Here is a 143085-nt window from a genome sequence, read left to right as displayed (position 1 = left end):
TAAATAGATGACGCTCTTCATCGCCACCGCGTCTGTGACACAGACCACAAATCTGATCCTTGAAGATATGACGAGAGCATTCTGTCAATAACTGGACATTATTGTTCCGCAGTAATATGCGTATATGAGCTTTTTAATGTGAACTATGTTAAATCAGCTTTTCAGCGATGTAGAGAAATACACCGGACTAATGTGAGACCATAAAGTTTGCCGCCTGTGTGAGACCAATGTCATTAACATGAATGATCTCACAACCCTTGTGAGATCTGCAAAACTGGCTCATAGGCTGAAAAGCTATGATCATAAAGAGAGACAATCCCATTTCAGCGCACAGTATATGTTACACAAATCATATAATTCGAAACATTGTCATTCCTCCTCATATGTCCATCGCCTGCAGTTATAGGCTGCGTTGAATAACATTTTAAGAAAGGGAACACATTTATAGAAATAATAACATTTTACAGGAATTTATCAGTTGTATTTTTTTGAGGTTCAACATGTTCCACATGAGGTTTCATGCAGTCATGCCTTTGCAGTGCTACAGACAGGAGTGTGAAAACACATGAGGACTTACAGTCGCCTATTATCGCCACTAGTGGGAAGTCTAAATCAAGGTTTGTTCCCTCTGCCTCTTGCTATTGCAGCATCATTTGCCTATAGCTCCTCTTGGTCTGTGCACATCTTCAGCTGTCTCGTTCCTTCACCAAGTGGGTGTCTGAGGTTGTTGCTACATACAATTGATCAATTATTTAACTGACAGATCACCAAGATCAAATATTATCATCATCTTTAAAGAAAACCTATGGGATTTCTGTGTTCCCAGCGGCAACAGAAATCAAAAATAAAAGCTCATGAACACAAAACGATACAAATGAAAACCAACTTTTATGAATATTTAGATAACAATCATCATCTTCATCCGTCAAAAGTTGAATCTCAATTTTTGCAAAGCCGCACCACCTTTCAAAACAGTTTCCTTACCTTCTTTTTTTTAATCCCATAATATTTATTGATCACCTAAACCAATTTTGAAGTCAATGTGGCTTAACACATCCGACCCCCGACAAAATTTCTAACAATCTAAGATGAGGAAGTAGAAATGGCGGCTGAGGCGGAGCGGAAAACGTCCATCATTCTGCGCACCGCAATCTGTTTCGGGGTGATAACGGCAGCCATTACGAGATAAGCAGTCGTGGATGAAGCAATGCTCTCAATCTAATAGGTGGCTCAGGCCGAACCAATGTCAAAGGCAGGGTCGGAATTGGCGATGATTTCTCTGTTAGAAAGACTCGACGCTCAGCACAGATGTTTTCGTGTAGGTATTGAGTGGCTGCATAGAAATATTACCTGGATGAAAGTTCAGGTTAGTTTGAATGGGAGCAAACTCAGAAAGCTATCCAAGACCAGACAGGGGCCGCTGCAGCAAAGGACATAGAGCTGGGTCATCCACTCACCAGAATGTCAATGGTTCGATCCTCCGGTCTACGTGCCCAAGTGTCCTTGGGCAAGACACTGAACCTGAAATGGCTCCGGACAGCTGTGTGAATGATGTGTGATAGAGAAAGCGTTGTGTACAGAAGCGCGGGATGAATGTGTGCGTTAATGGGTGTATGTGACTTGCACTGTAACACACTGTGAGCATTCCATAAGACTGGAATCATGCTACATGAACGCAGACCATTTACCAGAGGACTAACCTTCCTGGACTTCTGGGGGGTTTTCACACACCTGCTTTGCGGAGGATTTGTGAGCTACAGGCTCACGATGGATCCAAACCCTCTCGGCGCCGGGCTGTCGGAACATCCGTCAGCAGCTGTGGCCTCCAACTGCAGTTTCTCTAAAGAGTGAGGTTCTCTCTCTCAGTCGTCAGGCACCAGAAGATTGAAGAGACACTTATCTGGCCCTGTTGGAAGAGGCTAAAACAACAAACTGATGAACAGAGCAGCCGGTGAGTCACTGTGGTGACAGGTACCAAACAGTGATATGTGTTTGCTGGTTTAACAACCCGCATGTGCTGGAGGAATAATACAAATGAAACCGTAACTTACATCAAAATGACATCTCAACACAGTTTAACCAGACTGTGGGGGATCCCTAATCACTGACAACAGCATAAACCAAAGTAGGCCTGAACCTCAGCCCCTGCTCTGTGCTGTAACCCAGATTTCAACACATTTTCACGTCAGCCATCAGAAATACGCTACGTGCTCGATATACCGGCGTGAAAATCACACATTTCAACATCAGAAGTGTATCCAGCAGGGCACATGCTGCGTAACGTTCTGTCTGTTATTAGTTTTAGCCAGTTTGGAGATTTTGTTTTCACTTTGACAGTAACTGATTTCCGTTGGCCAGTGTCCAAAAATGATCCCTGGTAAGTAGTGCACACTAATGCAGGCTTCTTTTGGCAGCTACAGGCCTTATATAGTAATTACATCATATCATCTGACACGATTAGCATATACATTTTAATATATAACAGCCACAAATGTTTAGGAATCTAGCAGAATATTCCTTAAACAGAAGTTTATACTGCATAATCATACTTTTTGTATTCTTGGTGAAATAAACACCATGATAAATTAATAACTTTGTACAATGTATTATGTATATGTTATTAATTTGTACTTTCTGTACTTTCGTTAACAGAGAGAAGCAGCTCAGTTGGCATAATAGAAGTAGATTGTACTACTGCACTATTTCCACTATTAATATTCATGTACATTCTTTATATTTATTATTCGTATTCTCTATATTTTTGCAATTCGTATATTTTTTTTACATTTATTTGTGTAAATAATGTATATATATTTGTTGTGCTGTGTGAAAGGTGCTGCTGTTACACCGGAATTTCCCAGCTTGGGATACATAAAGTTACTATCTATCTATCTATCTATCTATCTATCTAAATTAAATCCTGGTACAGTAGCAATTAATTAGTTCTTGGTGTAGTCAAAGTTTTCCTCATGTGTCTCCCCTTCATCGGCTGTGAAGGGAACTCAGTGTGCACGTTCAGGAGAGAGCACAAGATGTCACCAGAGAGTTTAATCAGGGTTGACATCGAGGGTTATGAGCAAAAATGTGACTGACCAAACTCACTTATCATCATGACACTTCAGATTTTGATTTTGGAGCTTGCTGCCAGCACCCTAATTTTGTAAAAACTTTGACCACTGGGTTTTTAGGTAGACATTTTTTGGTATTTCTGGTGCCCCATTTGGGTCAAGCTGAAAATATCTACCAACATGTATGATGATTAGACAAATTCTCAAAGAGTTAAAGCCAATATTCTAAAACTAATGATGCTTTTTTTTTGTAACCATTTCTGCAAATTTCTAATGGTATATGTTTGTTTTGGTCAAAATCCAAAATGATTGATTCATTTGAAATCCTAAATCACAAAATTAATAAATAAACAGTGCGAACAAATGAACCAGGTTTAATCCAAATTGGGTTTTTAACTGCGTGAGTTACTGTTATGGTGGCACATACATGTAGTTGCCAGGTATTTCCGGCAAATAAACAGCCCATTAGGATTACACATTTAAGTGTAGGCTACTGAGGAACATTACATACAACATACCAAATCTTTTCAGAAAGTAGTTAGCACTGGAGTGAGAGTGGAGAAGTGAGCAGTGGAGTTTAAACAGTTTGTAGAGTAAATGGTTTAAATAGCATAAATCAATGGGCAGGTAGTTGAAATAGTATAAGTAATCAATAACAGTAGAAATGCTGTGGTTAGCTAGGATCAGCTGTATTAAAAAAAAGATGATTATAACCACTGGTTATCTAACTATTGTTAAATAACCAGTTTGCAATACATTAACGAGTGGCGTCGATGAAGAGGTATTGAATCTTATGTCACATAAAAAGGCAGAGAGCAGTATTATTAGATCACATCATATTGATCATGTGGTGACCATGGTAGAGAACAGTAGAGAACCACGACTACAAGGAGCTGTAGTGAGTTGTTTCACAAACACTGTTTGCGTATTTCACTTTTCTCTGATGCAGTTTGGCATCACTTCGGCATCTGGCATTTGTCAGAGAAATGGTGTAGCGATCAATGTCATGTTAATATTGGATGCTTTTAACAAAGGGAAGTGTAGCAGCATTGCGAATTACATGTTTAAAGAAAGATGTGTTCAATAATCAAGTTAGGTGAGAGAATAGTTTTTGAAAAAAGTAAAAAACGGAATCATTTGGGGGTTGAGTGAGAAGCTAATGGAGCGGAGAATTGAAATAAATGACAGGTGACTGAGAGCAACACCCTCACACATAACAGACATACATTCCATGAAATGAAGGATGACTGAGTGCTTTGCTGAGAGACAAAGAATGTGGGAGGGAGAGTGATGGAGATAGAGAGAGAGAGAGAGAGAGAGAGAGAGAAAGATACAGACAAAAGGAAAAACATTTGCAGCCTGCCCTGCCCCCTCATCAGTCTCTGGGGAACAAGGGATTATGGAAATGTATAAATGTGAGAGAGAGAGAGAGAGAGAGAGAGAGAGAGAGAGAGAGAGAAAGAGAGAGAGAGATAGAGAGAGAGAGAGAGAGAGACACTGATAGACAGAGAGGAAGGAGAGAGCAAATAAGAGAGGGAGGGCGACAGTGCGATGCTATTGGTCGCCCGTTCTAACACCAAGCGTGCTAGAAATATTTCTCTCGCAGTCTAAGAAACAGAGGACAAGAGACACAGAGACAGTAGACTGAGGAAACACATTCAGGTTGGTTTCAAAATCTCCGGAAGACAAGAAGAGAAAAGACAGGAGAGTATAGAAAGCAGGAAGAAAGAAAGAAGGCAAATAAAGAAAGGGAGGCAGCAGAGAGATGGACTAATTAACTTATGGCTCCTGAGGGCAATGGAGATTTTTTGCTGAAGAAGAAGAGAGATTTCAAAATCAGAATAAAGGCGCCTCAACATGTAGATGTTCTGCAGGTTTCTGGTTAAAATTTTCCCTCCGCCCCCCCCCCACAGAATCCAAATTGTTCACCCTACACTTCAGCGTAGACAGGCTTTAGATGTTCTCGTAAAAAAATCTGAGGGATGCGTCTGAGGGAGAGATGCAGAGCAGAGCTTTCTGACATGGTGCCGACCCAGATTGACAGAGACGAGGAGAGACTGGACTGTTCAGTGGCAGACACGTCTCCGGCCAGACACAGGTATTCTCCACTCGATATTAAGATCAGTCCGGATATTGATCCATGCTATTTGAAACTATCCTCATTATTGTTCTCTGGTCTTGCAATTTGTGTGTCTTTGTGGATGTGTGATATATGAGAGGTGTCATGTTAAAGTAATGGTTTGAATTGCAACATAATTCCAATACATGCTGCCTCGCTGATGCAGACTTTGAATTTTATACCAAAATTAATGTTGGCAACAAGTATTTTTGCTTTGTCAGGAAAACTGTCTCATGTGCAGACCAATATCTTGTATCTTCAGCCGACGAACAGATTCATGTGTACGTGAATCATTAGTAATAATAGAAAAATGTAATGACACGATGAGTAATATACCAGGAGACCGTCTCTGTAAATAACAACTTACATGTGCAAACGATGGCTGCTTTCATACGTGTCAAATATGAGTTAAACAGATGCGTCATTAGCAGCGCATCTTGATTCGGAGCAACAGATGAGCTGAAAGCCATATGACAAACTACTGACCTATTACAAGCCATAACCGTTTTACACAATAATCCTTTTTGAAACGCAGCACTGTGCTTACTATCGACGAGAATCCTGTGCTCCTGTTGTCAGCGCGTCAGCCGCACACTGTGTGGTTTGCGTTACTGTGAGGGGGAGAAGAAAAAAAAACGTGCAAAGAGAAAGTACAGGGAGGAGGAGGAGGATACAGACATTTTTCGCCTGTCAGAGACTGAAAAGAGGAGCACCAGGCCAACAAGAGACATCTGTGGCTGTGAACAGACGTACAAGTGCTTCCTAACTCACAACGGCAGAGGGAGGGAGGGGGGGGGGGATGTGGGGGTCAGCCTGCAGTTTATGAGGAGACGAAGACACATCATGAGTGGAAGTGAAGCCACAGTCAGGCAGATTATTGATTGTGACTAAAACTGAGTGCTAAACCTACCTGGAGGACTCAGACTCAGCCTGCGTCAGAGGGGCGACAGGACAGTAGCCCCCTCTAAAGTAAAGAGGGAGAGGGAGCGTTAGCCACAGAGCAGCTGAGAGAAGGGGCGGGGGGTTTCCCTGTCTCCTTCTCGACCCGTCCCGTCGCCAGGCTGGCGGACGCAGCCATGGCGTTCACCTTTGCGGCCTTCTGCTACATGCTCACCTTGGTGCTGTGCGCCTCGCTCATCTTCTTTGTCATATGGCAGGTGAGTAGCACCGTCGTGCACACCGGGTCCACACGGCACATACTGGAACTAAAACAGGCCCTTTTAGAGCCTTGACAACGTTCCACGCTCCATCCCACGCAGGCAGACAAACACATCCTCCTACACGCAGTTGTACAAACACTGACAGGTACACAGCGCACACAGACACACGCACGCACACACACAAACACACACCACGTTCAGGTCCTCTACAGATAATGACCTGCATAAATGTGGTAGCTGAATCTCAAAGAAAACCTGAGCGTTGTCGTGCTTAATGTGACCATCTGACCTCTTGAAAGCCACCAGATGACACCGTGTTCCCTTTCATTTCAAACAAAAAGCTTTGAAGACAGTGAGTTGCATAATAAGTAATTGTTGAGGCGGATAAAATGAAGGCGTTCAAGGAAGGTCTGATAGTCTTAATTTGTGCATATTTCATCTATTTTCACACAGCAACTTTAACTGACCTGGCTTCTTGTTGTTTATAGTTGAATTATCTGGAGCTTGTCTGACCCTTGTCTGCTCCACAGAAAGACAGACTGCAGTCAGCTCCGTCCCTCCACATTACACATGATCCCGACAGTACTGACAATAAAATGTTCCCCAAACAAGGTGTACAGCCTCCAGCAAACTGCAGGCAATGAGTACACGGAGGCGACAAAGCACAACAATCATAAATCTAGCCCACCAGACTGTTGTGAATCGGCCTGCCGGTGGCATTTGCAGTGGTATTTGCACAGCTACCGCCCGAGACCAGTGCTCTCGGTTTGCCCGTTGCACAAGTACAGACTCTGCAAACACTGAAGCTGATCCCTCACCTTTCACGCAGCCCATGCAAGCAGGAATAATGTGGAATACAAAAAAATACAAAACAACAACATCATTATGAATATATGACTTGAAATGACTAACGTACCAATTGACTAAGTGGGTGAGACTGTGAGTCAGTCAGCGTGTCTGTGTGTGAAAGAGACGAGGAGAAGCCCGTGTCTGGCTCAGCGCTCGGGCGTGTTATTGAAACGCTCATCAAACTATAATTTCGTTCACCCCTTCCCCCAGTCCGCCTCCGCCGAGGAGGGTACAGCACCCCGGGTTCTGTTGCGGCTCTCCACCAATCAGAATCGCCGTGCACTGGTGTAGTAACCATGGTGCCCACTTAGGGGCTCAGCGTGTCGCCATGGAAACTGCATCTGTTGACAACAGAGCTGAGTGTGAAAGAAGGCGAGGGGGGAACCATATAGACTCATATAGGGGGCATTACCACCAGGGCTGTGTAGATATAAAACAAATAGAATATCACTCATTGGTGATGTAAATCACATGCTGATGCTCACTTAGCTGCAACTAATATCTGCTTTTTTTAATGAGCTAATGAAATGAAGCTTGCTATTTTAGAGCTGGACTAATGATAAGCAGGAGGCCTATACACCAAGAATTATTAGTATTTTTATTGCACTATTTATCAGGGGGCCCGGGAGAAAAAGGATCACTCATACCCACCTCACAGGGAGCGGTTAGCGCGCCATCAGTGTCGTGAATCTGAACAACATGTTCCCTCAGTTTATCGTAATATTTAGGTTTTGCTAAAAAAAAGCACAGGAAATAAAATTATGCAGGATTTCATATAGACGTTCACTGTCCAGTCTACAAAACGTTACTTTTTGACGTGCACTGACAGCTACGTGGGTCTCCGTGGATGTTCAGTCTGTAATGTTATCAGGCTCATAAAATAGAGACTGGCCCTGCAAGTTTCGGGGCGCTTGATAATCTGGAAATAGGGGCCACATTGAAAACAACAACAACAAACTAGGGGGAGAATTGAAATCAGTATTCTAGCTCTTCAGATAGTAAGAAATATAAGTGAGGACACGTGGTATGAACACAATAGGAGCTCATGAACCATTCAATCACCATGTGTGTTCAAGTATAATAAGGAAACCAGCTTTTCTTTTCACTCATACAGTATATACATTACGTGTACTGTATTTGCACCCACGGTAAATGGAAAACAAACTCACGGCCGTCTGTTACTTTTTTCAGATCATCGCATTTGATGAGCTGCGCACAGACTTCAAGAACCCCATTGATCAGAGCAATCCCACCAGAGCGGTAAGAGCCCTGCTGCTTCAGTTCTTTCAAGAGTGATCAAACCCTCTCGCGCGCAGAGATAAATCCCTTCTTTTTCAATTTCCAGAGGAACATTCCAGCAGTTAACACGGAGCAACTGAGAACAAAATCAGGGATTCACTATAAAAATCAATGCATGTGACCTTTATTTTAGCAGTCATATTAGATGTTTTTTTTCCGTTCATAAAGTCCTCAGAAACATACTGACTTTATAAATATGGGTCATGAAATGAATTGGTTTCATTAGAAACCCATAGTTTACTATTCTCCAATGCCTGTAATCGTCATGCAAATTCATATTTTGTGATTTTGGATTTTGAACGACACCTTTCAAATGTCTTATTCGGCTTCATTGTGCCTATCCATTAATCTTTCAGCATCAAATATTTGCAGTACAATTCCTACTAATCCAAGCTTCCGGGTGACTGCAACAGTAGAGCTCTCAGGCAGCGTTTGCCTTGAACGCTCATTTGCATGCTGATTGAAACAATCCACCTTCCACAAAGACGTGACATGACTCAGTCAATTAAAGAGACTGATGCTAATGAAGCTGCTGTTTATACGATGAGAAAAGGCGCTGTCACGACAATAAAAGTGAAGGTACAAGTTTTCACCTTAACATGAAAAAAAAATGTATTGAACAATCTGGAACATAAAATAATAACGGACCCAAAGTAAGTGTTTGTCTTCTCTTCCGGCAGTGTTTCTTACATTTAGTCTACTTTTCTCTCTGGTCTTTCAGAAACATTCAATAACGATACCATGAGTCAATGGCGAGTGCCGTTATTCATGCAGCGAGTTGACAGCAGCTCACAAGTTTCACAAGTTTGCTAATGCTCTGGCGGTCGTGTGAGTCTGCATCAGAACTGCACAGGGAGAGTGACGAGGTGGTGGGAGAGCAAACTGCAAAAAACAGACTGTAGGTGTGTGGAGGCACGCCAGCCACAGGGGGTGGACACAATGACACTGCAACACCTGTAAAAAACAACTAAAAAACAACAGCAACAACAATGCGATCAAATGGAGCAGCTCTGGCATAGATGCTTCCCTGAATGTTCAGCTCAAAAGGAGGATGTGTTGTTTTTCCTCCTCACATGAAGGTGGAGAGGCGGCGTTTCTGGCGAAGCATCGTCCGCGGACGAACCCTGACAAGCTTCCTGAAGGCACCTCTTTGTATCAAGGCTGTTGTATTGGCTCGCTTAGTTTTTTAATCTGTAACAGAAAACTTCCGAATTAACATGATCTGCCAGGATTCGATGTTAACAGTCTCTCCCAAAGTCAATAGACTGAAACAAACAGAACAAAGACTCACATGGCAACAGCCTTGCAAGATAAACAGCGATTATCTCTGTTGCTCACTCAACTGATACCGTCAGGGGGAATAAGAAAAAAGAAAAAGACCAAAGCAGTAAATATTCCAGAGGGACAAAATGGGAGAGACTAAACACGTGTTTCCCAATCAGCTTTACATGCTCGGTCATGAAGCACAGTCTCAAAGATAGACACGTTGTCATCGTGTGAAACACTGTGCTTGGCTTTGGTTGACAAAAGGTCAAAAGCAGAATTATTTCCTATCGAAGTATCTTGAGAGGTGAATCATCCCCATAAAGAGCAGCGCTGCGTCGAGAGGACCCAGCAGTGTTACTCTCGCCAAGATAAAAGCCCAACACAAATGTCGCTCTCTTGACAATTCTTTCGACCAGATTACTAATCAAGCTGTATTGTTTGCCCGGCATTTGTTCAGCGTATGGTGAAATGTCTCTTAATTCTGTCTGTGATTAATGTCTCAAGCTGCGCTTCCCTCGGTGGAACAATTCAATAGTCAGAGTGGACTGTGACCTGACACAAAGTGCGGCGACTCTGGGAGGCTCCAGGCTGTAAAGTCCTGGCAGACTTACTGCAGGACAAGAACTTATATGTGCAATAACAAACCGTCCGGTGAACAGAACAGCCGCTCGGCTGCAAAGTCCAGTAACCAAGTCCAGCGAACAACGAAGCAGAGAATCAAAGAGTGAGGATGGAGAAACAGATTCTCAGTGCGAAATCGACTCTCATGTCACCATGGGACTTTATTAATTTACTAATTTATGGCCACAGATTCATAAAAGCTTTTGCATGTGGCTCCAGCTGAAGGGAACGGACATCTTAATACTGGAAGCTGCGATCCTCTAATCAAGACAGATGCCTCGATGTGTCGCGAAAAGAGCACGAGAATCTTTGCTGCTGCAAAATCCAGCTGTACAGCCCCAGACATGCAGCGCACAGACACTGACAAATGTCTCACCGTGGGTACTCTTCTTCACCTGGTCTGTGAGCAGCCTGGTGATGGAAAGAAACGATAAGCGAATAAACCACAACAAAACATCTCAGTTCCCTACAGCCAATCAATGGGCACCCAAATGAAAACCTCCCCTACAGCCGCTAAGTGGGAAATGCAGTAGAAGATGGATGACTTTCATTTCTAAAATTGAGAATTGAGGCTCCCCTCATGGCTCACAGGAGACTCAAAACCAACGGGTTTACGAGCGAAAGTGCCAAGGAGCCACACGATATACATCTCTGTCGCTGCTTCAAAGGCGGTCACTGTACTTTTGTAACGATCAACATTCTTATTTCTTCTTAACGACACCGCTTATTTCCCTTTTGTGTGGCTGGATGCAAAATACACAATTTAAATATAAAATGGAAAACAACAATAATTATTAGTTAGTATAAGTCTAATTTGTTTCAGTTTATACCATGTAATGCTGGTTGAGGTGGGGGTGGGACATGCACAGATGGATCCATCTTTACCCGTCCCATGCATTACATATAAGCATGAATTCTCTATCTGAAAGTTCTCATCAGGTCCACATTTGATTAATCTGTCACGGATATGTGTCAAACTTTCGTCAACTGAAATCCTATTTCTGAAACCTGATAGCGCAAATTGTTTCTGCCTTTGCGAGTTACTTTTAGCACTGTTACACATAACAGGTGAAGAAGGGTGGGGAGAAAAACAGACTGTTAATCAGACTTTCTTTATATCCTCTCTCCACAGAGGGAAAGGATCCTGAACATTGAGAGAATCTGCAACCTGCTTCGCAGGGTGAGTAATCAGCGTTTTTCACCTGCTGCCGGTGGATGACTCAAACCCAGCGGGCTTCACCGAAACGCTGCCGTGACCATTTGTCTGTCTAACCATTGTGAGGACCAAGACGTACACTGATTCATTTCACACCCACGGAGCCCATCCCCAAAAAACCACCATCAGTGCTCTGCAGACACACAGAAGTGGAGAACAATGACACAGTGCCAGGGTTTCGTGCCACTTGTGATGCGTTTTCTTTTCACATTTCAAGGTTTTCAGAAAGAATAAAAAAATTAAGGTCCCTAAAAGTTGTCATGCTGTGAGGTCATTTTGGACCCATGTGCTGAAAAATGGAATAGAAAAAATAAAGGAAAATAATTATTGATAGATTTTATGTGATGTTATTGACACATAGTACGATTTATTGATTCATTAATTTTCCACAGCGGTAGACAGCAAGGAAATGAAGTGCCACGGGTAACCACTCAGTTGAACAAAAATTAGATCGTACAGATATTTTCAAATCCTCTGCAAAAATAATGACGATAACCTTCGACAGCTGCAGAGGGAGACGACGTGCATGCAGGTAGAACGCTAACGTGCATGATGCTGTTAAAAAAAACACAATTTACTAATCAGTGAGCCATTTTTCAGTACGGCATTGTATTGATGCCGACCCAGTCCAGAGGGTTATTGTGCCTTTTCTAGTAAAGATGATTTTTTTTTGTTCTGTCGAGACAGAGGCTGTGTCAACAGTTCAAGTCTGCCATGTCAAACAATCCTCTGATTCGAGTGTTGTTATTGCTTTGAAGCAGGCTGCAGCTATAATCAATATATATTTTTTCTGTCAACAACAGATAACACACGACCTACTTGTCATATGAAAGGGGTCACCTTGGTATGAACCCCAACAAAAAGGGGACCCCTGCAATTTCCCTCAGTGTTTCATAAAGCACCAGACATCACCTTCAGGGCTTGGTGGAGACCAAAACAAAGTGAAAAAAGAGAGTGAGTGCAAGCGATAGATTAGACTCACATGCAACCTGCACAGCTGCTTCAGTTACAGTATGCCCACGCAGCCACGCTTGTCACCATTTACTGTCCCCATTTGCTTGTCTCCGGCACAGGAAGACGACATCTCCATTTTTATCTAACCTACAAAACTTTCCTTTTTCACAGTTGTTTTTTTCCACCCAGGGAAACAGCTGTCAATGAATCACTGAATAAAACATAATAATCCAAGATGGCTGCAAGGGTTTCAGAGTTCTAAATAAAGCTAAGCGATCTGAGCCACCTGAACGAGCTATAGCGGGTCAAACTACACCAAATCCACTTAGCTGGGCTAAAATGTGTGCAATGCGATTGTATCTTCGTAGATTGTGTTTTCTGAGGAGTTGCTGCGGTGTAATTACTTACAACCAGAGTTTCTGTGTGTGTCCTGGTTAGTTGGTGGTGCCGGAGTACTCCATCCACGGGCTCTTCTGCCTGATGTTCATGTGTGCCGGAGAGTGGGTCACACTTGGTCTGAATATCCCGCTGCTCTTCTACCATCTGTGGAGGTACAGTCCCATAAACAGATGTCTGACACGCTTCTGTTGCTCTGGTGGGCGGGTGAGTGAGCCAAGCCTCTCTCCTCTTTCAGGTTTTTTCACAGGCCGGCCGACGGCTCAGAGGTCATGTACGATCCCGTCAGCGTGATGAACGCCGACATTCTCAACTATTGCCAAAAGGAGTCGTGGTGCAAGCTGGGCTTTTATCTGCTCTCTTTCTTCTATTATCTCTACAGGTAGGTTCGCAATCCTTTCATGTGCAGTGTATGTTGGAGGTTGTTGTGATTAAGTATGACCTTGAAAAATAGTGTAACAGTGCAATTACTCTTTTCTTACTATCTTTTTTCCTTCTTTTTTTCGCTGCCACTCTCTATGTCCTGCTGAAGTATGGTCTATGCCTTGGTGAGCTTCTAACATACAGGAGATCGGGAGAAGAAGGAAAAAAAAAAAAGGAAAAGGAAATATCTGTAAGAAAGACCCAGAGCAATGACTGGAGACATCAACTCTTCCTCTCTCCATATTCCAATCACTGGCTCTTGGTTTTCAAAAGTCAAAACAAGGACAAACCAAGACCAACCCGAGCGATAATGGGAATGTAAAGGTGATGCCTCCCCTCGATTTTATCGTACTAATTCCAGACACTGCAGTCGGGTCGGCCGGACAAAGTTTTGGAGGATGGAAATGGACGCAGCGGGAGTTTGTGTTGCCTTTGACCCATTATAAGATTCATCAATACGAAGGGCTGGAGTTTTTCCCATGCTGCTCTTACTGATTCCGTCGCTGAAGTCACTGTGAATCTCCAAACACTTTGGGGCTGGAAAACAAAAAATAATATGTCTGTATTCTTTGAGATTGAAAATGCACTCAGAGCAGGATTGTGCTGGTTTCTATTCATGTATAAAACAACTGCTTTGATTGTGATAGAGGTAAATCACACTGTAAGAAACGGCTTAAATGGTGCACGAGAAACCCTGTAAGACATGCAGGAGGCCTCACTGGGAAACGACAGATCGGTGTGTGTGTGTCTGTACACTGTCTCGACACTAGCCTTGGCCAAAAGTTGAATTTCAGACCGCGACTAACAACAACAAGGAACTAATCACAAGTTTGACTTTAAGAGTCAACGCAAGTAATGTTTATTCAAAATATGTAAGTTCATAGCTGTAAGGGCATATTTTATGCGGCATTCCAGGTCCATGCTTTCTGAAGAGCTTCATGCTCAGACATACAATGCCAAACATTTATGTCTGAAAAACATTGTGCCAAATTTTAAAAAAAAAGGAAAGTGATGAGGCTAGGAAGTGGTTGCAGTATCTTCTTCTACACTCCGAGACACCGTCGGGCCTTTGTCTCTATTTTCACTCTTTAATACAAATTGGATTTTGGCACAATGTTTTGTTTTTTTTAAACTTGAAGTAGGAACTTTGTTCTGTTGCGCCTTATTTTTCTATTTCCATTGACGTTTACTCTTAACCATCTGCATCTATACTATAGACATTTATATCACAGCAACTATTCTCTGAAATGAGGTAGAATATAGAACTCTCATGTATAAAAAGCAATTAAAAACAGCAAACTAGCAATGTCATATGATTCATGAGACATATCGACGTTAATGTTAAGTGTATGTATTAATAGTGAGTGGGACGCAAAGTGACAGATGAGACTACATCTCAGTAATTTAAGAAGTGTAACGACAGTGAAGTCATCTCAATACATCTACAATCTTATATCATGGTTTAGGACTTGTATTACTCTGAATTTGCATAATTTTTGTTGACACATATTGATACTGGTATCGATGGAATACCAATACCAGTAAAAAAGGATAAAGTTGAAATAGTCAACAAATCTCATGAAAAGACTAAATCCAACATGTTGGTGCATCAATACTGTCCGACTTTTGACTTTCTAGTCTGAGACACTCGTGTAAATCTTTGAAAACAGTTCACAAACATATTGTGTATTTAGTGTGTATTGAGAAAAATAGTCAAATAAGTTCCAGAAATCGCTGGGTGGTTTTTCAGCAAACGGTACTCCAATAAGAGTAAAACTATTTTTAGCCCCGGAATAAATACACATTTGCCAGATTAGTTTTTCTTGCAGCAGGACCGTGCTTGTGGATTCGATTTCTTGGGGGCACCAGTGGAGCTCAATTGGTTTTGGTCTTCTCATCGAATGTGTGGACAATAGGAAAAAATGAAATATCATCAGACTCATCCTTTAAATAAGAGTTTGAATCCACAAATAATAAAAAAAAATAAGAATAAATCTAAAAAGAGCAAAAGAGTGATGCGTACATGACTTCATCAGCTTTTGTCATCTTCATTTTAATTCATGAGGTGCCTTTCATTTGCTTTTACTTATTTTTACTAAATTAAAATGTCACATTTAAGTTTCACCGCCGAACATTTAAACACGTTTAAGAATTTTTCAGGGGGACCAGGATGAGTTGTGTGATTCGCTTGGTTCAAGCGACTTGGATAGTGTGTCAGTGTTCATGAAGAATAGTAGACAGGACTCGTTGTGCCAAATGATGTTCCCATGAAAGTACCCACAGGACACTGAGACCTCAAAACTCTGCCAACAATGTGAGTGTGTTAAAGTCTGGACAATCACTATTAAAGCACAGGAACACAATAGAAAGAGTCGAAAACACAGCTCGGTTGAATGTCACTATGTAGTTGCTCCGAACAAAGCGTTTTAGAAAAATTGTATTGAAGTATATCTCTTTGTATCTGTCTTTTATACATTTATCATCAATGTGCGCTACAGTAAATTTGGTGGATTACTTTATATTTATTAGGTAACTCTATGATGTACAGCGATTCACATGCCATATTCTAATAAAACAGTAATGCCAAAACAATCATCTCCAGGTTTTCTTACTTCCTGCCCCCCCCCCCATCTGTGAGGAGTTTTGCAGACGACGTGATGCTCTGCCAGCAGCAGAGATGCGCGGAAGGAGAAGAATCTTACCACGGAGGACGATGGGGGGACCTCATAAGCGAGGACAGTGAGTGGTGCATTCAACATGCCACGTTCTGGAGGCTGTGGAAAAACAGCTGCATGACCAAGTGGTTTCAGAGACATTAACACAACCTCTTAAAAAGGCACAGAAATAGCCGTATTGTGTGAAACTGCGGTGAAAAGAGAGGCAGCCAAGAGAGGCTGATAGCCCTTAATTAATGTCTGTACATCGAAATGCTAACATATCAAATTATAGGGCACTGGCTGCCTGTTAGATTGCATAACTAAGTTGACGGAGTTAATTTCCAAAGCAAGACATCACAGGTGGAAAATGTCATTGCAGCTGCGGTACGTGTAACATTTTCGAGGCGTTTTCTTTTTCTCACTGACATTTTTGTTCCCACTGATGTCAAAAGGAAAAGAGGAAACTGAGCTGAAAATGCTGAGTTACAGTGTGTTCAGTGTGTCTCCAAGGGGCTCAGGGACCCATTTGTCCGTGTGTGTGTGAGGTTTGCCAGGTTACCGCTTGTCTAAATAATAATTCAGACAAAAAAACAGAGCAGCAACGAGGCTTCAAGCTGGCGTTTTCCTCTGTTTGAATAGGACATATCTTTCCCCGCTGTCACCATGGAAACGAAAATGTATTAGAGATTCCTGTTGCCTCACTCTGGAGGCTCTCACTCAAAATGAAAAAAAAAAAATCCAATTCCAGTTGGTATGCCTGGCAGCACTGCTCTTCTGTACAAGACATCATGTGTTTTTTTATACGTCCAGTACATATTAAACAGTTTCATGTATGTAGTCATGACAACCACAACCCTGGTGTTTCTATACATGACACCTGCTCATGCCAGGACACACACACACACACACACACACACACACACACACACACGCCTACACTCTCTTACTTGCACACTCTCTCTCTCTCTCTCTCTCACACACACACACACACACACACACACACACACTCACACACACACACACACACACTCTCACACACACACACACACACACACACACACACACACACACACACACACACACACACACACACACACACACACACACACACACACACACACACACACACACACACACACACACACACACACACACACACACACACACACACACACACACACCATTGCTCGCTCGCTCGCTCGCTCACAACAAATGCATCTGTTTCTCGTTCTGTCTCATCCCACAGTTCACAATGATGCACACTCATCATCCCGGGCTCTTCCTTTTTCAGCGCCCTCCACTGCGATAATTGTCTCAACTCCTTTCCCCGCTCTCCTACGTCTGTGCTATAGATGTTGCCATGGAAACTGTTACAACTGATGGGACTGAAACGTCACCATTGGCATAGACGACTGGCAAGTGCACGTACATGCACATGCACAAACACAAACACACACACACACACACACACAAAACACACATTTTTCCCATTCATTATTATGCAAGTTTTTGCTAAAATAAAAACAATTTATGTAGTACAATAGAGAAAAGATTTGTATCTGTATGCTGGCAATTTTGTGAGACATGTAGCAGTAAATGAATGTTTTTTCACTATGGTATGATTCCTGAGAAAATGTTAAGGCTATTTCAAAGAGGGAGCATCGTCCAGTTCTCATAGTATTTTTTTATCAGACTGGTATGCTCACAACTGATTCAAATATAAAAATTTTAAATCAAATCACAGTATATTTTCAGGCCCAGTGACTTTTATATCTAAGGGTTTCTGCTGTTCTCCAGTCAGTGTCTAGTTTTACTCCTGATGACAGACTGCTGAAAAGAAAACAAAAAGACATGGCTGCGTGATCAGAAAATGAAATAGTTGTTTTTGCCTAAATCTCTCATCTCATTAAAAGAACAGAAGAGCAGGCACTCAGATACTTTACTTGTGCAAAAGTACCAAAACGCGAATATAAAATTACTCCTAGCCCTGTAGAGAAAGAAAAAAGTAGTCTAAGAACAGAAGTATTATCAAACTGTACTCAATATCAAAGCATTATCTAGATGAATGTCCCTTATGACGTAAGACGTAAAGCGGCGTTTTACCGCTGCAGCTGCTCAATGTGGGACAATACTCGAGCCCTTAACAATTTAATAAATAACATACATTCAAAGAATCAGAGGGTGATTGAGAAATGGGAGGAGACGTTAAAATAATGGAAAACAACAAGCTTTCAATATTGGTGAGACGTGAACTGCACCCATTCCCAAAAGAAGTCTTACTGCAGATGAGACTGGCAGCTGGACATTGTTTTGGTGCAAATAATAAAGAGATGCAAATGATTTGCACATGTTTTGGAGTTGTTCTGTTTTTGGCTGAGGATGTAGAGCGGGCTGTCCACTAAACGGTTGTTGGTTCCGTTCGTCCACTCCACATGACATGTCGCAATGTCCCTGGGCAAGACTCTGGACCCACATCGCCTTCGACAGCTGCGGATGAGATGCATGACTCATAGACCAGGCGCTTGATATAGATGAGCTGTTTTTAATGTGGGTGTGAACTGGTGTATGTCATCTGTGCTGTGAAGCGCATTGAGTGGCCCATAAGACTAGGAGAGCGATATAAAAAATGCAGTCAATTTACCATTTAGCATTAGCATCCAGACTGTCTGTCTCCAGATAATAGTTTCAAGGTTTGAGCCAATGTGGCTTACTTGATTAAACTGGAGAAATGTGACTATAGGAAGAAGGATAAATATACGTATATCTATATATATATAAAAAAACCCTTTTGATTGACAAATTGATACATGGATTGACCTGTTGCACGATGCAAGTAAATCTGTTTAGAACTAGAATAAAATGAACTATTAATGTCATTATTCATGTATTTAGGGTTCTTTTTCCTTTTAATGCATAAAAGGTCTTATGGTGTTAACGTTACCTGTTACGCATACATACGAAACTACTACGCATACAGCTATCGGATAAGAAAAGTGAATTAGAAATATAAATTGAACAAAACACTCAAGTAAAGTACAAGTATCTCCAAAATGAGTCACTACCCACCACTGGTTTGGGTGGCACTGAAAAATAAAGTATAATTTATTGACTGACTAATAAAAAAAGTACCGATCTCATATGAAAATAACATTTACAGTTTACCGTGCCCTTTTTACACACACACATACAACCCGAGACGCGTGCGTATTAATACAGCATGATTCCAGTCACCATGTAAGCAGCCATGGCGTTATACAAGCAAATCCCTAATGAGCTTTTAGCCTAATGAAAAACAACAGAAAGTAGCTGGTGCGCTGTGTGGGCGAGGCCAGAGGCCAACTGTACTGTAAATGGGTTTAAGAGGTGAGAAATGAAGGTTTGCATCTACACAGAGTTGTGTTATCAGTGTGCACACGCTTTACTCCATGTGACAGGAATGTAATTTGCCGTGTACAGTAAACAACGGGTGATTTATAATTGAGAAGGGTAAACGATGGACATTGTTTGAAAAACAACAACATACCTGTTAGAGGAATAGGGGTCTAAATGTGTTTGAAACAGGCCAGCACACATACTCCAGCATTAAAAAGCAATATGAACCAAGTTGCTGCCCCATCGTAACAGTCCATCATGGGACATTTCCTTCTTGGTAAGCACCTATTCAGAAAACAGTCCTCAAAGTGATGCACCTGCCTACTGACAATGAAACCACCCGTCACCTCCACGGCCACTCAGCTTGCTCGGGAGCACAACTTAAAAGAAAATTATCGCTGCTTTCATGCTAATTGGGGCCATTTTCCAGCAGCCTCTGACTGTGTTTTCTTGCACTAAAACTCCCCCGTGTCCTTTTTGTTCCTTCAGTGTAATTTGAAGCACAACATATTCAAAGATGAATTCTGTTGAAAAAAAAAAAAAAAAGATAAAAAAGTGCAGAGGCTTAGTGAACGTCTGCTTTTAACGCCTGAATGAAAGGAGAATCCATTTAAACAGGACAAGAACAAAAGGTTGGAAACGGAAGGTAGCCCAGCTATTAACTGGTTCATACTTTTCGTCTGGTCTGACATACTTGCAAAGGTTTACATTGAAATCTCTATTCAATTGAAAAATGACATTTCCTGCATCCTGCATCAAATAGCTGTCTGTCCAATAAGTGCAATGAAGAATCATGATGAAGTGCTGCTTTGTATTTGTTTACTTCAAATGTATTCCACAGGCAACAATACACTTCACAAAAAACAAAGACTGTACAAAAAACGTGGTCAAATGAGGTGACCCAGTCTTTTTGACAAGTAATAAAAAAAAAGGCACTGCATGTTTTTTTTCTCATTAAAAGTAAAAAGGGTAGAGTAAATCTGAATCTTTTCTCTCATTTTCAGCCTTTTTATTCTGGGAAGCTTGAGTCAGAACAAGAGACACGTGTGTAATGCTAATTGACTTTACCTTATTGCTAAGCACATCGCTACGAGGCCTCAAAGTGTAAATGCAAGGATCCATCATTGTGTAACTGGACCGCGGCCTTACAAGTGAAGGCTGATGAAAATTGTCCGCTCCCCGCACATTCCCTACAGCAGCTACCGGTTAATACTTGCGGGTCCATGCAGATGGAAATTGATTCGCATTTCAAGTTATTGCCGGGTTCGTGTGGCTTCGCAGGATCATCATGATATTTTGTGACACTTTTGGTCCAGCTCCAGCCATTTGATTTCTCTTTCAGTAAATGTAAGGGAAGATCCTGTAGGGGACGCGTCGACAGTACGCGTCCCATGCGAGTCCATACTTGGCCTGACAGTGTCTCTCATCCCGGGCCTCTCGGTGGATCAGCAACACGGTGAAATATATGACGTAGAAGTAAGGCAACAGATGTGAGAACCCTGAAGAAAGGGAACCAGATTATTATTTTTGTTTAAATACACAACTTATCAATATCTTAACAAAGAAAATTATTGAATATTTATGATTCCCTCATGAAATGATCAATTTCAAATGATCATTAAAGTACAGAGACACTGACAAGTTATTTTAATACTGGCATCAGTGTTTATGATTTGCGTTGTATCAAACGACCTGAAATGAGGAGTAATCCGAATACTCTTCAAATTTCAGTCTGTACAATACAAAAGCACCACAGCCAATATACCAGTGTGATTAAGCTCATAATGTTCCGACACCGAGCGTTGATTACGTTTTTCTTTTGAGACTGCACTTCAGTGTTTTTGAGCAAAATATCTTCTCGTCTTTCAGTCCATGTTTCTGCAGTCGGATGTTAACATGTGGCCACTGTTCGGTTTTTGCCAGTGCAGCTTTCATCTGCCTGAAAAAATGCTGTCATGTTTTTTTTCTTCTTTTGAGTGCATAATTTAGCAGTTTCAGGCAGAGACGGCAGTACATCTCAATTACAAAGGAGGCAACACAAGTGAGTCACATAAAGTTGCATACCAATGAGCACAATGTGTCAGCTGTAACAAAAGTCTGTCAGCCACCGCTTTTAGGAGGTTTTCAAGGGAACATAAGGCAGTTTGCAGAGGAACAAAGGCAGATTGTTGCTGCCTTCAATGGCCTCTGCATCCATATTATACACGGTATGATTACAGTACAAGGACAGGAAGGGAATCACGACGGCTAGTGCCATACAGCACCTTTCTGATATGAAACCACTATGTTTACAAATATGTTTCACTACAGTGTAGGGTTTTGGAATTGGTAAGAAAAACACTTAAATTGTCTAAAAGACCTTTATAAAGATATTTACTTAATATTGCAAACCTTAAGTCTTTGAACTGTTTATTTTTTTAGATGAATCAACGCTTGTGACAGTCTCAACAAAAACTGTGTTTCACTGAGATTTCAATGTATTTACTGCAGGGTTTCAATTATCTTATTTGTAAGCTGTTATTTTGTCTGCCCACTGTACGGATACAGTAGTGGCCATAGGATCCACAGAGAGGTGCATGTTCACTCCTCTCAATGGATGCCCCCAGCCCCAAAAAACAAACAGGACCCAAAGGATCCGCTGCCATGTCCCAACAACACAGGACACCCCCAGAGGTCCTGTCCATTCGCTGACGGGTCAGAGCAGAGCACGAGGGGGACCGACACAATATTAGGCAGGTGATTTTAATGTTGCTGGCTGATTGGTGTATGTTTCATTAAACAACCTGCACCATTGCTTTAAAATGTGTTCCTGAACACCCTCAAACCTTCCGATTCTAATGATGAAAATGGCTGGATATGTTTAAAACTCATGGCAGACATAATCTCATTTATGACCTCATCCACATTTTCTCCTGAAAACTCTCCAGGCTTGTCTCATTGTCCATGTGGCCTGCATGAAAAATGAGCCTTGCGGTGGCTTTTAAGCCTTCTTACCACATGGCAGGGACCACGCCAGGGCCATGAGGAGGTCACCGAGGTAATTGGGATGACGAACGAGACCCCACCAACCGGACACCAGGAGTCGCTTGCCTGTTGCTGTGGCGATGGTCTCCAGTCCTGCAATGAGTCACGGAGAAGTCAAATTTAGGAGACACATTTAATCTCTTCTTCATTTGTAGAGCATGACTTTGGATACATTATAAGGAATAAGTTATGGAATTTATAGAACACACTGGGAGAAAATTAGACAAAATAACTGACTTGCAACACTTGGATGTGTAGGGTCTCGTCTGAACTGGTTCTTCTGTGAGTTGGACTTTCTGAAAATATAATATCCAATACCTGTTTGCAAAGAGATAACTTCATTAACATCGCCATAGTTAACCATGAAACGGGACATTTTACAGCCCTATAAAAAAAAAAACACGATTACCATTGAGTGCTATTATAGTTGCGGCTCCGAGCGAGCTCAGGGCCTGTGGGTGCACGACCAGGAAAACCGCCTGCAGGCCGTATGTGAAGGGAACCCAGGCCAGGTCTCCGAAGACCAGCATGAAGCCAAACCCATCATGCACAATGTCCATGGTTGTCAGAACAGCCTCCTGAGGTAGAACAATGAAGCATGACATTAAGTTAAACTTGAATAATAATAGTTCAGAGTACAAAAATGGAAGGATAAATGTCTTTTGGTGCTAACTAACTATCAAAAGATGATGCGTGATGCTGCTGAGGCCTCACCTCATTCCACAGAGCGTCTGCCACATACAGCAGCTGGAAACTGTTGACCAGTATCATGGCGAGGGAGGGGGAACCTCGAAGCTCCACCTCTTTCATCAGCATGCCCAGGTTTATGACCACCTGATAGGAAGAAGAAACTGATCATCACTAGTTCCGACGGTGTGTTTCAACCGCACTCCACAGGTATTGGTAGACAAACTCCTCCAATGATTTAGTGATTCAGAACCACAAACCGTTGTCGGCTGTCAGGTGAAACTTTTCATACCCAAACAATGGGCAGGTCAGAGCTGCTCTGTGCAACAGTTCATGAATGAAGTTGATTGATATCCAACAAATCCTAATCATAATAATCATAATTCAATCCGTTAAATAATTTAGGCCCATAAAAACCCCAAAAATGTTCATTATTTAAGACATTAGAAGCAGTTGTAAGATGTCGAACGTAAAAAGTAAACAGTTTTATCATGCAACAGGAAATGAAAATCTCCCACATACTGTCTGTGGCCAGTTGGTGGAAGCTTTTTCTGTCCTCTCCTACGCACATGGCTTTAAAACACTCAGTTGTGCAAAGATTTTACTGTTGTACTGTAAATACAAAAAAAAGGAAACCTGCAATCAAGGTCTCGTTACATTTCCCAGCATTTTCCAACTGTCTATGTAGCTTTTTGTGATTTGTGGACACAAAGATGGGCCCCATCCACTCTTGTTATAATTCTTATGCGGTGGAAAATGTACATTTATTCTCCTTTGGTCTGATGAGTCACGAAGAAAAAAAGATTTCTGTCCTGCAGCAAATCTCTCACTGTGTCGGGTCATCAGGGAGAAAAGTTTCTGTTGTCAGACTGGTTGACCAGAGGAGAGCAACATCGCCATCTGTTGGTCTTGGATTCAATAACTGTGATCACCATCACTATCAATTAACAGTTGAGGAATAGATTCTGGAGAAGAAGAGACTGTTGATATTTGGACTCAACAGCAAAAAAAAAAAAAAATGCACCACTCCCATAGGTGCCGTTTTAAGGAGCTCTGCCCCCCCCCAGAAAAAAAAAAATAATGGATAAGCGTTAATAAGTGGTAACAATCTTTATCGCTATGAAAATACAGGTGGCAAATGTTTTTGCGCTACCGTAGAAAGTGTGACAATCGGAAGCCAAATACTTCTCCAAGCCAAAGTCTAAGACGTGAAGTAGCTTAACCAATATATCAGTCGATATTGTTTGTAATTTTGTCAAAATGTAAATGTGGTAAAGTCAATCATTTTCTATAAAACTGCTCAAGGCAACAGGACACTGGCAGTTTGCCAATTTTTTTTGTCTTCAGTATTCAGGATACAGTAAACATGAACCTCTAACCTGAATCATTCATCAGTGTCTGGATATTCTAGTGATCACGTCACAGGTCTACAGGTGAACTCACCCAGCCAATCAGACCCGGCCGGAGCTCGCAGAAATATTTCAGGTCAAAGTTTCCAATCCGAGGATTTAACTCCCGTCCGATGAAGAAATCGTACAGGGGGTTTCCTGAACAAGACAGAGGGATGAATGTTTAGGAACAGCAATCCACGGGAAAATATGAAATACAGTGTGTTAGTGTGTTATCTCATATCAATTAGCTCTTCACAGTTCATCTGCAGCACAGTTCGCCTGGTCTTAAAACAAAGGATTCAGCTGGAAGGACTTTGTTGCCATCCATCTCTTTGGCCACTTTCTTCATTTTTTGCTTTCTCTATCCTCCATTATGTAAATCAAACATGCATCTGCCTATTGCACATGTCAACGAATTTAATTTCATGTTAACTGAATCGCAAAGAAGGGTTTTTTTTATCTGCTTGGTTCGTTTGATAGCATGGAACCGAACAAACAGGTCACCTTACTTGAAAGTGTGTGATTCACTCCACATGCATGATGCCTACAGGCTCCTGTGGAGCTTGGCCGTTTCATAGTTACCCAAAGGAATACCAAAATCCTCCACTAAAGAATGAAACAGGCATACAGACGAACAGTACATCACCGATGGCTGTTTCATAACGGTATTTCAGGAATGGATTCTTCCTTTAATGATGAAGCCAGAAGCTCAACTCTCACCTGTGTTGCCTCCCAAAGCGAGAGCATGAGGAGGAGCCCAAAAGGAGCGGACGTAGAGGTAGACGGAGAGCAGGAACGACACCACTATTGCACACACCGCCAGCGGCAACAGCAGCTCAAACAGATGCCCAAGAGGAGACCCGAGCCCCAGAAACAACATCAGCAACACGCCGCTGATGCACAGGCCATGAAAACCTGAGAGCGAGAGAGAGAGAAGCAAACGGAACTAGCTGTTATAGCCCGAGGGAGAGAGATAAGTCTGATAGAAACTGGTATTTTAAAGAAAAAAATACGTTGGACATGGCGGGACTTCGGATTGTGTAACGACAGTAAACTTCAGCAGAAAGTGTAGAGGTCAAACTTAAATGGAAAGATCTGAAATACGCCAAAATGATGTGCTGTGACTCATGTTTTTACTGATCAATATTAAACCCCAAACCCAACCATACCATTTATAGGATACTTGAGACGTGTTCCATCCCTCAGCACCAATCCTTCTGACACCTGAAGGAAAAGGTGCCAATTTTACACAACACACTCAAACACAAATTATGCCCCATGAAGAACCAATGTTCGGCAAAAGTTACACAGTCTTAGTTCAATAACTTATTATTTTTCAATGACAGTTTGCTTGGAATAATCCATTTAAAGAACATAATTATTTCAGTACATATTTGACAGACAATAGTATTTCATTCATTGGTATTAATCATCAGCCAACAGCATGTCTTCCTTAATCATACTACGGTTTGCTTGAATACACTACAGACGATTCACTTGTTGGTTAAATCATCGAAGCAAGTTTAACCTCAATTTGGGATGGTGAATGTGTCGTACCTTTCCTAATGGAGTCAAATAGAGGAGGGCGTGCAGAGCGATCCATCCCAGCAGGAGCACGGGGGCCATAGGGTCCCACAGCTCGTCACTGGAGGGGAGCGGAGGGGGCCATTGGAGGACGGAGGCATGGGGGGATCGACTCATACAGATCAGGAAGAGCACCGTCAACGGAAGAAAGATGGGAATGCATATGGCACCTGGGACACGGATACACAGATAATATTGTAAATGTATATTATTAGCTGTGAATAATTAAGCATCTCAAACACCTGCGTAACAGTAAAACAATTAGATAAGAAAATGTCCATATGGGCTCCCAGTTCAGATCAGTATTATTAGATCAGAAGTCTAAGAACTGGAAAGCAAATAGGATGTAATGCTTAGTGTCACACACACACACACACACACACACACACACACACACACACACACACAGAGTAATCGGACTATTCTGACTTGGAGGTATAATGAGGGGTCCTGTACTGCTGCTGTGAAGCTCACTGCAGTGAGACTCATCATCTTACGTAACATGCTCTTTGCGTTACAAACAGTAAAGTGGTATAAATGTTCAGTGTTAGCTGTCAACACCACCACCTTTTACTACTCCTTTCTTCCTAAAATCAGTTTCATTGACTCCGATAAACAGACATCTCAACATGTTTCATCTTCAATGGACAGTAGTTTGTATTAAAAAACACCACTTCCAGTTCTCGGCAACATTGGGTAATAGAGTTGAAACTAATTCTGCACTCGCCATTTGAAAATAGACTAAGTGTAATGTGTTGTACAAGTAATGTAAAGGCAAAACGGCTTGGTTAAAATAAAAGTGGAGGAGGCGTCTGAGTAACGCGCTCCACTGTGACTCACCCAAGGCTCCTCCGAATTCCCTCTCTGTGTCATGTGAGGATCTGTGTTTGGATGCTTGGGTGTTTGGCCTCATTATTGGACTCCTGTGAAAAATACTGAGGGCAGATATATTCCAGTCAAAACATAAATAAATACAGTGATTAGATTGGTAATGCTGATGATTAGAAATGACAGGAGTAATGTCACAGAGCCTCCTGATGACATTGAGCTGTTATTTGGTAATACCTACATACATTTTATAGTATGAATATTATCTCACAATTATACATAGTATAGTCTGCAGTAAAAGTCTGCCAAATGTATATTATTTATCTTATATATTAACACCCTGTAACCTGGGACCCCAGCACAATGAAAGTCTCTTCTCAAATGAACATTGTTAGTATCAGAAGCTCTGTACTTCGGTACAACCCTGAGGCATTTGTGCTTTATTTAGACATTTTCAACTAATGCTACCGCGTAATTTATTTAACAGCTACAGTTCGCAGTGGCTTTGGTATCACACAATTATTGTACAACAATAATTATCATCTCTGATAACACGATACATTCTTCGATAGATACAAGTCCACTAATTTGCAACACAGGTATTTTCTAAAATTGTACCGATAACAATGATAGTTTCAGAGGGACAGTGAGACTGATAGTCGGGTCAATAGGTTATGAAAATTATCTTCGCTCCAACCAACTCCACTAAAGTCGTCTTTAATCCATCATTGATAGTGACCCAATAATGTAACACATCTAAAACTTTGAAATGAGCCTTTACGTTTGACTCAAGGTACATTCACTTGTAAGACCTCTATACTTTTACTTTGGTAGAATTTAGAAAAGAGGACTTACTTGTAGTTAGAGCTGCAACAGTTAATCGATAAGTAATCGACTACTAGATCAATCACCAACCTTTTCAATAAGCGATTAATCGGTTCGAGTAGTTTTATGAAAAGATAAGATTTTGGGTTCTCAAATATGAATATGTTCTGGTTTCTTTGCTCCTCTATGACAGTAAACTAAATAAGGACAACGCAAAACATCATCTTGGGGTTTGGGAAACACCGTCGAGTTTTCAGACAGAGATCATCGTCGACAGCAGTTGAGAAGAGCCCAGACACTAGAGGATGGGGGAAGCCCAAACACCGCTGTCTTCAAATGCTACGTGGATCACACCGTGTGACATATTTTAAATACATTAGCTGTCAATGTGCATGCTGGTAGGATATTATCGCGATTGCTGTCAGAATACACGGAGGCAAAGTTCAGGTCCGACTGTTCGTTCGAGCAGTTCTGCAGAGGAACGTTCACCTTCACCAGGCGATGCCGAACTGATCTGCACGCAGGAGGAACAACGGCTCTGCTGTAAAACACAGGCGAATGTACAGAGAAACAGGCTGTTTCGTCTTCTAATTCAGTAAATATAGTGTCTTACCGGTGTGTGACATACAGTAGAGGTGCAGACGGAACTGTAGGTGCGCATGTAACCGCCGCATCAACCCAGCAGCCTGCCTGCAGGACACGCCCCCGACGCGTGGTTTTTTTTCAGCACGAAATTGCCTCTCAGCCAATCAAAACCATCTGTTGTCATCAGAAGAGGGTGGAGAGAAGAGGGCTCAGCCAATCAGATACGCTCCTCGGGTGGCGACAGCCGGCTGAATGCTACGTTGAGGAAGAGCTGGCAGTTGTTGTGAAACACCTGAATTACATATTTGTAGTTATAATAGTTTTACATACTTACCGGCACCGAGTCTTGTAAATAAAGAATCACATATTTTGACTCGAACATCCATACACTTATTGACACATTTATTCAAACCACTCCGACACATGCATAACAAAAACTGAGATTTCAGCATGAAGGCAAGAGATGCTGTAAGTCTGCTCCGGTTACTTTAGTTTTAGACATTAACAACCCAATCGGATGACATTCGCAAAATATGCCCAAATACCTATCAATACATAATATTTCCTCCAGACAAAACTATAAATCGTTCACATTCTGTTTCACACATTTCCTTCAATGGGAACATACAGTATGCTTAAAAGTTCAACTTTTTTACATGGATACATGGGCCTCCGCCTCTAATAGTTTACTGATTTGTAAATAACAACTTAAACATCAAATCAAAGCACCAGAGGCTTGTCATGCTCTTTGTAAGGCAAGTGCCTGGAATGCAATATTAGATTTTTCCCAAAGTCTCTGTCAGTTGGTGTTTTCAAACACAAGAGAATACACTGAGAATGCAGAGTTCAGCCATTCTTTCATTAAGGATGGTGATAACTGAGGTTTAGCTGACTAGTGACAGGAGTATAGAGAGTGTGTGCACAAAAGTACATTTACAGTATAATTTAGACTCAGTCCGATCAATAAATTTGACATGAACAATAATTGTGTTAGTAAAATGCACTATTCACATCAGTTTTTGCGACGTGTTGCTTTGCGTTAACCATCGGCCGCGCTGCAGTCTGACCCTTAACCTCGTTCACAGATGACTTCGATCACGCTCTGCTCCATCGGGGCGGGATCCAGGCAGCGATGAGCGGAGCTGCACACTATCTCGTCCAGCAGGAAGTGCACCAGGTTCTCATCGGAGACAAAGCGCCACAGGTACATCTGCAGGTAGTGGCAGTCCACCTGGATCTGCTGCAGCCCGTAGCGGCCAAAGGTGCGCAGGCGGACACACTCCAGGAATGTCTTCAAACTGATTTTTATGATTCCCGTCATCACAGAGACCTGGGGCAGTGGAGGGGTGAGTGTGAGAGAGATGTTTTTCACTGAGGACTTAATTAAGATTTATCCAAACAAAGATTTGCACTCACCTTGTTGAACTCCACTGAACTGAAGATGTCAATCCTCTCGGAAAAAAGCTTGTGGATGTTGCTCAGCAGATTGGTATCCATGGGAGCGCTGCAGGCAGACAAAAGACAACTCACTCAAGTAAATCGACAATAAAACCAACAATTTTTTCTTAGGTTTAGACAGTAGCAATCGCCCCCCTGCAACTGAAATGAGGAGATAATACAGATTAGCTGCATGTATCTGTCTGTATGCTTCTCACAGTTATTTAAAAAGTTATTCCATTTGTCTACTTTATTGTGGCATTTTCAAAATTACTTAATATTGGTGAAAAACAAAGTGCTTGAATAGCGAGATAATTATCAGTACAATTGCACAACATCCCCCAAAGAATAGAAAAAACAAAAACTGCTTGAGGACAAAAACTCCTCCAACTCATCACTCCGTGTGCAGCTTCTTTACCTCGGAGTGTAGCTGGCAGCATAACGTGCTTGCTGTCTAGAACTGCTGTACACAGAGAAGGTCCTTTTGCTTGAGTCGCTGCTGTGTGCTTTCCTCACACCTTCTTCATACAAGAGCCCGACCTAAGGTAATAGCGCACAAGGGTCATAAGCAGCCTGCTCAAGTACGGTGATAAGAGCATAATGACTTTACAGGAGGTCATGTTGCGATTGTGCAAAGATTTACCTGCACATCAATTGAGGTGGTGTCCTCCACTACCCTCTTCATCACAGCGCGGACATTTCGTGGTTCGATGGTGTTAACCCAGTCTCGTGTTTCGACACTCTTTCTTAGCATCTGGGAGATAATCAAGCCCTGAACCTGCACAAACAAACAACAAAAAAACAATATATACCAATTTGTGAGAAAAGGTTATTTGTAGAAGAATTTTCCTGCAATGATACATTGTTATTTTCTCTCAAGAAATGCAAAAACCTACCTTGACATAATGATTCAATAGTTTCTGTGCTGCCTCCCTGGCTTCTTCACATAAAGTTGTGACGGGTGTTACAGGGCTGTGGTGCTGGGAAAGTACGAAAAGTAATTACCTTTTTTAAGGAATGAACCATGTTCTTCAAAACTAAAATGCTGCATTTCTAAGGTTCTAAGCCGTTTACCTGCACAAGGAACTGCTCATCCGTGAGCGTGAGTATGTAGGAGATAGTCGAGGTTTCATAGTCTAGGCAGAGGCGAGACAGCAGCAACAGGAGCACTGGAGGTGTTGAACCGCCTTTGTCTCCTGCGCTCTCACAGAACTGGCGAGAAGACTGGCACACAAACTTTATAAAATTCACCACCAGGCTCTCACGTACACCCTGACTGCAGAATTCACCCTGAGGGGAGATACAGAAACAAAAGAGAAGGTTACGATTACCCAGGATAGAACTAATTTAACTATTTGTTCAACCCAATACTGCCAATCAGTCATTATTTCATCAGTATCTGTGTGTTCAGTGGTGCTTTTGGTAACAGACGTGTATTTAGCTTGTATGGGGCAATAGGTCAACTGATCTGCGAAATAAACAGCTAAACTGTTCACCTTGAAGTAAGGCTTGTTGGAGAATGTAATGTCCTTAGCCGTGAAGAGATGCACCGATGCCAGCACGGACTTAATCTGATTGAGAATGGAGGCCGACAAAGACGATAGCAGCTCTGGCAGGCTGGTCGGCGCATCTCTGCCAGATGCCGGCCCCCCGTGGAGAGCTCCGCCTCCGGCCACTGAAGCACCAGCCACAGAGAGCCGCGGTGTTGCCAGGGCCTGCCGCACGTCTGTCAAGCTGTCCATGTAGAAGCTCTGCAGAGCGGCGAGGTACTGCTTGACTCGCTCCGTCGCCGCCCGTATCACAATCTCAATCCCTTTGTTTGGCACAGGAGAGCCCGGCAGCAGTTTGGCCACAGCCTGAAGTCTGCGGTGAAAGCGGTCGAGTGCGCGGACCAGGAGGGAGTTATCTCCGACTCCTTTCTCCTCTTGTATCCTCCGCTCCACGAGCGAGAAATACCGAGCTGCCAGGTCATCCACGAAGGCATGCAGCTTGCCATTTGCCATCTGTGGGATATTTTTGGATGCGAGCTCTCCAGCCTGAGCATGGTTGATAAAAAGCTCTTGATAGGATGCAATTACTAAACACAAGCTGCTGACGAATTCATTGCAGCCTCGGTCGATGAACTCCAGGATGTCAGTGTTTGAGGTGGGCGATGGTAGAGCGCTCGTTTTAGGCGAGAGATCGGCTGGAGATCCAGCGCCTGCAATTGATGTTGACCTGCGTGCAGGAACATCTTTCACAGCTGGGGCAGAGGGGTACGGTCTTATCTCCGCTTCCAGACCCTGAAGGTCCGACTCAAGACGAGACCGTGCATGGCTCAGGAATTTATCGCAGAGCTCCTCCGCTGGCTCGTCCAGCTGTAACAGCAGCTCCACACACTGTGCTAAATCTTTGGCGCTTGATCCACCGTCCCTATGAGAAACAACAAAACAAGTAGAAATAATTGATCTACAGGAAACGTAAAAAAACACAAAAAAAGAACAGTCAAAGAGCAAAAGTTTTCGGGGATAAGTAAAATATTTGCTAATGAAAAAACAGCTGTCTAGGAGTAGCATTAGTACATGAAAAAACAATATGGAAAATTTTATATAAAAAAAGATGTCCCCATGCCTAAATACTAGTTAAATATTATCATCAAAAATTATGGCAAAAGTCTGAAAGAACCAAATAATAATAATTAGAATAATATTTATAATTTTCTAATTGGTTTTTTTTGTCTTTATTTCTGTGGTCTCGAAAACCTGCTTGCACACTTGTCCGTCACAATTCTTTCTAGCTACAAACAGGCCTCTTTAGTGTCACGCTCCCTGGCACAGCTAACTTGAATACAGATTCAGCAATGACTACCTGAACTTCTGTCGAAGCTCCTGCGCCAGCTTGTCCATGATGGCGTGACAGTCGTCCTGAATCCCCTTGAAGGAGGGCAGGTGGCTGTACTGCCGCAGCACACAGCGGGCACGGCGGTGGGAGTTCACTGCCTGAGCATAGGCCTGCAGCTCCAGACACTTGTTCAATCGAGCAGGCAGTTCGAACAGAAACTGCAGCTTCCTTAACAGAGTGTGAACTCCTGGAGTGAAACACAAAAAGGGTAAAAAAAAAACTATTATCATGAAGCCCCCTCCCTAAGTTGACTCAACCAAATAAACTCGAGTGTAAGTCTCACCTGAGAGTTTTGTAATCTGTGCATGCTGGTCTTGGAGAGTACCACTGATACAAGCACTGAACTCTGTGATTGCAGCCATGTTAGCAGACAGGCAGTCCATTTCATCCTCCATCTTTTTGAAGTCATTCTTCATCTTTCTTATGGTGTCTGGACACATGGAAGGAGCGCTCATCTATCTGGGTATATGCAATTTATCAAAGACTGCATTTCAACAACAGCACATGAGGTGTTCGCTCACCTGTAGCAGATATGAACTTGTTGTAGTTTTCATACACCAGCGTCTGCATGTCACTGTCCAGTGAGCGTATCTGTTTGACCATGCAGGTCTCTTGGTCCATCAGCTCCGCAAGAGAGCACTCTCTTCTAAGCTGCATTTGGACAGAAGACATGTTATGGTTAGATGTATAACAAAATACAAGGTAAAATGGGTATATCTTTGTTATTCACTAAGCAGGTTTATTTATTACTGCTGAAACCACAGGGTTTCAAATTATTGCAGAGTCAGGTGAGTCAGCACTGGTTCATTTACGCATTGTTTGTGCTTGTTTTTGGACTCACAATTGTTTACAAATCTACCAAATCTAACTCCTAGTAAATTTCCATTTGTAGTCCTCTGGCGAGGAACAGAGACATCTGTTTCAAATACCTGCCAAGCCTCAGTACATATATACATATATATATATAATAAAATTTAATGATTTCAGATTTTCTTTATTCCCTAAATGGCCCCCCCATAACCATCATTGGTGTGATGTCACTCTTTCCTTTCAGTCAAATATGATCATGTGTACCCTCATTACAGCTAATGGCGCTCAGGATCAGGCCTGACACAATAACAATTTTTTGTTGCACGATATATTGTCCCAGAAATGATTGTAGTAAACAATATTATCGTCATTGTAAGACCTTTTTTTTATATTGAATCGTGTGAGCTTAAAGCCTGTTGGCCGTTGCACATGCAAGTTTAGACTTGCGTTTAGACAAAACAAGCGATTAGAAAACATGGTTCCTTTAGAAAAATACTAAAACAAATCAATACTTTCTGACATTTTATAGACCAAACCAGTAGTTGATTGAATATACAAGGAGAACAGATGAGAGGATAGAAGCAGCAAGACTTGTTGACATTCACTCTTCTGTTCAACAGACACACATGTAGACACAATGGCTGTTATTGAGGTCAATTCAAAATTGTTGAGGTCATATTTGTTTATCGTACGATAAGTCGATCACGTAATTATCGTGACAGGCCTACTCCAGGATACTGTTCATGTGAAGTGATGGACACAGCAGCACAGAGTTTTAGTGGGATTCTTACAGAAAACAGGAAGCATATGTTCAGATTGCTCTTGTTAGTAGGGCTGCAACCTCATTAGTTCCATGTAACACTGACTGAAGTGCACACAGTGTCGAGGCCAGTGGGTGAGTAACGAGACGGTGTGAACAGGTGACATGACTGCAGAGGTCCCCTCACCTTGTTCAGGTAGTGCTCGGGGTCGAAGTGAGGCCCGTTGATGTCGCAGGGATCCAGGGACTCCTGCTCCTCCTCGGCCTTGCCTTCCTCGTTCAGCCCGTAGTAGAGCTTCAGCATGCCGTGCACCCGACGCCTCCGGCTGGGGTCGCCGTCCTCCGACACCTCCACCAGACCGTCCGCCTCGGCGTCCATAACGAACTCCAGCGCCCAGCGACAAACAAACAGGTGACAGGCGTCCGGTTGGCAGGAGGCAGCTATCGACCGCTGCCTTCTTCCTCACGGGGACCGATACCCGGGCGGCTCGGCTGTCTGCAGTTTAACTGTCTGCTAATTAAAAACAAGCCTTGTCACAACAATTCATTTGTAAATGTCCTATTTCTTCAGAAGCACAAGCAGCTGGCTTGACAAACCCGACTGTTTCCGGGTGTGTAGCCTATCCGCTGTCACATCGTCAGTGTGTGCAGTCACGTGATTCACTGGTCGCTGACGTAGGGAAGGTTGCTCCGGTCTGGAAACGCGCTACTGCGCATGTCCCGGTTTTAGTACAAGCAGTAGTGAACCAAAGGTTTAATGCATTTACTAAATACGTGTGATTACGTTTTTGCTATGTTTGCAAATACTCAAAGTTTAAAATATCTAAACGCAATAAGAAAAATGAATTATACAATGAATTAAAAGGACATAAATATCAAACACATAATGTATAATCAATGTGTATTCTGAGACATTTTACATTAGAATAAGAGAAAACGGTAGCAAAGCTAAAGATCAACAGTCATCATCTTCAGAGAGCACAATTTAAATTTTATTGGTCAAAGATTCAAAATTTGCCAAAAGTCTATGTTGTCCAGGTAGTTCAAAATTATTTCAAATATAGGTGAAGGTAAAAACCTTTTCCACAGGAATAATAGCAAAACTGTCTAAATAGGCATCAAGTGTTATATAACTCTTTCATCCCTGCACATCATATTGCCAACAATAAACTTAAGCACTACAATATTTTTCCAAGCCTTATTAAATGCAATACGTTCAAAAAATACAGCTATGTTATGTTGCTGCTTATAGTCCCTGTCTGAGCAGAACAAGCAATTAAGAATATTGATGATGGATCAAATCATACACAAGGTAATAGGTTAGGTAAAATGAGAATGGCTTCAGTACACTTATGGTGTAGATAGTAAAGTAGTAAACACACATTTTCACAGATGTTATCTGAGAAAGAGGGCCACTCTGCATCTGTTTATTAAAAAATGATAATAATAATAATAATACCAGACACATTTTAATGAGAAAACCACCATTCACTGTTCAACAGCAGCCCAGTGTAGTTAACCATTATATCAATATACTCACATCAGCTAGGAAAGGTGAAATGCATTGTCTAGTTGAAAAAAGGGGGAAAAAACATTACAAAACACAATTTTTTAAAACCATATGAATATCAGAATTCCTGGTTTCCATGCACCAAAGACAGTCATTCAGATTCCAACTTAGTATAAACAAAAAGGCACTTTATGTTTCTGCTTGAAGAAGATAATGCTTAAAATGACCTATTTCTTCATTTTAGTGTACAAACACTGGGAAGTATATGAAAAAGGAAAGTAAAAATATTCTCATAAAAGCTAACAAACAATACAAAACAATCTGCGGATGTAAAAGATTAAAAACAGTGTATTAGTATTAATAGTGCAGTATCACATGATGTGTAGTCTTTCGGAATGCCTATTCTACAATGTGACATGCATAGTGTACATTAGCAACAATATATTGGACTGATGCATTTCGGGTACAGGCAGTAGCTGATGTTAAAGTCAAAAGCGTAGAAATGTAAAAACATTCTGCAGTTTGCATGCTCGGGAGAATCAGGAAGAAGACTAAATTTCACCGCATCTGACATGAGGACATATTGCAGTGTTATACAGATGTATAACTTCTGTGATGGCCATTCATGAGGCCATCGCGTTTGTCAAATGTACGACTCAGGGTTGGGGTGAAGTTCAGAGATATACCCGAAGGAACTCGGGGGTCCAGACTGAAATCTGTCCCTGGGGCGTTCAGGTAGTATACTGTGTTGCAGCATGTTCAGAAGGCTTGCTTTGGTGTACAGACGGAGATTTCAGCGACACAGTTGAAAGTTCTTGGTCAGTTTGTCTGTGCCATGTGCACAGAACAGACTCAAAATTGATTTTTAATTGATTAACTAAAATGAACCATGTTTCCTTACGAGTTATTGTTGTTAGTTTCACAATCTATCATTAAAAGTATGATTGCGAGTTAAGCAATCATTTTAAATTGTTAACCAAAACTTCTCTCATGTCAGAAATTGCACAAGTATGACATTGCATCAGTTTTACTCTGCTTATCAGGTCTGACCAAGCAAGTGATAGTAATTTCTACTTCATCAGATCAATTTTAGTTCTTATAACTATGTCCCTTTATATTTTGGGTGTAATTTTTGATTCTGATTTGATTCTTCAGTCGGGACAAATCAACTAACTACCACTAAGCTCCTCAATGAGCACATGATACTGTGGACATGCAATTTTTGGTTTCTACAACCAAATAATGTAAAATGCCCGTTTGATTCGGTTTCTTTACATGTCAAGAACAAATTCACATTATTCTGCTTTGACAAATGAAAAATCATTTTGACATTTGGAAACTGCCACCTGCATTTTCTTCTCTCCGCAATGCTAATTATTTCAAAATCTTAAATACACATACTTACAAGAAACTTCCAATACACAACCAATATGCTCCCATATGGACCTTTTATGATCTGTAACAGCAAGCACTAAACGTTCATACCAGTACTTTTTGTGGTTTCACCCTTTCATTAGAACAAGGCACTGGCAGTTTAAAAAAGCAGAATAGTGGGAACACGCCCCTGATAGTGTTTGTCCTGCTGACTGTGGAGAGTTTGTGTTCACTCTTACACTTCTGAGGAGGGTGTTTAATTTTATAAGAGGATATATTGCGATGTTGTTTTTGTTCAACCCCCAAGAAGTAAAAAGAGGTAATGCAGTGATTATACTCATTTGAGGTTAAACATTTTTGAAAAATACCAGTACTGCGGAAAGTTCACGGGATATTGTACAGTCATCATCTTAGATCTCTCTTAGGTGACTCTACGAATGAGTCCATCATATACTGCTCAGTGAATATTTCCATCTACTGAATAGCCACTTCAGTGTAACCTTGGAAGCATAGTTGTTAATAGATCTTTTTTGTTTTTCCCACTGATCTACTCTCTTAATATACAAAACTTCCAAAGATAAATATTGCCGCACACACTTAGATCCCTCGCTTGGTCCTCTGCATGTTCATATATTATCAGTTAAATGTCTCAAGCTCATGTCAAGTCTTTACTTTAAATCTCAGTGTAAAAAGTTCACGTTTGGTCTTTAGAGGGGAACGGGGCAGACCAGTGAGTTTAACCCTGCTCCAGACTCTCCGTCACTTGCACTGCAGAGTACGTGGCAGCAGACGGCTGACGGGTGAAGAAGGACGCCGCTCTCTTCGGTTTCAAGCGTTTGATTTCTTTTCCTGAAAGACAAATGGGACAAATATTGAAGCATTTCTACAACTAAAGTTACTACACGGAGATCAGCTAGGCTAGGACTACCGAAAGTAACCATCGGACTCACCATTATCCACGTAGCTGATAGTGTTAAGCGAATGGACCCGACTGCACACGACACTGCTTTGCCTGTGCAGCATCCCACGCCGTCCTCCACGTCCGTTCTTGTTGCTGCCCTCTTGTCCAGCTGGCTGCTGAGACAGACTCACTTCGCCGTCCGTTTCAGCCGCAGCTCCTCCCTCAGACGCAGACTTCAGCTCTACACAGAACTCAATGAAGCCGCTCATTAGCTCTGCCTGGTTAAACACACAATTTTTTTTACAAATCTTTCAGTCTGATCCTGAGAGTTTTACGTAATAAACAGCTGTAGTTTACTTTTTGATGGTCCATTAATGAAACAAATGCAGATAAGCGTCAAATTGCCAGCCTTGGATTGGGGTGGTGTGTTTATTTATGACCGCATTTGCTATTATGTAACATCTCTTCCCCATCTGTGGCTCAACAGTCTTTTTCAACACAACAATCATTGAGCAAGGATTATATAGACAAGAGTACAGAAAATCATTTGAATTTGTTTTTAAATGCAAACCCAATAACAAGTGTTATGCTCCTCTAAGAACAAACGGGCACTGCATCTGAATCTGATCTTAAAGCTCTCAAAAAAAAAACTGGTGCAGGGCGCTCTCAAGAGATCGCTGCAGATCATCTCTCCGTGTTGAAAACATCTGAAGTGAAACACTCACACTGCACGTGTCACATTTTCCTGCAGCAAGATAGTCTAAAATTGATGTTCAAAATAAAGCAGAGAAGGTGGAGGTTTCAATCAGGTGCGGTTGATTTAATTACTTGTTTTGAGTAGATCTTTAGCAACTTGTTGACTGGAGTTCCGTCCTCCTCTCCATCAAACTCCAGCCACAGAATGTGTGAGTCCCCCTCCTCCTCGGGGTAGCTGTGGTCCCACGAGAGCTCACTAAAACGCAGGCCAAGCAGTACATGCTGCAAGAGAACAAGGAGAGACATCAGTCAGCTTTCGTGAAAAGAAATGAGAATCGCTTTTAACATTCCTGCAGTGTGCACGATGATTATCCAAGAAAACTTCAGCGCTCACCTTCTCTTTAACGTCCATCACATAGACCCCGTCCAGACAAATTCCAACATTGACAGCTTTGCGCTTTCCCCTTTGGAGGATCCCTTGCCCTGGTTTGTCAATCTCACCCAAGAAGAAAGCGCACCTTTTTGGTGCAGATTGAAATGTAAACATGATGTGATTTGTGTTATGTCACTTGTGTGAGGTACATTTATGATTGCCTTTGTAGACAGAGCATAAATGGCTTGTCAAAGAAATCCTTACCCGTAATAAGGCAGCGTGTGACATGTGTTGAGGTACTGGTGCAGGAGCTGCGTGGGCTCAGGAGGGTTTCCAGCAGATGCGCTGATCTTTCTGTACTCCCCCAACAGGTTCTGCTCCAGCCCTGCCTGACGACTCGACTTCCCCCGCAGAGTGGAGAGCAAACCCCCACTCCCCATGGTAACATGTGCAGGCAGAAAAGAGGACAGTTTCTTCTCTCTGTTGAAAGCGGAGAAGACGAGTTTGTATTACACGTTTGGTACCTCCTAACTGGTCTCAATATCATACTCCATTCATAATTAAAGTGATTACTTCATTGCTGTTCATTTGCAATACATTTCTCCTTAAATTATGGGTTTTCCTCACTAGCAGACACTCAAATGCTACAAATATAAATAATATATAAATAAATAATATGTATACTCATAATGACCTCCTTTCCCTCAAATGACTACCACTCACATCCTGACAAAAGAAACCTCCTTAGATGGAACACATTCTGTTTTTCAGCATCATAAAAGAAATGATCTAATGATCACCTGGAGATGCTCTGTCATAATTTACAACCAGTGATTAAAAATACAATGATTCAATCGGTGCATGCCAAGGTTATCTGATGTGGCTCTCCTTTGGACTTTTAACATCATGTTATTTATGTGAACCGGAAAAGCTGTGTGTCATCTCCACTATTGCATTATGATCAATGGTCAAAGAGAAATAAAGGAAATAAGACAAAGTCATTTTGGATAAAACACTGATGTTTGTTTATCACAGACCTCAAATTGTTTAATAAAAAAATCAGTTTAATAATTTTAAAACACCAAATAAAGGGATACTAACAAATAAAAAACCACAGACACAAACTACGCTGATATATCCTACATGTCAGAAGTATCTAAAATAAGAACAGTGACTATACTCCTTTAATATTCCTAAATTATCTGTACAGTCTTACATGTGGCTTGTCAAGTATCTGCTGCATAATTCTAAGCCTTTTAATCACATTTAAGTCTATGGCTCCAAAGAGAAAAAAGGAAACAATTTCATTATCATCCCACTACAATCAAAACTGTCAAATTTAAAATCAGGCACCTTCAGAATTAGGTCATCATTTTTTTAAACAAATCTTTCTAATTTACCTTATAATAGAAGTCAACTGTTGGCTCTCCAGACCAGTTCCCTCATCAATAGCAAGAGACAAGGCTCCAAGACCCATCCAGTGCTCGGGATCACAAGGGTATCGACCTGTGAGGATGTTGCTCCTGGCCTCCTCGTACAGAAGTTTCAGCACTCCCTCATCATCAATCTGCTCAGGAGTGAGACGATGACAACAGTTACCCAACATTGTCTCAGGACAAATAGCTCAGCGTTAATCTCAGTCAACAATCTTGGAAAAGAAAAGTAAACTTTACCAGAGATTTTTCTAAATTTAACTTTTTTTTAAATTATTTCCATTTCATCTTATTTCTTAACATACTGCAATTTGTGTTAATGATCCCACCATGTCATTATTTTACAATTTGATGATTTTAATTTGCCGGCTTACGTAAAGCACTTTGTAACTTTGTTAATTAAGATTTATTACATAACAGAACAATACATTTTTACCCCAGCAGCCATTCTCAAACAGATGGAATTATAGTTCTAAATTGCAAGAAACTCACTATGACCACTGCCCTCTAATGGTGTTCAGTCAGACAATAACCCCAAATCCTTCCTTAACACCCACTGAACATTTTGCTAGTCAATGATTTCACAAAAATTGTGTCTTCATAATTTGCTCATATCTAAGATGAATTAACTAAGTGTTTCGCAGATTATTAGAGTTAATATTACCTGGAACTCTTTAGATTTATGATAAAATACATTGCGTCTGTATTGGAGACACGGCTCATCTGAGGAAAAAGCAGAGGACAATAATGCATTGGGGTTAGGTGCTTGTATTTCCATATCATACTGATGAGTAGAATTCAGTCTCATCACTCAGAGTGGAGGACCGAGGGTATGGAGACAAACACTGCAGGAGATGTGGGGATAACATCAAATCTAGCACTCAGGCCGCCTCAAGCCCACTCTGCACGGGCTCCCTGCGCTGTACCGTGGGTGGTATTCTTATCTACTCCTCGAAAACACATACCAGCATTTAAATGATTATGCAAGGCATCCGTGATCCTTTTTGTTTTATTAGTGGTAAGCTGTCACTGTGTCACCAGTTCTTTGATAACACTGGATGAAAAGCACATACAAGTGTGGGCTGTTCCACTTTGACAAAGTGATGAGAAAAGAAACATCAGCAAAAGTTATTACTGGATTATAACTTTGTCAGAGCAAAAACCAGCAGTTGCACTTTGTAACCCCAGTGAATTTAACAGAAAGTTGTGTCTTTGACCACATTCATCAGGTACATTTAGGTTTTCCTTCATCAATACTATTGTGGCAAACATCCTTGCCACCCGGGTCACCCAACACACACCAGAACAACAGCCGCTCACTAGCAACTCTTCATTAAGAACACAACTCAAAACATACTTCGACTGAAATGCAGTGTGTCACTGACTGGCTTCTGTCAAACTGCCCAAAGCAAAACACTGCACTCCAGACTCCGGGAGGCTAAGCTAAGCTAGCTCGTTGCAATATGACTCGTAATGCCATTAAAACAACGGTATGTCGCATCTGTCGCATCCGTCTCAGTGGGACTACTTCAGACATGTCAACTCATTTACTCATTCAAACAGGGCAAAACAGTGAGAGGGTATCTTACACTGCGGGTGACAATGTCACATCAAGCAGATCTGTGCTGTGTAGCTACAGAAAATGTGGACATTCTCATCTTTCTTCTGAAAAATCTTGAAAATTTAGTAAAAAAACAAAGTATACAGTGGGATCCATTTCAAAACAGATGCTTCTTTTGTACTTTTCTTTTGTTTGTATATGTTCATAACTACTACAATACTACACATTATGCTTTTATAAGGAAAGCCACTCTTAACCTGTCCTGAGTCACTGTTATGCTTTGATTAGAGAAAACATTAAAGGTTAGTGCAAGGAAACGTGGTGACCAAACTCTCACCTTGCGAAATATCTTCCTCTGAGGCCTCAGTGAAGCGGTACAGCAGGTCCTGCCACTGCCGACACAGTTTGTACGGTTGATGCTTCACCTTTAACTGCAAATCTGAGGAGTGTGGAGGAAATAAAATGTAATATGCAGATATACTGTACGCCTGTGTCCCTGCTTTGATTCTCGTGCTATATCTATACCACTTCCCGGAAGGTTGGACCGGACAGTTACTCTAGTCTTTATCATTTGGGCCCAGACATGTAAACACATATTCTGCCTGACATTCTGCCAAAAGTATCTGATATTTCGTTTGAAAGAAAGAAGCATCCGAAGATGTGGGGGGAATTCTTACCGAGCAGCGGAGAACATAACCAGAAGGCAAAAGCATCCTGTGCCGACTCAGGAATATGGAGAGCCTCACGAACACTGCGACCCAGCTCCTGCACAGTGACGCTGCCAAGCCCTTCTACAGATAGGTGGACTGCGCTGTCGCCACAAAGGTATACGAGCACATCTTGAGCTGTGGGAACAATCACAAACATTACAAAAGAAATAAAGAAATGAGCAAAACCACACCAGACTGCAATTACAACATTATTTGAAGTCAATAAGCTGCACCGTACCCCGGGAAAGTGTTGCGGAAGAAGCGACACTTCCTCTTTGAGAGTGATCATCGGATGAGTCTTGAGGAAAGCTGCAGTCATCCCCTTCCATCTCTACTCTGAAACACAATGACCCAACTCAGTCAGTCACAACACAGTAACACATTACACCAGGATTTAGAAACAGTCGGACAACAGCCCATAAGCCTGCACTTGAAAGAAGAAGAACAACGTGTGACATGGGTCACAACACAAAACAACATGATTTCTTAAAATCCAAGTTATACGAGTATGGCTGGGTGGTTTTGCTTTAGTCGTGTATACCTTCAAAAGAACTAGCTTCAGGGATGACAATACAGATATTACACGAATGGTCTTTCTCTCCTCATGCATTTCCTCTAGCCACGTTTCATTAAACCAGCAGGCAGGCTACCAGAGGCGAGAGGTTCCACTCGGCACCAGTGCCCTCATGTGGTACTAGACAGGAAAGTAAACATGTTCCTCCACAACATCCCAGCTGACCGACGTTGACCCAACATGTCCCCGTCACTCGGTCCCACTTGTGTGGTATTTCAGTCATGACTTGGAGCACTGACAGCATCGACGACGTCACGGGGGGGCCACGGCCCGAGGCCCGTGTGCTAGCAGCGCCGGGCGGAACTGGACGCTCCCGAACGACGGCTGAGATTTCCCGCGGGACGTGAAACGTTCGCACTGTTAGCGTTAGCCGAGTTAGCTCGAGGGCGACCGCGCTCCGCGCTCCGCGGTCCGTCGCGCTGACATCGCCGCGACACTGCCCGGACGCATCGGAACGTTACGGTCATCCGTCGACCGCGACTCGGTCACTTGTCTGCTCGATGAGCTAACTTTTGCGGGGGTTTTCACCACCAGTCCGACACAAGACGCCGTCAGTGTGTAGCGAGCGCTGGACCAGAACGTGTCCGTTGTCCGTCCACCCACCTGCCAGTTCCCGTCACCGTCCCCTCCGACTCGCTGCTTATCCTGGATACAATCCCTCCAGACGCGTCGATACAATACTGTTGCTAAACACACGAGCTAACGGCCGTGCTGCTGCTGCCCCCTGTGGAGCCAGCTGTCTACATCCGGGTTCTTTTGGAACCCGCCCTTTTACTGGGCGTGACGGTCGCTCCGCAAGATTTGAAATACCTCAGTAACTCAGGTAGCAACGACTGTAGCAGGCGCTGGAACATGTCTCCGTGTGTCGGTCATTTCAAAAGATCGCCCAGTGACGGCCCGAATACGGCTTGAACGACTTTACCCGGGGGCCGATCCCAAAAGATCCGATCCCGGAGAGAGGGACGTTCACGTGTCACGTGATTAAAAAAAACAACGTCCTCCCACGTAGGCAGCACACGCGTGTTTTTATCTGCTGTTGTATGACAATTCGTCCACATACGTTAGCTTTAGGATCACTTTCAATTGATATCAATGCATTGTTTCGATATTGAACATGACATTGTCTATTAAATAAACCGTTCACATACAATACAGTGGACTTTTATTGCACTGTAATACAGGACTCGTTATAGTCCAGTGGGTCATGCACACGCACCGACGTGGTGCCAAAAAGTGATCGTCCGCCAGAAACTGATTTCCGTCCTTATGGCCCATTTAAAGGTATGTCAACAGATTAAAAAACTGCATGGGTTATAATCTAGGAGAGAGGAGGTAAAATAATGCAGTCATAAGAATAATCGGAATTTATTGTATACATAACCCATTACCATATATCATGTTAATTACAGTAATAATTATTAATTGTTGTAGTAATATTAGACATAGAAATGCATACAAACCTTAAAAACAATAGGATTGTATTTCCTGTGAACAAACCATGCCTGATTACGATACAAACGGCAAACACTTGTGGCCACACTTGTGATTATTCGGTTACAAGAAACGTTAAAGTTTCACAAAGACATATCTTTGATATTTACACAAACATACAGTTGAGTGTATGTGCCTGTTATGAGAGTTTGATCCAGATAAAATCAGCTTCTGGCGGACGATCACTTTTTGGCAACACACCGGTCCCATGGTATTAATAGTAGCATGTGAAAAAGGTGCATGTTTAACAGTTAAATTTTTCGATTCAGCTGGACAAAAGTGTCATGTAAATCTAATGCAATCAAACAACATAAAAACGCATTAAGATGTAATAAGGTCCTGCCTAAAAAAAATACAATAAATCTTCTCCTCTCTGACACAGTCCACAAAGAAAACAGTACAGTGACCTTCACAACACAAATATTCATTGCATGGTTGTGGCGTAATGAAGGTCAGATGTTGCTTCATTTGTGTTATTGTATATTCTATTAATTGACAGGTTTATGTACACATGGTTTGACATCAGTATCGGGCGGGGAAATGGAAAATTAACACAGTACAGTATACAGCATATGTATATTATTTGACGGGTGTGTTGGACACCTATTGATGAGTAAAAACATCAAAGCGTGAACAACATAATTAAGCCATATGCAACAGCAATTGTAGTTACAAACCCAATATTCTAACTAGTACCAATGACTACTTCTGATCATTAAGATATACAGCCTGGCTTTTTTGCTATAAGCCTCTCACAGTTATATACTATACCAAAATAAGTGGACTGCTTGGGTCCCCCAAAAAAATCACTTAGTACAACAACATGTATTTAAAGGTCCTTTTAATGAAGCTTTTCACATGGGTGGACATTACAAATAGATTCCACAGATTATCCAATTATATGTTTCCAGTTATAAAAAGAGTGTAGAATCCATTTACATTTAGGTCTAATGAAACACCCAGGGGAAAAATAAAGGAGAAAAGTGTATCAATGTGTTATTTTGCTTTTGTATGGCTAGATAAGGAATTCTATTCAACAAAGGCCCAACGCATTACCAGATCACAAACTCTCCCCACTGTGTCTGAATTTGAAAAGTAATTCTCAATTTGATCATATCATTATTTTCAGCATCTATATATCACTGTAAGAAGACAAAACCTGCATCTGCATCTTACATCCACCTGACGCAGGTGTCTAACTGCAAGGGCAGCAGGCTGAATATTAACAAATAGGATTAGCAGCTTTTACAAAGGTGAGAGAACAGAGGACACGCTTAATGGCTTTCACAGGATTATTGACACTGATGAATCAATCTTCTCAATCCAATTCCTTTCACTGGCAGGTAGAAAAGAGGCCGGGAGAAAGTAGTCTTAGAGCAACCTATTATGGAGTTTGACATATCAATGTCCACATGTATTTTATTTACATTAGAAAAAGAAGGAATAAGTGACTCCATCAAGCAATTTGTGTGTTCAAACTTTAATGAGTCATCTGTTATTATGTCATACTCCTGTTGTACGGCAGAGCATTGTGCCTCATGTTTCTATACAATACTGTTTCCCATGCTTGTTTTTGTAGAACCGTAAATCATTGTTGTTTGTACACTGCGTCGTAAATTACTGTTTACCCATCGACTGAGTGATGGATGATTGATTTATTGCCTTAGACACAGATAAGTATCGTAGGAATGTAATTAGCAATGCACATCACGTTGAAAACAATGACAGGGTTTTGTGTATTTGCAGAACAAAGGGTTCATCATTCATGTAAATTACAGACAAAAGTATCTAAAAAACAGTAGAAATCATGGGGTTACATTAATTTCTGTGGGTGTCTTCGCTGTTATTATACAGTATGTGGTTAACAGAGAAGGTATGAGTTCAGAACATGAATGGGTCAAGTATAGTGTAATAATAAATGTTTGCTTTACCTGTGAAGGTCATCAGACAATAAAAAAATACTATATGCCTAAATCTGTGAAATTCATAGAAATCTGGTTCTTGTTCTCTTTCAAATTGAAATGGTCATTCATTGATTGATTGATTGATAAAACTTATTTACATGTGTGTACTTCACATTTGATTTAGGCGGATTCAAGCAGTTGGGGTCGCTCCTGCTGCAGTTCCCTCTTCCACCTGGTTTGTAAGCAGGAAGAACTTCAGCACAGGGTTTGCATAATCCATGATGGTTTCTTTCACACTTTTCTCCAGCAGGTACCCTTCTGTCTCGATCTCTGTATTTTCATTCCCTGCCACCGCCTCCATGGCGGTCTGCAGAAACCGCAAGCTCACCAGCACGGAACCCTGGGGAGGAGGAAAGAGGAGAAATGTTAGTTGTAGAGCAGGATCCGTAACAGTGCATCACTAAGGATTCACAAGGAGACACAGAAGAGGTGATCGGTGGAATCTGCGTAAATTGTAATTCGGTTAGACGGAAAGGGATCATCATTCATGACGACACATTTGAATCATGAAGCTGCAGGAATTCGATTTTTGATGCAAAACACAATATAAATATATTATGTATCTCTTTGCAACTGTACCAATCCCTAAAAGTTCAATTTCATGCCTTGACCAACCACCAAATTGAAAGCCTGTTAGCACCGCCAACCCTGTCTGAAGTCACCGTGGGGCCACTGTAATTGCTCTCATGATGTACCTGTAAGAGAAAGACTGACAGCACTCCAGCCCCAATGGTGTTCATCAGACCCATGTAGTAGTTAACCAGGGCCTCTCTGCAGCCTCGGAGGTAGATGTTGAGCTCCTCCGTCTGGAATTCATAGTTGTAGTGCGCTGAGTTGTTGGTGAGCTGATACTGGATGCATGGCCTCGGAGAGCTGGGGTTGCAGCAACTGAACGGGACGCCATCCACCAAGTAACGGCCATCCACGTTGCTCTTGATGCGGCTAAAGGAGACAAAGGAAATATGAGTGTCAGATAATTTACACAGATTTTGTCACCTTTAAACACAATCGCTGATATGAAACCTACTCCTAACATTGTTTCCACAACTTACTCTTTCACCTCCTTAGAGCTGAAATCCAGGTAGCGGTTGCTGATCCACTGGACCTCAAACCAGTCCCTGAAGTCACTGTTGCCACAACACTGAAACTCAATCTGCATCCGATCGATGTTCTGTTTCTGGAAGCAGCGGCCTGGGGTGTCCGTGTCCTTGTAGAATCGGATGCCGTTCTTCAAGCCAACCTTCAGAGAAGACTCCAAGCTACCCTTCATTGCATAGCTCATGATGACAGCTAGCAGCATGAGGACAGTGAAGAAACAGGAGACAGCGAAGTAGGGCTTCAGGAAGTTCTTCCAGCGAGGAAATAGCCCAGCATCCAGGGCATCTTGACAGATCTTTGACGCAAAGTAGTTGATACCCAAGGAGGCTAGACCAACTATCATCAGGGTATTGGGCACAACATGTATGTCTGAGTTATCCATCATCTGCAAATAAGTCACACAGCAATGTAATCAATACACTGTGAGTTGAATTTGTTTGAGATGGAAAAATATATGAAAACATTTTCATTCATCATTACTTGAATTGTTTTGATAATGGTAAAATATTCAGACTTAAGGTACTATACTTTGTAATGTTTTTGTAAAAAATAAATAATGTTTTTTTTGAAAAAAACGTATTTATACATGGCAAATATGACCCAAACCCTTACCCTAAATGCACAATCTGTATAGTAAATTTCTTTATCAGCATTACAGTCAGTCACAGATATTCATAAAAAAGAGAATCTCAGTTTAAACCAAGTCTGTGGAGGATTCTTAGCTGTTGGGTCTTGGTTGTGTTGTTCACCTACAGTTGTTGAGGAGAGTGAAAAACAAATACATAACAGGAAAGTCCCCAGTTAAATGTGCTGATGCTCTGTGAGGTTACAGAGTATATGAGCTGTTATAATATGTGCAAATGTGCTTTTAGGTTCTGGTTCCTATTTCTTAGATTGCGGAACTGAAAAAGACAGGATGTGAAGTGTCCTCTCCTGTTTTGGTATGTATGTATTGCACTGTTTTATACAGCAGATATTTAAACTACAGTCAGAAGTCTGGAACCTCACAGACAAGTTGACAGGTACATGTCCACTTTAAAACATTGAAACATTGTGGTATGACATGAATACATATTTAAATTAGTAGTTGATATCATTTATTGTATGGCTTTCACTTTCTTTTTCCTTTTCCCATCAATAATCTGGTCTTGTTTATTTACACTTTTCATAGCCATTAAAGCATTAATAAGACAATACTATCATAACCCCAGCAATCAAATGACTTCACAATCAAAGATATTTTAGGAAATACCAAAAACAGTGCAAAAGACTGTGAAAGCTTTTAAGATGATTATGTTAAGGCTGGAAATAAAACAAAAAATATGCAAACTATTTAAATGTGAAAGAAGATTCACAAATATTTTATAACAACCTTCAAAAGAGTGGATTAGGATAATTAAGACTGACAGAGCCTGGTTTATTAAATGATGACTCAGGATTTAAAGTGGGTCACAGTTATCTCCAGTTGAAGAGGGTATTTCTTTTTGTCATCCTTTCAAAAAACTTTATTCCCTTTTTAAAATGATTGTGTCATCTTTTTAAAAGTTAACAGAACAGGTATAGATGGTATTTGTTTTGGTGTACTTGATGGTATTCATATAAAAGAGTACATTACTAAATGTAGATATTCACTGTACAATTTCGAGTTTAGAATCATTTTTAGCAGTTAATGTGATAATATTTTTCTTGGGCCCCTAATACTACTTTATGATTTCTATTACACTGAGAAATGTTACCCATTTTACAATAAAACAAAAGATTACAATCATTACAATTTAAAGTCAACAAGAGAAACAACTTTGGAATAATGAACTAATTAAATTAGCAGATTTTGAAAGGTACCTCTGCCCGTCTGCGGAGCTCCGTCTTGAGGAGGCACCCCAGGGAGAAGGTTAGGGCCCCGGCCACTGTGGCACTCCAGGAGAGGAGCCACAGTCCATGGGCCAGCTTCACCCTCTTCTCGAAGGGGAACTTCATCTTCATCACCACCATGGTTGCAGCGAGGGCCTCTGAGACTTACCGGGGGAATAGGGGAAGGAGAGCGACGAGGCAACGAAAGACGATGCTGTGCTCTGTCTGTGAGAGGGGGAGCAGAGGTGTGAGGCAGGAGAAACTGAAGCAACAACAATTTGGAAAATAAGCAAGTAGCAACAGTGAGAAGCATAATTGCAAACATGCTGATAATAACTTTTTTCCCCCTCCAAAAAGTCAAGAGAAGTTGGCACACAATCCTCAGGTAATACATTTTTAAAAACTTGATATCCCAAAAAGTGGATGTCCAACTAAACAAATGTGAGAGCATCAAAATTCACCTGATTTGTCTCCCCAGAAAGTGCTGAAAAAAGTCCAGTTATCTCCAGCGACCACTGTGTACCGTCCAGTGTGCCACACAGTGGATTTGGCACACTGGATTTGGCAAAACCTGAATGCCGGGGGTGTCTTACCTCTAATGCCTACCTATCCTATTAAACCGGTCTGTGAATCCGGGCCATTGTCAGCTCAGCACCCTTCACTCATACAGTAGGACACAGATGACAAACCAAATTGAGCCTGACAGGTGGATGGATATCAACATAATGCATTAGCTGTGCACAGTAACACATATCCTCACGACACACTCACACTGGAGTAAAGTATAGCGAGATTAAAAGACAGCTAGATGAGGAGACGTGTTTCAACAAATCAAGAATTTTGATAGATATCAGAATAATTCTTATTTATTTGATTTGTTTCCCATTTCTGCTTCTTATGTTTTTAAAGGGAAAGTTGAGATTTGAAACCAGAAAAGAAAACATGGATGTCTATCCATAATGTCTATTGTCAATGAATCTAATTTATATTGAGGATGTTTTTCTCCTCATCAAAAGAAGGAACATGTAGTAGCGGAGAGGATAAGTATTGATTATCTTATAATACCAACGAGCAGCTCAGAGGGATAAATATAACTTTCTCTCCACATGTTGACCATCGGGTATATACACAAGCTAAAGAAGTTCAGGAAGAAACGACAAATGCTCTTTTAGCCATCCTGAATCTGGTGTGATCCTACAAACAACAAGGAAGATCCATAAAAGTGATTCAGCACAGCCGGTTTACTTCATAGATTTATGTTTGTTTGTCTTGTACATGTATAGCACACCTCCAACTGAGAGGTCATAAAAAAATCACTGACTGAGGCTCTAATCGCTCAAACAGAACGAAGTATAGTTAGTCTGTCATCTAAAATATCTGAATAAGTACCAAAAATATATTGTAAATGTTCTGTAGTATAGATATTATTATTTTTGTTTACATTTTAATACAGACCATACACAAACAAGACTAATGTACAGGCATGCAAGTGGAAGTGAGGTTGTACATAGCAACAGCTTTGCTAACATTTTCACAATGACAATGTAATCATTGAATGCAGCTTAATAATTAAGTATTTGGTCGTAAACAATAAATTACATTTTTGACCTGATAGGAGGTAAGGGGATGACCAAAGTTATTGCAGTTCATCCTGAGGGGAACATGAATGTCCTCACCAAATTTCATGGCAGTGCCATGAAAATGCAAATGTGCACCTTGTGGCACTGTAATTAGGATTCATCCTCTGGGCACCATGAATGTCCATAAAATATTGCCTCTATGCACTAGTTGCTGGGACAATTACGTCTGGACAGACTCAGACTCTGACAGGAGGGATTTCCAGCCACAGAGCTGTTACATTATTTGCCGAAGAATCTCAAAAATGTAAATAAATATATGCTAATTTTCAGAGGGACACCGTTTTTGTTTTGTATGATGATAAAATCAGCACATCCGCTGTATTTTAATTAAAATAATGCAATTTGTCAATTCTGTGGCGAGCTGGTCCAATGCTCTGAAACCTTAATAAAAGTCAGTCAGCAACAATCTCAATTACCACCTTTATTGGAAATAAAACAAATGTGGACAGGGTTTTGCTTTATTAGATTTTATATGGTAAGAGTTAGATAGGTTACATTGACATAAACCTGTAGGATTTGTTCATTTGCAAGCGTTTCTTTTTGGCAGATTAATTATTGTTAAGAGGAAGGAAATGTTTTTCACAAAGACAGGACAATACTTAAAATAAAGCAACGACATAGCTGTATTTGTATTATATGTAAATATATAATGTGTTAGATAGTAAATGCCTACGACTATGTTTTTTTTAACAGGGAAATTAATATACAGGACACAAATCTTTTAGGGTGTTTTCAAATTTTGCTCAACATTTGGAGTGTCAGCATCAAACAATGTTTTCAACAATGCATAATTGTAGCTATACAAGGAGTACGCAATATACAAATAAATAATGTTTCACCCAGCATAGATCAACAGACATGAAAGAAGAGGAAAATATTTGCCTATATATGGATCTATACAACAAAAATACATGTTTACATTTTAACACTAAATGACCAAATCTAAGCCACAAAAGGATGTTTCAAGGTACAGAAAAATATTGTTAATGTTATTTTATTCTATTTATATTATTATATTACATTATTACATTATTATCTGCCTCCAGTGCCTCTTACCAGATTGTTGGTCGGTTGTATTGATACAAACTTTTTTATAGGTTTGGTTAAAAGTGAGCATGTGTGATGAATTTATGTAATATGATTATTAATTTAAGTGTAGATTTTTACTGAGAAACAAAGGAGGGAGCCTGATGTGTTGTCAGAAAACTGTTAGTCAGAAAGAGGCTTTCAAAGTTAATCCAGTAAATCTAACAGTTTGTATTTCAAAGTTTCTTTGACCCACACGTAAATGAGTGAGCCACAGTGAAGTGGCGTGATCGAACTTTGGTAAATCAAAAAATCTGAATAAATTATGATTTCAGACACAGGACACAGTGCAGCTCATGTTGCTGTCACAGCTGTGTTCGCTCCCCTTTCAACACCTCATCCGGAATCCCTCCTGTCCAGCCGTGCACCTCCGCCCTGCCCTGACTCTTTCCTTCACTGGACTGGCGTTCACACATGAAGTGGCTGAGCATCTGCTCTGCTGACTGCAGGCAGGCCAGGCTGCGATCTGCTTCTGACGTCCTGCTTTCCACTGGCCTTGCAATCGCCGCCTCCCTGTCATTGTTTGTTCTCCAATGATGAATGATCTCATTATCCAAATCCTCCATCATTTCATCCCCAGGGTGGTGGAGGTCCATCATGGCCTCTGTGCCTCTTAGCTCTTTTTGCATGTGATGGCACGCCAGAGGAATTTCCTCCAGGCTAGTCGACCGGATCAGGATGGAGGAGCCGAGGTTGGGACTGATCCTGTACTGGCCCTCACCTGTCATGACCTCGGGCAGATTCGTGAAGCCAGAGGAGCAGGCTTTGGTTTGTGGAGCTGGAAAAATCTCACTGTGAATTGTAAACTGGAGATGAGGTATCTGCCGTAGTTGTGCAGAGTGTAATCTGACACTTTCCTGGCCGCCTGACTCACAGTCTTTGTCTAGGTCTCCGTCTTGGTGTCTCCATGCATGAATTCTATTCGATCCTGTCAGTATAAACCGCGGGATCTCTTCTCCAATCTCTGACCAATCAGATTCTTCCTCCTCTGGAACTGACCCCAGAGATTGTTCCTGCCCGCCGGCTTTAGCCATTCCATAGTTATGGCTGTCCATGAACTGAGCCGGAGGGGGAGTGATGGGGAGAACCACCTGATTAATGGCATCGTCTGACGGAAAATGGAGGTTGCCTGTGTGCAGGACTGATGGTGCCTATAGTAAGTACAGGTTACAAATGAGTTTATTGATTAAATAATACAAAGTCAAAGAATAAAGAAGCTATTTTTGTATGAATAGAAAAAAAAATGAAATGCATTAAACAATTTCACAGAGGCTTATCAATATTTCATTTGTATTACTTAGTCTGTCAGTTCTAGCCCACAGTGGCTAACAGAAATCAGAAGGAATACCAGAATATTTTACTGTCTGGTTTTTCAGATTTTCCTCCCCTTCATCTGAATGTGTTTGTGCAGTCAATGTCTGCCCAGAACTCAAAGAGGCGTAAAGATCTTACATTGAATGTTTCTACACTGTTGGCAAATTTTGCATCAGCGAGCTGCTCCGTCAGTGCCGAGATACGTCGGTTCAGCCTCTCACGTTCCCCTTCCATGCTCTGAGCCTGACAAAGAAAGTACAGGAAGTAGACAGATGATCTTTTCATAAGTATAGAACTTGAATGTATTGCAGTAGCCCCCTCCAAAAGAATTCAATAACTTTTAAACAACCTTAATAACTCAGTAGAAACGGGTCAAAACTTATTTCTATGTATTCATATTCACGTTTTGATCATTAAGGAATATATTTTGTAGCTTATGCCCAAAAAAGAAAATCTCACCACAGAGTTCAGTTTTTGCTGTAAAAGATTATTGGTCTGTTGAGTGGAGGAGCAGCTGTCGTGTAGTCTGAAATACAACACAGACAGAGAGAGAATTAAGTGCAGTAGTCAACAATATTGAAGTATATCACAGTGTAAATACAATATCTGTCATGGTATGAGATTAAGTAAACTTTGCGTATTATCATTCTTAATTGAAAACTGCATCATTTACCTTTTAAACCTGTCTGTGAGGCTGCCAAGCTCCATACGCGTCTTCTGAAGCTCTGCCTCCAAAAGCTTTTGGCTGCTCATGAACTCCTCTCCTAAAAACTCCATCCTTACTGCCGTCTTCACCAAACTCTGATGAAGACCTTCGTTCTTCTCCTGTAGTGTCCTATCAGGATCGATGCCCAAAAAGAAAAAGTGAGCCAATCTACCCAAGGTCTCGGTGCATTTATTTAATGAAACAAACCAACCTCTCTTGCAAAAGAGTTTCATTCCTTTGGGAATAGTCACATCCAAAGTAGTTTTGAGCCGACACCATAAGCACATTATCACAGTCATGGCTGTGTGCTTGGACTAGGACTTTTACCCGTTAATAAACCAACATAGTTTTATAATACTTACATAATTCGACCCAGCTCAGGTGCCTTTTCCTGGGTTAAAGAAAAACAAAATTACTTTGACAATTACATTCAAAAGTATTATTTATGATGCACAACAAATAAAGTGAAGAACAAGACTGAGAATAAAGCGCATTAATTTGCATTACCATTATTTGATTACCATTAGTTTGTGCATGCTAACTAATCTATTGTTCTGTAATAACTAATCCATTGTCCACAGTGACAGGCACACTGGTGCCCAAATCAATAGGCAAACAAATGAGTGGAACATTATTGAGTAACCTATTAATCAAGCATGTGAAACACAGGCAACTATTGATCCGCCAATAATTTCTTGATGAACATACAGTCACAGGGGATTTCATGAAAGACACAGTGGTTCATAGTGTTGAAAAATCATCCCATACTTTATGTAATGATGAGTCTGTGAAACTTGTCTGTTCCTCATTGTGGCTGGAGGGGCTCCGAGTGTTCCTGTGTGAGTCTGTGTGGCTGGTGAGAGACTCTGGCTTCCTGCGTGCAGGGGGACTATTAGCAGAAGGCCCCTTCAAAAGAGTATGGTGGTCATCATGGCCCCCGTGGTCAAGGTCATTGTTCTTGGAGTAGGGTTGGTTAATCTGGGAATCAGGGTGATGTCCTTGGTGATGGCTTGTATTGTAGTGATCTCCATGGTGATGCTGATGAGCGTCAATGTGGTGGTCTCCACATTGATGTTGATGAGATTCACTTTGGTGGTCTCCATGGTGATGCTGATGGGACTCAATGTGGTGGTCTCCATGTTGATGCTGATGGGACTCAATGTGGTGGTCTCCACGTTGATGCTGATGAGATTCTTTTTGCTGGTCTCCATGTTGATGCTGATGGCCTGGACGTGGGTGGTCTCCATGGTGATGCTGGTGGGATTCACTGTGGTGGTCTCCATGTTGATGCTGGTGGGATTCACTGTGGTGGTCTCCATGTTGATGCTGATGGGACTCAATGTGGTGGTCTCCATGTTGATGCTGATGGCCTAGACTGTGGTGGTCTCCATGGTGATGCTGGTGGGATTCACCGTGGTGGTCTCCATGTTGATGCTGGTGGGATTCACTGTGGTGGTCTCCATGGTGATGCTGGTGGGATTCACCGGGGTGGTCTCCATGTTGATGCTGATGGCCTGGACTGGGGTGGTCTCCATGATGGGATCCACCATGGTGTTTTCCATGGTAATGCTGGTCGGATTCACTGGGGTGGTCTCCATGTTGATGCTGATGGGACTCAATGTGGTGGTCTCCATGTTGATGCTGATGGCCTGGACTGTGGTGGTCTCCATGGTGATGCTGGTGGGATTCACCGGGGTGGTCTCCATGTTGATGCTGATGGGATTCACTGGGGTGGTCTCCATGTTGATGCTGATGGCCTGGATTGTGGTGGTCTCCATGGTGATGCTGGTGGGATTCACCGGGGTGGTCTCCATGTTGATGCTGATGGCCTGTACTGGGGTGGTCTCCATGATGGGATCCACCATGGTGGTTTCCATGGTGATGCTGGTGGGATTCACTGGGGTGGTCTCCATGTTGATGCTGATGGCCTGGATTGTGGTGGTCTCCATGGTGATGCTGGTGGGATTCACCGGGGTGGTCTCCATGTTGATGCTGATGGCCTGTACTGGGGTGGTCTCCATGATGGGATCCACCATGGTGGTTTCCATGTTGATGCTGGTGGGATTCACTGGGGTGGTCTTCATGTTGATGCTGATGGGCTGGACTGGGGTGGTCTCCATGATGCGATCCACCATGGTGGTTTCCATGGTGATGCTGGTGGGATTCACTGGGGTGGTCTCCATGTTGATGCTGATGGCCTGGACTGGGGTGGTCTCCATGATGCGATCCACCATGGTGGTTTCCATGGTGATGCTGACGCAATTCACTGTGGTGGTCTCCGTGGTGATGCTGATGGTCAGGACTGTGGTGATCTCCAGGGGGATGCTGATGGTCAGGACTGTGGTGGTCTCCGTGGTGATGGTGATGGTGATTGCCAGAGCTGTGATGCTGAGTAAGGTCATGATGCTCTCCATGGTGATGGTGATGTGTTGGACTGTGGTGGTCTCTATGGTGATACAGATGTTTATGATGATCTTCATGGTCACTAGATAGGCTGTGGTGTCTGTGGTGATGTGGTATAGTTAGACGTTCAGTTTTTTGATGGTTGCTACGGTGTTGGTGACCTGAATAGTGCTCTCCATGATGATGTGCTGGCCTGCGTTGACCTTCATGGTGATGAGCATGGCCATGGTGGTCCCCATGTTGATGGTGATTAGCATGGCCATGATGGTCTCCATGGTGATGATGACGATGAGTTGTACTGTGGTGCTGTCCATGGTGGTGAGTGGGGCTGTAGCAGTCTCCATGATGATGGTCGTCATAGTGATGGGGATGGGATGGACTGTGGTGGCCTCTGTGATGCTGAAAAGTGTTGTGGTGGTCACCATGGTGATAAGTGGGGCTATGGTGATCTCCATGATGATGGTGGTGTCCATGGTGTTGTTGATGACTTGAGTTGTTGTGGTCTCTGTGGTGATGCTGATGACTTGGGCTGTTGCAGTCTTCAAGGTGATGAGGATGGTGACTAGAAGTGTGATCTCCTTGGTGACGGTGGCGCTTAAAGGAAGGTGAACGTGTGCAACGCTGAGGAATTTCAGACCGTGAGTGAGGTCCTGTAAAACAGCTTATATCAGTGCAGCTTCGGGGCCTGTGATTCATGTGATCAGGTGAGTCTGCAGAATGTTGACTGTGGTCATGTTGGAATGATTTTGAATTAGAGAGTCGAGTAGAGTGCTTACTGGTATAGGAGTACTTGCTCGAGCTAAGTGAGTCAGCACTGGCGGGCCTACTCCTCTGCTGTCTGTGTTTCTCAGTGCTGCTGTCAATCTTACTGGCTCTAACAGAGGCCTGCCGTGGACTGCAGGGTCTTGGAGCATCTGTAACTCCAAGAGTGGTGAGTCTCATCGGGCTGAGCACCTGTCGGGTAATCTCATTAAGAAAGGCGGAGAACTTCATTTTTTCCTTCATTAAATTCTTCCTGGCTTCACTTTTTCGAGTTTCTTGTTCAAGTTCATCCTCATTTTCATGGCCTTCTCTGTCTTTGGGTCTAGTGAGAGCCTCCATTGATTTGGATTTGCGGAAACTTCCATCATTTCCAGAGCCTCTCGTAATCTTCTGTGTTTTCTTCTTCGGGGCACTCTGGGTAGGGCTTATGTGGGATGACTTGCCTTTCTCCTGTTTCTGTTTGGCAGAGGGCCTGTCCATATAACCTCTTTTTTCTATCAAAGGGGCTGTGTCATCTCCTTCATCAAAGTACTTGTGTTTCCCTGAAATGTCAGTACAGGACTGTGAATGCTGAGGCTTCTTAAGTGGATATCTATCCCCACGCTCACTGCTGGCCTCAGAGGACAGGCTAGAAGAAGAGGCAGAAGACGAGGAAGAGAAGGACGATGAGGAGGAGGAGGAGGAAGGGGAGGATGATGTTAATGAAGAAGAGGAGGAGTGTGAAGAGGAACCGGTTGAGGAGCTCAAGGAGGTTTCAGAACGAGAAACATGGCGATGATTTTGCTTGTGACGGTTATGGTGAGATTGACGAGTCTTGTCATTATCACAGTGACGACGAAGGTCGGGTTGGTGATCACTTAAAATGCTGTCCTCTGCTGTTGAATGGGTGCTATTTCAGAAAGATAACACAGGTGTTAAGGTCACACTGGATACTCTAATATTAATGTATTAGAGAACGGTTATGTAATTATAATAGAAAAACTGTCAGACTTACTCTTGGCTACAACTGTCATCTGACTGATGCCTTTGCTGGTAGTGGTGCTGGTGGTGTCCTTGATTTTGGTGATGGTGTTTCGATTGTTGAGATTTAGAGTTTGCGGTCTTTCCTCGCTTGTGGTCTTTTTCTTGACGGTCACACATTTCAGATTTATGAACTCTGTTGTCCTAAAAGAAATATTTGTCCATCAGCTGAGAGTCGTCCTCAGAAACAGGCACAACATTGATCCCAGGGGAAATATTTTCCTTCCTTACAACTTTGTCCCATAATTCTCACCATCATGCTCCTTACACAATTTCTCCAAAAACGCTTTATTTATCATCAAAATTTTTATTGGAACTTTTATCATTATGAATTGAAAAATAACATGATAATGATAGAAATGTCATTACATAATACATGACTGGTAATTATATTTTCACACATGGTTGCTGTACTATCAGTTTTATGTGCATCATTTTTTGACCTGTTCTGTATATATGACAAAAAAGATATTATCTTTTAAATTAAAAAAGGGAAAAAAGCAAAACTAGACTTCTGCAAAATACAGCTTTGTACAATACAAGCAACACTATGAAACATTGAATTACAAAAAACATTTGTTATAATTCTAACGCTGCTTAGTTCTAGTTCACAGAGTCACATTATTTCTATTATTTGTCTTGACATTATCTAAATAAAGCCAACATCTGTACTCACGTTCTCAAGAAGCGTCCGGGAATGACACGGGCACAGATGCTCATTGATGCCTCGTATCAGAAGCACAGCGATTCTCTGTCAGTGATGATCACCTACTGTAACAGAACTGGGAGGCACATTCACCCTCACATTCACACATCAATATATATATACTCCTGTTCCGTCCAATGACAGAGGGGCCAGCTGTCGCACGCAACGGCTTTGGACTGCATTGACGCTATTGCAGACTGTCCTGCATATGATAGATTATGCATCCATTTGAAGGTTAACAACACGAATGACTAAAATTCTGTCCTGTACATACATAAATTCAAATACTACAAAGAGATGATCAGTACATAATGTACATGTGTATAATGTAAAGTTCTCCCTGTTGCTTTCATAATTTACACATTATAAATAAAAAAAGCTTTCTTTTCTAGGAACTTTGAATAACGTGCAAATCATCATGATTTAAGTTTATGATCTGACTAACTGCAACATGACGTAAGAAGTTAATTCTACAAAACTTGAGGAAATGCTATTGTGTGTGCGGGTATCAAATGTCACCCACAACTTGTGTTGCAGGTGTTTTTTAGGATTTTAGAACATTCACAAACACTCTCAGTTCTCTGAAAATATTGCTGCTTGCTTTGTGAATTTAAAAATATTCCTGTGTTAATGCTGAGCTAAGAACCACACTACTTTGATGTAAAGAGGCACAAAATAATAAAAAGAAAAAGATGTCAAATGTTCGGCTCCAGGGGAATTCTGTGTGATTGTCATCATGAGTGTACAGCAGAGGTACAGGAAATACTGTGCCGCTCACAGTATGAACAATAACTGTGAAGTGGCACGTTATTGATCAGGATGTCCCTATTATGTCAGTGCAATGGGCAATCTAATAACTCAGAGCTGCTGAGAAATAATTGAACTCCAATAGAGTGACAAAGGCAATTAGAATCCATAAGACACTGTGATGTTATGATAAACCACTCATGACAGATATTTTCTTGGCCAAGTACAGTATCAGATGACACAAGGGATTGTGGCGTACACAAGTGTCAAGGCTGTCCTCCTCATTGTAAATTGGCATCGTGTATAAAATTCATTGCCCCAGGCAGCTTTCCCTGCATCAATGTAATGTGACTCAGGTCCTCTGACGAATCAATGAAAACCTCCGCCGCTGTAACCGGCAGCCAGACACAATGGAAAGTTAGAACAGGCAACAAACGCTCACATGCAACCACGTGATGTACTGGTGAGCATTTGCGGATATCTGCAATTGACAGCGGGTTGTTACGAGGGTTCCCAAGGACAGCATGTGGCAGAGTTACATCACACAATATAATCATAGGCCCAGTGATGAATGCAGAAGCGTCCATACTGGCACACTACCATTACAGTATGGAATTATCTGCTAATGAAAGGATTTTTCATAATCAGACTAATTGTTACGGCTTTCATTAAAAGTACTAACAATTTGCGAGAAGGAAATGGGACCTCCGTGTGTGCCTGAACTTGTTAACTACAGCTCTGTGTCAGGTGACAAAACATTAGTCTCTGAGTCTTTGACCTCTGTTGATGACCACAAAAGCACATACATCAAATATGATAAAGTATGTTGTAATGACGAGATTTTTTGATCAAATTAGCGTGCAGTCATCCCCTTCTGTAGTCCATCATACTTCAAGTGTAGTAAATGGTTTAAGGTTGGATAATGTGATTAATCTTACAGATCAGAGATCAATATGCCAACATTCATAGTAATACTGTTACAAAATGATAAGAAAAAGAAAAATATATACATGACACTCATCTACAAAAAAGATTGTTTTTCTGAAGAGCAAAACCCATGCATGTTGTGTATTATGCAAAAATGTAATATGTCCAATAGGCTCCTAACCTTAAATGATACCTGAATTTAATATCATGAGTATTTTTTTTAAACAGAAGAGTATATTTTGTTGTGTATATTGCGGTGTGTAATGTCACTGGTAGCTGCAGCCCTTCAAAGGGGGGATTGTTCTGCAGACAGCCCGTCCACAGTCATGACCCTGTTCTCTGTCTGGTCACCAAGCTCACTGACTTCACAGGACTTGAGGTCCTGAGCCGGATGCACCACCAGGGGGAGTGATACGCTAAAATATTTGTGGAGTAAAGTCACGGCTGAGCAACAGACATCCGCAGCGTGTTATCTGGGGGACAGGTCTGACTGGTCCTTTTTCAGTCGGAATAAAAGTTCACCGTGTTCAGCTCAAGGCTGGAGAATCTAATAAGCAGCTGCTCCTTAAAAAAGAACTGGACATGAGAAATTGTTCTTTTTGAGTCTCTTCTTCACCATTTGTGCAGGAGTTGTTTGTAGGTTATCAGAGATAATGAGTCATTAGAAACGTCAAAATCTCATGATGATGAAGCCTGTTATTCACAATGTTAGCACAGAGACCGAGGCAGCCACCAGTCACACACAGACAAAAAAAAAAACCAGACGCTGAATACTCTCTTCAAAGCATGAAGGTGAAACCTTTGCTGTTATGTCACCAGGTGAAATCCAGTACAAACTGCATTATCTTTGAAAGTAAATGTTTATTATGGAAGTCAAAGATTTGCCATTGTGAAATCCTGTTAGAGTAAATGAGTGGTTGATGGCCATTAATCCCCCTAGTTCTTTGTTATTTTTAAACATTATTCATAAATAAAACCTTTTTTTTTTCCTTTGAAAAGGAGTGTAACATTTTACTGTGAAAGCCTCCATATGCTACGTACAACCAGCAGCTGCTTTAAAAAAAAAAGAAATGAGGAAATGAATAACAGATTGGATATTTTTTTATGTTTTATAACTTATTAATTCTCATTGAATAAGCACATTACATTCCCATCCTGACAATCCTTCACTCTTGATTTTGCCTAAACACCACATTATATGATGGTCACAACCCATAGACTCTGTGAATAATTGAAATACTTATGCGCTGTAGCATTCCCATTTAATAGACAGTCAAAAAAAAACATCAAGGAAATGTACATACAGAATGTATGGCAAATCTAAAAGCAATGCACTCTCAGAATCTCAGCAATAATGCAGACACCCATAAATAGTTATGTTAATCGCGTGGGGGGGGGTTTGATTCCCTTTCTGAGGACCACCTTTTCTCTAAAGGAGAAATGCACAAGGCCAATCAATTCATATCAGCATGTGGAATCAGTTTATAACCGTGTAAACGTTACTCAACGTTTCGTAGCTGAATATATACATTCTGACATTTCAACCAGCAAAGGATGTTCTTTCAACATCAACAGTGTTCATTTAGTTTCTACTGAACTTAAAAAATTCAACTTAAAAAAGGTCAGTGACAAATGTTAGCTGGAATTCGAAATATAAATACTCTTTGTCAATAGCTATTCAAAGCAACAATTACTGGACCTACTGACTACTGTATATGCTACAGGTCTCTGGTCAACATTTACATTTTCAGGTTGCTTTGCTAGGATCACATAAACCTCCTGAATGTTGTGAGATATTTTCATGGTCTGGTGGGCACGTGGCATGTTTCTAATGCCTGGTGTAAATGAATGGAGCCAGAGATCCACTCTAAAGAGGTGCAACATCTCTTTACCGTTCAAGTTGGGTGAACAGCTCTCTCTATTGGGCTCACCGTGTATTGGAAAGTCCCAAGGTAACACAGAAGTAAAAGAAGGAATCAATGCCTGTCATCAGTTTTTCCCCACACGAATATGGGGGTTGAGGAGAGGATCTAAATTTGGGTCTGAGCCAGCCGAGGCACGTCCGAGTTTAGCCATGATGATTATCAACGTAAAAAATCCAAGAACTCCGACCAGGAGAAGCATGAAGACCCGCTGCTTCCAGGACAGAGATGTCCGCTTTCCACCTGTGCGGTTCCTGGAAAGATTAATACATTTAAAAAATAAATCTGGGATCACAGAACAATTTCACAACAGTTTATTCCTTGTGTCAGACAGCAATAATTCATAATACTTACTTGAGAATTTGAGCAAACCAACTTAATGTTGGTCGTCGCCGGTATTTGTCGTCATCAAAGTCGATCTGCGTGACAGAGCTGTGACCAGTTTCCCGTGTGTCGTAGAGCTTTCTTGGGGATGAAGCTGGACAATAACAACAACAAAATAAATTAATAAAATGAAACTGACCTTATATTTTCTTTTGAATGTTTTAAACAACATTAGGGAATAAAAATGGCTTTTCATTGCGTTACCTTTGTGTATTGTTATTGTGTCACAGGGGGTGGCAGTAGTGAAGTTGACCACATCATGATCCTGCAAATTTGGATCCCCGTTTTTATGAGGACCTCCGAGGTCTTCCTGTGCTGGAGGGGGTAAGACTCTGTTTGGTGGTGGACCGAGGCTGGTGTTGTAGGAGTGGCTGGGGTATATGTTACTTTGTTCTTGTGCTGTAGAAACAAAGATAGAAGTTAAATATTTCATCATGTTGTTCAGTAACAGATGACAGCTGTTATTCCAGTACATCGGCCGGTATGTTGACTTTACTATAAACTCAACCTTTTAAATAATGCTGTGTGAGGCTACAAAACAGTCAAAAAAATATGCACAGGTTGAAATTAGGCCTCACCATCAAATGTTGACCAGTCAGTGTAATCGGTGACATCATTAGCTGTGGTCTCCTCAACGGCACCAATGGGCTCTTCAATCTGTCAGTCAGAGATCACATTTTTAATCATTGCTTGAACATTAATGTTCTTAATTTGCTTTCAAAATACCATTAGAGAATACTACTGTCTACTTTCTACTATTAAGGTATTTTTTCTGTGTTTTTTCTTCTTCTTCAGGAAGACCGTCTAATGGTTGTAAGATCACCACACAAGGGATTTAACTACAACAGGCCCTTACCAGCGGCAGACCCAGACCAGCTCTAGCCCAGTTGACAGATGACAGTTGTTCTTTCAGCATATCGGCAATGGGGCTGGCCAGGTTAGAGGGGGGAAACACTGGACCCTGGCAGGTGGGACACTGGTATCCCGCTGGAGCCGTGTGGAGCGGCAACCGAGATGCCAAGTTATTAAGACAGGACCAGTGGAACACATCTGTGGACAGCAAGAACAATTTCACGTTACCGAAAACCATTTACCTCCGTTAAAGACAGGAGGATTTGCTAGACAGAGGTGGAAGTGTTTTTCCATGAGTTTGAAATAAACAAAAACTTGATGATCTCACCGTAGCAGACCAGTCTGACGGTGTCTTGAGCAGTCAGTGGAATATTACACAGAGTACAGTTGGGGTTGTAATCGCTGTCCTGAAGCCATTGCAGGTACGACTGCACGATGCACTGAAGGGCAGCAGGTGGAGACAGAATTTAAATTGTGATCACAATAAGTTACGAGTTTTGCACAAACGCACATCGTGTGATACTCGTTCACCCACTGACCTTGTTGTGGTTGGAGACGAGGCAATGCTCACAAACATTGACGCGATGTTCGAAGCAGAATAAGTTGGTCACCTTTCTTTTTGGGCACTTGCAGAGACCCATAGCCACCTGTGCTGTTTGGATGGGAAACAAAATGACTGGAGGTTTGTAATGAATGTATACAACAACAATACATGTCGTTCCATATATTAAGAGACTGTCCTCCTGTTTAGTGAGCAGAAGCTAGAAAATAGAAGATTTTTTTTCATTGAAAGCAAAAGCATCTTAGTACATTTATCTTGAGGCCGACACTTTTGCATACAGACTTGAGCAACATAATCGAGGCGAATCTCTCTCTCTTAGTTTTTTTTCCCCTTGACAGCCTCACACACTGGCTGGTTGGTTTATTTGACAACTTCAGGTGCAAAAAGATTCTTCACTTTGATAATACAGTAAATAAAAATGCCAAAATGCATGGCTGCATCATGGTGATGCCGAACCTTGCTTTGTCGGTTATTTAATTTGCTGCTTTAGCCAAATACAGTCATTATTGTCTGAACATTTTATCCTTAAACAGTTTCTTGATTGATTTTTCTAAAGAATCTTGATATTATGCAATAATTTTTTATACTGTGAGGTTGTTGTTTTTTAGCCATGTTCTTACCAACTCATACGTTTTGGACATAGTGATAGAATATATATGTGTGATTTAATATTTATGTAGCATTTAGGCTTATAATACCTCCCAACCAGCAAGCAATATTGGGCTGGATGCACACTTTTGAATGACAGGGCATATTGTTGTGAACTATCGGCAGGTAAAGTTCGGCACACATGAGATTACTGACTTTTTTTTCGATCATGCTATATTTTTGCCTCTAAAAATAAAACGTGGGTTTATGGTGCAACATTTGCTCTTTAAAATATTTTAACAGGAAATTGTTTTTCTCTTTAGATTGTGCAATCCCATGTGAGAGGTTTGCAGGTTTTTTATTTTTTATTAAATCAGCCTCATTGAGATTAAAAATCTCTTTTTCAAGAGAGGCCCGAGAACAATTCACATTTACAGCAACAAAAGACGACACAAATTACAGACAGCAAGAGGAGACAACAGACAAACAATACAAGAAGGGGAAACTAAAGGCAGTGGGAAGATTCAGTGAAGTGTTCTAAGACTACTACTAATAATAATAATAACTGGTCGAATTCTCCAAGTGAAATGAGACTGTTCAGACTGAAGTGGGTTTGTAATTCATTCCATATGAAATTGTAGATCTATGAATCCAATGTCTCAAACCATTTACATACCTGATTGTTCATCATATCTACCCTGGGTGTGATAGTAATATGTATTCATGCTGTAGTGGAGCTGCAGTTTTCAAAGTGAAACCATCGCCAGATTATGGACATCAACTATCTGGTTAACACGCCATGATTTAATTTGATCATTGATTGTTCATCGATGGCACCCATTGACTGACGACGTGACTTTGTATCTCTTCAACTGCACCTAACGTGCGGTTGAGGCGAACTTAACACGAGCTACACATTTTCGAGAGGTTCACGAGACTTTCTAAAAAACGCCTCTTGTAGGAACAAACACCTCCCGACAGCCTCGTCCTCCCAACGTTCACCTGCGCTGACATTAGCCTGCTAGCTTAGCTGGGAGTTACCAGGTGAGGTGACGTTAGCGGGCTAACCTAGCTAGCAGCTGGAGTTGAGGAAGTCCCGCGCGACAATGGTGATGTAGCTCCGTGTTACCTGTCACGCAGACTTCACTCGAGTCCTGGTCGTTCCGGACGCTGTGCGGCGGTCATGTACGCTCCCCGGTCGGGTCCCCAAGCAAGGCAGCTCCCACAAGCTGTCATCGGTAGAGTTCACTGGCAGCTAGCTGGGTTCCTTCCTCTCGCTGTGTTTATGTGCCACGTCTCTTCCGCGTCGTGTCTCTCTGTGACAGACCGGAAATCCCGCAGTCTGCCACCTGCTGGGCCGGAGGAGTCTGTGTTCGTCTTCTTTGCGTTTTATTGGTGGGTGGCAAACACGCGTAGTGAGCGCAATACCGCCACCCACTGGACTGGAGTGGGAAACGGTGGCGTGGCAGGAAGAAAATGGGGGAAAATTCCAAAATGCAATGTTGTGTTTTGCATTATTTGCTGCTGAAATAATGGTCTTATTTCTTCACTGGTAGTAAGATTTTTTTACATTGACTATGTATAGCATGCTCCAGAGTGTGGACATGTTAGGCGCACATGTGTCGTGCATGGGAATGCCTTCGCTCCTAGGGAAGTAGATTCTAGCGTACAGGTAATGGCGCAGATATACCACATGCTAAGAGAAAGTAATATGTTCTGGGTGATGGATGACTGTCTGCTGAAGACTAGTTTCAACCTTGTTTGGTTTAGTCTAAATTTGTGTGTGCTCACGGTGAGGTATATAAACTCCTTTTTTGCTCTGTTCATGATCGAAACCTCCTTGCAGCATGCAGAGGGTCTCGATCCAGGCCTGCAATAAACGGTGTCTGAACTGCAAACCATCTGATCAAAGTGTCTGAATTCAATCTTCCTCCTGAAGACGAAACTCGTCTATCCTCTCAAGAATCAACTCTGACTATCATTCACCATACGTGTTGTAATCTGTCCGTACATGTTTCACAGTTTCCATCTCAACACATCACATAATTCAGTAGCATGTCCTGTATGTCCGATTCTCAGGCGGGTAACAACCATTTCTTGCTTTAGGCTACTGCCGCACCAACGTCTGCACGTTTTTGAATCCTACATAGAAGTTTTTCTGTGCAAATACCCCTACCTTATTCTGTGCATATGATGTTCTTTTTTTCCCAAATGAAGGAGATGTCCAATGCCCTGTTTAGTAGTCTTGGCAACGCATGTGATGGCAATTTGTTGTATGAAAGAGTTATGTCAACTCTGGTCTTTCTGTAAGTTTAATTCACATCTAATTCCCATTCAAGGACATGAGATGTGAGAATGAGCACGGGAAAATGAAATCAATTTTTTGTTTTATACCTATTGTTCTAGCCAAAACTAGTCTAGTCTGGTCCTCACCTAGAGATATTGAGGAGGCGCTGGGAAACGTCTGCATTCTTACTTTTCACACTAAGAAGTGAAAGACAGGTTTTCCTGCCAAATTCATATTATCTAAAAAATGTCTATCATTCACATGCAACATTTCACTTCCAATTTAATCCCTGCATGACGACTTTCCAGACTTAAGTGCTTGAAAGTGCTGAGAAGCCACCAGAGGCGATTATGACACTGGCGTTGGTCGATACATGTTTGTAATGTGGTTCACTTTGCTACCAATTTATGTTTCTCTTTAAGTTGTTGCTGTACACTTGTGTGAATGGGTGGCATAATGAATTTTCAAGGAGGTGTGCTGCCGGTTGAATAGTGGGGCTTAATGTAAGATTTCATACAGTTTGTGCCGTCACTTCCCATCCACTGAAAACTGCAGAACCTGGACCTATTATCCTCCCAACAACCCTGTAAAGTCATGCCCTTGTGGAGTATAATCTACTGCGTTCTCACAGATTAACCCACATGCCAACATAATCTTATCCCTCTTATTTCATGGAGACATTTCCAACCTTTTCAATCTGCTTTGCAGATACTGGTATTGTTGAAATGCTCTACTACAAATATGGAGAGCCTGCCTGATGGCCTGTTCTATATTATGGTGTTTGTGTTTGTGTTCATGTCAACTCCTTTTTTTATAAACCGCAGACCAAAATAACTCTGTCATGATGTATGGTTTAAAAAATATACTTGCTGCCTTTCAGATGGAAATGTAATGATGCAACAGTAAGAAAATGAAGAAGAAAAAAAACCAAATAATATGCAACGTGAAGAATAGAAAAAATAAAATATAGACTTATACTTTTACTACTTTTTATCTATGTGCAATCATGCTGAATTAAGTGCCGAGGCCTCAAATTGGTGAAAATGTCAAGTGTAACAGATCATTTCTTTCCTTCCAAAACAGCAGCAACAAAAAATGACAAACGAAAAAGAAAAAAACCTCCTTGCTCTATTGGGCCACTGCCTTTTTGTGTCAGATTGCAGTTTGCTTGTTTATTCAGCAGATGGTGCACAAACTGACAAGCCATGAGCATGTTATTACCTAAAAAACAACAAGTTCTGCGTTCGCATGCAGATAATGATAATAAACTTGCGATAGCAGAAGAGATCCCAAAATGTCATCATAGATTATTGATCTTCTATCTGCATGTGTGGATCTTTATATATTTATCAATGAACGCAGGGGTCATATGAGCCTAAGCATTTGAATTACTGAAATGACTTTAATGGAAAATTGTAGAAGACGGAGGAGAACACATGTTATATAGTGGAGTAGCTTTTCTCGCACTTAAAATTTGCAGATCACTGGGATGATTTGATTGCAGCAAAATGGGTTTCTCCATTTGATCGGATGGTGTCGCGTTGATGAGCAACATTTGAAGTTGGTCTCGAGGAGAGTGTCATAAATGTAAGTGGGAGAGAGAAGGAGACAGTAAGGGACTGTGAAAGACTGCCATAAAAACCCCACCATCCTTGACAGACATCAACATGGTTACAATCATTCTCTCCTTTAAAGTTGGAACTTCACAGCTATGATAGTATGTCAGAATCCAGCCGTGCAGAAAAGCATTATTTTTTAAATGCATATTAGTGACATCAGTGTTTGCCTGATGCTGCCTCTGCATGCATAACAATGACTCTTTGTCTTTACAGTGTGCACGTCTGCTTGTGTGTGTAAATGGCCGTGAATGTATCTGAGAATGAGGGTACAATTTGTTTTCCCCCCCTTCACACTTCACTGCACATGTGAATTGCCTGTGGTGGGGAAGCGAGCGAATCAAAAATGAAAAGAAGAGGCACCTACAGTCCAAAGTGCAAAGGCAGGAGGCGGAGATGTGCGGTACATTTGTAAAGTCTTACGCAATGAAAGTGTCAAATCCTCCCTCAATTCCTCAATTTAACATCAGGTAGATTGTAGAAGCGGAGCAATTCAGTCTCATCCACCGTTATTATGATAAATTACAGGGAATGGGCAGTTTTTTTAAAACAACTTTGGATGCATGAGGGATCATTTTACACCCAGTGGCATATTGTTTAATTCTTTGAAGACAAATATGAATATGAGACTAAATGGCTTTGTGCAAATGAGCATGAGCTTGTCGTGTCCTCGGCTATGACCAGGGACACATACTGTATAAATCACAGAGCGTGAGGACGCGGGGAAAGGGCATTTGAAAAGCACTGGTGCGATCAGATGGAAGGGAAATCTAAAGACAAACGACAGAGGCACCGGAGGACAAACCAGCCCTGCAGCTGAGGCAGCTGGGTCTAAAACACAGACAGAGGAGGTTGTCGGGTTGCGCGGAGCACATTGATTGATTGAGTCTGGCAACTATTGATCGGCTATCAGCTCTATCTGTGAGGGAAAGTGTTAAGATCCAGACGTGGCTTGTTTAATGTATTAGTTCTCTAATGTGAGTGTAAAGGGACTGGCCCCTAAATGGGCAGCTGGAAATCCACATTGGCATGTGTTGGCCAATGCTTACATGTATGACATTTTGATGTGCAATACCTTTTAAACATGTTTCATTCATAAAACTCAAAAAGAAAGAAGACAAAAGTGTAAATACTTTATAATATGTTGTTGTGCAAGGATGATTCATAACATGAGAGATACGCCTCATTCTGCCATCGTCGAGTCTTCTCAAGCTCTGTCAGGGAATTTTCAGGACTGGAGAAAATCATTGTGTACATTTTCACATCATGTCGTCTCTAGAAATCTAACTTTCCTTTTCAAGTCGAGCACATTCAGCGCTCATTTTCACACCCTCGTCTCCACACGTCTCGTACACACATGTTCCGTGTATCTTACAAATCACTTCTCGCAGCCCCAGAATTGCTGATCAAATAGATTTTTTAAAAAGATTTTTATTGAAACTAGACTTTATGCATCAAAAAAGTGTGCCATACAGTTTTTCAATTTAACGACAACAAGTTCTTGATTTTAGGGCACAGAGTACTACAGCGTACTACAGGCTACTGCAGAGTACTACAGTGTACTACAATGTACCTCAGGGGCTTCTAAAGTACTTACAGCCTCCTGCAGTCTCTGCGACAAACCAGGAAAGGAGAAATAAAATATACTCTGACATTGGCAGCTCCCTTTCCTACAGTTTAATGAAAGAACAAAGAAGGGATCACAGACAGGGGTCACTATCATGATCACCGTCATCAGTGATCATTACCAGCGTGATCCGTCAACCAATTCAGATGTCAAGGTTTGGATTTGAGCTCGTGCATTTTGTGCGAAAGATAGGAAAATGAACGCTCCATTGTTTGGTCCACGTAGAGTCCTGTTGTGATAACCCTGTGTCATGAACAAGAGAAAATAGGCTACTATTTTAGAGGGGGGGGGGGACAGAAAAAATAAATGGTCAATATATTCATATGGGAGCAATGTCTGTTCCATAATCATCTTGAGCACCTGAACAAACAATCTCACACTGGTCGGGGGGGGTCCCAATCTGCAGGGTAAAAAACGCCTGTGTTTACCCTATTTCACAGTGAGCTTGTGCGATGAAATGTATTTGTGTTTTGTTGTTTCTCTTTTGTGTGAGATGAGGGAAAATGAAGTTAAATCCAATCCACATCAAATAATTTGCACCATAATTACACTGTGGATACCGTTGCGCTATCGGGATGGCGGTTCAGAAGCAAATCCATCAGGCTTTGCTCTGAATTTAATTGGATTGACTGATTGATTCATGTATGTCAAGTGAAGGGCAAAGAGACGGACACAAAAGAAACCACAGAGTGTGAGAGCGGGCGTGGGGAGGGGAGTCGCAGATGTATGGATGAAGCACGGCCCCCTGATGGGGGAAGAAGAGTATTGAATCAGACAGAGACAAATGGAGTGTGAGAGACAGAGAGAAAGAAATTCAGACATATGCCTGCTGACCTCAACCCTTTCCCCCCCAGCTAATCGATACAGGAAAACGCACGTATGTGTGTTTGGGTGTGTGTGTGTGTGCGCTTGGTTCTGTCTATGTTGCTCCCAAAGACCTGGACCACACTGACAATTACCTCAGCCCTGTTTCACTCCTCCCTGGCCTTCCAACCTTTGCATATGTCTCTATTTCATTTTGGACCCTGTAATCTTATAACAGACCGAGAAGCCTAGAGCACTTACACTTTCCTCATCACTGAGCTTGGGGAGCAAAGTGGGGAATAAAACATAAAACATCACTGCAGCACAAATGACTATGCTTCCCCAGGTCACACACATAATGTGCACATAACGTGTATTTGTGCAAATGTTCATCGTTCAGATTAACAAACAGAGTCGGATTCTCACGCAAAATAATTAATAACACAATAAAAAATAATGGTTGGTTATTACAGTAGGGGCTTTTTGTCTCACTGCCAGACTCACTCTCCCACTCACTCACTCACAGACAGACACACAGGCACACAGGCTGAAAGAGAAAAGGAATCATTTCTTTGTCGGATGCCTGCTATGTCCTCAGCATTACGCTGAGCAGCGCATTTTCACAGCAGATAATTCTGCAAACTTTCTATTAATCTGCTTAAAATGTATTATATTCAACACAGGATTCACCCCCTATCAGCCTTATTATTGGTTCCCCCTGCCGTTTAAAGTTTTTTCGCACACATCTTCAGCCAATTAGGTAGAAGCAGCATGGCATTATTCAAATCCAAAGTGCATAACGACCAGATCGACCCAACGTTCAATTATGTCGACTTTTCTGAAATGAGAAGATGCCAACTCTGCAGGAAGAGACAGAGGAGTGTGGCTCTGTCCTTCCAGGTGAAATTCAGACAGGTGACACCACAACAGCAGCCGGCATCAGGTGAAGCAGTGCTTGGTGTTTACCCGTGAAGGCAGAGTGAAAAGCAGGCAAGGATTAAATGCTCTGGCTCACAGGGAGTGAAGGTGTGCAGAGGATGACAACAGCGGCAGCTGGCATTTTTGCACCTCGATAGGTTTTTTTGAATGGGATTTTGATTAGATGTCTATAATAAGATCTGTGGAAACACACGCTCAAGGCGTTTTCATGCTGCAGGATGAAATACACCAGTAAATACCACAGATTTCCGTTTAGTTTTTGAGCGTCTTAACACAGGTGGTTGGTAACAAGTGGCTAAATGGGACTACGGAGGTTGGTCACAAAAACTGATTTAATCATTGGTCCGCCTTTACAGGCTTGTTGTATTTGTACTCAAATCTACAAGAAGAAGGAAATGTACTACTTCACTTCTTACAAAGATCTTATTTTCTGCAATAATCCAAAAGCCAAAGGAAAAGTCCCATAAGTGTGATCACTCATGTTCAATTCAGAAACGGTATGTAAAAAAATGCATATAATGAAGCCAATGTGGAAGTGCCTGAAACCCGTATTCTATCGAATGACTACCGTATTACGCGACTCCACTGGTTGCAAAAATAAGTTTGTTTCTATAGAAGACCATGAGAATATGACACTACTTCCCACTTCTCTCTTTCATTACGGCATGATGTTGATTTTTGTAAATTGTGTTCCCATTTAGAGTAAAATAGACGATTAAGCACTGTATGCACCAGGGCGTGCATACAGTGTGATTGACAGCTAGTACCATCCAATGGGTGCAGTTTGCAGGTGTAGGTGGACCCTGCAGTGGATGAGCTCTCAGTCAGGCCCACCCCCGCTCCTCCAAATATGATTACTTCTGGTTTCAAAAAATCAAGGTGGCGCCAACCACAATGCTTTACTTGCGGGTTCAAACCAATGGATGACATCACGGTGGGTTGCACTTGGTTCAACATATCTGCAAATTGCCAAATACGTACATCAACAACACACGTTAGTCGAAAACTTCATCACTGGATTATGTAATTGCACTTCCTACTAACGTATTTACTGTTAACCGTACATCCATATAATTTATAAAAAACAAGGTTGGATGCTGAGATGTAGCACTGGCTGCTTGATTCTTTTGGAATTGGAGTTGCACTCAATGGCCTGTAGAGAATGTAGAATGTGCAGAATCACCAAAAAGGCCAGAACGATCCCATGTTGTATTTTGAGCACTGTAAATGTTTTGTTTAGTCATCCGTCTTTCTTTATTTTCACAGACAGGGACCAACCCTTTCAATGAGACAGAGTTAGTCAGAGGTCATAATGTTGGTTGACGTCACCCTCTGGAAACCTGCATGCTTGATCAAATCTGACCCTTCTTCCAGCCTTCTTGGCCCACTGCTGTCTCGGTGTTGATGTTTCGTCTGACTAACTGTATGAGCTCAGTTTCTTAAACAATCCTTCACCAAAATTGTCCCTCACGCATGAAGACGCAGGACAGGGGTAGAGGCCATGGTGATTAACCTGATAGCTTTGTAGCTTCCTATGCAGTGCAGGGGCCAGCGCAGGGCTTTGCTGCCTATATCGGTGAACTCTCCGCTTTGATGTCCAGTGGTTTGTTGTTGTTGAGCCATATGTGACTGTCACCATCACCCAGTGGCTCTCATACGCCCAGTTTAACAAATCTTAAATTGCACTTGACCATTCAAGCACAGTTTAATCAGCAAAGACATCTGTCATGCAGAATCCCCGTGTTCGCCCCTCACACCTTTGTAGCTTGACGGGAAGAGTAAACCATGAGGACACAGTTGTTTTTGGTACAGTCGATGACAATGATTTGATCAGTGTAATGGATATGTTCAGTCAGAGCAGAAGGACATGAACCATTATAGGGATGTGTCAGTATCAGCCACCTGATCAGAATGGCTTTGTCAACACTATCAGAGCGCCACTCAAAGCGAACATGATTCAAAGTGAACACTCTGCTGATCGTGTCTTGGATGGAAAATAACTCTTCATGTAAAGATGAGTAGTCACTGCAAATTTGTCATCTTTCACTGACTCAAAGACAAAACTGTTAGGTGGACCTGCTTTTACGCCAAATGCTCGATTTTTATTTAATTTTGTTTTTAATTTTGACAAACAGGGCAAATTACATTTTCAAATGTAACTAATTGCAGAAATTGGAGACTCTTTTAGATATCCATTAGAGTCAGTATCAGTGAGGGGAGAAGTTGTTTCCTCCAGGACCTGATGTGAAAAGCATACAGATTGCTCTTTGTTTTATGGGGCTATTATTCTTTTTGCTGCCTGATAAATGCCAACAGCCAACATTTTAGCAGCCACTCCTTTCGTTGTTAAGTTTGTGTGCCCACTTGATTTTTTTTTTGGATTTTTTTGGGGGGTCAATGAGACAACCTGATATGAATTATGTGTTGGCATATAAAATGTGGCACCTAATGAATTTAGAAAGACATGTGTATTTGAAGAGAGGTGTTTATATTTGAGTGTATAATGAGGAGGAGGAGAGGTTATGGGACGGTGTTAACATCTGGGCTGACATGTAAACGTCTCTCAGAGAGCGAAGCCACTACCCACCCGAGGGCTGTAGCGATGGAAATCAGTGGTTCCTCTACACTCACCCAGGTTTCTGCCAGTATTTTCTTTTCAATAATTAATGTGTGCAAGGACAAAGACAACAGGAAACACCCTCAGTGGAACAATACATTCACTCGCTCCGAAGAGAACACAAGAAACTGTTCATCAGAAAGCAATGTTAACAAAACAACAAGTTGCTGAATAAACTGGTCCCCCCCTAAACAAATGTCCACAGCCATGCTCGCAGCTGCCATCACTAAAATGTTATGACCCTGATATGAAGCATGAATGATTACAATGCTCAGTAGGCTCGCTATTTTAATTCTGAAGAAAAACACTGATTATGGTGACTAAATACAAAAATTACAATCACTGTCAATTGGGCTGTGAGCATGGTGTACACACACACACACACACACACACACACACACATACACACACACGAACATTGCCAGATCGCATAAAGTTGTTTTTTTTATGGTATTAGTTTCAGTAAGTGACTCCCGTAGAATACATTCACTATCCAGAACAACTGTGACCGTGATATACCCCTGATCGAATTGTAAAATAGCAAAGCTAAACTGGTTTAGAAAATGTAATTTTAAATCAGTCTAGAGCAGCACCTCAGTAATTTGAGCCACATCATGGTGATTACTAACACTTCAGAATAAATAGCAAACTGAGTGCCAGTATTTGTGCTGCAAATTCACCTATACTCTGCGATCAATCCTCTCTCTAAATCCATCCCACCTTCACACAAAACTTGCCTCAGTTTCTCTCCTAAATTAAGTTATTAAGAAAAGCATGCAGGCCTTAACGGTAGCAACTCACGAAAAAGAATATGTTATAGCTGCAAGTTGAAGCTGAAGTCATTTCAGAGAACCTTTGCCGCAGACTCTCGCTGAGATCCTGGAAGAGGACCAGAACAACAGGAGGGGGCTGGTGTAGAATTACTGTGCGATCATTGTACAGTTATCAACTGATAACTGTCGGGGTGTCACACAGAGAAAGTAAAGTCACAGACTGAAATACAGCAAACACATAGGCTGCAAGACATTAATGAATAACAGCCTGACTGCTTTTAGGTCCCCTCAACTGTGCATCTTTACTGTTAAACCAACATGTCATAGTAATTACAGCGCCGTCGATTTCAGGCCAGGTACAAGAGCATGTACTGCAATTCTCATTTACAGCACTGGGGTCCACTTCCTGCCACAGTCGCACCAGTGAGCTCCACCTACAGTAACAAGCTTGGCAATGTCTCAGTGCAAGGGAAAACATTTCAGACTTTTCAATGCCATTGTCATGAACTGAACTTCCTTTTGCCTCATTATTAGGTTTCTTCTGATGCAGACAGTACTGAATGTTCTTCAACTCATGTGTCATTGGAGACCGTCTTCCTTTCCAGCTTCTTGTGTACCTGTTTTTATAATAGCAGCTGTACAGTACTTATTTGATGTCCAGAATTGCATCTACATCACAAAATGAAGTGCTTGTCTCTCTTAAAGGATTGTGTTGAGGGGACAGTAGCAAGTGCTGTCTTATCCTCAGGCAAGGCGTTCCTTCCAAAATCCATGTAGTATTATATTACGCCTATCTGAGATGATCAGATTGCCAGTTTATCAACCCTTAACTGTTAAAATCTTGGAGAGAAAAATAAATATTAAACCATCTGCGTTAGTTTCCAAGCAAGCCCATCTGCTGTGAGAGTCTTCAACCCGCTCCCACAGCCAACATCTCCACAATCTCTTTCTCAGCAATACCCCTCTTCCCTTTGGCCTCATTTCTAATATCGTATTTCTCATATTTCATTCCCCTGCCCTTTCCCTCGCAGTGCACAATAAGATTTACAGGGGACGGTTTTAAATCGTCCAGGAGTGAGGCAAGAAATAAGTTACTGTCCAACCTTTAGGTCACAGTTATTGCAGTTGTGATCTAGCTGACCATGACAATAGGATACTCTTTCATCTCTGTGGGCACTAAAAGGGGCTAGAGAGGGCGAGTGTGCGGTCCAAGACTAGCAGAGACATACTGTACTCGTACAGTGTGTACTTTTAGCAGTGAAGCCTTCATTGGTGACAATGAGGCCAGAGGGGGCTTTCCTTTAGACAAAGGCTACAATGGCCAAAGTATCTTCCTTCTTTACCCATCCCTCTTAATGTTAATCCAGTTCACATATTCAACAATAATCTTACTGATTTCCAGTGGAGGCGTCTTCATCTCCAAGGTGAAGTCGTAGCGGGCGTCTGAATAAGCATCTTCTCAATTTCAAAAAATTCTCAAAAAACTTTTCCACAACAGGGAAAGCTAAGAGAAAAAATGTCAGCAGAGAGCTAAAGTTTTAGTTATAATTTAAAGTTTTCAACGGCTTAGGAAAGATTAGTATTACATTCGTACACGCCCGTCTGACTCACAATGGGCAGTTTAAAAACATATATCTTAACAGATGAAACAGAACCTATGTTGTCTTTTTTAATTCCACTCATTCTTCTTTATTCTTCTTCATCACCAGCATTGGTGCACACATTTCTCGCACTTCAACTCAACCGCCGACAGCTCAGTGGGAGATTTGGACATTTTATACTCGTAGCAGCTGATGTTGCCTTCAGCCTTTATCCTCAAGCAGAGATGAGGAGTGGGCGACAGAGCTGGCAGTGTCGAGGAGTTCTCTTTCCAAACTCAGACCATATGCTTATGTGTATGGTGACACGTGCATATTATAAACATGTTTGTGCTATTCTTATTTGAGTAAGTTTTATTTCAACCATACCTGGCAAGAGTCTGTAGATATGCTCGCCAAGTAAAGATGTGGGGAGATGCTTTCATATGTTTTGCTCGCTCTTGACTTAAAGGGGCAGTAAGCGATTTTGGAGAGAGCTTGTTTCTCTCTTTGTTGTTGTTGTGATTTTACTGATCGGGCTGGGACTTGAACCCAAGTCTTGAATATGGGAGACCGACGCACTAACCACAAGGCCAAAACCCGCTAGCATGTCTTTTAAGGTGTGGACCTTGAGATGTTTACAAACTGCACTCGCAGTGCTGTGTGGTGCGGTCCGCACCATTTTTTGGTTTTTCGATTTACAGAGCCAGGGTTGAGCTGAAAACACAGGAATTCTTTTTTTCTGGCGCACACACAATAGCGAAAGCTAACGGACCGTAAGGAAATATTTGCTGATTTTTAAAAAAGTGTATCGCTTTAGAATCGCTATGCCCCTTTAAGCCTAACAGAAAGAGTATGTATAGTAAGCCTTATATATTTCAATCAGGCTTGACATGATTTAACTTATATTGGGTTCACTCCCAGTTCGGCTATTATGACAAGGGTCTAATCCAATCAACTTTTGTTGCTCTGCATGGGGAATTCTGATGCCATTACAAACTGTTCACGATGCTTTGCAACAGCAGTTTGGACAGTGGAAAAAAATAGCAGCACAGATTTATGGCAATAAAAATGTGTGACTGCAAAAATCAAGTTGTCCTTGAAGATGGGAAATGAAACCAAACAAAACAATGCAATGGCTGTAAAGTAACACAAGTAAGCTGACTTCCTTCCTCTTGAGTTTTTCAGTAGTTTGTACCTCAAGTTACTAGTCGGTGGTCCTCTTGAGTGTCTTTTCAGTCTAACACCCAGTAATTCACAAATCAGACCACAGATGTTAAGAATAAGCTTTCCTCTGACACAGCCAAACACAACATGACCGTGGACAGAAATGTTACCAATGAATTCTCCATTTCTACCAATCTGTTAAGAAGAAAATTAGTTCTATATGAAGCCTTGTTTCTGTGTCTACAGCTTGCAGAGCTGCAACTGACAAGTTTTTTTTCTTCCTTTGGACACATTCCCATTCCAATTTGCAACAAGAGATTAAAACTTGCACTGTCACATAAAAATGCGAGGTTTTTAAAGTAGTTTGCTTGAAGAGTAATACCTTTGAGTTCTACCTTATGCTACAGTCAACTAGAAGTGTACGCCAGGGTGTGACACATGACACTTCATTGTTCTATTTAAAGTTACTATTCAACGTCTTGCAGCTTTCATTATTTAATATCCAACCCTCATTATTAAGACAACTCCCCTTTTCTAACATCTGTTTGAGAAAAATACTTTTTTAGTTAACACTTTAAAACTCATCTTGCAAAGAAAGAGATGCTATTATCTTAAAGAGAAGTCCTCATCACTGAATTGAGAAATGGAAACATGAAATACAGTAACATATAAAACTCACATGTGCGTAAGTTACAATTTCACACTATATCCTGTCAGACTCTTGGAACTGGTCAAAATATTTTCTCTGACAGCGATTGTCAGGTTTTTTTTTGTTGGGCTTTTTGAGCTCATTATCTGTGACAGCAGTAAATTTAAGCTGTTTGAAAGATTTTCTCCCTGGTTCATTTCTGTAGCGAATATGTCTGGAGAGGCTGTGAACTCATTTTCAGTCATCATAGATTTTTCACTACAGCAACAAAATATATCACATAAGACTTGAGAAACTTGTAGATTAAACAAAACAGTCTTAGGGCCGTCTAAGTCTAAAAGAGAGGGACGTCCCAGGCTGCATTAAACCAAACGTCACTGAGGGCAGCGGCTTGTTGACTCCTCTCAGCTCTATCTTATAATCTTAGCTGGTTCCCAGTGCCCGGCCCCAGGCTGTAGTTGGCCATGGTTTATCTAAGTGTTGTTCATCAAATAAAAACAATATATACATTAGGTGTAATTTTAAGCACTTTTCTTGGGATATAAATATCTCAATACCTCAATGCAAGGTTATTGTCAGTAAAAGAAGTTATACAGAGAAAAAAGGTTAACCCCATGGCAGTGGGTGAAATGACAGGTTTCAATAATAACAAGATTATAAAACTTTTTATTGATCCCCTCTGAAGATGAATTCAAAAAGCAAATTCCACACATATCTCACGTTCACATGTTTTTTTACGCAAAGTTATGGCACCATTACTGTCTATATTTTGACCAGAAAAAATATTCATGTAGCTGTGGCCATGGTTTTATTTATACAAATGATCAGGAAGTACGTGTCTGGAATAGACTCACTATAAGATACCAATTACACAATATCAACATTCCCCAAAACAGAATTAGCCAGGCTAGTAAGATGTTATTTGTTTAAGTCAGTGAATTTGGGTGCAAGACAAAATATACATTCCACTGACATGTCTGAGACCAGTGTAAAATTCTGGCAGGCAGAAAAGTCAAGGAAGTTGACTGGTTTCCCCTTTACAGCTGTTGGACAATATTAAACCCAAGATAAAAAGCTGAATTATGAAAAACAGATTTATGCATGGGTGAACACCACCTTGCCACAGCAATGTTTTCTCTATCTTTGTCAGAGCCTGGAGATGTTTATTTTCCTTTGTCTCCCCGTGCCTGTCCCTGTTCTTTGCTAAGTGCTGATACATTTACATTTTTAGTGCTGCTAAGTAATAAAAGAGGTGGAATGAGTGGAGGCCTTTACCTTTGCTAAAACAAGCATCAATGAACTCCCCTCACCGAGGAGTCACTTCTCTTCCAAACTACCCCACCAGTCCATCCACCCACCCACAGCTTGGCCGCTGCCCCACAGTGCAGGTCAACAGTGTTGCGGTTTCAGTCTCCTCAGTTGCACTTAGAGTTCTCGCCCTCATTTCAACGTTCACTCACAAGAGACTGCCTCACACAGGAGGCTCCACATTAGTATTTCCGTCCAGTCTGGATGCTCTGTGAACACTGTTATCATTTTAAGAGTGTGGAAGAAACATTTTATAACCGTAAGTCATCAAATGAAGTCACAGGTTAAGCACACAGGCACAAAATGGGAAGAGAGGGATTGAGGTTTGTTTCTATCATCTCAGTGGGCTTACATGCTATTCTTTGGGTGGGTTCTAATTTTCAGATTACATACTATAAAGAGTCTCACTCAACAGGATATTATCTTCCCTTCTTGTATTTTGCTGTTAAATGGACCAAATCCACTGTTTTAATCAAAGCAGGGTTTCTGCAGTCATGACAAGCGTGAAATCAAAAACAAAATATTTTAGCAGAGACAAAAACCATCACATAAGGAATAAAATTAAATAAATAAAGAGCGATGTGAAGGATTTGATTACCAAACAAACCACTCATAAAGAAAAAGCAAAGCATTTTTTTAAACACAGTCCAGTCGGTATCTAAGTAAATTATCTACACGCTTGTGCTGCATCTAATCTGATCTAATGCAACACTACAATACTGATCTCAAGTGAAAGATCTCGAGAGGTATAACCAAGGCTGACCAGCCCTGATAAGATCTTCAACTCCACAACTAATGAATAAGGTAATAACAAGCCTACTTTAAGACAAGTGGTTATTGGATCGTTTGAAATAGAACAATTCACAGCTTTACAAAGCCCTTTCCTTGGATAGCTGGTAGGGCACATCAATATACTTGAGGCATTTGAACAGTGAGTTGATAAGACTACATCTGTGTTTGATCAGTGAGCAAGAAATGAGTACCAAAAATGTCTGTTCACCATTTCTTAATTCCTTTAGAATTGACTGCTGTGGCTCCCATGGGTGGAAGAGAAATTCAATCTGCACCTATGCTGAGTTTGACCTTTCCACCGTGGATACATTCTTTGTTAACATGTCACAGGGGAAGAGCTAAAAAGAAAACATACACAGGCCATTACTAAGATGTTGAGAAAATGGTCAGTGTGAGTTTACACCTGGGGTTCTGGCTACTGCATCCTGCAGTGAACTGTTCCCACATGATTTCAGTTCCAGTTAATCACATATAGTACTTTCAGTGCATTGAACAGCAGATCATTTGGAATGGGTGACCAGAAGAAGAAGGCACAGAGGGGTGCTTCAGATGTGTCCATGCGAAGGGAAATTGTGCATCTATACAGTTTACCAATAACACTGTGAACAGGATCTGGTACAGTACATCATGTGTAACAATAGTCTATATCTGGGATTCCTCCTTCTCTATAGCCACGGTTGGTGCCATGTCCTGCATTAGAAACATGGTTGGCACCTTGGTACAGGCCAGTGCCATTGGAGGGGTATATGGTATGAATTATGTAATCCTCTCTTAGGGGTTTAGGCTGCATTGGCTGGCAAGCCGGCATAGGTGTCATCTGGAACCCCGGGCCACGGATCTCCAAGATGGTATTGTCCTTCTTGGTGCCTGACTCAATGTAGTCATCATAGGTTTTGCTTTTTCGAGAGGTGCTCCGTGAATAGTGGTCACGAGAACACGAATGCCCAGTCCTACGTCCACACCAACAGAAGATGCCAAAAATAAGAGCCAAAGACACAATAGCGGTAGCCCCACCAATAATCCCGGCCAATGGGAGTGATGTCATTTGCTTTGAATCTTCCTCCTCTTCCTCTTCCAATGGGCTAAGGTCTGATGTTTCAGCTTTTGCACACACCTGAGCTTCATCAGAGTCAGCATCTCCAGAAATCGCCCCTTTGTTTTCTGAACTGGCAGGCAGGGGCACCATGCAGATGATGTAGCTAGAACGTGGTTGCAATGAGGTAAGCAGGTACTCTCGACGGTCCCCCCTGACGAGCGTCTCTGTGATTGATCCCATGGCATTTCTAGTGCCAAGTCGGAGCCAACTCAGCCTGAAGGAGGAGCTGGGCTGGGCCACGCTCCAGGTAACTCTGACACTGTTATGAGAGAGAGGCTTCACATTGAGGGCCAGACTCTTCCCCACACCACTGCTGCTAAGAGTGTAGTCTAAGCCAGAGTCAGGAATCCCCAGTCCAGGTCGTTTTGAGCGAAGGGTGAAGAGTGAGCCCTGTGGAGGGGTGTGAGTAGTAGAGCTATCCACTCCACCCACTCTGTCTCTGGTCCCTGTTGCCCTAACCACTTCACATTCGTCCATCTCGCTGGTCAGGTCTATCAAAGCCATGTCCCGAACTCTGTCAGGTCCATGGCAGGTGAGACCTCTGACAGTGATGGTGTTACCACGGGCAAGCAGCCAGTCATACAACCAGCGCAGGTTACAGCCACAGTGCCAAGGATTACCTCGCACCAACAGCTGACCCAGGCTGTCCAGGTCTTTAAACAGTCCTTTTGGCAGGGTGGTCAGGTTGTTTCCCGACAGGTCCAGCCTCTGCAGCCTGTGCATGCCATCCAAGGACCCACGTGGCATATGGGTAAGGGCATTGTCCTGTAGAGACAGGCGCTGTAGATGGGCACTGGGCAGGTTGACAGGTGGGGTCTGGAGGGAGTTTCGGACTAGGGATAACTCGGTCAAGTTAGAAAGGCGAGAGAATGTGTCATCAGCAATGCGTTGGTTTGCCAAAAGGTTCCCATCCAAGACAAGACATCTAAGCGAGGTGAGCCCACGGAAGGCATGGGTTGGGATTGTGGAAATACGGTTGTCATCCAAGCGCAGTTCCTCCAGAGAGGCAGGCAGTCCTGAGGGGATACTAGACAGATGGTTGCGTGAAAGAAAAAGCAGGCGCAGCCGGGGGTTGTCAGCAAAGGCCTGATCCTCAATACTGACAGTGGAAATAGAGTTGTCATCCAAGTGGAGCTTCTCCAACAAAGGCATTCGAGCCAGTGTACTCCGAGGAATAGTGCGGATGTTGTTGTCCTGCAAATGCAGTTCACGCACAGATGGTGGCAGATGCATGGGGAATTCATCCAGTTCATTATCATAGAGGTAGACCACACGGACAGCAAGATGGCGCTCCAAGGAGGTGGGCAAACCTGGGTTATTTATGTGGTTGTTCTGAAGGTATAGGATGGACGCAGATGGAGGCAGTGATGGAATTGAATTCAGGCCACGATCATTGCAGTAGATGAAGTCCTCATCGCACCTGCATACAGATGGGCATACCATGTCCCTGTCTCCAATATACCCTTGTATCGTGGCTGCAGTGAATTGAAGCATGCCAGCTTGTAGCGTCAAGCAAAGAAACAGCAGGAAGAGCCGAGCCCACAGTTTGGCCACTCTTGCAGGTTCCATAATGGTAAACACAAGCACTGTCTCTCTTTCCAGGTCTATGGTTAATCCTCAAAGCCTCGATGTCAGCTGGAATCCTGTGACCTCCATCCTAAGAGAGAGAGATGGAGAGAGAAACAGAGAGAAATTACAGTCAGGACTGATGCACAAATGAATTAGTTAATGGTCACATCACATACAGGTGACCAGACAAGTGGGTTAATTTCAGTAGAATCTTTATTAGAACAGAAATATGTCAAAGCTTCACATTGTATTGTCATTATGTTAGGTCTCAGTTGGAACATGCTACAATAATTGTATCTAATAACCTACAGAGGCATATTGCTCTCAATAACAAGGTTGTTTTAAACAATTGATAATCATCAGAGAGATATACGCAAATGAATGGAGCAGTGAGTATTCCTATCACAGACATCACCCTGCCATCCATTCTAAGCCCGAAAGACAAAGATAAACGCACAGCCAGCTATAATTATGTTGACCTAGCAATAGTAACCCAATATTATAGACAGTTATAAAACAACATTTTTAGTGTTTATGGTATTCAAGAATTAATATTTAGTCAATGATAAATTGAATTCCTATATTTAAAATGAAGCCTTGTGGATATGCAGTCTTGAGAATTCTCTCCACTTTTGAATTATTTAAGATATCTTGAGAGGCCCCATAACTCCATTAGGAGTTGCCAGCAGATGGCTGCATTAGCCAGATACTTTTCATTATCAAGAAGGAACAACATGTTTTAGCTCAGAGCCATAGTGTTCTAGAGCTAAATTCTGTCAAGATGGCACTGGGCACAAAAAAACTTAATGAAAACTTCTATATCAAAATTAATGAAGCACAGCAAAATATTAATGGAAATATAATCTGCATCACAATGCAGAAGATGCGACAACAATTAACAATTTCTTGCCATTCAAATCTTGCTGTGGGAGTCTGTACTCAAAATTTTATTTTGGCATCATGATTTGTTGTTACAGATGAAGTGAGACATGCTATTACAGTAAGTACAGTATTGACTACAGAGATTTGGAAACTGGTAAATTGCAACACTGTCAGTGACAACTGACAGTGTTGCATCGCAGTCTTCAATAACCAGGGCCATTAGTCAAACCGTTAAGGCCCACACAGCAGCAAACACAGTCAGACTGTAGTATTGATTTCCTCACAAATCCAAAGTGATCTGCCATAGCCAGTCAGCTCTCATGCAGATTACAGGATTCCCAGGAGTGTAAGATAGACAGTAGGATAACTAACCAAATGAAAGACATCCCTGCTGGGAGTTGACATTGTTGAATATATATTTGCAAACATTAATCTCTATGTACTTTTCTTTTTCTTTTTCAAAATACTGGACATTAGGAGAGCAAATTTTAGGGAAATAAACTATGAGTTCAGCTGTATTCAAAGTCGAGTAGTGACACATTTGTAATACACTTCAAAGCATTTTCTCTATCATCCTCCTATTTCAGTTACACTGTAATTCATATATCTCATATAGCACATATATTGGAGACATCTATCAGTAAAATCTCTATCAATCATACTAACAATCCCTTCTCCATGATTTTGAAGACCTGGAACTGGAAAAATAAAACCATAATACTGCTGTCCTTAGCAATGTCACCATTTTTCATGCATTATTTATGCATTTGTTTAACCCTTACTTTATTCGCTTTGTAAGATTTTTATCCATAACCAGGCTCAAATACTGTATCTCCCAACTCTGACCTTAGTGATCGTCAAACTCTGAAGTGACATGAATAAACATCTATGTGTTGTGTCCCCTGCTCCACAAAATATTCAGTCTTTTAAGTGTAGTTTCATGCTTTCTTCCACTTTAGTCCTCTTGACACACTGAAGTGGTGTCAGTGCACTTGAAGTGGAACCTCGGGAGTAGGACAATTTCTAAACTTTAAGGAGATGATGTTTTTACTTTAAGCAGTTTGTAATCAATCCATTTTATGACTAAGATATAGTCACATCATCATGTACGGGTTTTGTGTGTGCACGTGTGTGTGAGGCTGACTACTGCTAAAGAATGGATGACTTTTGAATCCCAGGAGCTTCAGCAGTGAGTCTCTTGAACACTGGAGTATTTGGGTCAGCCCTTTAAAAACAAGAGTGAGATGTGGCATGAGATTGAAGTGGTGTAGAGACCCAGAGGGATTAATAGAGCATATTGAGCTGTGATTTTCCGGATTAAGCAGGTGCTACAAAGAATGGCAGACAGACATTTCAGGATTTTTTGGGGGGCCTTATGGTTTTTCATTTTTAATGCTCTGTCAGAGAATGATATAAAAACGTATAGAGCTCATGGCTGCTCTTTGTGTTTGTGCATTTAAATGTTTCTGCTTCAAAAGTACTGTTTGTCAATTCATGCATGATTGAATCGGAAACATTAACCCATATGTGGACAAGCTACAGTATATGGTTGCAGTCTACATTTCAGTTTTCTGTAGAGGGGATCAAAGCGGGGATGTGGGGTAATGTGTAAGCCAGACAGCCCGCCGCCTCAGGCAAAGTACAGTACACACAACAACCCCCAATCTAATACTGGAACCCAAGCTTGGATCGATTTACATAAAAAAAAACAGGGAGGGAGAGAGAGTGAGACTGACAGAAAGCAGCTTTGAGCAAGACCTTTGAATTCCATCTCCCCATTAAGACCCCCACAGAGGGATAGAACAGGGAAATCTGGAAAACCGGATTTTGGATGACCGAAGGAGCTGCTGATGTATCAGTAAATCCATTTTACTGATGGCAGGGAAAAGATAATATTGGCCCACAGCTTATCTTACATGCCATGTCCACGGATCGTACTTTAGATTTACAGATTGGACATGTGGAAAGGATGGTGCAAAACATGATGGTTATTCAAGGGATCTAAGAAAGAAAAAAATAAGGATTTAAAAGCATGGCCTGTGCATTTTGGTCAGTCATAGAGGTTGTCGGAGCCACAGAGAGGTGGGCTTTTTATTTGAGACCATGCATTTGCAATATAATCTTAAAGCTATCTAAACACATCAAATGGAATTTAATCCCCAAAAGGCAGCAAATAAAGCTCAAATGTACAACACAGCACAGGGAAAAAAAAGAAAAACAGAAATATTTTACCCTCCACATTTTTCTCTTCTCACTTCTGCAAACTCAAGACGGTTATTGTTACTTTCATGTAAAATAAACAGACACTACTGTCAACATGGCAAGCAAACTTCAAGTGTTCTAAATAAAGCCATCTATATTCATTAGCTGACATTCCAAACCAAATGACTAACCCTTGCATTTGTGGTTCATAATAAATTATAATCCTGAATTTTGTGGTGTACCAATGCAGTACTCTCTTATATTAGCCTCTCTTCTCTGAAAACATGCGTTGTGAATATGCAATAGAGGCAGATTGAATAACATGTTAAAGGCTAAATAAGTAATGGATTTGCCTCCGTACTAACTCAGGTTTTTTTTTTCCTCAGCAATTTCCTGGCATGAAAGAGTGATTGGATTTGCACGGAGCAGTTTCTCATCTCAGCTGCTGACACAAAGACCCCGGATATGTGACGTACATAAAGATTTGTGCTTACAGATGTAAATGGTTTTCTCATTTTTGTCATAAAGTCTATATCAAGACATGGATGATGTGATATGAAGGATTCAAATTACATGTATGAACAGAGCAAAATTTTAAGTTTAAATATCATACACGTTAAGTTGGATGTGGATTCATGACATTTTAATAAAATTAGGCCAATCATTTCAATACTTCAATAAATTCCACTGTATGTTTTTGGCATAGCACTTTAAGAGATTCTGTCTTTTTATCAATTGCCATATGAATATGAAAGACAAGTGATGATGTATAGTAAAGTGCTGTATACTGTATTAAACATAGTACAGCATCTAGGGAGTGTTTCACATGATTCACAGTCGGGAGATTCATTTTAGGGGTTTGTTTGCTGGTATGCAGTTCACAGGGTTGCGGGGTGACTTGATATATAGCTCCACATGTTTTATCTTTACAGCGCCATAATATGTTCTGTCGCTACACCGGTCTCATTCTCTGTCGTTTCCACTGCAGCTGCTGTTGACACTGAATTATTTCGGCTCAGTGTGTCTTCCTCGAGACAGCCAGATTACAGGTAAATCCTTTCAGCACTAACAAAAGGGCCGCAGCTCCTCGCAGCAATATGCTCCTGCATTGTGTGCCAAGGTAAGAACAAATCTAACATGATGCTCACTAGGTTTTGGGAGGGCTATCTTCATGCTCTGCTGACCCTGCAATCCAGCAAGTTCCTCAAAGGGACCTAATAGAAAAAGTAATCTTCGCTAAACTGAACTGGGTGTGTCAGACACCCTTTTAGTTTAGATTGAAGTCAAGTCTTTGTCTTTTTACTTTTGATTGTACCTGGATGACAGTGATGGACAGTTCTGATTAAAAATAACGTTAACATTCTCCGCACCTTTTTTCCCATTGTGTTATTTGGTATTCATTTTAACAACCCGAGCATCTGGCTCCGGAGATTAAATCAGAAATAACATGCCCAGGCATTTTTGAGTTGGATTTTACTTGTCACATAAAGAAGGCGACCAAAGCAAATATTTATGACTTATTATAATATTGCCCGAGCACAGACGTTCCTTTCACGAAAAGATCCTGATTCTTGAAAAACATTTTCATGCTTTCATTTCAATGCTCCTTTTTACTAGTCTTCCAAATCAGTAAATTCAAAAGAACAAAACAAGAAAACTGGGCCCTTCTGAATCTATAAGAGATTCAGGCTAAATGGGAATTAACAACTGAAAATCTATTTATATAATTAGAATATTCATTATTTCATTTCCTTCCATTATCATTCTCACAATTAGTATTATTGATACTGGTTTACCTTATTATGATCATTTATACATTTTATCACATATCACTAACCCTGAATTAGATTGTCTCCCTTTTGTTTTTGTTGCAAAGCACTTGGATAAAAAAGTGCTCTTTAAATAAAGATTCTTATCATTATTGTTAGAATTATTATTATGTCCTTACTTTAGATTTTGGCAGGGAGCTGTCACATTATAGTCTCAATTAACAGTGAAGGAATAATAATTTCTCCATTGTTTTGCTTTAATTATACATTCAAATTATTATTATTTTTTTCAGTTATAATGATAGTTTTTATTGAGTTTTCCACCAAAGGGAAAATTTCTGTTGGACTAAATTCTGATAGTGGAAAAACTGCTCAAGAAAAATCTGTTCATATGGTTTGTGTTCGCATGCTGACCATAGCATTTAGCTCACAGCACTGTTAATTTCAAGTACAGTCTCACAGAGCCGATTGCATGGTTGTTTTGTTCTTATTTAAAATCAATGTAAACATTGGTATTTATATTTAAAAGCTCCCTTCTGATATAATATTACTTTGCAGGCTTTGTTTGCTGATGAAAAACACAACTGACTGACATGCCTCTGGATTTTATGAAGCAATTTAAGGAAAAACCGTTTTGATATCTAATGGGAGATTTGCTGTTCTGCCACACTGGTGGATGATTCAGTGAGACGGCACAGTCTTGGCAGATTAGCCGGCAAATAAACCTTATGTGTCAGAGGACATAATACAGTCTTTGATCAATACATAACAGGCTTCTGAAATCATTTGCATTTCAGAAACTCCAAACCAAAATTCATTTGGTTTGGGGCTTTATTTTTTTTTTTTTTTAATTTTTAGAATTGCTGATGTTGCATTTGTTAATTGTTGAGTTTATCCTCAAACTTTCCAGTTTTGAAAGAACACACTTAATCATTTTAACTGGGATTTATAAAGGCAAATTTGTTTTCTGCTTTTAAGTCACGCAGTCAAGCTGTGGTTGTCACGCTTCAGCTGGGGCTGTGATTGGATTTTTGTATTCGCGAGAAAAGGAGAGAGGGAGGTTGGTTAGCTTAATTGGTTAAATTTGAATTCATGCCTGACAAGTTGCAATATCAATACAGGGCTGTGGGAGGCCAAGGCAGCTGAGTCACGAGGCAACACTGTGCTCTCAGGGAGAAAATGAACCTCCATATCAAATATACAAGAGAGGGGAAACAAAAAGATAACATCAGTGGAAAAACTCTGTGTCCCTGACACCTTCACTGGGCTTTCAGGTTATGTAGGATGATGTCTGATTTTCACTCATCAGCACCTTTGCTTGTCAAGGCACCGTTACACTCCAACAATAAAATATTGAGAGACCCACAATTTTGACCCTTGATTTTGATAAATCGATAATAAAGTGGTTGTTTTTCCAGGGAAAGTGTAACGTCACAGTTTTGTAATAGTGTCTCAAAGAAGAGACATCTTTAAATCATGGAGGCCGATATATCCAACCCCAACCCTGTCTCCTTGAAATTACATTGCATGTAATCACCGGCTCGATTATGTTCTAAAGCATTTTTTTTTATGATTTAATCAAGTGCCACATTTATGACCTGCATCAGAATCGCTAGGAGGTGGTCGGGGTGGATGTTGGAAATACAGACTGCTGGACTACGATTCCAGCATCTGTGTATTGATGTCGAGCGTCACATCTGTGGTTTAGGCAACAATTGCACTTTGGTCACGGTTAGGGACAGATCATGGTAACTATAAAAAGTATAATAATACTGGAGTTACTACAAGTGGATACTGTACTGCAAGATTTGGTATTTTGGCAGCAAAAAAGCACATTGTCAGTGAAAGCATTTATATATGTTTTAAAACATTTTCTCGTCATGTTGGTAAAAAAAAAATTTTTTTTGATCCTTCAAAATATATTTGCTGTTGCAAATGAATAAAGCTAAGATTTAGGTTGCAATGTTACCATTACATACTCAATCATAGTTGTTGGAAGAGCACTGACAAGTCCCACTTATTGACATGGTCACAATCCTTAGCAAGAACATTTTTTAAATTAAATGTAAGGGACTGGTGTCAAGATTTTCATAAAAGCTACCACTGGCTGATGTTTTTATCATTAAATAAAAACTAGTATTGCCATCAAACATTCATGAAGACACTGCAAGAGCAGTGATTGCTTGTGTTTTATCCATAGACTTTTTAAAAACTGACGTAGTCACTGGGTCCGGAATTTGAAGCCTATGCCTGAAACATGTATATGACCAGCAGAGGGCGACTCCAATAGCTGTAAAGAGTCAGTTTATATAGACGTCTATGAGAAAACGATTCTACTCCTCACTTGATTTATAACATCAGTGAACATTTTCCTGAGAAGTTCATGGTCTGAATCTCTAGTTTCAAGTTACTTCAAAACAGCATGATGTTCATTTTGTAAATTATGGTCCCATCTACAGTAAGATAGACGATAAAGCACAGTATGCATTTGGGCATGGATACAGCTCATTTTGCTGACGCTTTGCCTCAAAACGGAAGTTCGCAAACAAATTGGTGAGGTCACGGCAGGTTGACACTCGACATTATCCTAAAAGTTTCTAATGCTGGTGGAGAACATGCTGCAGTAAAAGATATGTACAGTAGCAAAGCCATTTCCACTTTCCACCACCGAGACCACTGCTTTCTGGGAATGAATGAAAATACACATATAGATTTTCACAGCAGTGGTCTCACCTCAGCAGTAAGAAAAAGGCCAACAGAAGTGTCACTCCAGTTAAAGGAATACTGCATGCATGTAGCCCACTGTCGCTCCAAATACACCCATCTTGTGCTGTGGTGGTGGTATCAATATGAAGGCTTACTTCAAGTATAAATTCAACTTAACTCCTCTGGCACTGTAAATCTTTGCTGTAGCTCATATGAATTTTTTCAGGTTGTCTCAATTTATGGATGCAGTTCAGTTTTGGCCATTAAAAGATTATATAAAAATAAAAATTCACGTCCTGCCCCAAATCGTCTGACATTCGAACTAACAAGCAGAAAATATCAAATAACCCTATTATTTCTGTTTGGTCACTTTCCATCACATGTTGTTGCCATGGCGCCAGCCTGTTGCCCCCCCCCCCCACACACTGTCAGCAACTTTGATCTTCATATTCCCACCTTCACCCTCCACATCACAATTTACACACTAAATCCACATGGACGTGCACGTCTCTACTCAGTTAGAAGAAACACATTTTTTCCTCTCTCTCCGGTCATGTATGTGACTAATGGGGACAATGAGGTGGCCGACTGATACCCGGTGTTATTTTGCAACCATGTCGCCCTGTCACTACTTTTCTGTCCTGCCACCCATTTGTGCTCCATTTACAAATACCATAAATGTCTTGTTTAGATCGTCTATGTCAACACAAGTTTTCATTTTTCCCTTCTCTTTTTTTCCTGCATATTGTATTGCACTCGGTCTGTAGCAGCTTCTCCCTTTCACCCTGTATCACTCACACTTTGTGCAGCGTTTATTTAATCAAATTTTAGACGGTCATTATATTATCCGATATTAATTGACAAATACTTGTTCTGATGAAGGCCACCAGGCTGAAATGTTAGCGTGTTTATAGATGACATAATAGATGATGGAATTGCGAGTGCTACCTTTCTGCCTTTACCCATTAAAAAAAAAAATGCTTTGACTTTGGCTGGCTGAAATGATAAATGTTGGCAAATAAAATCCAGTTAAAATCCAATTTTTTATCTCATGAAATCTTGTCCAAAGGAAGATTACAGCAGCAATGCAACTTAAATGAATGAATTAAAATGAATTACAGTGCCACTGACAAAATCTAATCCAACTAAAAGTGAATAAATGTCTCCCTGTGTTATGCAGTTGTGGTTTGGTTTGGTTTTAAAGGCACTACTGTATGCATGCAGGCTTTTGTTAATAATGAAGTATACATTATCTTGTGTCATTGCACCATTCATCTTTTACCATAACAGAAATTGCAGTGAATAAACAGTAAAAAAGAAGGCCAAATCTCTGCAGTTTACACTCAACTTTGACTTCTCAGTGTGTGTGTGTGTGTGTGTGGAGGGGGGGTTTAAAATATCAGCCGTACTTGTAGGAGTGTTTGGACGTTAAGCAAAAGTTGCTTTGCTTTTTGTCGTCCAACACTCTCCACGCTCTTCTGACCACATGGCCTCGCTTGCACCTCTGAATTTTTGTCAGACCACTGTATTTTTCCCTAATTCAGAGGATACATCTGTAAAAATGATATATAACAATATTACTTTTTTGTTTTTTTATGTTTAGAAATATGGTACAGTCCGCCCTCATGAACTAATGTGTATTGACTTTGCAAATGAACCCACAAATTGAGGCTGTCGCGGTGTCACGAGATACCGTCCACCAGAAAGCATTGACCGATTGCAGCGGGTTAGTATATTTCGTTAATGGACGCCGGCTTTTACGGCAACCTTTACTGATTGCTTTCTCTGGACTCCTGCCCAAAAGGAGAAAATGAGGGGATAATCGAGCTTTATTGCTCACCATTTAACCATTGGTAAGTGTTAGTTTGTTTAATGGCTTCATTTATCTGCTATTTAATTACTGCCACCATTTAAGAAAGAGGTACGGTCAAGGTGGTCCTCTCCCTTGGTTTATATTACAGCTATAGCTTTAAGGTCTTTTAACTGATGGGAGTGGATTTCTTTTCATGAAAAGTGCTAAAAGGATGAAAGAAAACTATAGGCGCGCAAACATTTTTTTGGTTATTCCAAGCAATAATTACATCGCATTCTTTGTATCTAATTGAACCAAGTCTGTTGTAGGCTGAAGCTTTTCAAATTTCAGTTTATAATTGTGTTAGATGCACATCAAATGGAGTTAAAATGTCCAAGTTCATGCCTGGCATTTGTTACCGTCACATCTGAGTCACAGCGCTAAGCTTCACTTAATGTACAAGAGAAATACCCCTCGATCTTTGACATAGCCAGAAGTGTCTCTTTTTTTTATAGATTAGATTCAACTTTATTGTCATTGCACAGAGTACAGGTACTTAGACAACGAAATGCAGTTTAGCATCTAACCAGAAGTGCAAAAAGGCAGTAAAGCGCAAAGTATGTGCGTATGTACAGGAATATATAAATAAATATACGTGTCTTATATGTGTCTTCCGTTTGTGTGCAATAAAAAGAGGACAAAACATGCAACCTATTTCACAAATTGAAATTGGATTTCCTCATCACACCCTTGCTCTTTGAGGAAAACCTTTTCCAAACATTAACATGCTTTTTTCATGAAAATATGACTTGAGAAAATGAATAAACGAGCATGGAGATATTTCACTTCCAGTTACCATCTTTGTTTGGAAAAGAAGAAGAGACAGTATTAAAAACCCACTTTTTCCATTCAGTAACACAGAAGAGTCTTTGAATATTCTTTAGAGCAGATATATCTTCAGAAAACTGTAAATTGTTGTTGATAAACATCCTGCATGGTTCGTTTAAGGTCCCTAGATATTCATTTTTCAGAAAAAGGGTTAAAATAATTTATAGAAAAATAAAAGTCAGTACAAACTCAATACAGAGGAAAATACTTTAAGGTTTGATCACATGGTAAACCATGGAGCAAAACATGTTTTTTTGAAAAAAAATACTTCTGTTAAATAGAAATAAGAAAATCGCTAATAAATCGTCATTCAAACTCACTTTTTGAAGTGGGGCTGACAGGGCGGGAGGTCCTGCAGCAGCATTTGCCCTGTTCTTCCTCAACACGTTTGCTTCAGTGTCTGCAGAACGTTTCTTCTACCGCTCCCATCGACGTGTAGTCCCTAAACCGAGGAGGAGGCTGACGCTGGAGGCCCTGCGCAGCAGCGTGGTCCCAACTCTTCCTTCGGTGTTTCTTATGTTCAGCTTTGATGCGCAGATGAGTTGTCACCTCTGGCTTCCGATTTATTCTCTGTGGAGGAAATGGGGGCGACAGAGAAATCATTAAGTAAATCAGAGTATCAGAGCTGGTCATCGATGTCAATCAGATGCTAAATGTTTTGATCATTCGTGATGAAAGTGTAATGGCATTACAGATCTTTCTGCATGACTCTCTCTCCCTCTCTCTCTCTCTCTCTCTCTCTCTCTGCCCAACATGTGTTATTACTGTATGACAAGTACAGTATTTCATTTTTATTACTTCTCTTCATCTTCTCCGGGTTAAAGGATTAAGTGACTTATTATTCATTTACCAAACTTTCATTACAGCCGTTCCATATATACGTAGTCAACTGTGATTCCATTTAATCAAAAAACACTAAAAAACGAACTGAACTTGCCCTTAAAGTGGCTTTAACTGCAATATAAAGGCTGCAAACTTTAAAAAACCCAATTCTTTCCCCTTGATTTTCCATCAAATGTAAAGCAGTATTTCTTTCCACTAAGTCAAAAGATTGCGTCAGCCTGTTAGTCATCAGAAAGATTGGTAAATCAAAGTAAGTTTGGAGTAAATGTTCAAAACAAGTCATCAGCCTCAGATGGAAGGAACGTGTTTGGACGTGAAAGTTTCCCACCAAAGCAACCGTGCACCAAGTGTCTGCTGCACACGCAACAAATCCCCCGTCCGACTCCGTCCTCCTCAACCTCCTGCACTCAGAGGATTTTGTCACATACTTGGAAGAGAAAATGATTAATGATGTCTGAGGTTCCCCACCACCAGCCATCTCTCTTGTTTCCCCAGACATGCTTCTGTATTTCTGCCAGCGGCCCCCCTCCGCCCAGGTCTTTTCCTTCAACTCGATGCTGATCAGGTATCTTTGTCACCGCTAAAATCGACTGCTCTGTGACTTGAGCCGAACGCCACCTTCCTGCGAGTCGGTCCAACTTACTCCTTGTGAGGAAACCAGAGCTCATCCGATCAGACATCGTAGACTACAGAGCAGCGTTGCGCCTTCAACTTTATTATTCTTAAACTCTTCAGTGTGCCACCTTGAATTAACACTGTAAAAACCCTCTCCAGCTTGTCTCGAAACTCTTAGAACTACTTCTCCAGCTAAATTCTGGCTCGAGCTGGGGGTTTTGAAACTCTTTACCTGCCCCCTCTCACACTACATCGAGACAGTCGCGCCCCCTCCGACTGCCCCAAGGCCAAACTGGCAACCTTTAAGGTATTTTCAATTTGCAATTAGCATTTCCTGTTGGCAATGTACTCACGGATGTATGGACAACTATCTCACGGCTACTTTGATAATTGGGATCAGGCAAGTTGAAGGAGCGTCTATTTTCTTTGATTTCTGAGCAGATTCATGGATGTTTATTAGACATGGCCATTACAGAAAATGACATTGTCGGGAAGTACAAGTCACACCGAATCTAAAAACATTTGTATCATGACTGTGTGTTAGGATCTGAGTTTATGAGCAAAATAAACTATATCTAACTAGTTCCAACACCGTCATGCAGCCGTTCCTTTCACCTCACGCAGTATCTTCTCCGTGCCACCCCAACTCTAACGTCCAGAAATAATCAAAATAGTTTGTGTCAATCAACATGAAAATTTGGATCAAGGAATCCGTAATTTCATTCCAGCGTACTATCAGTTACACATTTGGGCATAGCATAAACAATCATCCAACAATCATCCCATGCCAGATAACAATGCAGCACATACCAAGTCACTCAGGGACGATAAAAGAACCTGGAGAGTGTTGCACTTGTGTTCAACTATGCCAAATAAAAAGAACAACCGTACAACTATTTCAATCGGTGCCAGCTAGAAACAAACTGTTTTATTATTATGAAAACAGCAGGAGCCGTGATAGTGCAGCCAGATACAGACACAAATACAATTCAACTTGTTTTCATGCATTTAATACAGTGCCTTCTATTTTTGTTTAAATCAGAAGTGCTAGTTACAGAAAGTGAAACTGGAGGAAGGTCACCTTGGTGTCTTCTAACATCGACGCAGACATCAGACTCAGGAGAAAGCATTGAAAGCCAGACTAGTTGTTGAAAGGTCAAGAGTCTGCAAAGAGGTCCGACGGGGCCAAACCCTCTTCTTTCTCTACACTAAACCTCTTCTCCTCTCCCATAATGCCCACCCCTATCCCATAAGTCGTCCTATCATTGCCGTGACACTCAACTGACCCTTTGACTCCCAAGCTCTGACACACAGGTTGGGTTCGCATATCTCCAATTTTCCCAGCTGAATTCTCCACTGTGGACTCCTGCCAAACGCCTCCCGATTAACCTTGACAAGACTGAGCTGCTGTTCTCCTCTCAGAAAATCCTGCCCTTAACAAGAGATGTCAATCACAGTGACACAGGCGCAGGCTCAGTCGCGCCCAGTCCTGCGACGTTCGGTCTCGTTTCAGACAAGCACAGCTGCTACTGCAGATTTGCTCTGTGTTAAATCTGCTGACTCAGACACAGTTGCTTGTAAAAAAACAACACCCTTTGCCTCCCATCTGGACTGCTGCAGCGCCGATCTGACTGAGCAACCTGACAATATGTGCAACAACACAATATTTGGGCTATTGTTTTTCCCAGATGTGTTATCCAGATGCCATCATCAACATCACATTCAGCATCTCAAACTCTTTGAGACCGGATTTATTTTCTTAAAATATGCTATCAAATGATATTATAAAACATCTGTGCGCATTTACCTTCATAGTGTTTGCCAGACAGTTCATCCCGTTTTCTTTTATTCTCTAACTAACCTGATAATAAGGGGGGAAATAACTTTCAGAATAGGTCAACATTTTGGAAAATGGACTGTAATTGCTTTCTTGCCAATAGTGAGATGAGAGGATCAATAGCAATCTCTAATACCTGAACGGTTCATACGAAGCTCCGGCCGGCAGCTGGTTTGATTAGTTTAGCATAAAGACTGCAATAACATTTAGGTCTGTGCTGGGTTAGATGTGCTTTTAACAACACATCTAATACGGTCGTATTTACATTATGTATCTTGTATAAACTGTGAATGAACAGAAATCACAAAAGTGTCTATGTACTGTGAGGTGGAATTTGTGGAACATCCAAAAACATAAGAATTCACCATGACATGGGAAGAAGAAGAAGCAGCAGCAGGCTCAGGGAAACTGACTCCTCTACGCTATATGAAAGTTTAATGGAAACTGCCCCGAACACCTACTTAGTTCTCACTAAATTTTTGCCCTTATGTGTTGCAAAATGTAAATAATATATCACTGTTCAGATCATCATTCCCATGACATGTATTGCATACACAAGTTTTCTCAGTGTACTTAGAAAATAAAGCAAAACAAGCATACTTTACTATATTATCACTACTACTTCTACTCATTAGTCAGTGTGTACAGTGTTGTATGTGTTGGTATATGTTTTGGGAAAATTGGGACGAATAATTTAGTGACCATATACTGTATATCAGGTGTCTGTTGCTTCAGTGCATCCTTACTGTTTCCATGTGGGTGTAGCTGAGTGTGTGCATGTGTCTCAAATTCTTTATGCCCCACAGTGATTTAAAAGTGATCTACAGCAAAGGGGCAGAACCTGAAGCTGGAATGATGCGACACACACACACACACACACACACACACACACACACACACACACACACACACACACACACACACACACACACACACACACACACACACACACACACACACACACACACACACACACACACACACACACACACACACACACACACACACACACACACAGCACTACTCTCTCACACAGAGCCCCTGCGATGTGATCAGACTGTCAACGCAGCGGCACATAGTGTCTATTCAGTGACAGGCTGGTGGTGGGGAGCAGTGTGGACCCGGACGACAAAGATGACGGATAATTGAGACAAAACACACTGAGTGTAAGATGATTTCACATGAGCGGTAAGCTCAGACTTTTCTTTATCTGCGTCCCGGAGTTGTCCTCGCTCTCTCCCATTCAGTGCTTTGCTATTTCACTTTTTTTTTTTTCCTTTGAGGCCCATCTCAATGACAACTGAAAGAGCATTCTCTCTCTCCCCTCGTTAACCGAGGAGTGCATCAGTCCTAATAAGAAAGCTTTTATACGGTTAATTAAGAGACACTGTAATGCAGTATGTAATGCTCAATTTACTCTATCTCATTCTCCCCTTCGTCCTCTTTAATTTCATTCTGAATCAATCTGTCCGGCTCTCTTTTTTCCCCCCTCTTATGTGGACTTTTCTACATCAAAGCCTGCTGCTGCTCCTACGACCGTCCGATCTGCTCACGCCCGCTCCATTTTGAGTCTTTCCAATAGTTTCCCTTTTTTTTCCACCGAACTCTCTGATCGGCCATTTCTTTTAATTCTCGGCCTTGATGTTGCTAATTCGGGGCAGAGGAGAGGCGAGAAACGGGTGAGGGCAGATGAAGGGAAAGAAAGGAGCCGATTGGGAGAGATTTTCAGATGAGAAAACTAGAGCAGCATTCATCATAACACAAATATGGGTGAGGACTTGCCAGTGAAGCTAACGTAAACATAAAGGGACTATAGTGTGGCGTGGAAAAGGGAAACTGGGAAAATATATCCATATCAGGAAAGTGTTGAAGAGAAAGGAACCAAGAGCAAAGAATTAGAGGCGTGGACGTCGGGAGAAGGAAACAAACACTAAAAAGAGGAAGGGCGCTGAGGTTGCCATTTTAAAGGTCCACAGGTTTGCACATTAATTAAAAGTTATCCACTGATGAATTGCCCCGTAATGAATTGTTTCCCTTACCATAAAAACGGTGTATCCCAGAGGGATTGAGGTAGGCCACTAAATCTGTCATCCGTGTTTTTCATGCTCTCTGCCTCTGACAGTAATGAGCCAGGCCAGTATGATTGGCTGTTCAGCAGCTGATTAAAAGTAGTTTCTCCTAATTCAAGGATTTACTTTGACATTTTCCTACACTGGAAAACCAAATGGCTTCATAACAGCGATGAAAGTAATAACCTCTTTTACTTCGGCAATTCATCTCGCTGTTGTTGTTTTAATTAAGAAGCGAATCGTTTCATGTTTAAAATGATTTTTTCTAGTTGTGTAAAATCCCCCCGTCACAGGTTCACGGGAACAAGGCGAGGTCGCAGATTATATTTCTATGTTAGGAATGTACAACCGCGTGAGTGTTTGCTGAGAGTGATGACCCGAGTCTGCGGCTTCTCTCTGCTTTGCGGAGCTTTGTAGTGAACTTTACCTGCTCCCATAGCATCATCTCGCAGCAGGCTGTTCCAGTCTGCTGGTGAATACAGAGGAGCAGGTAGCAGCCAAAAACAGAGGAACAGATGAAACATGATGAATGACAATGTTGCTCCACAACTACTTCACGAGCAATGAATGTATTGTGTTGTGCAACTGTATCATCCCTTCAGGGGACAACGAAACTAACTGAATAACTCTTTGATACATTCACTGTATCATCTCAAAAGGTTGTATTCACAACTTTATTTCACTGTCCCCAAATAACCCCCCAAAAAAGCAGTTACTGCTGTTATTGTTGGTCATACACTTAAAAAATGTAATATATGAAAACCTGTTCAATTGTCCTACACTGACACTGATACGTCTAGTAAAACGACAATCAAAAATAAGTTGACATCACCTGACTCCTTGATTTAAATACAATATCCATTTATGTTAGTTTTTTTTACCATGAAACTTTAAATATTAACTGCCTTGGCTTCACCATCATTATGTAACTCATAATAGAAGGCCAAGGTTTCTGCTTAATGCAAAGATTTGACAGGCCGTGTGGGAACAAGCTCTCCATCTATGTAGAGGGAGGGCCAACGGTGAATCGCTGATTCAAATTGCTGCTGTTATTTTGGATAAAACCATTACAACTCCGGGTATTGCTATTATTATTGTCCTTATAACAGTCGGCCTGGCAGTGTTTAAATACAACAATTGTGCAACTGTCCTTGGTCTCTCTCTCTCTCTTCTCTCTCTCCAACTCTTTGTCCTCTCTGCCCCATTTCTCTCCTTTCAACCAAACCAGTTGAGGCAGATGGCCGCCCACCCTGAGTCTGGTTGTGCCACAGGTTTCTTCCTGTTAAAAGGGGTTGGGTTTTTTTCTTCCTCCACCGTCCCCACAATGAGCAAGCGTTTGCCGATTGTGGGAACCGTAGGGTTTCTCACCATATGAAATGTATGCTGTCGGCCTTTAGATAATTATGTTGTATTATGCAGTTGAATTGAACTGAATTGATGCAAAAATAGCAGGTGCCATTATGAGGCCAAAAAATGCCAACTATAAGACATAGAACATATGTCTTTGTCTCATAGAGCCTTCGTGCATGTTGTTGCAGAGAAAAACACAATGAAATTGGGTTTTTTCTTCTTCCAACAATAAAAACTTAGATAATAAAAAAACTTCTGGCACAAGTCAAACAATGGCTTTTCTCACTTAATGAAGAGGTACATTTTCTTTCAAAAAGGTGGCAGATTAATCTTCTAACAGCTAATAGATCAATCAACCGTTCTTTATAATGTCTTTGCCAGAGCAGGGAGATCTCCTGAGACGTCTTTTTTTTCCCTTCACAGACTTTGAATGCAACTTGAATTTAAAGTCAAGTCACAGAATTACTTAGGTAAGCAGCGTTCATCTTGCGTTCACAGCATCTTAGCTCCGTCTTGAAGAAGGCCCCTGTCATGCAAACACGTGATTTGATACAGCCTCACCATTCGTCAGCATAGACATATCTCGTTATTAGAGGCATATTCACAAATGCACAAAGCAGGACAATCATGCATATTGCAAACGTGTGCGCGCGAGAGCCGCATAGATGCCGTTATACATTATACGACGCGGAGAGGGAGACAAATTGCAGAGTTGTAGGCCGAAATGGTTCATGGCCTTGGCTGAGTCTGATAAATTCTGCCCACTGAGCTCCACTAATCACCGCAGCCTGTCACAGGCACGGCCCTCCTTCCCCAGAGAGCCGCCGGTCGCGCTCCCGCTCTCAGGCCAGCCGCCGGCTGACCCCACATAACACATACTTACGGACACACCCATGCAGGCCCCTTCTGACACAGGAGCGCACACACACGCTCAAACGTGCGCTCTTCATGCATGGATTCACTGATTGTGAAAAGAATCGCGAGTTTCAACTGCTTCTCTTGCTGGTAACAGGGAAGAAAAGAATTTAAAAAAATCTGGCCCTTGTGTTTTATGTGACTTGCATGAAGCCATAAACTGCAGACTACAGCACAAAAATCTCCATATATATCACTCTTAATTGTTTCTCTGGTTCGACCCCCGTTTCCTACATACACATAAACACACTCGGTGCACTCGTTTGTAAGCTGTATCAGTGTAATTGGTGCAATGACTGGGAATAAACAGGCAATTTAAGTGCTGGACACCTCACTGCTCTCTCTCTCTCTCTCTTTTATCTCTCCACCCCTCTCTCACCCACCCACCTCCATGATTCCTCTTTGTCCGCTCTCTCACACACACACACACACACACACACACACACACACACACACACACACACACACACACACACACACACACACACACACACACACACACACACACACACACACACACACACACACACACACACACACACACACACACACACACACACACACACACACACACACACACACACACACACACACACACTTTGGACTATCTAACAATCAAACAAGGTGGAATATGGGACAAGGTCAACGGGCTGATGGAGAGGAAATTAGGCAGGATAAGAACACAGGGGGACAGAGGGCACGCTGGAAAAAAAAAAGACAGTTTTTTTTCACAGATGACTCATGTCTGGATGGCCTGTGTAGTGACACATTTACAGCTCCATATCACCAACCAAACTACATTTTTAATCGTTTTCTTGCAGCTCTGAGCACACACACATTTGTGCCGTTCAGAAGGCAGCTGCATCCCGGAGGAGGTGCAGTGCAGCGAGCACTTTCACCTTTCACCGAAGCGTTTCCTCTAAAAAAAAAAAAAAGAAAGTCTTCCCCGTTTGGGTGATGGGTCGACCTCCCTCGACCACTCTCGTGCCTGCAGCGAGCTTGGACCAGAAAAGACAGAAATAGCCCCAGGTGATCAAGCCGGCCTTGTCAGTCTGACCGGGCTGCTACAGGGAGCAACAGATTTTATCTTTCGAACGCCGCCTCACATGTGAATTCACACCGTTCCTCTGTATCAGTACACTGCGTCTTCAAGCTGACCCGTAACAGCAATAATTATTGAAAAGCTACATATCAAAAGTGTGTAGTCGCTTGTCTTTTTCCTGCACGTTTGTGTAACCCACTTGGTCCCTTTTGCATCAGTAGGGGAACTGCCATGCTGCATGAATATTAAAAAGGCTGCAGCCAATTGTGTATGCTACAGAGTTAATAATAAATGAGGTCTAATAATTTAACAGGTCTGCATGTTGACATGTCCCATGGGTTGCCATACTGTCTTGTACAAGAGGTTATATGAAATGAGAGTGAAGCATAGAATGATACAGCAGAAACTGACACATGGAGGAAGGGGAGTTACGGTTTCCTCCTCCTCTCAAGGCTCGTCCGACATCGGAGGAAGATCAGTGATCCGCTTTGGTCATTGTTTCATTCACTAGGCTTTGTACTGTACGTAGTGAGTTCTTGACAGGGCCAGTGTAGACTCATAATCTACAGAGTGGACACTGCCAGTCAACTGCAGCTACAGTGACTTAATCTCTAAAAATCCACATTTTGCCCCCATGAGGCCTCCTGGCAGGTCAAGCATTTTTTTCTTTATCCCTACCATTAAACCTGTTGGCCTCCATAACCATCATTAGGGTTCTGCAGGGACCAAAAAGCTCTCTCTCTCATGATGACCCTTGACCCTCCCAGCACTGCTGCTCAGGCGTATTTTCAGGACTGATGACATTTGCTCTGAGAAAAAATATATTTTTTATCCTTCAAACTGTATGTCCTTGACTCGGGGACTAAAGAGCATCTCAACCTTTACTTATGGCCAAACGTCATATTGATTTATTTTTTGTACAGGTCAAATGTCATCATTTATCCTGATTACTCCCTTGGGATTACTCACACCCATACATCACTGTGAGCCAAATCACAGAAATGTTATACTTGCCCAAATAAAGTAAAAATATACCGTGCTGCAATAGTATTACCTGTACAGATATTAATACATAGGGTTAGGGTTAGTACAGTCCCATTATCAACACAGTGAAATGTGCATGTTTTAACAAGTCACTTCAATATTGCAAACCACACTGTAGCGTTTCAGTGACACACGCACGCACACACGCACGCACGCACGCACGTCAGGGGTTAGGCCGAGGTCTGCCTGCCTGCTGCAGTGTTTCCCATTAATTACCTTGACTGTGGCGACCCACCATGGTCCAATTCGTCCCACCTCCGTTTCATTATGATCCAACCATTTTCAGCACTTCTTGTAAGAACATAAGTGATCTCTGCGCCATTGTTTCATCATGGAGCTGTATACCGTTCTCTTTCTTCTCTTTATCTCTCTCCCTCTTTCTCTCTCTGTGTGCACAAATGTATCACTTTCCTCGACAGGCAGAATTCAGCATAACATACAGTAGGTTGATGCAGCTTTCGCCTTGCACGTTCACATGACAACCACACATTTCTCAGCAGGCAGACACTCTGTCCTGTCTTTGCATCTGGTGCACATGATAGTGTCCTGCGTGCATGTTCACAGGGAGGGCATTATTACTGTATCAAAATGTTAGCACTGGCTGATTGGGGTACAAACAACGTGCACGAAGGGTTTGCATCGCCACTGTGAGGCTTTTTAATTAGCTCTGTTTTGGTCAGTGTGTATAAATCAAGTCAGAAGCGGGGACATATTCTAAAAGACTTCTATAGAAACAGACTTCTTCTAGGCACTTGGCTTCACTTTCCGGACCCGCTGACTACGTCTATTTTTATAAATAGTCTATGGTTTCCACATAGGCATTTGGCTCAAAGCATTGCCGTGTCTCCATACAGCAATGCTTTATGAGCAACTTGCATGGCTGTAGATTCTTAATCTTGTTAAATTATATGGAAATCTAGGCAGGCTGCATAATTAATAGTCAGGGGTTTTATTTTTTTGTAAATTGTAGGCACAAAAATCTAAAGTGAAACGATCCCTACTGGACTATTGCTTTCTCTCACTACCCTTGTTTCTAAATGGGTCTCTCAACAATCCTTTCTTTATTCCGTTCTATTCCACTGAAATCTCACCTTTCTCTCTCACTACATTTCTGACATATGATCATTCTCCCTTGGAAGACTTCCCTCCTTGATGGCAGCATTATATCTGCTAGCTCCAAACAAACCCCCACTCACACAACAATGCACACGGGCGAACACACACTGTCCTTACACACGGACATACACACTGCGTAGGCTCTCTGCAGTGCCTCTACCTCATTGACCACAGTGTAATACTTCATTAGCTATATAGCGTATTTTACCATTCTGAGTGAGATCAGCTCCCTTTGTCTCCGTTGAGCCTCTGAAACACTTACTGCCATAAACTTCCTCTCTAGTCACAAAGCCAATAACCTCAATGTCACGACATTTTATGTTTTCCTGGCATTTTTTTATACCCGCAATTCATTCCTCTGTTCTCAGAAAGGGTGTGTGCTGGAAATAATCCATATGACTGATAGTGAGTCTGACACAGAAAAATGCAGTACTGTAAAAATACAAATGAAGGACTCCCAGAGGGGTCAAGCGCTCATGTTTTATTAGGAAGAAAAAAATAGGGAAACAAGATACTTGTATAAAAAGGGGTATGATGCAATTTTCTAAAAAGCTCATAAATCCAAAAACGTATTATACCATGTTTGTATTTTCAACAGCCCTCTTCTGTTATATTAAACACAGTATTAACAATCAAACTGCTTGAGGCGGTTGCATAAAGGGCAGTCGTTTGTCTTTCTGCACGCAGGAAAGTTAAAAAATTCACGAGGCAATTCTGGGCCAGAGGAACCGGCCAGGAATTTTCGGCGCAATTGATCATCACACATGGTGTTACAAGGCACAAAAGCCTGGCGCTCGGCGGCAGGAAACAAGGAAGGGAATCAGAAAGCAGTGAACCGGTCCATCTGGGCCTCGTGTGTGGGCCGATGGCTGCTGCACCCTGACAGGACGTCCACGCTGCGAGCGGCTGACGCGTTGCTGAAGTCTGACATACTGTGTGGGTGGTGATTGCTCTGATTGCTTCTGTGTTCTAGTCTCGAGCAGATATAGAAATTAAATCAGGAAAATTATTGATGCTCCCCCCTTTCTCCTTACCATAGTAATTACCATAGCTGACTGCACACAAGCACTACATTGGAGGCATTAAACTCGCAAGAAAAAATAAAGCTGTGGGCAGGAAATGATTCTATGTGAAGCTTGTGTGAAAATGATGTGATAGGTCCTACAGGCAAAGGTGTTTACTACATAGCTATATGTATATTTTGACATACCAAATTGTGTACATATTGTATAAATTGTACGTACAATACTTTTTCAAATTGCCACATTTGTTCCACTGCTCTTCAATGTATCCACCCACTGTCCTATACAACATATCTACTGTAAATTACCTCATGCTACTGTTGCACACCAGAGTTACAGTATACAGATTTGCACTTCTGCTCTCTCAAAAGACTCTTGTTCTATTTTACCTCGACATCCAGCATCTCAACCTCACTTTTTTTCATTTCGCGTCTTATTTGACCTTTTTCAGCGCAAATGTCACTACACGTAAACAGTGCGAGCTTCTGGTCGGCCTCCATTTTCTATTTGGTTCGAGAACACATGAGAATTGGTGGGTGTTACAGGGTTCGTGTACCGGCCCAAACTCATCTCTCTCTCACCCCATTATGCTCCTTTTCTAACTTATAGGTTGTTTAACTTATAGCCCCTGAAAAGCTGGATTCAAATCTGACGTAACTTCTCTATAACGCGAAACGTCCACGACAACATAGGCAACAACCAAAAGTGATCTTTGGGCGTTATTTATTAAGAGTTTGACACTCGAGAACTCAAAAGCTAATCCGCTTCATCAGGACTCTGTGTGTGTCTGAGTGTGGGCGGCAGATTATAATTGACAGCAACAAAAGAATCCACCAACATTTGCTAAGAACAGTTGCTGAATCCTGATTGGTGCACAGCAATTACTGACCCCCGCCCACTTGAAACTAGTAGGAGAAAAAAAATGTAATCTCAAAAAATGTAATAACCAAAACTGTCATAACCTTTTCAGAAAATCCTGCATTGATGTAGGATTCCTTCTCGACAGTGAAAAGCTAAATGACAAAATAGGCCTTTAATGTTCCTATGTTCTGGGTGACAAATCAGAGTGACAGTAACTTTTTCCCTTTTGGGATACTGAATAGAAGGCTGAAAATTAAAGAGCAGAAAGGAGAAATGACACAAAGCAACAAATGACTCCAGCTGGACTCGGCAGGGGACGATGGAATTACATGGTCAGGACCCCTGACAGGTCGTGATGAATACCCAGCAGTTCTGCAAAAATGAACTAGCTTTAGAAAATTGAGACTGTAACCAGCTTCTCATCCATTTCCACACACAGCTCATAGATTGACTCACAAAAGTATGTAAACCAGTTTGACTGTTTGACCGAACGCTCACTTTCCATTTATGTGTTTTTTTTTTGTCGTTTCTCTTTCCATTCTGGATTGGATTCCATTCGAGTCTCTGCGCAGTTTCGGGGCAGCACCTTGCTTGCGATCCTGAGCCTTCTGTGATGGTTTGTGAATTATTAATTTAAACATGATTGACCGCGGGATTGAACTACGGGTCTGCTTGATCAGTGGGCTTGTAAAAAGCAGTCCCAATGACCACTGAAACCTAAGTGTGACTTAAATGACCAGAGGGCGAGGCAGCCTCAGCAGGCCGACGTGCTCAGTCAGTGCAGGCTAGAAATACATCATGTGTACATCACAGATGGTACACACCCTCCCGATTCTTACTTTGGATGTATAGAACCACAAACCGTGTGGCGGACGTTAGATGAGGGGCCACAAAAATGGAATAAAAAAAATGGATGGCCGACATCTGACCAAAAGCATGTTATGCCAGTATCTATAAGAGGTGTAGAAGAAGCAGACACAACAGGCTTTTTTGTTTCTACTGCAAAATATGTGTAATCTGTCACTGAAAAGGAAATTGAGTCTCAACTTGCAATTATTTTCATGATCAATTCATCTACAGATTTTTTTTCTTAATTAACATGTTGAGTGTTTAGTCGATAAAATGTCAGCAAGTTGTGAAAACGGTGCACACAGCAATCTCTTTCAAACGAGGATGTCTTCGACTGACGGATTCTGTCCGACAAATTGGTTGGAGAGCAAGAAAAACTGAATTTGAAATTTGAACTGCTCAAACTGCTGGAGGCATTTTGCTTGAAAAAAATTCCCCTTTACTATAAAGTCAGTCCTCAAAATATATATGTGGATTAATGGAAAAGCTGTAGTTCTAAAACAGACCTGTGCCAACAACCACCACGATTCATCCCTTTTACGTGTCATGAGGCAGTTTATCAGATTTCCAGCCGAATGCAACGACACGTCATCTGTAGAATAAAGGCTCAAGGTGGCCGCCCTGTTTGTTTCGCCCATTAAACCAACGTGTCAGCTAATGGTAGAAAAATCTGTGTTACTCGACTGTAACGTAACAGCTAATGGCAGAGACGACAGTCACACAGACGTCAGCTACATAGAAAAATGTCTGCGAGCTGCTTCAGCTGGTTTTGTCTCGGGCTCTGAATCTGTCTCCGTGCGTCTCCTCCATCACAGCAAAACAACAAATCTCTGTATCCCTGATTTTTTCATTACTGCATGTCTCGCTGTATCCCTCAAGTTTCTAGGCTGAGCCTCGTGTTTTGTCTGTTTCTTTTTTTTCTCCTCTTGCATGAAGTGCTGGACATGTCCTCCCTGTGTACTAGAGTAATCCCAGATTACACATGGATATTCACATGGATGTGTTTGTGTGCACAGTATATGCAGCAAATCATTTCGTTTGCTCTCTTGGCTATGTTTTATGTAATCTCATGTACTGTAATGTCCTCTATGCAACCACTGACCCCATGAACCCCACCGTAAATTGTTCAGCAAAAATTCAGCAATCCAGCCTCCACTAATCACACTAATCAGATCTTGGGAGTTCCATTGCTGCCGTTCAGTCTGCATCAACGAGAGACCCTGACACAAATGTCACATTCCATTTAGGATGGAGGAATGAAATTTGAAAACAAAAAAAAACTGTCTGCCGTGGGGAATTCTTGAAAATGAAAAAAAAAAAAAAAAGATCTAAAGGAATAATCTTGGTAAGTGCTGCTCCCTGTTTTCAACACACGCATATTAAAGACTCAGTATCAGCTGGGCTGTGCTGCATATGTAGCGTGAAGCCGAACATTAATAAACGTCCGAGAGTGTTTCGCACATGGGGGGGGAGCGGTAGGCACGCGCTGTTTGTAAAATAACAGGCGATGTTTGGATACTGCAGTCATTACAGGGAATGTCTTCCTTTTGCCGGGTGCTGCAAAGCTCCTGAATTTAAAGGCTTTGCACCCGTCGCTTTTCTTAGGAAAAAGATAAAGGGATGGGAAAAATAAGCCACACAAGCAACAAAGTGGGCTGTAATTATTGTTTCAGCCGGAACAAAAAATAAAAAAGAAGACAACCAAGGAGCATAAAAACAAACATCTTCATCAAAGTATGTTAAAAAAATATAGTGAATAGATTTTCATGTTATTTTCATTTTTATACTTTCACTCAATTCTCCTCGACGTCGTCATTTTCAATGGCTCGTTTTACAGCAACTGCCTGCGTGGCCATGTGCCTTCGTCTACAGGCCTTGTGTGTGAACGCACTGTTGCATGTTGTAATGACCACAACGCTCTGTGGGCAGCAGGGAGTGTCATGTGTGCTGCATGTGTCTGAGCTACAGTACCCCCCTTTAGAAAAAAGAGGAGCAATGGGAGATATAGGGCTGCAGCACGCAAGGATCAGTCACGTGCAAATATGTTTTTTTCTCAAGTCAGTTGGCAAAAAATCGGCACTCGGGTTGGCAATGCCCAATGTACCCTACTGGCTGCCAGCTGTCACTCAGGAAGACAGAGAGATGGAGGATAGAGAACGAGGGGGGGGCTGTTAAAGGGAGTGGTGATGATGTGAGGACACAAGCCCAGAGGCTTTCGTTCTCTCTTGTTTCTCATTTGTCTCTCTGATGATAACAAAAAAAACAACAACATGGCAGCTGGAAAGAAGAGAGGGTGACATCAGAGAGGGGGAAAAAAACAATGCTGAAGGAAAAAGGAGGCGGCGGTGAGTGTGATACGGAAGACAAATGTGACTGGCCATTTTTCATGTTGATGAAAAATTTTCCAAATATGCCACAACACAGTGATTCTTAATGCATTAGTTCCAAATGAGTCCTCCCCAGGGTCAACCACGACGCTAACCATATAAGAAAATGTGGTATTTAATGCGTACTTTGAATTGCTTTGTTTGCAGAGCAGTACGGTTTTAACCCACAGCCTGTTGCAGTATTCATTACAGTGCTCCTTAAACTAATTAGGACTGACTGGGGGAAAATAAATCTCCTCCGCACAAAGAGAAGCTCCTCATATGAAGAAAAATGCACGTTTTAGCCTGAACAATAAAACAGATCCTTTTCAGGCTTGGTTTTGTTGTTTTTCCCTCTAATTACTTGGGCACAGGCGCCAGATTATTATGCCGGTGAAAAAGAAAAAGGAAGAAAAACAGGTTTTAAGATTGGATAAAAAACTAAACCATCAATATGGGTGAAAAATGCAGGTGAGTGGTGCGACGTCTGGCAATGCACTCCTGTAAAGTGCACATGCTGCAGGTTGTGGGTTTGTGAATGAGTAAATGGATTTTAAGAGATTTTTCCATTACAAGTAAAGCTACAAATAATATAATAATCAGCAGAAAAATGAATGCTGTGGTAGAAAAAGCTTTGTTTTCACAACAGATGACTGCTGTGATCCCCTAATGGAACACGCTGACAGAAATCTGATGTCATGACTGCACAGAGACACTTTCTGCTTAGTAACTGTCAGAAAAGGAAAAGTTTCAGCAGCACGTGCACAGAGGTTTGGGTTGAAAACACTGAACATCAGCACATACTCTACTGTACATTGGATCTGACATGATGTCACTTAATATTCTTTTCTGTGCTGCAGCAGGTTTACAGATTAAAAGATTCCACGGAGCCTTTTATGTTACACAACTGAGACATGCGGATACTCTCTCATATTCCACCTCAAGGGAAATATCAATATTTAATTCCTTCGGCCCGTACACTAGTTTACAGTTGGGCAGTTGCCTCTTGGCTGATTCTGACAATGTTTGAATTGTGTGTGTGTGTGTGTGTGTGTGTGTGTGTGTGTGCGTGCGTGCGTGCGTGCGTGCGTGCGTGCGTGCGTGCGTGCGTGCGTGCGTGCGTATACAGTATGTTGTCTGACACAGCTCTATTACTAATAAAATAAACCTAAACATGAACGCTCAGGCTTTCCATTCGACACTGATTTGTGTGATTTACGGAGTACGGGGATCAGTAAATCATTAGAGGACACGTTCATGGACATCAGCTGGATTTAAACGCTTTAGTGTCTACAAATGTCAATACTGTTGGGCCTAAGGAAGCTCCCTGCATGTCTCATTTACAACCTCGTCATAATGAAGGTTAGCCACCATTAACTGCCTGCCGCTTTGTATTTTACATTTGAAAGGTCTCTACTTTTCTTTTTTAATTAGAAATCACTATTGTGATGTTTAAAATCCTTCATGCAAATTGTTATTATCAGCATGGAAGCCTCACTTTGGGCCCAAAACCCAGCAAGTTCTATGAGGGTAACACAACATGAACAATACAAATGCACCCAGCATGCCCGGTTATAGATTTAAATAAACCTCCATTAGCATTATCAAAGAGTCACATAGTAGTAAAAGCAAATGCATATTGTTAAAAAGTAACTGGCGTGCATTCAATTGACCCAGGGTCCAATGGGGTGAAAACAATTGTCTTGTAATATAAAAAGAAAGAAATATTGGGGGGGATGCAGGGAGTGCTCAGTTTGACCAATCAGAACTTAGATGTGGTGATGTCGTCAATATTGTAAGTATCATCTCTGTCAGCAACATTGTGGATTTTATGATAAAAAAAGGATTTTAGTAGCAAATAAACATTATTTAATTAAGCCATATAAATCACACACACATATGGGAACTGTGTAAAGTTTGTGAAAACTACAATCGCTGAGTTACTGATGAGCACAAGAAGTGTGACTATTGCCTGTGGTAAAGTAACACAGGCTCCTCAGAGACAGACAAACTGTGATTTTATTCCGGCTCGGTACACTCTCACGAGCAGCTTCCAGCTATTGTTGTCTGTTCCCCGAACTATTGTTATTCAGCATTCAATTTGGGAAACTCCAGGAAACCACTTTACAAAAGGCAAGGCCATGATATTGAACAATGGCAGTTCGGCGATGACCCCCACACTCTCCCACAGCTCCGGCTGTATCTCTGCACAGAGCTTTAATCTGCGGATGAACTGGTCGTCCTGCACATGCACAGCCCAAGCGAAGCAATCCTGTTACTCCAACAGCGTTTGGAAAAATGGGCTTCCTGGTTTTTCAAAAGACCGAGGCATCAGGAAGTTTAATTTCTGTCAAGATGGCAGATACCCAAAGTAGTCAAAAAGACAAAAAAATAAATAATGAATGCAGGAAGCTGAGTTTCTGGTTGTATCAGCATCACAGCTGATGAAATCAGGGAAAGATATGCACGGCACACACAGCAAGACTTGGAGCATCGCAGGGCAGGGAGAGCAGCTCCTGCCCGCTTGTTTTTAGCGATATCATGAAATTGTCGGTCCCTCATCATTGAACCTGCTCTGGCTTCGATTCACTCTTAGAATATGCGTTTTAAACCTTGTTTTTACCCTATTTACAGTACAGAAGCCCCATAATCTGATGGGCTGAGTGTCTCTGCGCCGGCTGTTAGAGAGACGGGAGGTTACAAAGCCGGATGGTTAGTGCCTCTCAAATGTTTTGTCAGACGCAACGCCCACAGACCCGTCAGATGAAGTGACCCTTCACACACATTAAGCTCGGCCGAAGCAACTCCGACAGAGGCCCAATGCCAGTCGCGCCACCACCCAAGCGCCGACCCGCTCCAACGCCACCATCGCTCTCCACAAGGGGCTGGAGAAACAGCTGACCTATCTGACGTCGAACAATCTGACTTCAATTTAAAAGTGATGGCAGTGATTTTCTTATCTCTGCTTGACTTCATTGTATTTTGATTTTCGGAAGCAAAACCGGTGAAATGCCATATTTTAACACCCATTTCAAGCATAACAGCAACCAAATGCAGGGTTGCAGAAATACTTTATTGTTTATTATTTAAAAATATGACCAAACCTGCTGTTACGTCCCCCAAAACTCAGTGAACGAGGCAAATGTATTTCTGGTGATTAATAGAGATTCATAAGTACATCATATTTCGTGATCCTTTTCAATCAACACTCCAACAATCAGCAGCAATTAAAGAACAATTGGAAATTGTTTCATGTCCACTTGGATTTCATTTGCCTTGGAAGGGTTCGGCTGCACACGCTAATATCGCCGTGCCCGCTCTGCCAGATAAATAGCACTCGTAAAACTCAGGCGTCTGCTCCGCAGGATTGCAGGAAGTTTACAATAAATGTCTGGATAAATCCCCCGAAAGATGGCGTTGCCAACTCGTCTCCGGTGAAATACACTAATGGCTGCTCAAAATGTCACACACAAAAAAAAAAAGCTGAGGCAATGCCATCATTTTCATGCAAATGAAGTTAATATTCTATTTATTATCAGAATGGAGGAATTAACAGCATGACAAAAAAAAAAACGAGGGAAGATGGATGTTGTGTGAGTGGAGACTGGGCTAAACGAGAGGCAGAGAAACGCATCCTGTCACAGGCCGCCCCTCTCTCGTCTCCCGGCCAGCTGACTATAACACTGATCCAATGAACCTCGGGTTTTGTCAGCGGCAGTTCGACGTGCTGTTTACCCTGCAAACGCACAACTAATTAAGTTGTGGTCATGGCCAAAGATAGAGTCTGTCCAACTCGGCACTGGCCTGCGGCAAGGTCGCCGACACCAAAGGCCACGCAGGTTCCAGAAATCCTTCCCTTCCCTTCTGACGCTTAGAAGAAGAGAAAGGGACTGCGTTTCTCTCCCTAGCTGCAGCAAATGGAAAGTGGTTCAAAAAAGAATTTACCCAATAAATTTCTTAAAAAAAATAGTGTAAGCTCACAGAAAATCTGCAGTAATATGATCTGAAGAAGTTACAATTGTAAGAGCCCTTATATTGTGTTCAGACACTGTCTTACCACTATGACATTGAAAATAACAGTGCGGGATTCTTGAAATGATTTACCTTTGCAACTGACAATGTGAGTAAATATGGACTATAGGTGCTCTCCATCAAAAATGAACCCGGACGTATGTTTATTAGTTGTTTTAATGCTGCTTCAGTGCCCCTGCAGTAGTCTGTTCTGACAGGTTTCCACCTACACCACAGACAAGAGCAAGCCATCAATTTTTCAGCTGTAATGGCAACAATGGCCAGCGAGGAAGGCTGTCATTCCCGTAATGACTGTGCTGCCATGAATATAATGGCTGTGCTGTTATGTTTTATAGACAGGAAGTTCACATATTCCAAAGCGCAAGCGGGGAGTGCCGTAGCTGAGGACAGCTATAGCTTAGCAGGACGGAACCTTCATCATTTCTGTCTTGTTGTGAATAATTGTCGAGTGGCATGATGTGACGGTCTCAGGGAGAACGGAGGCTGCGACGTTGTGGATTTGTAGCCACCTGATTTTTACTTTTGACGTTGTTTCTGTAAACTATTTGATGCAGGATTTATTTCAAAACTTTGCTTTAAATGGTTTCTACATGGATACAGCAATGATCAAGGCAAAATTGCATGGACTGTCAAATGCCACTGACATTAATAAGTCAAATGTCAGTGATAAATATAACCTCGCAATCACAGGCATCAGGAACAAGCGCTAATGATCCGGGACTGTAGCTCATCACTGGCGGCGAGTGTGAGATCTGCCACAGGTTGCCAAGTGAGGAACACTTACAGGAAGCTGGTCATCATTGAAAGTAAGCCCCAAGGTGAAACGCAAAAAAATGACTGCCTATAGATTATCCCACTCATTACGAGGCTTCTCACGAAGTGCATTAATCACCTGAAACAATATACTGGTTTTAAATTCTTTTTTTCTTTAATGCGACAAAGTAATTAACAAGGCTGCTCGGTGCTCGTACATCTATCCCTACTTAGCATCAGAGGCTACACTGAAACATTAACAAAACCAACAGGTCACATCTCCGACAGGGCAGTCAAACGTACTGCGTTTCTCCAAAGAAATCCAAATCTTTCGTGCTGCAAACTAAGGATAACTTCAAATACACCATTAAAAAAAATGCCACGCTGAATGTGTCACTCAAAGACCCTCACACATATACAAACACCATGTGCAATAAGAGCATAAGAGCCTCCTCTGTCTGCAAACGATTATTTTTTTGTGTGTGATATTTGTTATTGCCGCATTGTGCCTGAGCTGGTCATCCAAATTGCAAATCTGAATGGCTCGTATCCCCATTGATGTATCGTGAAGCCATGCAAATCGATTCAGCAACGCTCTGCGGCATTAGCATCACAACTACAATGAAACCAGAAGGATTCTTCTTTTTTTTTTGCAGAGGGGGGTGGGGGGTTATTTATTGATCTATTTTGAAGTGTGTGGGTAAGTCATAAGACGGAGCGATGTAATCAGGCCATTGACCATGGCTTCCGTCACTGCTGCCAGAAGCGGGCCTCGGTGCCAGCGAGTCAGAGGGGAAGCCCATCCAAGAATATCTCGTCCAACTTTCGCAAGATGAACTGCCATCTGTTTGTCTATCGCCTGTGTGCCGTGGGCACAGGTTAGACCAAGCTATTGCGGCGGGCACGTCTCCAGCCTCTGCAGTTGCTAATCCAGTCCTCGTCTTTGATTTGTGTTCACCTCTGCGAGGTGCCCGTCTATGGAGCATCATTCAGACAGGATTATTCAGTGAGCTGCAGTGGAAATGGTGCTGGATTAGGTTCTGCACTTGGGTTGGTCAACAACTGTCTCCCTAAAAATGCTGGCAGGATCCGGGACCAATGCCTGAAATTAGTTTTTTGCGGTCGGTCAATACATTCACGCGCAATGAGCTTGATTTTTGTGGCACGTAACAAGACGCTGTAAAAGTAGTCACTTGGCCTTCCGGTTGCATTATTCCCATTCTCGCATGAGGCAGGCTCTGGAAACATGAGGCATGCTCCCCCCTGCCAACGCGATCCTCGCTTGGCAGGGGGGCAGCCACGACACATTTCTGTTTTTTAACACGTTTACATTCCTGGCAAGCCGCGTCGATTTCGGCTGTTTCACCGATTAATGACAAACTAATGGGCATACACGTGGTGGGAGGCACCGCCGCGGGACTAATAACATGCAGTCACTCTGTCCACAAATCTTTGTCAGATAAAGTCAATGGATGGAGAGCTGCTGCAGGTGGGGGGTGGGGCTTGGATATGAGGGCTATCTGGAACTCACCTGACCAACTTCAGCCTAGAAGCATCACTCAAACCAGAATGGTGGACCAGCTCCAGTCAGCCTCGAAGCCTTTACAGACTCTTATTCACCTACCTGTGACTAAAACGCACAGCTTCACCTTTCCACTAACATGCACAGGGAAAATATGTTGGCAACATTTCAATCGCAAACTATTTTGCTGCTGCAATATACTGTTTTTTTCGCATGACGACCATCGCCAATCCTTTTCTAATTCCCTGCAGCTTTTGTGTCTTCGCCTTTGTTCTAATGTAGCCGCACTGGGCCTTCGAACCAGAGTCCACGCGTTTATGTAACCGCCTGCCAGCCGTTCACCGACTGCAGCCCGCATCCTCCAGCAAGTGCCTCGGCGTCTGCAACGGGTGAACCGTGTTGTTCCAACGGACGGACCCAATTGTTTCCTGAGCCGCGCCACAAACCAAACGCATCATATCTCGCGTGTCCTCGTTGGACAAGGACACGCGATTAAACACCGACGAGGTGATCAAATTAAAAAACATTTTTCTCTGCTGTGCCAGACGAAAAGCACATTGGCAGCGCGTGCATATCAATCAAGGCTCCATCACCTACCGGATGATGCTGCTCTCTCTCTCTCTCTCTCAGCAGAATGTGGCCGCCCCTGTTCGGGTACCGGTTCTCCGCGGTCCCCTCCGGAACCAGGTGTGACCACGGTCTCGTCTTATTGTATTCCCATATGTGGATCGCCGGCGCAATTACGAACGCTCCGATGGATCAGTGAACGGATGGAGAGCCTGTGTGCTCATGTGCTGCCAGCTCCTCTCTCTCTCTCTCTCTCTCTCTCTCTCTGCGAGTGTGTGAGTGTGTGTGTGTCTCCTCTCTGTAACTACTCCCCTCCGCCCGATTATCTCCCCGCTGCGGCACTGGCTACATGTTAATACGGAGGAATCGAACGTGCCCGACTCGCTGCGAACTTGTGCACCTTATAGTGGTAATTAAGCGGCGGACCGGTCCGCGCCTGCTCATCCGTGCGCCTTCGCAAAAAGATGCTGGCTCTCGGCTACATCCGCTGTTTGCACTGAATAAATTGGCCCCGAGACGATGGGGGCTTTATTTATTTTTTGGAAAGAGAGAGCGAGAGAGAGAAATCACCAATCTGACTGCCGGGGCTGGAGTACGCAAGAGGAGGACGGAGGAGAGAAAGAGTGAGGCGTAAAGGATGGAGAGGCTTAAAGGTGGAGGAGGAGGAGGAGGCCAATCACATTTATGAAAGCCTTTCCTCTGTGTCCTTTGGATAACAGTGAGCTGGACTGTGCACATTTTTCCAAATATCTCTCTCTTTCTTTCAGTCTTGAACTTGTGCAAAAAAAAAACGCGCCACCCACACCACTGATGAACTATCTGTGTATCTGGAGAGTTTCAATTATGATCCATCACTGTGACTGAGACCATCAGCAGAAGTATCTGTGCAGCAGCCCTCCGGAAAAAAATCCGACTGTCAGATTGTCTCGTCGTCAGAACGGTGGATGTTTTGTTTGTTGTAATTACATCTCCGCCAAAGCTCAACGCAGCGTGTTGGGGCAGGTCATGATTCAGTCCCACTGTTCTTTGAGCGTTTGCAAAGCGGACGTCAAATTGGCTCGGGCATCTGGTACAGTCCCCAGAGTGATGTGGTTCCACGGTTTGCTGTGGGAGGACTGAGAGCTGTGAATCCCCCCGGTGGGGCCCGAGCTGAGACCAGCTGCTTACATTTCAGCTGTGCATCACAAACCAAATACCAGTGTCAGGCCTGAGAGCTGGTGACGAGGTGTGGCTCGGCTCCAGCCTCTCTTACCCCACCTCCACGTGCACACGTCAGCGGACAAAAATGTGCTGTTTCTACAGTTCCGATGTTGTTTTCACAGCCCTCGATCATAGTCTGTGTAAAAAGCCGTTGGTTTGTGTAGAAAGAGCTACATTTTATACACAGAAGGCAAAAAGTGTAAGGAGAAAATCAGCGGCTCCTGTAATTACAATGCAGAGCATCGTCGTCTGACATTAATGATTCAGCAGGACCTTGACAAATGCAGCTCCCCAGTTTTCTGTGCCATCGCGCACTTCTGTGCCCGCAGTGCATTCCATGTCATTTTTTTGTGCACTCCAAATTTATGTCAGTGTTCCTGCTAGAAAACAATGACCGTAACATCTCAGTGTCACATCTTGGCACACGACTGATAACCTTAGCCCTTTGAAGAGAGGGAAGAAGTGAGTTGGTGTCTGGAGAGAATAGTTGTGGATTAAGTCTGGAAGGGAAGGCAAAGTGGCGTGTAACCTAAATCCGTTTGAGTAATTGGAATATGCAGCCTGATAATCCTAATCTGAATGATGATGACACTGTGGAGTCACACACCTCCAACATTTTCATTGAGATGCCATGATTTCACAAGTAGTAGTTTGTGACAAATAGGGTTTATGGAAGGTGCATGTGTCCGGCAGACTGCGTGAGCACAGCGTTGAGCTGAGCGTGCGCACACCTTAGACATGTGCCACTACAACTATGCAACACCGTCAGAGGACCTATAAGTCAACGGTCCAATCACAGCTGGACTCATGCAGACAGGTCCAGACTTTTGAATCAAACGATAAGGTGAGATGAGCTTTATGTAATTCGCCCTTCATTTATTTGGCCGCTCGGCCCTGCAAATTGGAACAGTGATTGAACTACTCCACCAGTTGTGTTGTCCTGGCTAATGTCAACAACCCTGTTTGAGTACACGGCTCCCTGTCGGCGGTCCATGTGGGCATACAGCAGCGTTCACCAATTTCAAACGTGTTAATTAAATGTGCCTGGTTTCTTGTGATGCAGGCCAACTATAATTTGCTCTGTTTCTCAGCCCGATGAAATCGCTGCCTCTGAAGTCTGCGCACATCTGGCTCTTGTTAAAGGATCTGTTCAAGATCCTCCTGTGATTAAGTGGCTCTCGGTCCATCCAATGATCTACTGTACTGCTAAACGTGATTTGCCATTAACATGGTCATACTGTAATTAGATTACAGAATGAGTGAGCGCTTGAGCGTTACATGATGTTGAACACAGTTTTTTTCTCTCGATGAAAATGCCCAAGGTTAAATGGCTCAAACATGGAAGACTTGACTCTGCAGCTTGTTCAAGTTCAGAGTTAGTCTGCAGCCTTTTCGCCTTGTTGTATGAAGACGTAATGAACAGTATGGTGATTGAGATCATGATGTTCAAAGTCACCTCTCCCCTAATCTGTAGGAGTGCCCCGCCAGCATCCAGGACTCGGCAATGAAGTGAAGCTAATATCTGACCCCCCTGGTGACATTTTGTTCATCTTCTCTGTCTCCCACTGCCACCGCTCTCCATCTCTGCTGCATTTCTTTCCTTATCCTCCCTCTCCATAGCATCTCAGTGGGAGTGGGAGTGTAATTATGCAGTCAGACCGTGTTTACAGACGCAAAAGCTCCTTAATTTATTCCAACAGTTAGCAGTAATTCCCCACTTTAATTTATAGCTCCTCCACCCAGTGGGAAAACGATAGAAGCAGATAGTGAGAACGACGGAGGGGAGGGGGGGTCGGGGGGATGGAGCATATGGACTTTATATTATAGAGTACAGTGGAGTACAACATCTACAAGGCCTAAGCACATGTAAAAGCCATCACTGCTGGTTTACTGCTCGTTCAACTTGTTTTTTTCCCAGTCAGAGCTGGGTTTGAGCTTGTTCTTTAATAGAACGCATAGGAACAAAAGGCTGGCCGCGGCCAAGTTATTTGTACCTGAAAACCGTTTGCCTGCTCAGCAATCGTTCTGTTGCATTCTAAAAAAAAACAACAGAAACAACTCCAACAAAAACCACAAAAAAAAAGCGTAGGAGTGAAGGGCAAAGTCATTTAATCAACACTATCGTTATCAATAATTCAGCCTCCCCAGTGTGTTACGGTTCTCCTCTTGAAAACAGGTCTCAGCCTCTTTGGGGAGATTTACACAGTTTCAGCCAAAAGTGCATTTACTCCGGTGTTTTTTCTTAACTTGGGCCGTGAGCCTTATTAAAGCTGTGAACACTGGTGAGAAAATGGCATTGATCACGTTCATACTCCTGCCCTAGCATCAGCTACAGTGGTTCTTATTGACTTCTTGAAAGCCATGTGTGGTAAGTACAAAATCTTAATGATCGTACAGAAAAATCCTTAATTCAAGACAGCCAAGAGCGACAGCGCACTGACCTACAGCAGCTGGCGCCGAAACAACATGCCGCTCCATCCGTGGCATGAAAGTGCAGTATTGATGTAGCAGTTGACAGCATCTCAAAGGCAGGAACAAGTCAGAACTATAAAGACAGAAGCCTCACAGGAAATCCTGTAGCCAGATTGAGTCGGCTGACAGAATTTCTCATTGATAGAGGCTTATAATGCAGTGTCATCGTCCTGAGCTGTGTCCCCTCCTCCCTGCTCCATCGCCGTCCAGGAAACAAACACGGATAAATCCAAAGGCTTCTCCAAATTGGTCAATCCTGATTTACATTCACTCATTGACCTCAAGTTCTCAAACAGAAAGCAAATTGCGTTTAGTGTAATGCTAGAATGAGCTTAAACTCCAGGAGAGCCAACATTAACAGCACCATTAATAGGAGAGCGAGAGTCAAAGCCACAGGGCCCCTGACAGTGAATGCAACCAACTTTCTTGTGTAGCTGGAACGGTCGTTTATTATAGAGAAACACTAATTAAAGAAACAAGGAATTTTGAGTGTAAGAGGGAGAGAAGAGATTTATTATGTACAGCGGAGTGGGATGGTTTGAGAAGAGGACGTGTTTAAAAATTTGATTTTAGTTGAAAACAGGGACACTGATGAAGAGCGTGACGCCGACTCCTTCAACCATCAACTACTAGTGACTAGTTTATGTGGCATTGGGTGGAGCCACAGTTCTGTAGCCACAGCGGGGGGGGGGGGGGGGGGGCTAACCAAAGAGCAAACGCACAAACAAGCCGGAGACTGCATCAAAATGATCAAGTGCACTTCAGCAAAATAAGCTGCATCTGTTACGGGTCACAGCGAAAACCGCTCCAAACGGCCAGCGAGTTAGCTCATCTGGCAAGTGCCTTTGGTCGTCACGGCAGACGACGCGATACCAGTGGGTTACCATGACGAGCCAGTGGTCAACACACAGCTAGACAGTAACTGTGACGCGGTTCGAGTCCAACTGTGAACTTCAAATGTCATTCTCAGCAGGACAAAGTGTGTGTTTATTTGTGTATATCTAAACATACTGACAATCCAAAGTGCTTCACTAACAGGATCTTTTTTTTTTAAAGATACAAGGATCATTTAATATATGAAAATTGTTTTTTTTCATTCCTCTTCCTGAAAGACTCCCTCACTCTGTAACCTGAATGCCTGCTTCTCTGTGCAGATTTAAGTGCAGCTACTTTGGCAATAAAACATTTTTAAATTGCTGCAAAACAAAATCTGGGAGCTTTAAAAAATTATCAGGCTCATGATGGACAGTTTTCAACTTCACATATAATTCGACTCAATTCACTCGACTCCGCAGACTCAGGTATTTCCTGCTGGTGGCGTCCAATGGAGCCTCGAGCCTCAAGCAGAGATGAGCAGTGGGCTACCGGCAAAGGTTTCTTTTCATTTTCAAACTTGAAGTCTTCAGGCCCCAAATGATGCTCACACAGGTGACACAATCTGAGCACGTTAATCAGTTCTTGTGCAGCTTAATCTTGTGCAGCTTTAGGAGAACTGGGCACATGAACCGAGCACATGCAGGTAACAAACTGAAACTATATCCTCCCTTGTGCGAAAAGAAAATTTCTCATAATATCGCCACCTTTTCTCCCCCCGCCCGTACTTTTCATTTGGTTCCTCAAGAAATGTTCTTCTAAAACTCTAAATCTACAGCCCGCAGCTTATTTGCACTGACATCCTCTGCATAACCTCTTACATTTTATTAAACATGACTTAAGTCACCAAAATACTTCCAGCCATTTCAATGAATTATTGCTTAACACAGTTTTAAGTGCTAGTTGTCAAATGACTTGGAAGTGAAATCTAACAGGAGAAACACAGTGCAGCCATTGGCTGACTCATTTCAGTGCAGTGAGTCAGATTCGGCTCTAAAACTGACTTCCTGACAAAAGTTGGAAAGAAGAAATTGGAAACATTTGTTCCAGAGAGGTCCAAACAACACTGATCCGCCTTGTGTCCAAGACCTAGACGTGGGATGATGAAAACAAGTTTTTGGCTTCTGTGTCCCTTCAAACTTTTTACAGCCTTTTAGACAAACCCGGGAATTGAATTAAAAAAACAGGTATAAATCACGGCAGTCCATTTCTGCAAAAACCCCAAGACCAAATTTACAGTAAGTAGCTCATAAAACACAATCAAAGAATAATGTGTGGATAATAACTTCAGCGTGCAGCCTGCGAAAAAAAAACCTGCAACAGTGGGCCGTGCCACAGCCAGTCTTACTATAAATGGCTCAAAGCCTCCTTCATCTTAAGCACATTTACATATTTAGAATTGCATCGGAATAAAGGTTGAAGAAGTGAAGTTGCAATTTCCCTACCTGTCACATCATCCAAACTTTAGAGAGCGAGATAAAAGTGAGGAGGGCTTGTAACGTTCAAAGGACTCCTAATAACTGCAGGAAATTTCATATTCATGGGAAAGTAAATGGGGTTTGTGAGAACCATAACAATGTCAACTTTCCAACCATAGCACCTTTTTCTATGAAGCCTCAGACTACAGACACAATCACACTCATTACTGTATGTCTGACATTTCACTGTTCGTCGTCCCTCTAAACAATTGCTCTTAAGAAAAGACAACAGAGTAAAACCATGTCACTCAGCACTTAAACAGGAGGAAAGGGAAACGTCTTATTGCTGAGGGGGGAGGTGGAAAACAGCCATGGAAGCAAAGAAAAGAAAACGATCAAGTTAAACTTGAATATCATTTTTTATCCATTCATGCAATCAAAAAACCATCTAACCGCGCCGCAAAGGGTAGTGATGCATTACAGCATGAGAAGAAAAGAAAAAAAAAAGAGTCATTTTGACGAGATGAACCGAGTCAGACCACTCAGCTAAACCCGAAGCAGCTGTCGAGCTCGACTCGAGTGACACAAACTGCTAACTAATAAATCCAAACTGCTTGGCGTATTTCGTCCGTCCTTGTGGGTGATTTAATTATATTTATAAAAAAGTGATGTTGGTCTCGTCTATTATGTCCGTCCTTGTTTCCCCTACCTCACTAAATACTCCTGGGATCTGGGATTTTTGCCGGGGGAAAGAAATTGCTGTTACGCTGGACTCTTTCAGATTGCAGTGGGAGTCAGCACTTCAGCTTATTTTGCTACATAGACCAAGGCAACCCCCCCCCCCCTACCACACACCCTCCCCCCTATCCCTGCTCCCAGGACTCACCAAGGCACAACCAAATATTTACAGAGGCACACAAATTTTAAAAATCCACATCACAGCCGTCATCTGTAGCCTGCAGAGGCAGATGATGTGAGGTGTTGCTGGCACCGAGCAGGTTGGCACGGCAGGGCGGGCGAATTAGAGAGGAAATGAAAGGATGGGTGAGGGAGACTCGGGGTTAAGGGGTTTGGGCACAGCATCAGCACCAGTTGGCAGGTCAGCAGCAGTAATAAGTCTGTTTTCTTTTGTTTTTTTCCTCTTTTTTTCCTCTCCGACGAATCCGGTTAAAAGTCTAAACGAATTGTTCCAGCTAACACGTATCATCTGTGTGTCCAAAGCCTGATCTATTGTATCCCTTTGATTCATAACTCCACCGCCGTCCGAAATATTATTGGAAACCCATCAGCGAGCCGCACTGTTGCACTTAGTGACATGGTCTGTCATTTCCATGGCCACGGGCACTGTAGGTTGGTTTTTCTTTTCTTTCTTTTTCTTGAATTGATCCCAATTACGCTGCTCTGTGTACATCCATTTGCGAGTCGCTTTAAATAAGAGCGACTGCCAAATGAGTAAATGTCAATGGAGATGTAAATATACACTGGAGCACCAAATGTGTCCTGTTAATCCTTAGTGTTTTTCCACTGATGATTGTAGTCCCCGAGAAATCTCCCAGCGTGTGCGGACATTTGCTAAAAGCTACACTAATCATTTTGTGTGCTGGTGTTTCACAACTCATACAAAGTATCAGATGGACTTAGACCCTGTTGGTTTTGTTTTTTCTGTGGGATTTGAGAAACAGACATAACGTGCCAGCCTCCTCCTTTAATAGACTACGGAGGCTGAGTTATTCCCAGCATAAAGCTCATCCACCACAACCACTAAAGATTCACTAAATGACTTATCAAAGATACCATGCTGATGATTTCCAATTAATGATCTAATTTTCCACACCGCTGGGCTGATTTTACTGTGTCCCACAGCATACGGGACAGAAATACTGGAGGCAGGGAGGGGAGGTAGAGACACATTGTTGAGGGGGTGTGAGTGAGTGTAAGGCGGGACCCCTCTCCCCTCACACACCACCAGGACCTCCCTTGCATGGACGGCGTAGTGTACGGTTAATTCTGAACCCCCGGCACGTCACAGCATGAAGAGAGAGATTGCAGGCCTGCAATCACGCGCGAAAAAAAATTCTTCGCAAATGCACATACGGCCTTTTATTGGGGGGAAAACCGACAAAAATGGAATTACTGGTTTTAAAAGGCAAGTTTATTTGGTTGTTTACTCCCCTGCAGGCCTGTAGGCGTGTTAACTCCCAACAACTCAGAACAAAAAGCCAGTGCTTCCGGATTCCCAGTCTCTGTATACATGTACAGGTGCTTTCCATATCTAGGAGACCATTTATTATTGTTTTATTAAAGAAAAATTAAAAAGATCTGATTCAGACAAATGTACAACATACCTGCGAAAAGCCAATAACAGTTGTGTTAAAGAGTTGTCAGATATCATTCTGGACCCGTGTGACTTGACGAGCACTTGTTATAGCTTTTTCTCATTTTGTACATGGATTGACTATGTTGGGTATTAAATGCAGCAGGACCCAAATGCAGGTTTGTGAAAAAGGTATTGTTCAAAAACAAAAGTAACAGAAAACTTACTTACAGTCTTTCGAAGGGAAAACAAACATTATCCAATCTAAGGATATCCAAAATCCAACTCAGCAAGAAGGGCCATTGGTCTTCCTGAGTTCCTCGCTGGGCTGCACACCTGTTTGGATATTGTACTGTGATTTTTCATTTATTACGCGTAATTTATACATCATTAATGTTTGTATCACTATATATTATTGCAGAATATGCACATCCAAGATGGCGTACAATGTTTAAATACTCACTGGAACGTAACAGACGAACGGACACGGAGGAGCGGGAGCGCAGAGACCAAATACACCTGGGAGGATTGGACACAGGTGAGACTCATTAGAAAAACAGGTGCGGACAATCACAGGGGCGGGAGACACGGGAAAACGTTAAAGACACCAAACACACAGGGCAACAGGAAGTGCCGACAAAGTAAAACAGGAAACACAAACCTGAAGGGTCCCAAAAAGGCGACTTAACAGGAAACTGGCAGAATACAACAAGAAATCAGAACAGCAAAGATTGCTCCCAACATTCATAACCAAAACAAGTCCATAAAGTCTTTTCCAAAGTTCAAAATAACCACAGTTCATGAGCGTGGCAGATCGTGACAGACTAGTGGATTTCAGAAGAGCTCATGTTATTCATGCTACTAGTTTATGATGACTTATTATTAAGCCAGATGACAATGGTTGAAAACATTTTTAAACAAAGAGGAAATATCTAATTAATCCAAACATATGGAAATATACAGTGTGATATGCCAACTGGTATTCTTTTATATAGGTGAAATATCCTATGTTAAAAACACATCTATTCAGATTCAGATGTGATTGACTTTCATTCTTTGCATATTTCATCTAGTTTTAACGTGACACTGTTGTGCTCCTTATCTCCTGTGAGCCTGTTCTTTCAATTCGGCGCGCCGGCTTTTGGACTTGAATATGAATTAAGAAGTGATGTTTGGCCCAGGACATCATAAAATACCCTCCAGCCTTAAGTTAAGTGTTTGGCGATAACCGAACAGGAGATAATAAATAGTTTTTTAATGAGTTAACCTGAAAGACGAGAGCGGCTATACATGTATAGCGGCAGGATAATCTGGAAGTTAACAGTCAAAATGAGTCTCGGGTTGTCGTGCGCAGAAATATTAGGCCCCCTTTTGAAACTGCTTTACTGGAAGGAACAGTTTCAGTGACAGCCCTCGCTCTGCCAGCGAGAGCCACGGGGGGAAAGAAACCGACGGCAGCTATTGATCCGGTGATCTGCTCTGCATCTTGAGAGTCACGAGTGCAATTCAGTCCTTTATTTCCACTAACCTACATAAAACAGTTTTATGGCAGAAGGAGGCAGAAAAAAGCCCCAGAGTCTGCAAGGAGGTCAGAGCCGCGTCCAGCTCCCTGGTGCAGCAAATGGCTTCGTGCCAAAGCTCTGAGAGCAGCTCTGGATGCTGCTTCTGCTGCTGCTGCTGCTGTTGATTTTCTGTCACACCTTTCTCATCTGTCCTGCCCAGAGCAACATCTGCCACAACTTCTACAGGATCCTAAAGGTCACCAGGGACAGATGCTTTCCCCATTTCATACCGGAACGTTTACAGTAAATGACCTTTTGGCCAAAATTGAGCTGAATGTTGACATTTCTATGTAGACTTTTTTAAATGAGATTAAACATGAGTGAATTTAAATCAGCGCAGTTGGCCATAATCCCCTACAGTGTTTCAGGATAAGGCTGCCATTGGCCAATATTTGTCTTACCATCAACAAAATCACTACTTTATGATGTATATCATAAAGTAGTGATTTTGTTGATAGATAGAATATAGGCATCTGGTGTCCCCAAAAGTGTTTCAATATGTCCAGCAGCAGGAAGGCGAATGTGGGATTCATTCGGCACGAACTATGGTCCCCATGTTGATCGTAAACGAACAACATACTGTATCACCAGGTGCAACGGTGTGGCCTGGTGATGTATTCTTGGACAACAATAGAATAGAACAGAATAGGAAAGAGCCGTATCAGGCTGGGGCTGCTCGAGCAAAATTGTAAGTTCATTGTTTTTGTCTTGACTATAAGAAAAAATATTAACCAGATGGCCTGTGTTGTGATTTAATTTTATGTTGTAAAAATGCAGAAGTATGCAATTACAATGTTCTTTAAATTAGTCGAGCAAGTAAAGCTACTAAACTTCAACATACACTGAATACTGAACATACATCTTCACCCTCAATGTGGATGTTCGCCACATCAGGAGTGTGTATCTCTTTGCACTGCCTATGTCCAGGAACAATACATGAAAAATAACTGGCAACACATTAAAAGGAACAAAATTGAAAATAAAGCTGCTGTACCACAACACAGGTTTATTTCCTCCTACCTACTACTCCTGCGTTCAGCAGAGGACGCATCTCAGTGGTATTTATTCTGCAGTGCCGCTTTTGCAAAAGGACAGGGAAATGCATTCCATGTCTCCTTCAGCAGCTTGTGCCTGTGGCAGCGTGTATGTGGCCCCCCCCGTGAACGTGCTTGAGGCCCGAGTGATGAGCTGCGGGCGCTCCGATCACTGCTGCACACGTGTGCCACTTCAGCTGGGGGCCATTCAGAGGCCGTTAATAAGAGCAACACACGAGCCACAATGAGCCCGATTGTGTTTCCGCTGAAACGGTTGGTCCTGTGATGCTGCATGTTGGTCCTGTGTGTTGCCCGTAATCGCGCTCATGCATTACCAGGGGCCTGACCCAGATCACGGATAGATGTAATAATGCATGACAGTTTGTCCTTTTGAAAGCCCTGTGTCCTAAAAGGCAAGAACGGCCACTTACAGCCTCCATCGTCTGACGCTGCACCGACAAAGGGAATGGTCCGCTCTGACCTCACTCTGTGTTCACTTCAACCTATAGCCCCCGAAAAAAACAAGGCCACCCTGCATCAGAACATGCCTTTTACATTATTCATCAAAGTATGTGATGCTAACTTTGAGTGAGACATTGAAACCCAAGATGCCATGATTTTTATGGTTGCAACTTTACATCGAATGAAAGGTCTTGTCCATATAATCCTTAAAATCTGAATATATTTTGAAATCCCTTCTAGTGGATAAAATAAACTTACATGAAGCTTGACTGCTCACCATCATTTTGTTTATTTTAAATCATAGTTCAGGAGGTCTATAGGAAGAAGTCCTCATACTAGGAATTGACATTTGATGTGTTGCTCTGACTTCAGACATGTCAAGATAATCACGGAGATCTGAGATCCTTTTATTCCACTCATTCCACTCATTCCACGGGTTGGCTCTAAAGATACTCCTGGTGTGCGCTCACATGCCAGGATGACAACTTAAACACAGTTTCCATGGCATCTCTGAGTATATTCCCATTATATTTATTTATTATACATGGGGATGTGTGAGCGTGACATTAAAGATGCATATACAAAGAGCTCATCCCAGAGACTTTGAAGGCACTCCTTCCCTGCCAGACAAATAAAGACAATGTATTATTCAGACGATCTGGTGTTGTGAAAGCTGCACCACAAATTCCTCTGCTTTCGGTTGTTTGGAGTTAATGAGGCTGAGTTTAATCTCTGAGCGGTGTCACCTGAAGGACACGCGCTCTGTGGAGGGAGGGGGCGAGAGTTCATCCTGGTATAGGACGTTTACATTTCGTAGTTCACGCGGGCCTATACGTGACCTCGTGACCTGAAACCTGCAGTTTGGCTCTGCTTACTTATTTATCTTTTTGTGCCGTTATTAATGTTGCCAGCAGCGACAGCAGGCCTGCGGGGCAGCGAACACCTAAGGCTGGACTGCTCCTCGACTACTCTGGGGTACAGCGAGCATCCTGAGTAGAGGAAAGTATTCTGCTCATTTCAAATTCACGTGTGAAATTCTGGCGCTAAAAAATGACGGCGGCCCTGTTGTCATTTCAACGAGGTCTTGCGTCTGATCATTTTGTTATAATAGTGCAGTGCATTTTACCCTCATGGATGAGCAGTGAGACGAACGCTATAGGACATCAGACGTATTGTTTATCTGTTCATATCTGGAATAATCGGTGCATGTAAGCATGCTCACTGAATTTACCCATGACAGTGTCGAACGCTCTAGTGGGATCTGCAGTATATGTGCTGGTTAGCATTCATTCTCTCTCCATGAATTAGACTGTTAACGCTTCTGGCTGCCTCCTCAAGCGTTTAACCTTGTCAGAGATAGGCTGGGATCCATTAAGATTCCCTGAAAGGGTTGAGCATCACAGGCTCATTTAGAGCAACTTCCATTTTTAATAAACTGCTCACAGGCCTGCAGATCAGATACCGAGGAGGTGCACTTAACAATGCCGCAGAGATAGATATGCCTCATAATTTATATGACACGAAAGCTTAAGAAATCATACCCGTGCACCATCCATGATTTGTCCCCCCTCCTCGCCGTTTAATTTTCCTCCTTCTTTCCTATTTGTGAAAGCTCTTTTCGTGCCACAAGCTCTTAGTTCGACACATTCCACGAGGTCAAAAGCTGCCTCGTCATCTTCTGCAGGTTTTGCCCCTGCTGATGCTCTGGTGTGATTTTCTTTATACGCTGTAATAATGTTTACCTTTTTTAATAGACTTGGATTATTTGTTTGCACATGGCACCGCTCGCTGCCAACTGAATCTATAACAGTCTGAACAGGCTTATTAAAGTGGATCACTGGCAGGGAAGCCATCCTGTGGATATTAACGCCGGTGATTTTAAATTTTTACAGCACACCCACCAAGATTACAGTGGTATTTGTATTGCAACACAATCGCAGGGACGTGTGCGGAAAGTTGATGATGGTATCATCATTTCGGCTGAGGCGCATGCGACGAGATGAGAATAAAGCGAACAGGGTTAACGGACGGTGAGAGGGGTGATGGATGCCGGGGGGGAGGGGGAGGTTAATGGAATTGGAGGAGTAAAAAGTATTGGGAAGGCAGTTTAAATGGTATGTGAATTGAAAATGGCTTTTTAGCCGTTGAATCAATACACAGCTTCTTTGTTCTGAGAACCTTTGGTTGGTTAGTGAAGGCATTCTACTACAGAGGTCAGGGCCGGCCCCAGGCATAAGCAAACTAAGCGGCTGCAGGGGGACCTCATGCCCAATGTAACTATAGGCACTATACAACCATAGTCATCCATTCAGACAGTTGATGGAATAGTCAGTAGAGCATAAAGTTAAAGATATTGTGATAATTGTGTCACACAAAATGTTTTACCATAAACATTCACCGGCTAGCTATCCGTCAAACAAGATCTCGTGAGTTGGCTACTTCTAAGATTAAAACCAAAGAAGCGTAAAGGCTGACATTGGTATAATGTAAGCAAAAACAGCTGCAACTCATTGAATTGATATCGGGTGTGTTGAATTTACAGAAGTTTGGGCGAATTATCAAGCATTGACAAAAGCATTAGTGGCTGTGGGGGTGGGGGGGGGGGGGGGGGATTCTGCTTAGGGCCCCATATAGGCTAGGGTCGGCTCTGACAGAGGTGGGACGGTGTGGAGCCAAGAGAAACACAAAGACCAGAGAAGTTCAAAAATCCAAAAATGCCAATTTGCACTGCTGTCTAACCAAGAAATTTTGGCCAAAAGAAATATGCTGCTGGAGAAATATGCATCTCTATACTCCCCTGTATCTTTAGGTCAACCTGCCAGGGTAAGTGAAAGCGGCTCCGTGTGCGCCACACGAGTCATGTCTTCTGAGATCTATTCTCCCATGTGAGGCACTACAAAATTAAAGTTGCTTGCGTAAATGCCACTGTGTCAGATCAGGACAAAGATAAGAGAGAGGGAAATAGACATGGACAGAAAATGAACTCGGCAGCTCATCAATTTTGCAGTGGTACAGTATACCATAACAGTGATAGTAACACAATGAGAGGAAGAGGACTCTCTCATTAGTATTAATTTACTTACCGCTGTTAATTTACAAACTGTCACCGCCAGGTGAAAACCTCTTAACTGCTTATTTTTTTAATTTCTAACTTCAATTAAAGCGAAGCTGTGGTCTACGAAAATGTGTTGACCTCCAGGTTAATGAAGCCTCTTCAAACCAATCACATTAAGTCCAGCAAAGTAATGCAGGTCGCCCAGTTCAAAACTCCAGCCCTGACATTTCGGAGATCAACAGACAACGGCGACAGTATACAAAAGTCTGTTTCGTGTATAATCTTCCTCCTGTTTTAAAGGGGTGTCCTCAGGAAAGTTTGGGGACTTCAAGTTGAAAAAAGTTAAAACTCAGAAAAGCAGTTGACATCGATTGTGTTTTTCTGCTCATTGTTCAATGGAAGGAATTGAGAGACGGGCTGGGCCAGAGAAACAAGTGGTGGCTGTTGCTATATTTAAAGCTACAGTGTGTAATATTTCGAAGAGCTTATTCACAGAAATTTAATATATTGACCATAACTATGTGTTCATAAATGCAACAAAGAACCAATGTTTTTTTTGTCAACTTTGTCAACAACCATGTTCGCCTCGTCGTGTTTGAAGACAGTTGTTGCAGTAAACGGTCCAGAATACGTTGCGTTCGCGTTGAATTGTCAGCGATACCGGAAACCGGTAATGGAATAAGCGGTACGCCACCATAAAGTGTCCCCTGCCGGTTGCTCAGCTGGTTGCGGTTGTTGTTTTTATTCTGTAGCACTTTGAGATTGCTTTTAGCAATGAAAAGTGCTCTATAAATGAAATTTATTATTATTATTAACTTTACCACCAGATGCCACCATACGTACAAAAATTACACACTGGGGCTTTAAATGACATGTAGAGATCTGTGAGTATATTTTGCAACAATGTCATTGTTGGACTAAATAAACTATCAAAGAAAACACAACGCTGCTGATTTTTTTCAACAAAAAAAGGCAGCCTCGCATTTTGCAACATGCAAAAAGTGCTGTTTGATCAAGACAACCCTGATGGCATCATTATGACATCGGGGTTGTTTTTTTTAAGGTTTTAATAAGATCCCTGCAGAGCTACAGTGGACGTCATACAACTGTTTGATCAGGCTGAGTAGTTCACAATGACTAAACTTACTGCCTGTTATGTGTGCAGTGGCCCTTTAAATATCTACTTGTCCCATGAATCTTTCATGAGCATTTGAATTAGATCTTTATTTCTCCAGTCTGACTCCACAGTTTGCTCCAGGAGGAGATGGGCTCTCGATACCTCCCTTGCTTTCCCCTGGAGCCCAACTCAATCACATTCTGCGACCACTGAGCAGCAGATAGAGGAACGAAAGACCTCACCTCTGTGTGTGATCTGCTGTGGAAGCTCATCAACTGGATTCCTGCTGCAGCCCAGTGGTGCCACCAGTAAACATATTATGTGTGTGTGTGTGTGTGTGTGTGCTGCTGACTGAAGGAAGCGTACTCTGTTCTTGGGTCACTTCCAAGCCGTATACGGGCTGTAATTGATGACACTGAGCGAGTGTTCCGTCTTTGTCATGCCCAATATATTACATTTATTCCGTGCAAATCAATCGTCCGGGCATTGATTTGATTAATGACTCAACGACACATTATATTCACGTTATCCATCGCTTCTCGATTGCTCATTATTGTGGCCCTTGCGCTGTCAGGTGCCAAGCCCCCTACTGACCCCCGGTGGTTTGGAATTTATAGTGCAGCGCTCTCAGCACCACGGACAGCGACAGAGTTCATGAAGCCCATCAGTGAACCGGTGGAGCGCCGCGGGATATTGATGGGCAGCATTTTGTGACGTACGGCACGTGTTACCGTGAGTCATATATTTTAATAGTCTGTTAAATATTCCATTAGGAAACTCTCATCGGTTCAAACTACGGTGGCCTCTGAAGGGCAAATCACAACGACGAATGGCAAATCACAAATGATATGGTATATCATCATGGTATATATATTTGGACTTTATGTATATCTTCGATACCCTTAGATTAGAAAAAAGAGACGTAGTACATCGTCTCTTTTTTGGTTTATTTTCTTTAACTAAATTTAGTTGCTTGCAGTATTTGTATTGTCTGGATTGTACTCTGTCCCTGCTCTACATTTGCATGATAGCTTGGTTTGATTACCCTTGGACTCGTTCATTGTCTCTTCTATCTCCATGTTGGAAAATTGAATAAACAGATTGTGGGGGGGAAAAAAACAAAAAAAAACGCAATGGCAAATAAGAAAACACAACGAGAAATCACAAAACACTGTTTCGTTATATGTCATTGTGTTTTTCCCTTCAGGGCCACCGTACATAATGCTCGATGCACTGTTCACAACATAAAGCTGACACTATAGGCATCTGTACAAGAACAGCTACTCTCTGATACTCATTCTTTAAAGCTGCAAAGTGTCGAACAACAAGAAAAACGAACCCATCACAAAAAAATTATCACCACAATTGTAAATGGATCGCATCTCAGAGGACTTTTGATTTATTTTTTTGAAACACTGCAGATTGTTACCAGAGAGCTAATAACCTTTTTTTATGGCACTTTCAGGGGCCGTCTGTGGAGCTTTTAGTGTGCTGAAGATGATATTTCAATTCCAACGTCTTATTAATATTTAACCCCCTTACAAAATATGCATATAATTGGCTTTCATTCTTGTTCTGTGTGAAAGTGTAATTTATTTTTACGAGTGAACATTTGCTTCTTGCCCTTCAGAAGGTGCAATGGTTCGTGAGGCACCAACAACATGCAGCTGCAGCAGCAGCAGCCGCCTCTGCTGCAGCGCACAGTCTGTGGAAAATATGTGAAGCGCGGAGAGTTTGATTAGCCCCGAGGCTCAGCGGGGGGGATTCATCTGCAGCCAGCGATCAATGACGAGCCTGCGAAGCATGCCAATCACTTTTATTGGCTTCTCCTTGCTTTTAGTGTTATCACGTGCATCGTCACCACCACCGCCACCATAATACTACTGTACCTCTTTGTGGCTCAAAGGGTGGCAATGTACGTTGATGTCAATACACCACTTGTGATCTTTAATATCTCAAAAGCTATTGAATGGATTGCTACCAACATTTTCTACGGCCATTCATGGTGCCCAGAGGGTGAATCTCAGTTACTGGTCAACACCTGACTTTTCCTTCAGAGCTACCAGCAGGTCAAAATGTCCACCTTGCCATTGATCTGAGTGATGTGTCATCATCTTCCAGGTGGATTTGTGCATACATTCATGGTTCCCCCGAGGATGTGACTTTGCAGATTCACACACAATTGCGGTTTTGAGTAAGTGTCTCTATTGGACGAGATTGCCATGAAATAGGCTTCATACTTTCCCCACAGACAGCAAATTCGGCGATCCCCTGACTTCAACCTCATCAATTGCTACCACTTGCTCAAAATGGGACACTTTAGCCCAACTTTAGATGTATTTTGGTCTGCGCTGGACAACATCTTCACCAAACTTTGATAACCTCCATGTCTCTGAGTGTATCTGTGAAAAGCTTTTTAGGATTCTCATAGCACAACTGAATTGTTTCAGAATTGTGGCCAAAGTCTTTTCCACTCAAAACAGTGCAGCTGCAGGCTTCATATTTCCTTTTTTAATAAAACCATGTTTGCACCTTTGTATTTTTGGTTCAATATCTATTATACTCATCCTGAAATCACCTCTCAAAAGGACACCAGGCTTATTGTTGTAGTCAAAAAAGTAGAACAATACCCTTTGTATTTTGCGGTAAATTCATTTCAGGCTTGCGGGTGCTTGGTAGCAACAAGTAAACACTGTAGCTGCCAAATAGAGCAACTCTGTGAGACATTCGCCGGGTGTATTTAGTGAAAAGGTGTAATTTAGCATAAAGTAAAATATAATTTAGTGGATAGTGTGCTTTTCTGTCCTGCCCTGTGTCAGTTGGTCCTTGTCTCCTGTGCCGATTTATGTTTCAGACATTCATCTGACCTGAAATGTAGCACAGAACAGCCTGAATCCAGTAATGTATTTTTTAGGCATCCCAGAAACAGCACAAAATTGAATTCCTATTGAGCACACTGGCATATTAATATCTCTCACCTTTGCAGCAAAGTGAGAGCAGGAAAACCTGACAGGGACAAGATGCAGGGAGAGATGGAGCAGCACACCAAGTACACGGGACAGCACGCAGAAGCCACCTATTGGTACAACAAACTCATTACACAGTGTGGGATATTGCAGCAACAGAGAAACTGACGAAGAAATAGAGTTGAAGGTTAATTATAGGACGAGTGTGTGTGCAAGTAGAATTCTGTGTTCAGAGAAATAATAGATTATACGTTTATAATGCAAAACCAATTTAAAATATCCTGAAATAACATCACTACACAAAATTCAGAAAAATTTAGAGTACATAGCAAAATACAGCGATCAGAAGTGCCATTAATGAAATGACCAGCTACCGTTACAAAGCAGCTCGGCAGCACTATGAGCTCAGTGGGAACAGCAGTGACAGCAGGAGGGGACGACTTTTATCACATACAGGAGGGGTTACCAAACCTCATTAAACGGTATGATTTTGGAGTTCGCATTAAGGTGAACAGTGCTCACCTCATGAGAACTCTTTTTGTCAATCGATGCAGAACATTACAAGACTAAAAAGACAAAACGCAGAGCCATCTATTTAAAAGTAATGTTTATTTTTGCACCAACCAAAACAAAATCCTCTCGAAAAGACAAGTTCCCAGTTACAACATCAGTGACAGTGCATCTCATCCTCGACAAAAGAGAAAAAAACAATAATTTTACTACATCAAAGGAATATCAACATCAACAAAAAGCACAGTTCCATAAGTAAAAATTAAATGTTCAAACACAAACAACCAGTTACCTTTTAAAGAGACAAAGGCAGAAAAACGACGAGAAAATAATACAGTAACTTGCAAAAATGCTTCATCTGGAACAACCAATCACACACGCACGCACACACACACACACATGCACGCATGCACACGGTGCTGGTACAAAACAGGAGCCAAATGATCATGATCCCATTACCACGGCATTAAAATCAACTACATGTAATAAATATCAGTAAAAGCACCTTTAAAGCTGAAATGTGTTTAATTGATCATCTGACTGTGCAACATGTAAAAAAAGAAAACCCAATAAAAACAATTACATCAGGAGACTAATATACTTAACAGTTGTCAAATTTTTATATCATTACATACGTCTTCTATTTTGTTGTTGCTTTAAATCATTGATGGGTATTTACACAACAGACCTAGCAGGATGATCTTAAAAGAGCCATTTTTAAAAAAAATTATTTATTTAAATGCCTCAGTCTGTGACATAATTTGAATTTCAAAGCTATATGTTGTTTTAAAAACCACTTATGTAAAAAGACAAATGGTTGACCTTTGCTGTCCGGGCAGCAACAAGCTGAGCTTAATAGACGGGCTACAGAAATTCACTGTGTTAAATAAGACGGGTGGTTGCCGCGTGTGACGGGCCCGACGGGAAAAACTGAAATACCCTTTTACAAATTCAAGAGCCCAAGGCAGAGTAACACTCAAAAAAATCACCAAAATGGATTTGACTCCCAAGTCCGTGTGCAGACGCTTGAGCTGCACTTTATGGCATGATGAAACGTTCTCCGTTACGTCTCCTTAGTGAGCCCGAGATACCAAAAATATAGAAAAATCGTTATAGTTCATCGTTACAACGGATTAGCATGCTCGACGCTTTTCAGACCGGCACAGTAATGCAAGCAAATTTACAGCAGTGTGAGAAAAAAGATCACACTGTATACATCATGACCGCTTCTGTGTCTGTGTCGTTGTATTTATTTATACAGCTGCTACTGTCGGACACTTGGTTGGACACTGTGACCACTTCAAGTCGAACTCTTGATTGTTTATCGAAACACTTACTCAGAGCCATCGATCGAAACATGCGCTCCATTGTGTTCAGTGGGATCTGTGGAGTTGGTAGTGTATCGGAGGTTTGGACTACAGACCATCGCACAGTTAAAACCTGTATCAAATAAGAGAAGATTCTGAATACGGTATAATTCATCCAACCAAATCTAATAAAAGTGTATACCGCCCACAAGAGTTTTCCTTTGTGCTCAGCCCTTCCAGAAACGTGCTTTTTTAATTTATTTTTTTACCATTCGATCAATTACATTCTCTGCAAAAAGTGCAAATAGCTGAACTGAAGCCCGACCTAAAATTTTTAAAAACAAACAGTTCACAAAACAGTTATGTTACCACAGGACAGTGCCCACGTGGGGCACAGCACTTGTGGCCACGTTTTTTTGTCAGTTTTTTATTTTTATTTATAGGATACAATCAAATAATTGAGTTTGCAAATTCCTGGAAGGACTGTTTATTTGCTTTTGCAAATCCATTTGTATTCACAACGGCTCAATTCATATATTCACTGCTTTATATATATATTTATATATATATATGGCTTCTGCTCATTTATGGCTCCTTTTTCCCTTTATCCCTATAAAGCCAGGCACTCTTTCTTACCCACAGTGAAAATAGGTAAATGTCTCATTATTATAACTTTTAGTGTGCGATGTCACCAAATCATGGCGAGTGAGTTCTGACTAAGTGTAAATTTGTCTCAAGGCCACAGATTTCTGTACATCTCAAAGATATAAAAACTAGACCTCTCCCATCTCCTCCTCCGTTGTCCCCTAGTGGAAAATACATGCTTGGTGCTGGGGGAAATATGACAAAACGTTAAAATATGGAATTCAATTCTGTTTTGAAAACTGAACACAAACCTAAAACCAGTCGTTTCGGTTTGTCGGCATGTTTTTTCTGAAAGCAAGCGACCCTGGAGGACTTCACTCTTATCACTGTAAACACATACCGCTTCATTTCCCCAGCTCTTCTCTCCCCCCGCCGTTGAAGCTAGCTCTCCTTTGGGGTCACAGTTTGTTTTGGCGGTGCTTTGGATGCCGTCGCAGAGGCAGAGGACGAAGTGGAAGAAGAGGAGGAGGAGGAGGATGAGCTCCACCGGGTCTCTACACCTGTACTCGTCATCTTCAGCTTCCGTCGCTTCGCAAGGGGAGCATTGTCGACGCTTTTCAGAAAGAAGCCCTCTCTCTTACCGCGGTTGAACGCCTGCCGAGAGAGGAAGATGGCGTAAGAAAAGGAAACATTTGGGATAGGCACTTCACATCCATGTTGAGAGTTGTGATGAATGTAGAATGATGATATTACCTTGTAGGTAGCATTAACATAGGTGCGAACAGTGGGCCCACTGGACTCCAGCACATCTGGAGTGCACAACGGAGTGGTGGACATGGAAGCTCCACCCTGCAGCCAGCTGTTTTCTTTCAGATCAGAGAGCTTGAGACGATTCTCTGGATCCACTGTTAGCAGACCTTGAGTCACAGAGGGAGGAGATAAAACCAAAGCAGAAGGACATAAACGGGAGAACAAGGGAGGATTTGGATCATCCTTCCGATCTACTACTATCTACTAAAGGTGTAAAGGAGGTCTCATAGGACTAAGGAAAAGCCTACAGCGCTGCTCAGAGAATCCAACTCGACTTTCACTAAAACGTACTGTATCACATACCTTTGACAAGCTCTTTGGCATCCTCCGACACGCCCTTCCAGGCCTCCCCGTCCAATGAGAAATCACCCTCCTTTATCTTCTGCATGATGTCAGCAGCGTACGATGAGGTCATTCCACGTTGCTCGCTCTGAAACGGCACCTGGCCTGAGAGCATGGTGTACTGCGGAAAACACACGCAGGGGCGTTAGCGCATCACTCCACATTCGACTGATGTGACGGGAGTTTAAGTTTGAAGCTGAAATTACCAGGATGACTCCGAGACTCCAGAGGTCACAGGACTTGTCGTATCCGGCACTCTCAAAAAGTTCGGGTGCAGCGTACTGCAGCGTGAAGCAGGGAGTCTGTAGGGGGGCGCTGCCTGCGGGGCACAGGCGGGCAAATCCAAAATCTATTACTTTGAGCACCGAGTCCTCCCCCTCGTCTGCAAACAGCACATTCTGTAAGGTAAAAGAAAGAAAGAAAAGAAAATTTTGATTGCTCTCACTTTTCAGGGCTTCGTTTTCCTAAGAGAACAAAGACTATTAAATACCTCTAGTCAATACCACCACTACTACTAAATACTACAGTATGGTATGTTCCTGACCTTGATACACACTGTGTGTGGCATCGCTGTGCCATGTGCAGCACGTGGTGCAAAGGTGGGATAAGAGGGCAAACAGATTCAAAAAGACACAGCAAAATCTGTTTTGATATTTTAGTGAAGATTAGATGAGACATTTCAATAATACTCATCCATGATTGAATATTTTTAAAATTTTAATACTTTATTCAATAGTGGAATTATGTAGATTAAGTTTTAAAATAACACCCTCCAACCGGTCAAGACATTTTAGTTAAACACTATTGGAAAACACTATGAACTGCGGATCTAAAACTATAATTTGAATCATTAACAGCTGCTTCCTACTTTGAGATCCTCCAGTGAATTAAATCCTGCAACCATCTGAAGAAGGCAGGACACGTGTGACAAACCTGCCGCCCTTCGTTTTTGTTACCGTTGTCTGCTGTTGTTCTCACATGTTTTGAAAACACACACACACACACACACACACACACACACACACACACACACACACACACACACACACACACACACACACACACACACACACACACACACACACACACACACACACACACACACACACACACACACACACACACACACACACACACACACAATCTCTCTCTTTGCCCCCATATATTTACATTACATGTCACTAACTCTGTATTTTCTCTCTCCCCTAGTGCAGGAAGGGGAGAGAGATTCCTAGTGCAGGAATCTCTCTATTATTATTGTTATTTATCATAATCATCATTACAATTATAGTTATTATTAACAATGTCATGGCATCTATAAGCATTATTTTTGTCATTATAACAACCAGTCTGACGGAGATTAAAGCAACGGTTATACAGCTGTACTATCTCTCTCTCCTCTCGCCCAAACCGGTCGTGGCAGATGTTCCGCCCACAACTGAGTCTGACTTCCTGTGTAAAGTGCCTTGTGAGATAATGTATGTTGTGATCCGTCACCTCTGGTTTGAGGTCTCTGTGCACGACTCCGGCCTCGTGCATGAAGCTGACAGCAGAGAACAGGCTCTGCAGCAGCTGACTGGCCTCGGCCTCGCCAAAAAGTTTCTTCCTCTTGATCCTCTCCAGCAGCTCCCCGCCTCGCAGGAGCTCCATCACTAAATATGTGTGGTACTGGTAGAGTGGGACATATGGAGGGACGGGAGATTATGTGAGGATTTTTTTTCTTGTGGCCTAACATCCAATATTAAAGTACATGCATTATTATATTTTCTGTTTGTTGCGTTAATGCTACATATTCAAATTGCACACGTCATCGATGTGGGTTTCTTTCATCGTACCTGATCAGTAAAAACGTCGTGTAGCTTGACGATGTTGGGGTGAGCCTCACATTGCCTCAAAGCAGCAATCTCCCTCTGAGTGTTCGCCTCCGTTCTAACAGACGAAAAATGAAATATTTAAGTGGACATTCTGGCACTTATACCATCAGATGGCGCAGTGATACAATAAAAGCAGAGTCAAGCACACAAACACAAAGCGATTCAACATTGTGTAGCAGCATCACATCTCCCACTCACCTGCGGCTCACAATCTTGACCGCATACTCATGGCCACTTTGCTTATGTCTGCATTTCCTGCACACGGAGAAACTGCCCTCGCCGAGGGGCGGCCCGAGGAGACACAACTCGTAGTGCTGAAAAAACTGTGATTCCTGAAAAATAAGAATGTCAAATTGAGCTATGTTTTGTTTTGTCATACACAGTAGGCTCAACGTTTAACAAGTATATGAAAAGAGCCTTGTTTCCGGACTCTGCGCTCATTTCTTCCATACATGTTTTCCAAACGTAGCCAATATTTCAAGCGAGACAACACAAAGAGGTTTTTTTAAATGGCAGAATTTTTTGTGGAGGTTATTTAAACTGTACATTTTAATGAGATCACTTCACCTGGCCTTAACCTTAAAAGCCAACAATTTATGTATCTGAGAAAGCTTGGCTTTAAAGTAATACAGACCAAATTTACACTCAGATGACCAAGATGGGCGGATAAGTAAATGTGTTGTGATCAATATTTTAGTTACAAGTCTTATTTTTCTTCAATTGGAATCTGTAATATTGAAAACAACTCTGCTGCCTCGGTTCGACTTCCCGTTATATGATTACAGTCTAAAGTGACCTTACACTGTCCAAATTCCTAAACAGACACTATTAATGTAATTCTGGTAAATGATGTCAGAACAAGGTATTATGATCATTGTATTTCCTCTATATTGCTTAGAGCTTAATAAAATACGACAAAACCTACAGTGAAATTAGGTTCGTCAACTTTGGTTAGTAATCTAGGCTCAATAAACAATTTTTCTCTTCTTCTCTTCTTTCTTGTCAGTCCTGATTAACAAAGGAGTCTTTTTTTTAATGCCGTTTAAAATCTCTATAGATTACAGAGGGGGCACTTTAAAAACAACACAAGACACTTTTTGTCACAATGGTTATACTGCAAAAAATAACTACATAACAAACAATGCTCAGATTAGTTTAAATCTTAACCAAAACACGAAATCATACAGATTATAAGAGATCCGTACCTCCAACATTGCACTTCGTTGGACAGAGGCCGAACCGGGTCGATCAGCGCCAATCTGGGTTTCTACAAAGTCTCCCATGACTGCGTTCTTATTGAAGAGGATGGAGGGAGCGATGAAGGAGTAGCCCTAAAATAATACAGAAGAGGAGGGAATACATGTTGAGCAGTCTGCTTTGAGTGAGCATGAGAAAAAAACTGGCTGCACTAACTGTATTAACAGAAAGAAAAAGAAAAAAAGCAATCAACTTTATCCAAATTATATTTTTTTAGATGGTGGTTACGGGTGTTGTATTTATAAACTTTAACAAGGGTTATGGGTGAGACAGCAGGGACCGACCTTGAACAGGCGACCAGTGCTTGGAGGCGTGCTCGCCGGAGAGTAGACAGGATCCATGCCGGTGAACTCCTCAGCAAAGTTTCCCACGTCCAGTTCACTCTTCAGCTCCGGTTTGAACGGACTTGGCAACTTCTTCTGTGCTAAATCAGCCCAGTTCAGTTTCTGTGAGGAAACAAAAAGCAGATGGGAGTTTATGGATTGAATGAAAAGAGGTGACAAGAGGAAGAGAGGCATCAAAGTAAAGCCCCTTTCACACTGGCCAAAAAACCTGTTTAAATCCGGTAACACCCGGCGTTTTCTGTAGTATGAAAACTTTCACTCGGCATTCAGCCTCGGGTCAATGAAGGCTCATCTCCTCCTTCGGTAACTGCTGTTACCTCACTAGCTCGCAGGCTCCGAACTTTAGTAAAGAGA

At 42.0% G+C, this 143085-nt stretch overlaps 9 protein-coding genes across 15 annotated transcripts in view; 1 reads left to right on the top strand and 8 right to left on the bottom strand.

Annotated features, from left to right (window-relative positions):
* Window positions 1-4660: 4660 nt before the first annotated feature.
* On the top strand, window positions 4661-15963 carry cnih2 (cornichon family AMPA receptor auxiliary protein 2). The gene is made up of 6 exons (XM_035627105.2): window positions 4661-6344; window positions 8388-8456; window positions 11515-11562; window positions 12991-13103; window positions 13187-13330; window positions 13481-15963. The coding sequence occupies exons 1-6, from the start codon at window positions 6264-6266 to the stop codon at window positions 13506-13508; spliced, it is 483 nt and encodes a 160-aa protein (XP_035482998.1). The 5' UTR covers window positions 4661-6263; the 3' UTR covers window positions 13509-15963.
* Window positions 15964-20205: 4242 nt separating this feature from the next.
* On the bottom strand, window positions 20206-28498 carry tm7sf2 (transmembrane 7 superfamily member 2). The gene is made up of 11 exons (XM_035626167.2): window positions 28353-28498; window positions 26927-27021; window positions 26060-26256; window positions 25672-25726; window positions 25223-25417; window positions 24555-24658; window positions 23139-23258; window positions 22834-23002; window positions 22662-22742; window positions 22395-22517; window positions 20206-20899 (listed from the first exon to the last, which is right to left on the bottom strand). Exons 2-11 carry the CDS (start codon window positions 26997-26999, stop codon window positions 20739-20741), a joined length of 1278 nt encoding a protein of 425 aa, XP_035482060.2. The 5' UTR covers window positions 27000-27021; window positions 28353-28498; the 3' UTR covers window positions 20206-20738.
* Window positions 28499-28711: 213 nt separating this feature from the next.
* Window positions 28712-34848, bottom strand: vps51 (VPS51 subunit of GARP complex). Its single transcript, XM_035626166.2, has 11 exons — window positions 34399-34848; window positions 33163-33292; window positions 32925-33071; window positions 32609-32828; window positions 31258-32173; window positions 30836-31051; window positions 30658-30741; window positions 30405-30539; window positions 30180-30301; window positions 29741-29828; window positions 28712-29654 (listed from the first exon to the last, which is right to left on the bottom strand). Exons 1-11 carry the CDS (start codon window positions 34588-34590, stop codon window positions 29394-29396), a joined length of 2511 nt encoding a protein of 836 aa, XP_035482059.1. The 5' UTR covers window positions 34591-34848; the 3' UTR covers window positions 28712-29393.
* Window positions 34849-35606: 758 nt separating this feature from the next.
* frmd8 (FERM domain containing 8) lies at window positions 35607-44268 on the bottom strand. 3 transcript variants are annotated; one of them, XM_035625982.2, is made up of 11 exons: window positions 44154-44268; window positions 43008-43105; window positions 42737-42904; window positions 42397-42498; window positions 41163-41221; window positions 40466-40632; window positions 39330-39545; window positions 39087-39210; window positions 38825-38974; window positions 38046-38274; window positions 35607-37944 (listed from the first exon to the last, which is right to left on the bottom strand). In XM_035625982.2, the coding sequence occupies exons 1-11, from the start codon at window positions 44195-44197 to the stop codon at window positions 37832-37834; spliced, it is 1470 nt and encodes a 489-aa protein (XP_035481875.1). In that variant the 5' UTR covers window positions 44198-44268; the 3' UTR covers window positions 35607-37831. The 3 variants fall into 3 exon arrangements, with proteins under 3 accessions (XP_035481875.1, XP_035481876.1, XP_035481877.1); XM_035625983.2 differs by lacking the exon at window positions 44154-44268 and adding an exon at window positions 43947-44103; XM_035625984.2 differs by lacking the exon at window positions 44154-44268 and adding an exon at window positions 43947-44094 and having other exon boundaries at window positions 43008-43100.
* A 2027-nt stretch (window positions 44269-46295) lies between these two features.
* Window positions 46296-50318, bottom strand: rom1a (retinal outer segment membrane protein 1a). 3 transcript variants are annotated; one of them, XM_035625985.2, is made up of 5 exons: window positions 50209-50318; window positions 49739-49972; window positions 47851-48281; window positions 47494-47740; window positions 46296-47138 (listed from the first exon to the last, which is right to left on the bottom strand). In XM_035625985.2, exons 2-5 carry the CDS (start codon window positions 49886-49888, stop codon window positions 46929-46931), a joined length of 1038 nt encoding a protein of 345 aa, XP_035481878.2. In that variant the 5' UTR covers window positions 49889-49972; window positions 50209-50318; the 3' UTR covers window positions 46296-46928. The 3 variants fall into 3 exon arrangements, with proteins under 3 accessions (XP_035481878.2, XP_035481880.1, XP_035481879.1); XM_035625987.2 differs by lacking the exons at window positions 49739-49972; window positions 50209-50318 and adding an exon at window positions 48650-48764; XM_035625986.2 differs by lacking the exons at window positions 49739-49972; window positions 50209-50318 and adding an exon at window positions 48509-48729.
* Window positions 50319-51793: 1475 nt separating this feature from the next.
* Window positions 51794-59465, bottom strand: si:dkey-273o13.3 (hornerin). Its single transcript, XM_035627259.2, has 8 exons — window positions 59355-59465; window positions 58653-58822; window positions 55262-58547; window positions 54856-54884; window positions 54461-54622; window positions 54247-54313; window positions 53926-54030; window positions 51794-53624 (listed from the first exon to the last, which is right to left on the bottom strand). The coding sequence occupies exons 2-8, from the start codon at window positions 58796-58798 to the stop codon at window positions 52779-52781; spliced, it is 4641 nt and encodes a 1546-aa protein (XP_035483152.2). The 5' UTR covers window positions 58799-58822; window positions 59355-59465; the 3' UTR covers window positions 51794-52778.
* A 2434-nt stretch (window positions 59466-61899) lies between these two features.
* On the bottom strand, window positions 61900-66689 carry zfpl1 (zinc finger protein-like 1). 2 transcript variants are annotated; one of them, XM_035626579.2, is made up of 8 exons: window positions 66496-66689; window positions 64756-64863; window positions 64545-64656; window positions 64221-64414; window positions 63943-64021; window positions 63569-63763; window positions 63335-63458; window positions 61900-63234 (listed from the first exon to the last, which is right to left on the bottom strand). In XM_035626579.2, the coding sequence occupies exons 2-8, from the start codon at window positions 64855-64857 to the stop codon at window positions 63048-63050; spliced, it is 993 nt and encodes a 330-aa protein (XP_035482472.1). In that variant the 5' UTR covers window positions 64858-64863; window positions 66496-66689; the 3' UTR covers window positions 61900-63047. The 2 variants fall into 2 exon arrangements, with proteins under 2 accessions (XP_035482472.1, XP_035482471.1); XM_035626578.2 differs by having other exon boundaries at window positions 64756-64868; window positions 66496-66688.
* Window positions 66690-80070: 13381 nt separating this feature from the next.
* flrt1a (fibronectin leucine rich transmembrane protein 1a) lies at window positions 80071-117469 on the bottom strand. The gene is made up of 3 exons (XM_035627117.1): window positions 117260-117469; window positions 94747-94996; window positions 80071-84275 (listed from the first exon to the last, which is right to left on the bottom strand). Exon 3 carries the CDS (start codon window positions 84185-84187, stop codon window positions 82148-82150), a length of 2040 nt encoding a protein of 679 aa, XP_035483010.1. The 5' UTR covers window positions 84188-84275; window positions 94747-94996; window positions 117260-117469; the 3' UTR covers window positions 80071-82147.
* An 18823-nt stretch (window positions 117470-136292) lies between these two features.
* The window catches only part of rps6ka4 (ribosomal protein S6 kinase, polypeptide 4), a 13474-nt gene continuing 6681 nt past the window's right edge, over window positions 136293-143085 (bottom strand). The window contains exons 10-19 of one of the 2 annotated variants that reach the window (XM_035624248.2): window positions 142672-142833; window positions 142336-142461; window positions 141329-141462; window positions 141092-141185; window positions 140754-140924; window positions 139463-139654; window positions 139218-139377; window positions 138858-139021; window positions 138505-138758; window positions 136293-137652 (exon numbers count right to left, since the gene is read on the bottom strand). In XM_035624248.2, the coding sequence (XP_035480141.2) occupies window positions 138546-138758; window positions 138858-139021; window positions 139218-139377; window positions 139463-139654; window positions 140754-140924; window positions 141092-141185; window positions 141329-141462; window positions 142336-142461; window positions 142672-142833 (1416 nt within the window). In that variant the 3' untranslated portion in view covers window positions 136293-137652; window positions 138505-138545. Of the gene's footprint in view, window positions 138759-138857; window positions 139022-139217; window positions 139378-139462; window positions 139655-140753; window positions 140925-141091; window positions 141186-141328; window positions 141463-142335; window positions 142462-142671; window positions 142834-143085 lie in introns of both variants that reach the window. The other variant, XM_035624247.2, reaches the window with a different exon arrangement.

This window comes from Scophthalmus maximus, chromosome 2 (assembly GCF_022379125.1).
Source record: "Scophthalmus maximus strain ysfricsl-2021 chromosome 2, ASM2237912v1, whole genome shotgun sequence".
Lineage (NCBI taxonomy): Eukaryota > Metazoa > Chordata > Actinopteri > Pleuronectiformes > Scophthalmidae > Scophthalmus > Scophthalmus maximus.
Note: the sequence above shows the minus strand (reverse complement) of the source record. Positions and strands in the feature narration are given on the sequence as shown.

Excerpts from the sequence above, each read along its gene's own strand:
- cnih2 (XM_035627105.2), top strand. The coding sequence starts at position 6,264 with ATGGCGTTCACCTTTGCGGCCTTCTGCTACATGCTCACCTTGGTGCTG. Across the intron at positions 11,563-12,990 it reads TCTGCAACCTGCTTCGCAGG|TTGGTGGTGCCGGAGTACTC; the intron begins GTGAGTAATCAG and ends TGTCCTGGTTAG. Across the intron at positions 13,104-13,186 it reads CTCTTCTACCATCTGTGGAG|GTTTTTTCACAGGCCGGCCG; the intron begins GTACAGTCCCAT and ends CTCCTCTTTCAG.
- si:dkey-273o13.3 (XM_035627259.2), bottom strand. The coding sequence starts at position 58,798 with ATGTGTGACCGTCAAGAAAAAGACCACAAGCGAGGAAAGACCGCAAAC. Across the intron at positions 54,623-54,855 it reads CCTGAGCTGGGTCGAATTAT|GACACTACAGGAGAAGAACG; the intron begins GTAAGTATTATA and ends CGATCCTGATAG. Across the intron at positions 53,625-53,925 it reads ACAGTGTAGAAACATTCAAT|GCACCATCAGTCCTGCACAC; the intron begins GTAAGATCTTTA and ends TACTTACTATAG.
- vps51 (XM_035626166.2), bottom strand. The coding sequence starts at position 34,590 with ATGGACGCCGAGGCGGACGGTCTGGTGGAGGTGTCGGAGGACGGCGAC. Across the intron at positions 32,829-32,924 it reads ACAGATTACAAAACTCTCAG|GAGTTCACACTCTGTTAAGG; the intron begins GTGAGACTTACA and ends GTTTCACTCCAG. Across the intron at positions 30,742-30,835 it reads ATGAGCAGTTCCTTGTGCAG|CACCACAGCCCTGTAACACC; the intron begins GTAAACGGCTTA and ends GTACTTTCCCAG.
- flrt1a (XM_035627117.1), bottom strand. The coding sequence starts at position 84,187 with ATGGAACCTGCAAGAGTGGCCAAACTGTGGGCTCGGCTCTTCCTGCTG.
- zfpl1 (XM_035626579.2), bottom strand. The coding sequence starts at position 64,857 with ATGGGTCTCTGCAAGTGCCCAAAAAGAAAGGTGACCAACTTATTCTGC. Across the intron at positions 64,657-64,755 it reads TCGTCTCCAACCACAACAAG|TGCATCGTGCAGTCGTACCT; the intron begins GTCAGTGGGTGA and ends GCTGCCCTTCAG. Across the intron at positions 63,235-63,334 it reads TGGTTTGCTCAAATTCTCAA|GAACCGCACAGGTGGAAAGC; the intron begins GTAAGTATTATG and ends TAATCTTTCCAG.
- tm7sf2 (XM_035626167.2), bottom strand. The coding sequence starts at position 26,999 with ATGAGGCCAAACACCCAAGCATCCAAACACAGATCCTCACATGACACA. Across the intron at positions 23,003-23,138 it reads CAGACGCTCTGTGGAATGAG|GAGGCTGTTCTGACAACCAT; the intron begins GTGAGGCCTCAG and ends GTTCTACCTCAG. Across the intron at positions 22,518-22,661 it reads TACACATCCAAGTGTTGCAA|GACTGGAGACCATCGCCACA; the intron begins GTCAGTTATTTT and ends GACTCATTGCAG.
- frmd8 (XM_035625982.2), bottom strand. The coding sequence starts at position 44,197 with ATGTTCCAGCGCCTGCTACAGTCGTTGCTACCTGAGTTACTGAG. Across the intron at positions 42,905-43,007 it reads TTCCGCAACACTTTCCCGGG|CTCAAGATGTGCTCGTATAC; the intron begins GTACGGTGCAGC and ends TTGTTCCCACAG. Across the intron at positions 37,945-38,045 it reads TATCAGCTACGTGGATAATG|GAAAAGAAATCAAACGCTTG; the intron begins GTGAGTCCGATG and ends TTTGTCTTTCAG.
- rom1a (XM_035625985.2), bottom strand. The coding sequence starts at position 49,888 with ATGGTGGTGATGAAGATGAAGTTCCCCTTCGAGAAGAGGGTGAAGCTG. Across the intron at positions 47,741-47,850 it reads AGCTCTAAGGAGGTGAAAGA|CCGCATCAAGAGCAACGTGG; the intron begins GTAAGTTGTGGA and ends TGTCTCCTTTAG. Across the intron at positions 47,139-47,493 it reads TGTCAGTCTTTCTCTTACAG|GGTTCCGTGCTGGTGAGCTT; the intron begins GTACATCATGAG and ends CCTCCTCCCCAG.